This window comes from Takifugu rubripes, chromosome 11 (genome assembly GCF_901000725.2).
Source record: "Takifugu rubripes chromosome 11, fTakRub1.2, whole genome shotgun sequence".
Taxonomy (NCBI): Eukaryota; Metazoa; Chordata; class Actinopteri; order Tetraodontiformes; family Tetraodontidae; genus Takifugu; species Takifugu rubripes.
The window spans coordinates 15,074,008-15,179,897 of record NC_042295.1 but is presented as its reverse complement, the minus strand read 5'-3'; the positions used below and the strand labels follow the sequence as shown (position 1 = coordinate 15,179,897).

Below are 105,890 nucleotides of genomic sequence, written 5' to 3'. Positions count from 1 at the left end.
GGCTGATCCGAGGGATGAGCGGAGACGGGAGAGGTAGAACAAAGAACAAAGGGAGGACAGCGAGGAGGAGGAAGACAAACTCCATCCTCCACATACTCACCAGTGAAGTATGCGGCGGCTGGAGCGAGAGCGGCAGGGAGCTAACGAGGCGGATCGCTGACCGGTGCCAACGTTCTGCCTCTTAGTGCCGTCGAAATTAAATTACTCCCATCGTTTTCCTTTGCCTCTCTGGTTTGCTCCATCCTTTAAGTCGCCTGTCTCCGTCCTAGAACTTTCTTTCTTCCTCATCTGCCAAGACGTTGACAGGTCCTCCGAGCACGGCTATAAAATATTCTCCCTCCCGCAGGTATGTAATAAATACGCTAAAACCTTGATGAGAACCAACAGATCTTTCTTTTTCCTCACCTCACGTCTGGATAATGTTTGCCGTCTGAACACGTCGGCTTCGCGACGAATCAAAACACTCCTAAACTTTGACACTTGCCCATTTCTGACATTGTTTCAGAGAATCGGAGGGATTTTGCGTAGGATTTTGTAAAAGCAAAGGCCGACGTTTTGCTTGTTAATTGCTAACATCTGCCCGGCAACACCTCTGAACCCCAATAATTCATCTAATTTGTCACCGTTTAGACAGAAACGGCAAAATCCGCTAACTTCTCGGATTTCCAAAGATGTCAAATGTACCGCCAAAAACTGATTTATCGGTGTTTGTTGGCAAAATGGATTTCAATTACTGGAAGATTCAAACACACATGTAAGTGCATACATCCCTCCAAAACACACACACACACACACACACACACACACACACACATACGCTGTAATTATGTTGTCCATTGTTCCTGCCAGAGACTAATAACCACAGGAACATTATTGTGGAGAACATTTTGAAACATTTCCTGTAGATTGAGCTACAATTAAGGCAACAAAAGCAAACAGTTCTTCATTATTGGGACTATTTCTTCTTCTTTTCTCTACTCTCACAAAAGTCTCCTAAATCTCCTGGTCACATCCTTTCAGCTCTCAGGTTCGACCAGGCCGACGAAGACCACGTATCAGGTGAGGAATTGGACTGGGAACCAGCGACGGGGAGGAGGAATGAGTAAAGCAGATGGACGGTGGGGCGACTCAGTGGGTCGTTATTGGGGCTTTGTGGCTTCAGCTGGCCACCATTTCACTGAAGGGACGATTTCCTTTCAAAATGTCGGCTACAGAGTCTGAATTTATGAGAATTCCGTGCTGGCAGATCGACATCTGTTCGCTGACGCTGCCAGTTTGTGTGAACGACTTTAGTTTCTAAATTCCTATAATGTGTCTTGGCTCAGGAGACGCACCAGACTCGTTTCCGAGTGGATTTGATTGACGTGGGCTGAGAAAAGTGTCCCGGTGTGCACGTCCTGGATGCAGCCTGGTTTTTTCTTTGCTGGCTGTGACTGACTGGTGGGTAGTGATTACTGGACTTGGCCCAAGCAGGGGCTGAAGTAAAGACGAATGTGGCGACACAACAACTTAATGACACCAGGAAGCAACGCCCAGGTTCCCCCGAACAGCCCGAGGAGAACGTGCGTGGGTGGAACACAGCAGGAGAAACTGGAGGAGAACGGCTGAAAATAGGCTAAAGTGGAGGAGACACGGGACAAAACCCTGACCCTCTAGTGGTGGGCGGCAATAACGCCATAAATATAACATATCACTGTTACCAGGTTTTTGCTATGTTCTCTCTCAGAACAGCTCGTGTGTGTTTAGAGAGAAATCCTCCATGAAAGCGTCACTAATCGGGGCCAACTGTGGTGGTCAAATACTCCGTCGGGTGTTGCTGACCTTTTAAATGACGACCGACAAAGAGTCAGCAGAGATTTGAACCTTTCCGGGGTTGGACTTCAGCTCCTACCCTCCTACACCCCTTCTGAACGTCTCATAATTGTAAATGTTTGTGAAACCATCAGAAACCATAATTATTTATCGGGATGTTAATGGTTTCAGCTTCACTCTCGTCTCTGCAGTGGTGTGTTGATCCTCGTACTGATCATCAGGAGTGGTTCCATTGAATAGTTATTACCTAATAATCGACGGCTGTTTGGATGTTGCACGTTCCTGCCGCAGCACATACATTTTCTGCATTTTCCCGCTGTCCCTCTTCATCTTCCCGTGATGGGAGCACAGTTTTGGTCTTCATCCCCATTCATTTATTTCAGTTACGCTGACAGCGCTCATTACTTCCTGGGCTGTTGCATCAGGACGGCCGAGGCCTTCGAGGGCTCGTTGCTGAGCGTTATCTGTATTGATGTAAAGCAGACGCATCGCCAGCATAAACCAACGGCAGCCAGAGAACGGGATGAATGAGTGTGACAGAGCGGCCCTCCCTCTCCTCTCCCAGCGTCCATTGGAGAGGACCTCTGGAGCGCCGGGGCAGCCGCTGGGAGGAAGAGGAGGCGGCTTTTCTTTTCAGGGAAGCGGAGAGGATCGATACTCCTCGTAATCGTCCTCCATGTTGACATTTGCCTGCCCCTCCTCGGAGGCTGTTTAAGCGTTGGGCGAAATAAAGCTGTCACAGAGCATTCCGGCCCTCGTCCCGTCAGACGGCCCACGTCCCCTGCAGCCCCCCCTCACCCTCCAGCCGCACCATTGGCTTTCCTGGTGACTAATGGTGCTCTGCCATTGGTGGAGGGCATCATCTGAGCTGATTTATTGCCTCTGTTGATTGGCCCCGGCTAATTAGAAACCCTCTGAGATGGGCTGATGGATCCGCCAAGGCCCATCGCTTCTCTTTCTTTTGCCCTTGGGTTGTCGAGCTGCTGCGGAGTGATTTATCTCGGGCTGTTTCTGCTTGTGTTAGCTGCTAATTAAAGGAGCAAATCAAATGATCAACGTTGGCATGTCTGGGAAGCTCGGATCGTACCAGACCTCCTCTTTGCTGCTCCTGCTGCCAGGCTGAACAAAGGCAGACTCTTCCAGTGCTGATATTCTCGTCCTTTCCACAGCTAAAAATGTTATTGCGTCGTTCACAACCCTACTCCTCCCACCCCTATTTTGTCCATTCTATCTGATTTTAACTTGGGGCAGTTTTTTAGAATAACTCAATCCCAAAGAGGAGACGCTGGCTGCACTCCAGAGGAAAGGTCTTTGGTTTCTTTCAACACCAACCATCTGACCTCAACAGGGAGAATAGTGAATCCAAAAGTGAGAAAGGCTCGGTGCAATCGTTAAGGAGGGAGAGAGAAACTATTCCTCTGTCAGAGGAAGGAGGGCCCCGTCACACACACAATACCAAAACACACACACATTCTTCTAAATTAGAGGGTCCCCACTGTCTGGCGTGCAAAATGGTGGAGAGCTGAGTGTGTCTTCAGAGACCCCTGCAGCTTTTCCAAAAGACATCATCCGTGCGTCTAACTCCCTCCAGACTGCAAACACTGCTGCTGCTGCTGCTGCCGTGTGGTGTGTGTGTGTGTGTGGTTGTGAGAGAGAGAGAGAGCACTTGTGTGCACACACACTTCAGTATGGTGATTAAGCTCCCAAAATTGTGGACAATTGCTCTCAGCTGCAGTTACTCCGGGATGATGTTTTTTTCACCACTCTGCTCTTGTCTTCATCCTTCTCTTGCATTCACCCTTCACCCTGCCACCCCTGACCCCCCAACCGTCCTCCTCCATCCCTCTCTTCCTGTCCTCAACATTCCCAGATCCTATTCTCCCCCACTATTTCATTTTAAATTCTCATGCTGAGTCCAAAATCTTCGATTCCACCACCCTCTCTTCTGAGTATTTTCCGACTGGGGACAGACTCTCCAGTGGGGTTTTCACACGTGCAGAATACACACGTCTAACTGCTCGTCCTTTTTCTCCTCTTCTCCCATGAGAGCTTCTTTATCTCCTCAGTGTGAGTGTCTGTAATGGTGATTGGTGAATCGGAAGTGGCGCTTGTAAGACATTAGAATGCACATCTAAGTGCAGGTGATTAAAATCAGATTAATCTAAACAAAAGTCCAAAGCAACAGATGGGAAACTTTAAAAAATCCCTGTAACTCATTTAATACAGACCCACAAAAAACAGAAGAAATCTGGTTTTTGTGGCTGCAAAATCAGATTGTTCCACTGTTGGCTCAGCCGGCTGACCTTTGACCCCAGGTGCTACATGATTGCACCGTGTGGTCTGTTACCAGGCAGAACAGAGAGCCTCCTTTCAAAGAAGAGTCGCTGTCTCCTTCCTCCGAGACTCTCTATCTGGGAACACAGCAGCTATCTGCCCTTTTCATCTCTGCGTGTCAGCCTCTCCCTGTGTGTTTGAGAGCTGCGGAGGAGCCGGAATGCCGATTTCCCGGCAACAAACGGCACCAGCACATGGACAACGTGCAACGCGGAGCGCAAACGCCTCAGCGAGGAGCCTTTGAATCATCCGGAGCTCTGAGCCGGATCTAGAATTGCTCCAGCCCCCGAACCCCCCAATTTCTTTATGCATTTTCATTTTTCTGAACCATAACAAAATATCTCTTCTTATCCTTTCAAGCGAATGTGTGTGCACCTGTGAGCGTCGAAAGGTCATAGGTCAAACCTCCCGCGAGCGTCTCCGAGGGGCCGCGGCTCTTCCAAGGAGCGCAGATAAAGGCGCCACCTGAGCCTCGGCCGCGGAGATTAAAGCCGCGCCGCTCGTTGAAAATGACTTTCTTGTCGCGGCTTCAACTTTTAATTTCCTTAATTGATTTTCCCGTTGCCGCGGCGGTAAGGGTTTGCCGACACAAAACTAATTGATTTCAAATTTTAATCCCTCTTACCGCAGCGCTGTCGAGGGGCCCCCTCGCCATCGATCTCCGATCCATCCAAACTCGATTAATGTGCTGCAGACCAATGAGGGTTAGTGGAGGAGAAGGAGGAGAAAGCCTCTCCTGCTGGACCTTCTCCTCCTCTCCTCCACTCCTGTCTTGTGTTCTGGAACAGTTTAATCATGCAGCTGCGGCGAGGACACAGCCCGGCTTCAGCTTTCCACAATGGGCCTGTTGCGGCGCTGCGATGTCATTCCTGTGTTGAAAAGAATAAACCACATGCCGGCCTTTGTATCGGCAGGAAGCTGGAGTAATCAACAAGAACCCACACAAACACAGGAAGAACATGCCAACAGCACGCAGAAAGGCGCCAGCTGGGAACTGAATCTGCTGTTAGGCGACAGCGCTAACCGCCGCGGCGGCGTGCTGCCCCCGGATGAAGTTACAGAGAAAATAATTCCCCATTTGGCCGGGGAACAAATGAAGAACCTTCAGAGGGAAGGACGAGGATAACAAGTGTGCCTGCTGCTGAGCAAATGTGCATTAAGCCACGCCCACTAATCATTAACTGCGGCAGCAGCGCAGACGCTATAGGTCCACTTTAATGTTGAAGTACCGGAACGTTCTGCACAACTGAAATGCAAACCAGAACATTCGCCACGAAGCAACAGAACTCCGTCTTTTCTTCTCAAAGCGGCCTCTTTTCTTATGTCACGTCTTTATCGGGGGTTTAATTTACAGCCGTCTCGCTGCTTTTTGAACGTCCTCCTAGACCTTGGCAGCCTGAGCTGGGTCAAATTAAAGGCGCTCTCCTCTGAGGCCACTGAAATCAACCGTTAAAGATATCCTTTCACGATGAGGGTGCGATTACGGACCTGATTTAGGAGACAGAGCAGATGGTCCCGTCGCTGGTCAGCGTGACCACACGCAGCTGGTGTAAATGTCCAGAGGTGGACGGTTTCCAGTGGGGGTAAACAGACGTTAATAAGAAGAAATGACTCTTTCCCACATAACCTGCTGTATGGGGCTGCAAATGGAAACATTCCATGATAGTGGAAGATTTGTTGATGCTGCCAAAGCAGCTGTGCGTCCATGAAAAACACGTCTGGTTATTTTCACTTTTATCATACATGCAAGCATAATACAGGTTTCATGGTTTAAGAAAAATATATGTATAAAGTGCCTCTCCTGCATTTACGGAGGGAAAAGAGGACTTTATTTGTATGGTTCTCATATCTGCGCCTACAGAAAGGCCGCTGCTCCAGCTCTCCTTGTTTAAAAAGCTGCCGTTGGACTGAGCGCTGACATTTAATCTGAAGAAGGGTGTGTCTGCTCAACCTAGCGTAGCGTTTGCACATTTTCCTGCTGCACTTTGTATGGTCACAGTGTCTCGCTGGTTCACAACTGCCACGATTTAATACTGGTTGGAGCTCCAATCTTTCCATCCCCGTGGTGGATTAGCTTTCATCAAGCTTTGCTTCCAGTAGGCCTCCCTCCCGTTCTTTACACTGCGAGAAAATCCGTTTCTGGAATAGTTATTGGTCTCCGCCACTTTTTTCCCCCCCCAAATTATTCCAGGTGCCTGCCAAGTTGACCATCATCCATTCGTCTCCTCAGTTTCTCCTGCTGATGGGAGGCAGCAGGAGATGAATTGAGTCGGGATTGGAAATGACAGGCCCCTTTTACCTCACAGTCGAAGCCGAGTCAGCGGAACCATCCCTGTCCCGCAGGCTGAACCCAACACTGGTGGGTTAAAGAGTGACAGCATTGCGTGTGTGTGTGTGTGTGCGTGCGTGTGTGTGTGGTGTGTGTGTGGCAGGTAGAAACACAGTTTTTCCAGCGTGTTTGCTCCTCCTGAATGCCAGCGCCTGCCAGCTCTTTCTTCGGCACTCTTTTATGGCAGGATGTCATCCTGGCTGATTGCGGGAGCCATTATGATATAAGAGGATGGTCGCTCACATGGAAGCCATCAAATCACGGCGTTGCGCACAACAAATGGCACCGAGTGAGGAGCTGACGTTGATGTATCTATCAGCGTCCAAAGTGGAAGGGAATCAGGGGAAAGAAAAGTTTGCCCTGGATTCTGGGGAGGATGTCATTTGTTTCTCCAGCCCTTATTTTGGACGGAGGTGTGTAACCGAAGCTGCAACGGCTGCAGACACAAACGGGCACTCGGGGAACGTCCGATCTGCTGTCCAGTGAGGAATAAGCCCGCTTTTCCAGAACAATTGCTCTAGTCAAGCACATTATTGGACTGGATCCTGTGTAATAATCCAAGTCTCATTTACAGATTGCTGCATTATGAAGCATTTTCACTCCTGGCTCATCCATCAGACAATGACACTTTTCCGTTAATGTCACTTTTTTTACTCCATTTTTGCTGATTCCTGATGGCACGTGTTTCAGGCTGATTATGCTTTAATGCATTCAGCAAGTTTTGGCCAGATTTGACTAAAAAGTGCTGCAGCACATTAGAGGCTGGGCTCGTAGCTTCGGTCAGCAGGATTGTTGGAGCTTAATTCCGAACATTTGAAGCCCTCGTGATTACTGTAGCCTCGCTGTAGGCATATATGGACATGTTGGAAATGCTAACGCGGAGACAGAGACAGCAGATGGGTTCTTATCATTCCATTGTGTGAAAATCGTATGATGGCGCCAGACCAAGCTCCATTATTAGATGAATGAGGAGTGAGAACATGTTTTTTTCTGACAGCGATGATTAAGCGTATCCCTGTCTGTATCTGTGTTTGATTTTAGAGCTCTTAAATTATGAGAAGTTCTGATGATATGAGATCCAGTGGATTGATCGGTTGCTTGGATAAGAAATGATGGCTCAGTAGAGGGCTAAATAAGAGTTTGATGGTAAAGTTAAATGGACTTTTACACATTTATCTTGAACATGATGAAAAATATTACTTGGTTTGGCTAATTAGCCCATTTTTCTGTCCACTAAATGTCCCCATTAGAGCTTTTACCATAGTTGCCTTTTCATCATTCTGGAAAGCACCTTGAAACAATTCTGATTGTAAAAGACGCTATATAAAATAAAGATTGATTGATCATCTGTATATTACAAAGCACAGGTTCCATTAAAGTGTGAAGAAAGAAATGTGAATAAAAGGTCTTTGCAGACTGTGAGACAGAAATCAATGTGTTGCCATGGACATGAATAAATGAACAGGACCTGAAAACACTCATTATGAGCCTGATAAAACACTGAGATAACACTGGTTAAAAAACAAAAAATCTTTGTTAAAGTCCCCCCCCCACCCCACCCAGAGTGACACTGATGTGTTGTCAGATTGTGCCCAGGTGAGGTAACAGGGGACAGGGCAATGTCAGGGGGGGGGTGACGGCTAAAGAGGACAAAAGGTCTGCAGGGAAAATATGTGAGCTATCATCACTCACCTTGGAAAGAAAACAGAGCACGGTGAAAGCTAAAAGGAAGAGAGGACATGGGGAGACTGGACAGCAGAGACAGACAGAAGTCGAGGTAAATGACAGAGAGACAACTGGGGGGGGGGGGCGGGGGGGGATAAAAGTGGACGGCGGGGAGGGATCAAGGCAGCCTAGAGATCTGAACAGAGAGCACACGTATGAAGGAGGGGCCTGAAACGATGGGTCAAATAATGTTTATGGTGATGATGCGCTTCACACGTTGGTGAACATCTGTGTGCTGCCGCCCCTTAATGATTATTATGGTTCAAGTCTCTGTCATTACACCTCTGATCTTTCCATTCTCATGGCAAAGCAAAAAAAAACAACACATCCTCCTCTGTCACTTATCCCCCCCAAATTGTGCCCTCACAGGCTGAAAACACACTCTCACCACACCCGCAGTGAGCCGCACACAGACCCAAACAGATGATGGACCAATGTTTGGGTGTGTGTGTAGCCTGAGACAGCACACACAGGCCGCCGTTACCGCGGTAACCAAAAGTCCCATCCCGCCGTATTTGGGAACGATCACTGGCAGCGGCAGGCGTTTCCCAACAGCTTTGGACGGGTTCTGCAGGGGGGGGGGGGGCGCCCCCCGCGGAGCCTCATAATCACTCCAATTATTGACCATTTGTCGGGAGGCTGTTGGCCAAAGTTACGCTGATCACAGCTTATTGAACAGATCATAAATTGAACACTGCGGTCAAAGTGCACAGGGAAGGCTTGGTGCTAGCTTCCAGAGCTCTGTTTGATGTCTGTTTCAAAGAGTTAATCAGAGGCTACAACCATCTGCACTGTTCTGTTCTCTTTAACACGCTAAAGGTGATTTACTTGAAGTTTGGTACAAAGAACTGCGCTTTTATGCGCTCTTCCACTTTATTCCCTGTAATCTTTTATAACTGCTAATAAAATGCACCGGTAGGCATTATTTGGAACATGGGTGATTAGTGACACAGTCCATTAAATCTCCCTGTGATAACCTTCATAATGCTCCACAGACCCTCTGCAGCATGTCAGCCTACACACACAGCTAATACCCCCCCCCCCCCCCCGACCTACTCTGTTAGTACGATCCAGAGGAAATGGTGTTACAGACCAGAGGTTGTGTTGACAGAGGCAGAGACAGCACTGAGCGCAAGGTCGACCTTTCACCTTTCACCCCGCATCACCCCCCCCCCCCCCCAAAAAAAAAAAACCCAGGAAGAAAGCAAGGTCATCTAGATGAGAATGTCTGTCAACACACAGGGGGGAATTGAAAACGGGTTCAGAAGAAGGGGAAGAGGGGGAGACAGCAGGATCGGGAGGAGGAAGCCAGAGGAGCACCAGCGAGGGTGCTGACATGTTCGCAGGAATATAAAAAGGAGGACGTTCTTAGTTTACGAGCATGTTGAACGAATCAGGCTCATCAGCCAGTTGGCCTTGGGTGCACGGGGGGGGGGTCTGACGGAGCGCTCCAACGTTTGCCGGAGACTTCCCGAGCGGCGGAGCAACGGCGGAGAGCTGGTTGACTTCATTCACTTGATCTGTCTATTACACAGATGACTGCAAATGTGAGGGGGGGTCTGGGTCCGACACAGCGACCCCCGCACCCCCGCTCTGCTTCCTATCACAGGCTCCTCCGCTGACGGGGAGAGCAGCGCTGTCTGTTTCCTTTTGGGTGGTTTTGTCCATCTGCCTCTCCGCTACCGGCACCGTCCTCTCGTCTCCCCTCCCCTCCCGATTTGTGTCGTCATAAGTGCCGACAGACGAATTTTTATAGCAAGTGACAAACTACGTCCGGCGTCAGCATCAGCTATTAGTCAGAAAGCGTTCGGCTTTTGCTCGCTCTGCCTTCATTTGATCTCCCGTTTGCAAAAATTATCCAGGGCTGAATTTTTTTTTTCTTTCCTTTCTGGCACGCCGCTAAGTATGACCTCATGCCAACTGACACAAATTCAGTGGAACGCATCCAAAATCGGCACGCCGGGCCGAGATGGAGTAACGAGGATGGCGCTCGGCCTGCGTATTCTCAGGCCGTGTTTGAGTTGCACTGTTTAACCCAGAGGATTAGCTTAACTGGCTGTTGGTGTTCTACACGCTGTATCCCTGCGCGCTGAGGGCCGTTTGGGTCGGAGTGTTGGGAGTGCGCGCGGTTTTCCATTGTTGCTCCCATGCACGAGCGTTATTGCATCTGCTTCTACTACCCGGAGTGATTTTCTGCAGACCTCAGAGAGCAGGAATGCTTTTGTGTCTTCAGCGAGGCAGATCCATAGAGCCCCCCCCCCCCCCAAACCCTGCTGTATAGACACTGTAAGATTAGGTGTGTTTACAGGATCAGGGTTTGCGCTGCCTTGGCGCCGTGATTAGATTTCCTGTTTATGCTTAAAATGATAGAAGAGTGGGTCGGTAGACCGTAGGATCAACAGGGACGCCACCTGACCTTGGGGGGGGGGGGGGGTCGCATGTAAACAGGCAACAGTGTTGGTGATCACCGGCTGTTTTTGGGTGATCTTGGCATCATTGTCCAACACAGAACCAGTCACACATCCATCCACATTCTGACCCATCAAACGGAGACACTAATACCATAATCCTGTCACAGTAGCAGAAGAACTCTGTGCTTTCCCTGACCGCTTCGGTGGGGGGGGGGGGCACCCTATACCCCAGCCAAACACAGAATGATCAATACGAAGGTTCGAGGTAGCACCAGGGAGGTAAATCGCCTCCAACTACTGTAGGTGTGGAGTTCAATTTCAGCCGGAGACACTCAGGCAGAGCTGGAGCTAATTGCCCTGTTTTTCTCCAGCCTCTGTGTTTTTCCACCGCTCCGTGTTGGGAAAAACCGCGAGCGGCGTGACCCCCGGACCCTCCGAGGTGAGGTCCCGCGGGGGGTGAGGGTAGAGCGGAGGGGAGGTACGCGCCACAACATGTGGTCACCTCGTTTTGGGCCGAGACGTTTTCCTTTAATTGGCCGTGCAATCTGCCGCAGCTGGGACAGATTAAAGGGGAGGATTCCCCCTCTGGAATAACAGTGGGGAGTGGGTGTCTTCTGGATTAGGACATCCAGAAGATCCCAAATGGAGAAGATGCTGTGAAGCGTATTTATCGTTAAATATGGGAGACGCATTTGTGTTGGACCTCGATTCATTTCAAGGACTCCACAAATTCCGAGGCGCCACTGGTGCTCCGTTCCTCTCTGTTTGCCCTCAACTCTTTAATTTTGCAACTGCTGATACACTGAGACCAGGGGACAGGTAAGGGTGGGGGGTGGGGGGGGTGCGGGGGGGGGGGTAATGGCTCAACATCAAGCCTAGAACCAATAGTCTCCAATAGACACCTTCTGTTCTGTTTGGAGTTTGGAGGCAATGCTTGTTCCTTTAATAATGCTGCTGCTCAATACAATACTGTACTAGAACTCTACTCTGTGTGTGTGTGTGTGTGTGTGTGTGTGTGTGTGTTGTGTGTGTGTGTGTGTGTGGATTTATACCCTCCTGTCCAGCTTTGAAGGGCTTCTCTGGTGCATCAGCAGCAACCTGTCTGATCTGTTTACCTCCTCAGCCGCTGCGTACGAGGGAATGAGCTCAGAGCCTCGACGGATTGCTGAGGAGAGCCTCCAGGTCGCTCCGAGTGTGCGGAAGTGTGAGTCTGTGTGGCTGGCAGGCTGCTCTCTGTTACCCAGATTGATTATGGAAGTGCTCAAGCGCCCACTTAGCCATCACCGAGATGACCGTCTCATCAAGGGGGGCAAGGGAGGTAAGGACAAGAAGTGATTCCAGAGAGGGAACGAATGATTATGGGCAGATGAATGAGGATATTGCCACTAATCAGTGTGAGAGCGCGGACATGCCCTCAAACTTGGGCCCCCAAAAGGACATTTTTTGGCGGAAAATATTAGTTTTAAACTCTTGCTCAAAGGTGATGCTTCCCAGTGTGACCTCAGCCTCTGAACCGGGACGTGACAACCATATATTTTGATAGTTGCAGTGTTGCTATAACAACACCAACGACTGAAGTGGTCGCTGCAGGGGAAAGAAACAAACCGATCCCAAATTCCAGGCAGTGGAACGGCAGCATTAGTGTCCTCAAGGAGCTCATCTCTGAGCCCCTTCCTTTCATTTTCCTTTGGTTTTCATTTCACCATCTGCGTCTCCTCGCACCAGTGCTGCCCTCCCTGGATTTCAGCATTCCTAATCCTGACAACTTTCATTAAAACTGTTGGGATAATCCACAGATTTCCGAGGGAAATTCCAGATGATGTGCCGACCCCCCATGCCTCCACAGCCCTTTGCATCTTTTCCCCCTGACCTCCGAGCTTTCCTCGTTTGGGGCACAACGTTCCTTGACTCTGCAAATGCAGTGTCATTTACATAGTTTTCCCTAATCTTCCATAAATTCTCATTTGGAAAACAAGCCAGGGATGGAGGGGGTGGTTCTGTGGGAGGGAAAATGACCGACATAAAGGTGCTGTCGGCAAAGAAAATATTTCACTTGGGATTTTATTACTCCTGGGCACTTATGGGTAAAAATAAGCAAAGATGCCACTGTGAAACTATCCAAATAATGAGATGGAGCATCAGTATTTTCAAAGCATACATATCCAGATGATTCCGACCTCTGAGCTCCACACTTGTGTATATTTTTAACGTCTATTCCGCAGCTTCGGGGGCTTATTGGGAAGGATGTGGTGAGCCAGTTCAAGCACCGAGTTCCTTTGACCTCTGTTAGACTCGTCAATATTATGGTTTTCCAGGTTCAGGTGTTTGATATAAGGAGCTTCTGGGTGTCACCAAGGTCATGATTACAGGTTTGGGAAACAGTAGTTTCAGGAGTGACGGATCCACTTCTGTGTTTACCAACACCAGCGAGCGCCTTTACGTGGCTTAAGGCAAGAATGTGAACGGGAACATTTTAAAATAGCAGCTCTCTATGTGTTAGTTAGTTATTTGACCATTATATGTTGTTTACATTAACTCATCCAACACATCTCCACAAATCAGCACCGTATTTCATTTAAACATCGCACTGACACTAAAAAAGAAAATCCCCAAATCTGATGACCTACCACAAAAGCAGGGGCACTAATGGAGGTATGCTAGCATGTGTTCCACCCACATACACAACGCTGAATCACTGTGATGCTCATACGTGACTCTGAACACCAACCGAGTCACCGAGGAGGCTTAAAACAGAACCTGGCGTTGGTTTTGTGCCATTAGTCTCCACATTTTAGTGCCTATTGTGTTGTCACTTCTTGTCTTCCGTCTCCTTCAGCCAAGATGAAATGGAGAACCTTAAATCTTTCCAAATTTGGGCCTCCTCTCTGCACCTCACTTGTTTTTCTGCTTCTCTCATCTGTCAGCTTGGAAGCGGTCCCTGCTTTCCTTTTTGGTTTCTACAGTAATGATGTTCTTTTGTAAATAGAAATAATCATCCTGTAATTAGGCTGCGCAGTTTGGAACTATTAGCAGGACACGGTGAGTTGCTATTCCAAATAATCCACACATGAAAGCAGCACAGAGAGAGACACAATTATTATTTCAAAAATCATTTTTGCGTTTCATTCTTCTTAGTTTTGCTTATGCAGTTGCTAACGATTCCTAGAAAAGTCCTCAAAGATGAAGTCGTGCGATTTAAACGTGAGCAGGCCTCCGTTTGAGGAGTGCTAATTTGGCTGTGGTGACGATTCGACACATTTTACACACTGGCAGATGGATTGGACCAGCTCTTCCAGATCGTCTGTACGTCACAGGAGGACATTAAACACTCCCGTGTCTGACAGAAGTTTGGACAAAGCCTTCATGAATAATTTAGCCTGTCTGGTGAAGCACTTTGCTCCACGCTAAAATATATCAACCACCGTTGGGATGACCTGTAAATTTCCTACGGACATTTATGACCTGCTGATGACGTGTAATGGCTTCAATGATCCTTCGACTTCCTCGCTTGGAGGGGACTTTTTTTTTGATAAACCACCTTCCAAGTTCCTGGAAGAAGATAATTCTGCTTTAGCCGCAAGCTAAGTTTTCAGTAGCAGCGCGCGAGACATCCACATCCCTTCAGTTGCTCTTGGTGATGTTGGTGTTGGAGGTAGGAGGTAGATGTTGGAATTCTGTTTTCCAAATGTGTAGGAAGACAATCAACGGGTTTTTCCTCCGTCATCTGCATCCAACAGAAAGGTTTCACGTCTGAGGTCATGAGAGCATTTGATGCTGATGACTGTGTTTTTTGGCTCCGGCCGCTGAAGTGTCCGGGGAAGACAAACGAGGGCTGTCCGAGACCTCCGATCAAGTTCAGCGGAAAAACACTCGAGAGTACAAGTAAACACGGCAAACAGAAAGTGGGTCAGAGGTCTTCTATTGAGAAAGATGCACTTAATGTAGGCGAAACAGCCCCGCTCCGGAGCCTGACGCTCTGCTGGCGGCCCGTCCTCCGCCCGGCCCATCCGTCTCCCCTGGATGAGGCCTGCGTCTGGACTTGTGTACCATGTAGGGCCGTGATGTGTGATTTAGGCCAAGCTTTGCTCCAGAGGTGTTGTGGTGCTCGATGATGACAAATGGAGGCACCGCGGTTATGACATGTTTAAAATCTGGAGAGCTCTGTTTACAGCCCAGGCTTTTGTTCCAGCCCTGCGTTTGTGTTCTGACAAGTAAAACCGTGAATTATCCAGAATGTTGCTTTGGGGGATGTCATGTTTACTGGAAACAAAGTACGGGGCTTTGACAACGTGATGATGTCATCAGAATGCTGGAATATTATTTTGTCATGACCGTAACTGGGGTAAATCTGGTTTGACGTTCTTTCTTTACAACTGTGGGATGATTCACAACGTTAAAGTATTTCAGCGATTCCACGTTACAAAGACGTTTTCGTCTAAAACTCTTTTTGATTTGTTTTATTTGAAATTCTCTTTTAAGGCTGGACCATGTGTACAATGTGTGCCGTGGAGGATCATAAGCTGAACTGACAGGTTTATGGTGCCAATGTGGTATTCATCTGTATCTGCGCTCCTTCCTGAGCTAGCACGGTTAGCTTTAATCAGCCGGTGTCATTCGTCACAGGGCCTGGCCTTCAGAGGTGAATAAAAATGAAGCATTTGCAAAGTGAGCATCAAACAGAGAGGAATGAATCATCGGAATGCAACAATAGTTCTGGAGTTTGTAAGTTGCAGCCCGGAACAGCAGAGATGGGTTTCACATGCTGAAGGTCTTCAGAGATGCCTACTTCCTCCTCGCCCTCTCTCTTCCCATCCCGTCCTCATGTTCTCCTCTTTTTCTGGCAGCAGATCAGTACCCCACCGACTCCCACCGGGTTCAGATTAATAGGAGACAGATCGAGCCCCTCTCCTCTTTTCTTTCTTCCGTGCTGGTGGAATGTACGGCAGGTGTGATGGACCGTCGCTTCACATGTGCACGAGAAGCGCAGTGTCATTGCGATTCCGTGACCGTGCTGTCTTCTTGTAAACTCCACGATTTACAAGAACGTTAATGGGATGTTGGCTTCACAAAGTGCTTTTACTCTTTATAACAAACAGTTTAGTGGGGTGGGTGGGGTGGGTGTGGGGGCCTTACATATACACAGGCTGGAAAATAAATCCACTTCCAATCTTCTGATGGCTGACAAACGCATACGGCTTATGTAGCGGGTCATCTCCAGCCACTTAGCAATGACGCTGCAGGTACCTGCTGCCATAACATGCTGCAACGGTAGCACGGCCCCGAGACCGCTCGGGATGATTAGCATCACTGCTAATAACATCGCTAATTGCCGTGAGAGAGACACCCAAAAACAAATTGCCTAAAAGACAAACAAGCCTCCCACAAACATCAAAGGAAAGCTGTTCATCCCTCCCTCCGATTATCCCTCCCTCCCTCTCAATTCGATGTCCCTCCACAAGCCAGAGCGGGAAATTCCTGTGAAAAATGTAGCAGGAAAATACACACGGGTGTATATGAACCTAAATAAACCTCAGAAGATCGCGTCTGCAGCTTCCCTGCTTGAAATCTGCAAAGACTGTGGTCCCAGATGAGGGGTGGGGGTGGGGGTGGGGGTGGGGGTGGGGGCGGGGGGTGGGGGGGTGAGAAGTGTAGCTACTTGACCATATCTTGTGACAAAAATGAAAGGAGGTCCTTTTTTTGCTCAAACTGCTTTATAGTCCGCCGTCTGCCAAGAGTTCTTGGCCCGCTTTACAATGAAGCTGAACAGAACCCGGCTCTGTGGGCGTCCTGGGAGCAGAGCAGCACATCAGGTCCAATTAAGATCAGCGGCGGAACTTTTTGTAACCTTGTGACACCCCGAAACCCCGACACCCCCGGCGCCGTCGACAGCCGAAACGCTTGCGTGTTGACAGAAAATCACCTGGGAAAATACCCATATTTTGGGTTCGGATGGTCTTTGTGGCGGTCCGGAGGGGGTGTGGCCTCCGAAAAGATGGTTAGTGGTTAAAAGGGAGAACGGGTTCCTGTAAACTCAGACCGTTTTAACCACTGAAGACGCTACCGAGGCGCTTCTCTTTGATCTGTTTGTGGTTGGTTAGTGCAGATTCATCAGCTTGTTACCTGATCCAACCTCCCATCGTGTGTTCTCGTCCCTCAGCTGTAGAAACACCTACGTTCACCTTTAGTGAAGAAATGACTCTGTGCTTTTATCATTTACATTAAACCTGGATCTCATGAGTTCGCTGCACTGCTGTCGGACACACACACACACACACACACACACACACACACACACACACACACACACACACACACCTGTGTCATCCTTCCTACACTAATGAGTGATGTGTTTGTCAAGGGAGGAGAGGTGGAGCAAATGAAAGGAGAACAGACGGAATATGACAATGCTCAAATGAAAGCGTCGCCTTTCATGTGTCTCCCCTTGTCTCCTCCCCTCGCTCTCTTCCCTTTCTTTCTTTTCTGTTGCCCCCCCTCCCTCTCCTCCCATCCTCCCCTTCTGCCTCAGCATTGTGTGCTCAGTCTCAAACTGTGAATGCTAACAAGGCTTTTAGCCACTGAATTAATGTACCCAGCGCATTTCACTAATGTGCTACCTTTCAAATGTCACCTTTTATGCTGTTGCTGTGAATACATCACGGCTTCTGCGCATTAATTTTCGGGGACATTCTGCTCAAATTGCCTTTTGCTGCTCTGCAAAGTTCAAATCCTGACCGAAATCCCATCATTCGTCGCCGACAGAGACTTTCTCTGCAAAAAACACCCCAAAAAAACCCAAGTTGGAGCCTCGGCTTAAAATACATGTTGTAGAATTTTCATCAAAGTGTATGACCTCAGTGTGTGTGTGTGTGTGTGTGTGTGTGTACACAACAGGTGTAATATGGGAGAGCTGTGCCCTTTGACCCCGTTTCCACCGGGCAACGCTGCATCGAGTTTCTGGCGTGTCAGGGCAACAGGAGCGGGTCGCGACCAAACGTTTCAGGTCCGACCAGGGAGACGTGTCACACTGACACGAAGCTGATGCAGTCGGGTGTGTAGCAACACCGCTAATGAACACAACACAGCGTTTTTATGCTTTATCCAGCCCGACTGCACATCTGGGAGTTTCCGTCTGTCAGGATCGGTGTGAGAATGTTTGAAGTGGGATCAAACTGCGGCCGCGAGCGGCTTCCCTGCAGCTTTTGCTAGCCGTGCATTTGAAATAAAGTGTGAATCCTTCAAGGAAAGACTTTGGCCAAACGCAGATCTGGGATGAGCTGGAGCCCTCTGACACGTCTCATCGCTTGTTGCTATAACTCTGAATTATAATCTGATAATGTCATGGGGTGAGAATCCACACCTGTGTCACCTGAGTTCACCTGTGGTGGAAACCTTGACCCCCTCAGGGCTGTGTGGTGAGTTCAAAGGTCAAAATGAGCTAATGAGGGACTAGAAGGTCATAGGTGGGAAACGGCCCCTCGGGAAGGTGTGCTACTGTTTCACTGACAGTGTGGGAAGGCGCCATTGGAGCGCCGGGAAAGGAGGGATTTAATCCTGAAATAAAAAAGGACAGGAAGCAAAAACTAAAAGAGGCAGCGGCTCTTTCCCAAACTTTCTGCATGCAAGCTGGGAGGGATGAAGGGTAGGTGAAGGAGGGATAAAAGGAAGAATGTTGTTTTAGCCTTTTGATCCCCCCACTTCCCAACAGGCCTCGTATCAAACAAATTACCCAGAACGCACCCTGGCACACATCAGTCTCATTATCCATCTCTCCCTTCCCAGAGACGCTGGGTAAATATGAGTGTCTGCAAGGAGACGAGGAATCAACAATGTAATGAGACCGTTGATGATGAGGCAGTGTGTGTGTGTGCGTGTGTGTGTGTGTGTGTGTGTGTGTGCGTGCCTGCTGTTTACCTGTCTATATTTGGGGTTAAGCTGAGAGAGGAATGAAAAGAGGACAAGAATACACTGTGAAGTGGCTGCGGTTATTTATCCTCCGGCTGGTCAGCAGCTGTGATATGAACCACGTGGTGGAGCCGCCTCAAGGTTTGAGATCCTAAATTGGAACCAAATCGTCTTCGGAGTCGAACCCTTCGGAGCGGCGTTGCATTTGTTTGGAGCGAGACATCGGAACGCCCCCGAGCGGCGTTCCCTTCAGGTCTCCTGAAACATTTGTCCTCGTTCCTTTCACCCCCAACATCCGTCTTTTTAAAAGTTTCAAGTCACAACTGCTCACAGTCCACACTGGCCTCCTTTGTCCCCCCGTACAAGCCGGCCTTTGTCCACGGGACACGGTGACAAGGGGACCTGGATGTCAACACCAACAGTACGGCGGCGGATCATTATGTCTGGTCACGGGGTCTGTCAGAGGTCAGAGGTCGGGGGTCGGGTCCCCATTATTATGAGGAGTCTCTTCTGTCAACAGCTTTGTAATAAAGCAGGTAGAGACAGAAGGATGTCGAGCACCTAGAAGGTCCTGCGGGGGGGGGGGGTCCCGCCTCTGTCTCCAGCTGACGTCGGTGAAGTGAGGACAGGCCACGGAGACTGGGAGCGAGGGCTCCAGACAGGGCGGGGGAGGGGAGGGAACGTGATAACCTTGTCGCTCCTTCTTTGCTGTCTGCTGGGTGATTTAATTTGGCCGCGCCGTCACACCTGAGCTGAGGCTCATCCATCACAGGTGCTGAAGAAAACCCCTCCACGCTGGCGCGTTCCATTCCTCCTTTCCACTGTGGCGTTCCCGCTTTTCCCTCTTCAAAGGGCTGTCTCCAACCTGCATCTTTCAACTGTCCGGTGCTTTTATTTTTAAATACAAAGGTCCTTCTGAGGTCCTTTCATTTAGAACTTTACAGTATTGTTCCTCTGTTCTGAGTTTCTCACCTGTGTCGCGTTGGTACAGTCCCAGACGTCCAACAGGGCTTCTGGCTCAACCTGCTTAAAACTAATCAACACATCCTGCAGGGAACATGTGTGCTCGGAACCACAGGGCGACTCCCGCGCACCTGAGTGAGCACGGCCAAGTGGACACACACTCCAGCACCTTCACACACGTGAAGGTCGACTGTGCTGAGAGCTCCGCCCACTCGCTAAAGCACCTTTACTTTGGCCCGACGCACGTTTCTGAAATATTTTCTGTGGCACTATTTGAAATCTTGTGCAGTTCCTAGTGAACGCTCAGAGTGTGATGATTCGACCGTGGCCGCGGAACACGAGGCGCCGCCGGTATCGATCACATGTGGGCGAGCTGGTAATCAATCCATTAACCAGCCCGCTGTTAGTTCAGATGCTCTCACACGTCTGACTGGCTTTTAATTAGCAAAAAACACCACAGAGCTGCCTCACACATGCAGTGTGTGTGTGTGTGTGTGTGTGTGTGTGTGTGTGTGTGTGTGTGTGTGTGTGTGACCCCGTGGACAGCGGGAGAGCCCCGTCCCTCACCTCACACACTCCTGATCTCCTCCACCTTCCCATGGAAGTGTTTTCCAGCCAGGAAAAGGTGCTTTCAGCTCCATTCAGTTCTAAAGAGGAATTTCTGCTCTAAATCCACCTTGTGTGTTACCAAGTTGGAGGTGACAACCTCCACGGGGCGGGGGGGAAATGACACGGGGGAATTGGTAATGAAGGCACTCAGAGTTTGGGAGGGAGACATGTTGGAACACTTAAAACACAGAGCAGAGATGTATTCAGCGCTGATGGGAGACGTGCCGGCTTCTCACCACAACAACCCGGCTTTCAGGCCCCAATTCGCCTCCAATTTTCCTGCAGACGGCTTAAAAAGAGCAGCCGCGTCTGTTCCTTCGCTTTTCATATAGGTGGAAGTGAACTGAAAGAGATGTCACACAGAAAAAAGGCTGCCTACTGCTTTCTTTTTACCCTTTTCCCTCATTCCCCCCACATTCAATTTCAGCGGCCCCCTACCTTCTCCCCTCAGCGGAGGGCCCCAGATAACCCCGCGCCGTCGCATCAAAGGAGAGATGAGAGGAAGATGAATGGAGTGAGAGAGAGAGGAGGCGGAACGGGAGAGTCCCGGGAGGCGGATCAATGAGAGGACGAGAGCAGAGGGTGACGGAGGGAAAGGAGAAGGAGTGTAAGTGGGGGAGAAGTGGTGATGAAGACACCTGAGGAAGAGAGGTAGAAGTGTGCGAGCCGCCCTTCATCTTTGCTCTATTCTGCTGTTCTCCTTTGATGGAGGGATGAGAATAAAGCTTTCAAAGCTCTTGTGAGTCGCCTGTGTTCGCTCATGAGATCAGACACCCGCCACGTTGACCATCCTCTCCTGAGCGGGGGGGGGCATTTAAAGTAGTTGAGAATCACCGTGGTGACCAGGGGCGTAGGTGTCATTCAAAGGGCGGAGGGGCGGAGGTGAGCCCAGACCGCCGGCGACGCACACGGCAGAGGCAAAACGCGAGGTCAAAGGTCGCAGACACGGGTCAGGTGACCCTCGCTGCAGAGAAATGAGAGCCGAAGGTCAGGAGACAACAAAATAGGTGAAGGACTCAAAGGAGACACAATTCCGATCCTCCACAAATAAATAAATAAATAAATAAAGTTGTGTGCCCGTAGGGGACGTGGTGGCCTTTAATCTTCCTCCAATTTAAATAAATCCCATCGGTATCAGAAGATGAAAGCTTCAGACCAACAAAGCATCAGTCAGGGTGGAGTGGGGAGTCAGGAACACTGTGGTTCACCTGTGGAGCCAACAGTTTTGCCTTTTTCTGTGGATGTGAAGAGAAGCCTCACATAGATGTGAGGGGATGTGGTCTCGAGCCAAAGGTCTTGGACCTTTGTGACCCCCACAAGAGAACTTGATGTGGGGAGGGCTGAGTCGAGGAAGGGTTCAAGGAACACAGGCGCAACACGTTAAGGGGGCGGGTTCTTCCAAGGAGGTCATGCGACCGCCGACTGCTGGTTGGGTCGTTAGCAAAACAACCTTAAAACTGATGAAGAGATTTTAAGGAAATCTTCCCGTAAATGTTGATGATGGACCAAGAAACAGCTCAAGACTTTTTGGTGATGTTCTGGATTCCGGAGGGATCAAAGCCATAAAAGAAAGTCAGCGGCTATGATTGGTAGCCTCGCGTTACTGCTTGCTGTCTATACGGGACCACATGCGGAGATCTGACCACAAGGTTTTTCGGTTCATAAATCTGCAAAATCCAGTGAACTGCTGGCCAAAGACGTCACATAATATCCTGTTTTCGAAGCGTCCCGCATCACTAAACGACCCCGCGTGTGGACCTCGGGGCCGGATCTGCGCTGGCAGCCGCGTTGTTTCCACCAGCCCGTCCAGCGCCGAGCGAGCAAACACGGACGGTGCGGCGTTCCGTCATGGGAAGGAGCGGAGGCTGAGCCGTCGGAGGAAAACAAACACGGACAGTGATGAATCATGTGTGCAGCTATTGTCACACTCGCTTCTCGTCTGTGTGTCTGGCCCAGGAACAGCCTTGGCAGTGTGTGTGTGTGTGTGTGTGTGTGTGTGTGGAGTAGGTGCTGATATGTGTGAAACAATGACAGGTTTGTTGCCCCCCCTGTGGTACTGCAGAGGAGTTCTCACAGTTCACACACACTTTCAAACACACACGTAGGTGCTCTAATCCTCGTAAGCCATGTAAACCACAGGAGGAAGCCGGCGCTATTGTCCCCGGGGGGCTCGCAGGGTGTAATTTCAAAAGATAAGCGGACAAATTAGTTGAGAAGTCATTAGGTGTTTGTGTGCAGCATCATGGGAAGGTTCTTAAACGGCTGCCGTTACAGAGGAAACTGTTGTGTTTTCTGAACGCACCATTTCACCCAAATCACATGTGCTTCACCCAAAATACGCACACATCAGACGCTTTCGCGCTGTTAGCATGTTTTGCTCACGTACGTTGGGTTTTGTTCCTGCACAGGAGACTTGTTGTGATCTGCCAGGTGGGGGGGTGGGATGGGGGGGTCGGCTGAACTCGATCTCCCGTGGAAAATCAACAACACAAGCGGAAAAGGGTTCAGACAGCAAACAATCTGTGTTTATGCTGATGTTTACGCCTTTCCCTCCATTTTGTTTGCTTTTCTGAGCTGATAGCGCTAACGTGGGGCCCCCGGTGACATATGCTGGGAATTAAGGGGGGGTTAATAAGTGGCAAAGCTAGTTTTAGGTCTTTGTTTGGAAGGTTTTTCAGTTCTCTGTTGGCTGCTCTATTATTTTTGTAAATCTGTCACTTCTTTTTAATATCGTAAACTCTTCCTGCGTCTCCACCAAATGCTTCTTTATTTTCGCTGCTGTGAGAGTTATAGGTTTGATCATAGCGGCGGAGGCGGTAAACCCTCCAATTTAACGTCATTACTGAGACCTGACGGCGTGCACTTCAAACAACGTGATAACATTTTTCTGCGGTGTCGTTTTAAAAAGAGGCCGTCTCATTCCTTTTTTTGCTAGCTTGCGCCGTTGCTCGTTTCATGTGTAATCAAAGGATGATGGCAGAGGATGTGAAACTGGAATCAGTTTTGCTTAATCGGCTCCTGATGCTGGTGTAAACACTGAATCTGATTTGACCTAATTGGGTTTGTAGTTGGGGTAAATAGTGTAAAAGGAAACCGCTGGCAGGTCCAGCAGGATCCTTCCACTCGCAGCCGCCCACTTTTTTCCCTCCAACGAGGACAGGATGTTGAAACTTGTGCTATCTATTACCGATTCCTATGATCCGATGGTATTTTTTTTCCTTCGGAGTCATATAAATTTCCATGATGTTGTCAGACTGTGCATTTTCCAGCTCGAGCAAGTAGGTAATTTGATTTTTATTTTTATTTTGGGGGGGTAAGAGCATGGGAAGAGAAGAAGGAGAGAAGGGATCATATATATTTCATACAAGGACATTTTAACCAATTTTATGGCTTGGTTTTTTAAAAATAGTTCACATTTGTGGTTATGGATCGTCTCCCCGCTCGTTGGCGTGCTGAGAGCAGCGTTCCAAACTTTCTGACACTCTTGTCCCCCCCCATCATACTCAGTAATGGAGTCACACTGATTGCATTCCGCTACTAATCTAATTCTTCCCTCTTTCAGTCCTCCAGAGACTTCAAGTGGATTCACTTCAGATCCATTTCAGTGACCCCCTCCCCCCCCTCATGCCAGCACATGCTAACTTTGGATTGAAGGGATAAAAAAGCCTCGCCCGGCTCGGCCACTGCGATCACATTACCGCCTTCACAAAAACAAGCTAACGAGTCAGATCTCATTATACGTCCACGGAACCAGAAGACTTCTGCGATCTCCATCAAACCCGAAGGGGATCCTACAATGCAATTAAGATAACATTTATTCCAAGTGCCTACCGCTGCAAATGAAATCAGAACGGGCCTCATAAAAGGCAGCTGCTGCCACCGAACACGATGCGGATTTGCTGCAAAATCCAACACAGACGAAATAAATGATTCATTAGAGCAGCAACTCCTGCGTGTTGATTCGTAACCAGAGAGAAACAACAGTAAAACTGGGCTGCAACAGCCTGTAAGACATCAATCTTCCTACATCTGGAGGGGCTTTGTTGGGAGCAACTCCAGCAGTGCAGCGCAGCATTGTGGAAAAAAGAGCTAATGCTAATGAAACGTTACGTGGCGGCCGTAGACCTGCCTGCTTTAATACAACGTCCATCCCAGACCTGCATATTCAACACCTGACTCAGAACCACATGTGATTGCTCAGGGATTTGAATCAAGTGGTGCATTTCTAATATCTCCCGAGCTCCACGCTAAAGCCCGAGCTGATCAGTCCCAGTCAGTATTCCCGACCTTTGATTGAATTCCAGCACATCTTCCTGACAACACTCGCCTGTTTGCTTCCTACGAGAACTCAAACTTGGATTTGGAATTGTAACTTGTAATCTAAATATCCATTTTAATGCAGTTTTCCAGGTTGGGCTTTTTTTTCTCTCCTCAGAATGGAAGACAATGGAATGTGGCTCCGGAATGATCAATGGCTCCCTTGTTCATAAAGGTCAGAGGTTACCGACGAGACTTGTTAGCAGTCGCTGCTCCTTTGAGGAAGAGGCAGCTCAGACAAAACAAGCTTTTCCCTCCACCTTTGAAGGGAAAAAGGGGGAGAGACATAACAAATCAATCTTGCTGGGGGTTGAGATTGATTGCCGAGATTTCCAAACAGGCAAACAACCGTGGATAGCGTTAGCGTTAGCATTGCACGGGGCTTTTCAACATTAGCTTCATTTTCACGGACTCTGTCCTACGTGCTGCATCGTGCGTCCTAAAGCATCGTTGCTGGACTCACGCCTGCCCGATGCCACAGGTACCTGGTTGCTCAGCGAGGTGTGTGTCGCTACACCTGTCCTCTCCTCAGGGAGGCGCTGCTCCCGGCCAGCTGGCAGAGAGGAGCCGGCGCTGAGGAACGAACAGATTGGGTTAGCGGCAGGATGCTGGGACAAGTAGAGGGCTGAAGGTGAGGGCCAAAATGGAGGGAGAAGGAAAAGTACATAAAGAAATGAGCGGATTAGGAGGGCAATGAAAGGACAGTGAGCAGTTGTATAATTACACGTTAATGCAGGATACCGTGACTCTCGCTCCTCCTCTCGTTCGCTAAATTAGCCGGACTGAAATGAACCCTGGGGAAAGACACTGCAATAACCTGGTGTAACGGAATCCATCCACACTTCACAGCTGTGAGGCCTAAAAAGTGGCTGATGTGAGTAAACAAGGACAGAAACGTAGCGTTTCGGAGGAAAGAGGAACTAAAACTTGGCTGATAACTTCAGAAACGAGGTTTTTAAATCACCCTGAACCCTGTCATGAGTCAGTGGCAACACCTGATACAGGCCGACCTCTCCTCTCCTCCCCTCCCCCCAGGAAAACGAAAGCATGAAATCAACCGAGTCGAGGCAGAGCTGAATCTCGTCCCCCAGACCGAGCGCAGCGTCGGACGTGTCCCGTCTGGTTCTGGTCCCGTCTGGTTCTGTTGTTGTGATCTGGGACAGTTTCACATTTCCTCCCTGACATTTAGGACCGTGGTTTGGAAAGTTTTGGAGTGGGTCTCGGCTTAAGCTCAGGAGATGATAATTCACATTGTCTGGCCTTGGGGGGGTGAGGTTCAGGTTGGGCTGGACCCCAGTGCTGCCTGGGTTCTTCTGATCTGTCTAATTGGCCTTGAATGTTGGTGATCGGTGTAAATATTTAGGATAAAGAGGGCGGCGAGCCCCTGGAGTCACATCTCCAGGAAGTAGAGCGTTAATGCTCCTTTAGTGGAGGTCATTCCACCAAGCCGTTCATTGGAGATCCCTAAAGCAAAGCCTATTAGCTGGGTATTTGCTGCGTGGCGGTGATTTGCACCACGCCAACGCCTAATGAGCTAATTACAACACGCTAACACCCGCTCCCCAGCTGATGCGAAGCTCACTGCGGGCTTTCACCCCCCCAGCGACCACGAGGAGCATTAACGACCATCTGAAACGTAGCCGAACGAGCATTTTCTGCTCAAGATTTGTTTTCTTTTTTCACTTGGAGGGAGAAAAAGAAGCCTAAAAGCGAAGGAATATTTGCTTCTGAAGGTGTTGTTGGATGCCGTGCAGCCTCGTGTGTCGGCTCCAGCCTTTCCACACAACAACGACCTTGTTGTGTTCGCCCAAAGCTCTTTAATCCGAACGCTATCGGTCACCGGGAGAAGCCAAACTCTGGCAGCTCTGCGGAGTTTAAAGTTTGCAGCGAAATCCTCCCGTTTCACAATGGTTCTACTGTATCTCCAAACCTGACGAATTCATTCTGAACATTACCGTCATCGCCGAGTCCCGGTCCTGTCAGCGTGCACTTCGTGCGCTCCGGGCGTCTGTTTTCCCTTTGACTGCATGGATCTGTGGCTAAATCGAACGCAACGTCTTGTCACACATGATCTTACGCTGTTAAACACGCTAGTTCCGCGCGTCACGACGTTTCTCCGCGCCAGCGCGAGGAAAGGCGAGTAAAATCAGATGGAATAGAAAGGCTTTATCTGGGATGGGGTGGCAACTCTGAAATGTGGCAGTGGTTTTGGACCCCATGGGAAGGCCGAGCAGATGAGAACCAGACGGGGTTGAAAGAGACGCTGGGAGGGAGTTGGACCCGGCTCTGGGAGAGGTATGCACGCTCTGAGGAACACCAGCTCTGTGTTACTTTAGCAGCATTAAAACCTGATGCTCTGGCACCGTACGACACACACACACACACACACACACACACACACACACCCACTCTGCTCGGTTCGCATCGGTTCTGCTGCTGACTTTTGTAAACACTACTAACTGTTTGTGTCTCAGTCCTGCAAGTTGAGAAATAACCCTGTCTCTCTCTCTCTCTCTCTCACTCTGCCCCCATGTCTCTCGACCACCCTTCGCCATATGTGCCGTCACAAGCTCGAGGTCTTTCCGCGCATGTTTGTGCTTCGTCTGCACCGCCACGAGATGCATGCACCAATTCTGCTGACTGTGAGCTGTAGGGCAAAGTTCTGACCCCCCCATGTTATGCATTGTGCCCCTCCTCACCCCTCCCGCCGCCAGCCGGGAGAGGGGTCGACCACAGTCGTGTCACTTTCTCGCCATCAAGTTTTACTCCACCGCCTTTGTCAGCGTTACACCATCTGATGCCGGTCCACGTTTCCACAGGGGAGGAGGAGAGAATTCCCAGTCTGTGGTCGCTGGAGATCGATGTATTTTCCCAACGCCGGATTCGGCCGCCCGGCAACACGGCGTCGATCAATTTTTACCGCTGCTTCGAGGGTGTTAATCATGTAGCATGAAGCCGCAGTGTTGCGACGGCCTTAAGCATTAACTGTCATTAAGCCTCCCTTACAGCCCCCCCCCCCCAGACACACACACACACACACACACACACACACACACGACTTATTTGGTGTGGCTCATGCTATCATAACATGCACTTTCTCTCTCTTGTTGACATTATGGCAGTAATTCTACCCATGTCTACCCCTTGTCCCCGTTCACAGGAAGTGAGGTCAGACTCAGTGCATGTGTGTGTTTTGATGTGTCCCCCCCCCCCCCAAAGGGTGTCTCCTTTCTCTGGGAGGTTAGGTTTCAGCCATCGCTGAGGCCTGCTAATTAATGTCACAACCTGCTAGCTGTGTCAGCACCAATTTACCACGCGCACACACACACACACACACACACACACACACACACACACCTGTCACAGTTAATGTCATACTTCTGCCTCTGACTTCTTTCCTTTTTCTTAGTCATTCTATCCCCACAGTTACTTTCCTCCATCTTTCTTTCTCCAGTTTCTCTCCTCCTTCCTGCCTGACATTCCCAATTCCGCGAGCCTTTTCCGTGCCCCCCCTTCTCTTCTTATCATTCCTCTGCAAGCACCCCCTCTTCTCCTCCGATCCATCTCTCCTCCTCCATCCATCATCACTGTCTGCAGCTCTTATCTTATCGCATTAAAAGTGATACAGTAGCTCAGGAATATGAGATGTTGCCCATCAGTTAAAGTTGGGAGGACAACTCGGTCCGGAGCGCCGATGTTTTGTGTCTGGTGAGATGTTGGAAAAGCTTATTTTGGTCCGAGCAGATAACCTCTGCTCATGTAGCGGTGAAGTCATTGGGGGGGGGGGGACGCTTGTCTTTGATGTGGACGGGGTTGGGAGATTCCACGGACCCTCAGAGGTGAGGCGGATGTGGTCCTCAGGAATTAAAAGGAATCTAATGTTAGCGATCCCGTTGCTAATCGGCTACATCAAAGCTCTGTGCAGCTGTTTAATGGCGTCCTCACTTGTCACATGACTCAAAACTCTGACATTTCTGTGCAGTGTGTTTGCCCCCATCATTAGCCTTACTGATGGACCCCCCCCCCACCACACACACACACCCCTCCCTTATTGACCCATCCATCAGCGACCTGTCAGAAACTTCCTGGTGTCATCAATAGCGGGACTTTATCTGGATGCCCCCCCCCCCCCCCCACCTCCCCCGTACCTTACAGCTTATCTGGATACTGTATCTGACAGGAAGGTAAATTGACTGATGACATTCTTGTTTTTCTGTTGTCAAAAGGGCAAAGTGTCCTCACAGGTGTAGGAAGGTGAGAAGAGGACACATCCCCTGATTACGCATCAAGAACTCCCGAGTAATCTGTTGTTTACTCACCGATGACGAGGATTCGCCGCCGGTTTTTAACTTTCAATCAGTTTTATTTTCATTGTTTCTCCTGGTAACACGAATGAAGTCGACGATCTGCACCAATGCTGACACACACCTTTTTGCACCACCGAGCGGGAGAACCTCAGAGACTGAAGCAGAACGGGAGATTAGACGGCACGATGTTCTGCTCTCACGTCCTCCTCAGAAGAGGGTGTCAGGTTTGAGGCTCCTTTCTGGAACATCAGCTCTCAGATGTTCGTGCATCTTGTGCTGATGGAGAGAATAAAAGAAAGAGAGGAGTGAGGAGGAGCGATGGGGAGGGTGACAGATGGACCCAGAGTTGAGCATATGACGGCTTTACACTGGCTCTCTGTGCCCGTGTGTGCACACGCGTGTCCCCTGAAGATGAGTGTATTAGTCTGTGTGTACTGGGACACGCGTGTGTGTGTGTCCGTGCACGTGTCCGTGCACATGTCCGTGCTCTGGCGCAGAGCCAGTGTTTACCTGGGGGTCCTTCTGGGTGCTGAAGGCAGCCACAGGGAGCGTTTCTCCACCTGTTATCCCTCCATTCTTCTCTCGTCACACCAGCGCCTGTCATCCGTCTCTATATTGACTTAACGGTGATAAATCAGAGCCACTGCAGGTGTGTGTGTGCGTGTGTGTGCGTGTGTGTGTGTGTGCGTGTGTGTGTGTGTGTGTGTGTGTGTGTGTGTGTGTGTGTACTTTAGCCACAGCACATGTTGGCTGAGCGCTCAGGGAGGATTTCACACACGTCCAAACTCCTTTGAAATGTGTTTACGTGCTTTTCTGGACTGCTTTGCTCATCGCAGTTTGTCTTCTGAGACGGTTTTGAAACGCTCAAACGCGGCGGCGCCGGTGGCGGCGCCGGCGAGGCCGTTCGCTGCACTCGTGCTTCTTTCTGGCCCCTGTTGCAAACTTCAGCCGCGTTTTTCCGGCACTTCCTGTTTCCCTGGCTCAGGCTGTGATGTCTGCAGCCAAGGTCAGAGGTCGTGCGGAACAGGTGTGCCAGTGCTGGCGCGGACTGGTCCGGCCGCCTCCCCCGCTGTTAATCCGGCACGGCAAGCGAACAGTTTGTTCTATTGTTCTCAGCATCAGTGCGGTTCTGCTAAGCTGCTTTGTCTGGCTGCTACAGTTTTGTAACGATTTGGAACGCCTTTTTTTTAAACCCGATTTCCACAGATGAAGTTTTTTTTAGCGGAGCCAATATTGTTTTTACCTTTAATTAAGGGATAAAGATCTTTATTTCAGTCAAATATAACATACGGAGGCCTTGATGAAGGACTAGTTTAGCATTAAAGCTGCAGCTGCAGGTAAAAATGAACCCAAATTGTCAGCGGATACATTTGCAGACTGCAATCAGAGCTAATCAGTCACTCTACAGCAACATCAGGGGGAAAAAAGGACAAAATGGCAAACTGTGTAATTGTATAAATAATTCATAACATATGAAAGAGAAGAAAAACTGAACAAATATCAAGAAAGCAAACAAAGCGTCTGCACGGCGGATGTAATCGAGGCGCACGGATAAGACGAGCAGCCGTGTGTGGGCCTGAATCATTTCATTTTCTGTTTTAATAGTTGAATTAATGCTGCATATCTTTGTTGGGTGAGTAATGTTCAAATCCCTGCAGATTTACAGGCTACAGGCTCATAAAACTGTGCTAATCTACTACTGTGACAATAAAAATGTAAATGTTTGTGGGGATCCGTGCTGAACTATAATCATCCATCCTCCATGTGTATATTGGACACATTCTTTTGTCCTTGAACCCTGACGTGCACTGTAAAAAAAAACCTCCATTACAGGCCTGCTGGAACAGATGTCAGCCATGTTTTATTGCTGCAGGGTCAGAATTTTTCTTCTGCTGAGATGAGCTGGGGAGAGAAAACGCAGAGCAGGCCACCAGAGGAGCTGAGACCAGTCCAGCTAAAAATGGAAAACCGTGGACACCTCGAGGACCGTGAGTTTACAGTCGAAGGGATGACTCAAGTCCTTCCATCGCACGCTCGTTTCCTCGCTCTGTTCACTTTGACTCGCAGCACTTTAAAAACAGGGGATCTGAGCACATCCAGGGCCCCATAAAACAGGGGACGGCTCTGGAAAAAACTGGATCAGTGTCGGGAAAAGTTGATTTAAAGCTGCATGTAAGCACGTTCACGTATGGAGGGTTTTACAGGACTGAGTGAAGGTCCAAGAGAGGAGACAGTGGAACATGTGTCCTCCCCCCCTGCGTGCACACCTCACCAGCATGTTGAGAAAATGCAGTGTTTTGCATGCGTGTGTGTGTTTCTGAGTGTGTGTTTCTTTACCCGAGACTCCCCTCACGGTGCGTAAATGCCAGGCCGCTTCCAGCCTACAGGCAGGCGCCTCTTAGGGGACGTGAGGATGACTTTTCAAGACACTCCCCCTCCCCCCGGCTTCGTTCGTCTCGTGCACGCGTGCATCAGGTGACAGACATGTGACATTTCATATGGCAGAGCTCCAATTAGACCCGACAGAGCACCTTTTGAAGAGGAACCCCAGAGATCAGTTGTGATTTATTATTAAATTGATGCTAAAAGACAAATCTTTACATCCTAAGTCGAGATCAAACTCAAGTCCGTGTCGCTTCGGTCAAAATAACCTTCAACGGCTCCTAGAAGGAGCCCAAAGTCTCACATTTAACGCGTTCTCTCCTGCCGAAATATGACAACTCATTTAGCAAACAAACAATTACAGCCTGTCCTATCAGCACCGCCGTCCCATCATCGGCCATGTTTCGCTCCCCTGCTCCAATTAATCCAGGAAGTTCCGCTGAGATAAAGGATCTGCCCCCGGCCCGGCAGCCCATTGTCGCTCTCTCGACGAATCCACTCACCTGGTTGGCTAGATTGCAATCAGTGCCGGCTGATTGAAAAGAAAGGACACAAAAGGACAGAGACAAAACACTTAGGCAGCTAACTGGGCCCTCGACACTTTGCCAATTTGCAACAATCCGGAAGGTGCTGATTATCTGTGGATGCAGAGCAGCCGAGTTTGGCCAAACTTGCTGAGGCTGTGAGGCTGAAAATTGTGTTTCATTTAAATATCTACCGAATAATGACAGTCCCTCCCTCCTTTTTTTGCCATAAACTCAAAAGAATTTACAGTCCAGGGACCAGATCCAGACCTTCAGAGTGCTCAAGAGGAATTCCACCCACTGCGCCACCGTGGAGCCACACGAGCGCTTCGCCTGTGGGATACGAGATGGTTGCGTGCCCACTCTCCCCGCCTCTAATTGAGATCTTGATCCCTGCTTGGTACTTAGAGTGGTAGTTGGATTACCACAACACCTCCAGGTTCCCAGTACAATAAAATTAGTTAGCCAAAACCTCAGCGAGCTTAAAGCTTAGAAGGCCTAAGCAGAAACCTTATTGGGGATTATGGTGGAGCCAAGAGCTCCCTTATTTTAGAATAGAAGCCAGGAATGTTCTACATCACTAACACCCCTTTAATCCTTCAGAACGCTAATGTCTGTGTGTGTGTTGGTGTGTGTGTGTGTGTATGTGCGAGTGTAGGAAGAGAGACGACTGGGTGAAGAATCTCTCGGGTTGTGTGTGCATCAACACTCAGGTGAGGGTCAACTGGGGCCGTCAACAGATGGATTGACGCAGTGGTCAAAGGTCATGATTGTGTGTATGGGGAAAAGCTGCGTGTGTGTGTGTGTGTGTGTGTGTGTGAGGACACAACGACCCGCATGGCCCAGAGTTCCCAGCATGGGTAGGTGTTGGGTTGAGACTTCCTGTTTCTTGTTGCCCGTCCCTGGTTCTTGCCATTTGTCCTTGCTCACGCTGACACACTGACCAACTCACCAGTGGATTCCTAATTGGATTGGTTTCAGATTTATTTCAGAGTTTCTCATCATCCGTAAGCTGCCGGTTCAATCAGTTCAGCCGTTTTTTGACAGAAACATCTCATCTAATTCTGGATCTGCACACTGTGCCCCAAATGAAACTCACATTAAACACGTCACCTATAGCCTGAGAGGTTATATGTCCAGTTGGACAACAAAAATCAGTCCATAATGCACGGTAGAGACAGTCATCAGAACCATTGTAATATTTTCTGCCAGTAACAGTGTGAGAATCCCGGACGTGTGAACACGCTTCATCTGAAAGCACATGTTCCTCTACAAAGAGGAAGACCAGCATGTCCATGTCCATGCTGACATGGCTCTGTCAGCAGAAACCTTCATCCTTCAGTGTCCTCAGTAAAAACAATAGAGACGTGAGAGAGGCCCTTTATATTTGTGGATAAACATGCTAAATCTATGGTGAGCTATCATTTTATAGCTATTTGCTTGTGCTTGTTTTTTTTTAAAAACACAGTATGAACTCAAACAATAAATTTGCTGGACTTGGAAATGCAAGATTTCGGCATGATCATAAAAAATTGCGGCCTTTGTTGTTTTAAAATGAAGTATAAACCTGATTGAAATGCAGGCGAACTGAAAATGCTGTTAGCATGAAGCTAAGAGGCTAAAAACCAGAGTATCATATGTTTCAATGAAATGTATGTCAGCAGAGAAAATCAACCAACTTCCTGGAGCAGCTGGTCCTTCAAAGGAAATGACAGGAACAATCAGTGTGTGTGTGTGTGTGTGTGTGTGTGTGTGTGTGTGTGCGTGTGTGTGTGTGTGCAGACCCCACCATCAATAGATGTGATTTATGTTCCTGGATGTGCCTTTTGTGAGAGGTTAAACCCACCGGCGTCTGATGATGCTTTCATATCGCGTTTCCCTGTGACACCACCTCTGTCTTTTCCATCCCTCTCATCTAATAAAGAGCGCGGAGCGACGCGCCTCTGACATCAGACAACATCAAAGGACGCGCGCACTTTACCTTCCGTGCGTTCCCGCCACTTTGTTGCTCTGCTTCTTGGGCTCTTTCATCCATTTGCACTGACTGCAGTGACGCACGCTGATGATGAGGAGCATCAAAAGACGTGCAGATCGCATCTGTGTAAGCAAATTAATCCCTTAAGTCTCCGCAGGACTTTGCACAGACGTGTGAAACAGTAATGATGGGATGTTCTCAATGGGGAAGACATCCATAATGCATGAGTTTGAACCTCGTGTTCCTTCAGAAAAGCCTCTCCTAGCATCTTCGTACAGATCCCAAATCTTAGCGTGGGTCTCTTCATTTCTGAGACCAGGCTCATTGTTATTTTATGAGCGTTTCAGTTACGTCTGTGATTCCTGCCTGCAGCGTTACCAGGAAACGGCGATGAGACGTCTCCCAGCGGACCGGCTGGCAGCAACACCAAATTTGAAAGATAAAGATGTCTGATGCTGTTTGATCTTCCATTAGACTGGTCAGCCGGCTGCACGTCTCTGAGGGCTATAAATGATGCATCACCGGTGCTGAAAGGTACCTTTCCAGCTCTGAAACCTCACATGGTCATAAAATGGCCGCCGAGCACCGAATACTGGAACTTTATGTAGTCGATATGAGATGATTCTGAGCACAAACCTTCGACAGGTCCTCCAGACTGTGGAGGACGCAGGTCAGTCCAGGGTCAGTTAATGGGGCTGGGTGTCCTGTGGGTGACTCCTGAGTGCTCCTGGAGGTGTCCGGCGATCAAAGCGTGCCGGCGCTGTGCACAGGACTGACGTGCACAGCGCCCCCGTGATGAAGTGCGGCGTCCTGTCCTCCTCCAAGGACCCGCAGTTCAGGGTTTTCATCAATCACCACCTCTCCTGCTTCACTCTCGCTCCTTTTAATGCCGCCTCACCCTGTTTCTGTCACACGTCTCAATCAAACCGTGGTCTCGCCCTCGCCGTCCGACGCCACTCTCCTGATAAACTTTACTCAGATTCCCGACGGACCTCCAACGACCTTGTCTTATCTTTTGAATCATCACCTTTTCTCCAGCTGAACTGCCTCCGCCACCACAGCTGTCCCCGCCGGCCTCCCCTTTAACTTAAGGCGGGTCCCGTCTGATGTGCGGCGTCTGCTGCCAAGGCCGCCTCCTGATGATTTATGAGCGCTCTCACTGCAGGTGTGTCTGCCCCTGCTTCACCTATCAGGGAGCCACAACTCTTCCCATTTCTCCATTTCCTTCTGGGCTTTTTTCCTGTCCCCAGCTGTCAACTCCATTATTTCCTGTCCAGATAAGCACAGGTGTGTCACAGTGTAGGAGATGAGGTCAGTGGCAGTCCCACTCCAGAGACAACTAGTAGTGTAACGCTAGGACCAGCTGAACCAGCTGAACCAGCGCCGGGGCCGGACCGCTTCCATTTGCATCCCTGGGAATTTGTAAAAGGTGAAAGAGGGGTTGAAAATGGCGTCTAGAGGGAGGAAAATATGTCGCCCTGTGGTCCGAACTGCTGGCATGGATGGAATGTGTGTGTGTGTGTGTTTGTGTGTGTGTGTGTGTGTGTGTGTGTGTGTGTGTGTGTCCATGCATGAGCAGCCAAGCTGTTGGAGCGTTTGTGGTCCCGTCATGTGTGGTCGGTATCCTGTTTGGGATCTTCCTCTCCCACTTTGCAGCGTCACCTGAGACGGTTCCTGCCCCTTCTGCCCCTTCTGCCCCTTCTGCCCCGAGGCCTCAGGTGTAGCCGACCGATACACGACCCGCCAATCATCTCATCAATAGCCGCCAATCACAGCACTCTGCGGCTCAAGTGTCTCTTTTCTTCCTCCAACAGTCCTCCCTTTGTTCCGGCTTGTTCTCTGTTACCGTTTTTCAATTCCAGGACTGTTTCTTCTCCGTAATCAATTTGCACAACACGGGCTATTGTTGCTTATTATGGGCTGCTCCTGGAATTCAATAATCATTTTGGTTCTTGTTGTGATTGGTAACCGAGGCCTCGGGGTTCTTGTGTGTGTTTTATAATCCGAAGAAAAGGAAATCCTTTCTGTAGTTGGATCCAAAGCCAGACGTTCACACATCCACATCCAAGAGTTCTCAAATGCTGATTCATCACACTTTTCACATTTAATCCACAATGTGGTGACAAACATGACAAAGTTTCATGCCCGCCGTTTCATTTCCTAATGGTTTGGACCTGAGCTCTCTCATTCGTTCTTTTTTTTTTCTTTTCTTGTCATCTTTCATCACTCCCCTCATCTGTCTGGGCTCTGCTCTCCTGCTTTCCTTCTTTCCTCTTTCATTCCTTCACACCTCTCTTCCTGCCGTCGTTGGGAATAGGAGGTAATTTACAGCGATGTAGGTTAATGACAGTGGAGACTCGCCTCGGCCACAGCGGCCTGGTGTCTGGGAACATGCCTGGAATCCAGAGTAGGACATCTGACATCTTCTTCCTGTATGAAATGATGAGCTCTGAGCAACTCAAAGCACTTATTATTCGCTTAAAGCTGGATAGAACTGGAAAAAAAGTGCCCTTAATTGTCCTGATTTTATTATTCCCCAGTTTCACCGCACTTGACACACCTCAACTTTGCTTCTCTTCCACCAGAAGGAGAATTTGGTTCATCAGATGTGATCCTTCCGGCTTCCCAAGTCCAGGAAAGTCCCGAGTGTTTGCAGAAAACTGTCAACAGTGCATCAACGTCAGAGGTTCAAACTAGAGACCCTCAGCATGGCCGTAAATTCAGATGTCCGAATTCCTACGAAATAAACAAAGACGTAATTGATGGAGTAGCGAGCGTAAATTAGAGTTGTGAGATGTTCTTTGAGTGCTGCACCTATGTAAATCTAGTCCTGATGGAGGCTGGCTAACATCCGTCTGCATATAGAAATGTCATTCAGAGGAAACATCGACTCTCGTTTGCCTCATCGGCCTGTTGCCTCCTGAAGCCGTGCATGCCTTCTGCTGTTCACCTGACACCCAAAGAGAGCGCTCAGGCCTGAAACAGCCACTCTCTACGGCTGACCGCCACCTAAACGGATCTCTTCAGGCTCGGCGAGACTGCCCAGCCCATCTGTTATTACAGTCCACAAGAGAGCATTAATCGGGCAGCTCTTAACCATGACAGACCCCCTCTCGGCCACCCCAAACATCCCTCAGTTCTCACACAGTTGTTTATGAATGTCCGGAGCGATCCGCGGAGGCAACACAAAACCCTTCTTTGTCTGACCGCCCCTTAAAGACGCTCCGGCGATTAAAAAATCTCCCCGGTGGCAGCGGCGGAGGCAGAGGCTGTAGCACCCCCCGCTGAGCTGTGACAGGCCGCTGTTTACCAGGACTCAACGTCTGTTCTCTTCCCCCCTGACCTCCGTCATCTTTGCTTTCTTTGCCCGTGATTCTCCCACACAAAGGGAGGCCGCTCGGAGCAAGCGGGAAGCCCCAAGGCAAACAGAGGCCCGGGCAGGAGGACAGAGCGCCATTGATGGCCCGAGTACTGACGGGAATCCTGAAAGACACCTCCAATGGATGGAAGGAACTGGGAAAGAAAGAAAGTGCCAGATCAGCATCACTGGTTTCATGACTGTGAATATCTACCATTTTCCTCCAAATCAGACTTAAGGCTCATTATCTATTCAGCAATTAGGGAGAGATCTGCTCATTATCGAGCCAATTATTCTGCCCTAATAACAGGCTTAAACCATCTCATTTTATCAATCTATACCATTTAAAGAGGCGAGTGCTCGATAATGGCTGCAAATTGAAGTTGGAGAAAGTTGGAGAGATAAGAACAGAGTTGTTTAGACTGCTGTGTGCTGCCATGCGTGTGGGAACCTTTCACAATAATCCGCGCACGTACGTCAGCCCGTCTGTGTGAATCTGAGCTCATGTGAGGCGGCGTGTGTGTGTGTGTGTGTGTGAGGCGGCGTGTGTGTGGCAGCAGCGACGGCAGCGGTGGTTCTCAGTGCAACATTGTCCTGTGGAGATAAGAGGACAGGGTCACAACTGTAAGACTTATCAAAGGGTCCACGCACCATTACACAGCTATTCTGACCCGAAACCCGCCATTACACACACACACACACACACACACACACACAGCATATACACCGACACACAACCCATATGGATGCATGTGTGAATGGATTTGCTTGGGTACACACAGACAAAGCGCCCATATGGATGCAGACACAAATGCAGCTCCGCTCTGCTCTCCGAACCACAAAAGCCCCCTCGTGCAAGTAATCTGCGTCTTTTCCGCAACGTTTCCTCACCACTGCACGTGGATGCCCGGGCACGATGCCCTGAAGGGGGCACGCAGGACGGGATAGCATTTCCAGGGAGGACCCGCTGGCCCGTGTAACCCCAGTGTGTGTGTGTGTGTGTGTGTGTGTGTGTGTGTGTGTGTGTGAGTGGAAGGGCGGGTGGGCCGGGGGCATTAATTACCTGTGTGCCCCTCCTGCTGAGGGAGACACAAAGGTTGCCCCCACTATGGGAATAATTATTGGGAAACGAGCTTTTTAATTTACCGCTGTCTGCGGCCGTTCCACGGAGGAACGGAACCGTGTCAGTCAGCACGTGCACGTGTGTCGGGATTAAGCACTAAAATGGTACACGGGAGCCCGAGCAGGTGGCCCTGGATCTGACCCACTGACCCCCCCATCATCCCGGGCCTATTGTTTCCTCATGGCGGCCGGGTCAGAGGGAACAGGTGGATGATCCACGGACGAGGATCACATTTCTGAATAATAGACTTTTATAACATAAGATGACTGGAGTGACAGAGAGACTCTGGGCACTTTAAAGAGGCAGCAACAGTGGAAAAGAACAGGGAGAAACCTGGAGCGGAACCAGGGCCATGGGTCACCTTGGCAGTCTTCCGCCGACATTAACATACCTTCTGACTATTGGTCGGTTCTACTTTGATGGACAGTTGGTGTCAGAAGCAGCGTTTTTCATGTAGTCAGTCGCAGCGGGTCACCTCTGCTAACATCTGCTAACGGCAGCGCTCAGTTTCCACGGAGAAGCGACGGGCTTTCCGACTCTTGGCAGTGTTTCATTTGCATCCTGAGCTTCCGGCGCCCCTCATCCCTGAACGCTTCTGATCGAACCACATGAGACACCTGTCAGTTTGTCCAAAAGTGCCCCTGAGAGGCCGCGATCGCCGAAGCCACAGCTCATTTTTCATGTGTGAACGGGTCTAATTACTGACGCTGAATTATGAGTTTCGCCGCTGGTGTGAGCCGAAGCACCCGGGCACACACACCACACACACCTATTCATCCCGTATCCCCTCTGACACCTACACCCCCCCCCCCATCATTCCACACTCCTCCACCAGTCTTTTGACATCCGCGCCTGCAGCTGCGCCCGCTCAGCAGGGGGGAGCTTTTCCAAACGAGGCTGGTTCTATGAGGTTTGAGACATTCTTTCACTCCGCTTTCCTTCTCCTCCTCTCAACCCGACCACTCAACCGCACCCCAACCTTCAATGAGCTCCCGAGCTTAACCCCAGCAGGGGGTACCAGTTTCCTGACACACGATGATCTCTCAATTTGTGGGGAAGTAATCCATTTAGCTGCTGCGCGCTGCCTTGGTTTTAGCCCCCCCCCCCCCCCCCCCGGCTCACGGATTTTGCAGTCATGGGTTTGAGAGGCGTCCGGGCTGAACTGATCGGCGCACGGCTGATTTAGCCTTTTCGTTCAGAAACGTTCCTGTTTGTGCTCCGACAGCTGCTGGATTAGGTCATCGTGGCCGAATCTGCTCCAAATGTGACGTTTAGATTAAGTGCTGCATATAGCAAACCGTTGACATGTTTCATCCAGACTCAGGAAAAAGATTCAGAGGGAATTCCGACCCCTTGGAGTAATGCTGAGCCTCACTGGCTAAAGGTGTCCAGCCAAGAGGCCATTACTCACACACACACACACACACACACACACACACACACACACAAACAGAAACACTCAGGCAGAGGTGCAGGCGACCCAAAGATGAGCCACTGTTGCCATGGGAACAGCCTGCCAAATCCTGAGTGAGACGTATTTAAATGGAAATCTATCCGCGGTCCCTCCTCATGAGCAAATCCAGGTTGGTTCTAGACACCGCTGTTAGCCTGTCCTCGCCCCCCGCCACCACGCGTCTCGGTGCATTTGGCCACGGCTGGCAGCACCGCTACGGTGGCGCGGCCCGCGGCCCAGAGGATTTTAAGCAGATTATGGAACCCGGAGAGAAACTGGGGAGGGGGGGCAGGGGGAGTGCGGAAAGTAATAAACACTGAGGGGGAAAGATATTTAGAGGAGAAGCGGAGAGAGTGGGAGGAGGTTCGACAGTGATTTCATTCAAATTGCCATGTCGCTGCTTGAAATGCAGGCAGACTAATTCAAGCTTTAATATGGATTTACATAATTCTCAGCCTGGGGGAGGACTACGACTCTGCAGCTGAGAGGGGAAAGGTGGAGAATTGAGGCTCACCCCAAGGACATTTGCAGAGTCACTATTTTTAGACCAGGGTGGTAATGGCTTCCTTCGTTAGCCCAAAACAAGGTTTTGGTTCGGGGTGAGTTAGCTAGCATGCTAGCATAGGTTTCTACATTAAAACTCCTCCGAAGGGGCCACATCAGCCCGGCCCCTTCGGAGTCGTGAATTTCTTTTCTGACATTCTGGCCAGATTTAGAAATGCAAAAGCCTTTAGAGGAATCTAAAGTTCAGTTTTGGGATGCGAAAAAGGCAGAATAAAAGTATTTGCTCTTTTTCCTTCCCGTAAAAAGTCCTTGTTGGCCTGCAGTTGTTCAGACGTGTATACAAGTGGGGGGGGGGGGGGGGTGTTTTTTGTTCTGGAGTTTATGCTCGTGTCATAACTGTTTACCTCAAATGATGCCGGGTCGAGTCCGAGTCTGTTTCTACTCTGCGTTACAGTCTGGCCTTGGAGGAGCAGAGTGATGCGTTCAGGAGGGATGGGAGACAGCGAGACACCCGAGGAGAATTCATGAAGATGAGGCGGAGGAAACAAAGCCGTAAATCAGTGTTTTTCCCGTCTTCATAAAAGACGCGGTGTTCTAAACTGCCTGCTTCTTGGCCCAAGCCCCCAAGGCTGTGACAAGTGTTAATAAAGTGGTATATCTGGGAACATGATCACACCAGTGATATCACACCCTTGAATGGACTCCCTCAGCAGCTCAGCGTGTGGAGAACGATTCTCCTGAAGGCCACCCACAGACTCACTCTTTACTGTTTACTTACATTAGTCTTTTTTTTTTTTTACCCAGACAGAAGGAACAAATTAATCAGCGAGCCTTCGGTGCAAATGAGCTCTTTGCAGCCCCTGATGGATGGAGGGTAATTTGCCCGCATCCGAATGCATCGCCTGTGCAACGATAGTGCCAAAGTGTGCGTTTGTGGCAGGAGACGCGGACACACATTTGTTCCGGTTACATTCACGGAGGCTGTGCTGTTCCTACGGAGCTATTAATAAATCTCCTTACAGCTGATTTAGCCCCTATAAATACTACTTGTCTGGATTGTATTTTATTTCAATATGCTTTGCTAAACCTTCCAGACACCCGACTCAGCATAGAGCTAATATGCTAATACTGTCTGTATAGCAGGCAACATCCATTCAGGTTATCTGGTCTTTATGGGGGTGAGTTCAAGACATAAATCCCAATATTAGATCATCTCCTGCTGCCATCCAGAGTGGTTCTGAATTTATGACTGGAGCTCTGTGCCCGGTGCGACACACGGCTGAGTTCATTACGCCCCTTTGATGGGCAGAAATTTGCATGTGTGTAACTTTATTAAGTGTGGATTAATGGCCTCACCTTTCCAGGAGGATCTGCCTACACTTCCTCAGCAGCCTGACATTTGCCGTGTTAAATAAAGTGGTCATCATCGTGCTCTTCGCTGGTGTCGCTGGGCGGTGTTAAATCCCCGTGGGCGAGGACGGTGACGTATCGTCGGCGGACCCGGAAGTCACGCTGAGTGCACCTGCCACAAAGTTTGCGGCGAGGGTGCAGAGGAGGCACCAAATCGAGAATAGTGGGATCAAAGCAGGGCCAGGAGCCTTTGTTGTTTTTCAGGATATTTTCCCGACGCAACCATTGTCTCCCTTATCGTGTAGCCCAGGCCGATCCTGTCGATCCTGCGGCGTGTCCCCTGCCAAACGCTCGGCCTCCGTCGCGCATGCTAACGACCACCCCAGATGGCCTGAATCACTCCCTCCGAGAGCAGCCTGCCGCTGATTTAAGTGAGACGAGGAGGTGAAGACAGGCTGAAAAAGAGATGGTCCCAGGGAAAGAAAGGAGAGCTCCCAAGGATGTTTTGCAGGGAATAATTTTCCATTTCGCACCACTGCTGCGAAAGGACCGCGCGCAGCCTTATGCTTATCAGAATTTGTGGTTATTGTCATTATTTCAAGGCAGAAAACAATCATGAACAAGCTGGTTATGCTGGCGACCAGCTGTCCTTTGCTAGCTAAGGATAAAAGCCATAGAAGCAAAACAGTAGCAACCCAAGATGTTGGACAGCACCTGCATTTATGTGCTAATACAACCATATTTCCGTCTAATAATACTCTTCTTATTGCAGCAATGTGGAATTCATGATGATGTCTGATCGACTGAGAGTGAGATTTCTTTGGTTTGCTCATCACGGCTGGAAACTGCGACTTGTTTTTGCCACATGCGGCGATGGAAAGCAGTTTATTCTGGACTTGACTGAAGATTTTAGAGCAGCGCTCCATGATTAAGGTTCACGTCGAGGGAGGAGGCAGCAGAGGGTCATTTGCCGAAGGATAAAGAGTAATTGTCGAGCGGTTGATCCATCCAGGAACTGCGGATTTTGACTCGGAGTGGGGGGCACAACTTGATGAGCTCAGAGCTTTAGCATAAAGAACTTCTGAGCCGCCCTGTGGGGGAAAAGAAGAGCGGGGCAAAGTTTTTCACGGGGAAAAAGACAGACTTTGGCTCTCGATGGCTGATTAATCAGTCAGTGATTTAATGGAAACGGTGGTGGGTTTGAGAGGGGAAAGGTCCTGGCGTTAGCTCCAGTTCCCCCAGTGATTAAAACGTCTGCTGTAGCTTTAGCATTAGCTCTTGCTGTATATTATCCCTGATCTTCCTCCTCCACCTCCCAGGAAGACTCACTGCTCTCACAAACAGCTCCCTCTTCCTCATCACTCCTCACGCTGTCCTAATATTTCTCCTGTTACATGTGGGAAATCCCTCCGCCCCCCCCGCCCCCCGCCTGCTGTCCTCGACGTGTTACCCGTTCTGGTCTGCCTGGGCGGCGGGGGTCTCTTTAATGGAAGCGGGTAGGAGAGAGAGGACCCGGGATCGTTTGACAGAGCATTTTGTGTAGAAGTGGTTTCATATTTAGCTTGAATCCTCTTTGACCTTGATTTGGTTGATGTCTGTGCTAGCTCACAGCGCTGTCCTGTAACAGGATGTGAGTCACAAGGTCGCCTTGCTAGCTCTGCTTTTTTGGTATTTTTTTTATTTTTGGCTGCCCCTCACGATGCCTGTTTTCCCGCTTTGTCTCTGTTTCCCATTGTTTATTTACATGTTTGTGCTTTCATGTTTTGTGCGGTTTCTTGAGGTTAATCAGGTTTAGCCTGCGTTCCTGTCGTGAATTACACCCGCCTTCCTCCGGCCCCGCACACACACACACAGAAACACACACACGCCCCTCGGTCGTCTTCAGTCTGGCATCAGTCACCCCCGTAAGACCCCATTTGGAAGCCGATCAGATCAGAACGAGGGAATTAGAATGAATCAATCTTGTGAAACTGCTTACGCGCCGCGGCGCCGCGGGCCTCAGGCAGCCAGCGAGCCACGCCGGGATTTCTTTGATTTCACACACGCAGGAAAACGGTTCAACATCTGCGGCGTAGTGAATTATGTCATTTCATCTAATCAAGTAATGGACAAGTTTGGAGTGTTTTTGAGTGCAGCTCAGGTCTGTTCCTGCAGCAGGATTCTTTTTATTTTAAGTAAATTGATCATTTGTAAAGGTCAGCTGTTAATTAGAAGATTGTGATATACTGATATCAGCTCCTATGATGATTAACTATACTGTATTTAAATTACTTCATGCACAAAAGTGCTGATTTATCAAGTGCAACCAAAGTTCGTCAGACTCAAACGGTTTGTTGAGTTACGCTACACAAACTATTTAACCGCTACGTCGACATTAGCTTCTTTTACCAACAAATATCAACATCTTTGTTGCATTTAGACACAAAGCTGAAGCCCCAGTCGACAAATACGTCAGTCTTTTTATAAAGATTAGCTTAAACACTGGTAAATACGCTGTGGATCCATCCCATCATGGCGGTATTCCATACATGTGTATCGCCTGTTCCCCGCTGGGTCCCAGTTGTGGATCTTAAGGTGTATTTTCTGCTTTAACATGTGTCGGCTGAGCTCTCGCTCCTGATTCCTGAAAACGATCCCGTCTGTTTCAGCCATTAACACACATCACTCCCAGTATCTGGAGAAGCTCTTGTGGATCTGCAGGGATCCCCCCCCCAGGGATCCCCCCCCTCAAATCTGCGTCCAGCTTTATCCTCAGCTCAGGAGATGTCTGGTCAGTTTGACGTGTTTGACATGTTGATGAGGTGCCGAATACGAAAAGAAAAGATTTTTAGAGAAAACGTTGCATTCTGGGCGTTCCGTCAAACACGGTTTGGCCACCGCTAATTTTCCAGCTCGCTTTGGACCAGAGCGGCGCACATTTGGAAATAGCAATTAGCATTTAAAAAAAGACGTTATTGAGAACACACCTCTGCACATTTATCTGCATTTTCGAAGCTTTTTCCACACATAAACTGGGAAAACGGAATAATAAAACAGTTGTTTACTAGCAGAATTCCGTGGGATCCGGTTCTGCTTGTTACCTGGCCCCATCCTCACTGTGGAGAGAGTCCGTTTCCTGGTTTGCTGACAGGTATCAGCACCTTCAGCCGGTTCCCTGTTTTCTTTGTGCCAGTTCTGCTAACTTTTCCCAGTAGTTTACCCTGTAGTTTGTGGGAAACCATCTTTTCCAATAAAGCTTTTGTTTTATTATTTACCAGAAAAACTCCCTGAAGTCTCAATGACTAAACCACATTTACCATTTTCTGTTTTAACTTTTACATTGAATTTCTCCAGGGACACAATAAACCAAGAAACATCAAAGCAAAGTTGTTCAAAATTGATCAAATTCCACGGAAGGAGAAACTAAGTTGCTCCTCTCACTGATGGCTCAGCTTTTCCTTTGATCTTTGTCCTCCTGTCTTTGATGGTTTCTGTCATTTTCGGTCCTGATACAGCCTGATCCTCTTTTCCAGTAAATATCTGCTTCCTTCCACACTTGATTGGAACTTGTTTGTTCTCTTTTATCTGCTCACATCTGCCGGTGCCGGAGATCCACTTGGAACCAGTCTGAAGTGAGCAGGCGTTATTGGTGTTTGGTGGCGTAACGATCCCCTGGTCTCGCCCCATTGGTCACCTGCTGACGCACCTGTTTGTAAGCGCCTCCGATTAGGGCAGCGACACTTTGCACCTGTGCCCCTCCCGGTGCTTCTCGGGCATTCGGGAGCGGCGGTTTTAAAAGCGAGCACGTGAGGGACGAAGCTTGTTAAAGTCATTGAGACATGAAAGAGGAGCCGGGCTGATGTGGCCCCTTCGGAGGAGGATTTCAGTGGGAGGCGAAGCGGCCTGAGTTTATTTGACTGTTGAAAAGGATCCGCGAGATGGAGCAGATAAGCACAAGGATGCAGCCAAAACGCCACGCTCGGCCCTCTCAGAGGAAGGTGAGTGTGTGTGTGTGTGTGTGTGTGTGTGTGTGTGTGTGTGTGTGTGTGCAGCTCAAACGTGGCTTGTCTGCATTCTGCTTTGATCAGTGCTGTAAAAATATCAAAGATGCTCCATCATAGACTCTTAATGGTTTGGAGAAATGCCGCCCCCCCCCACACACACACACACACACACACACACACACACACACACACACACACACAGACACAGACACACACTCGAGGCTGGTTTAACAAAATGCAGAGTTCATACTTCTTACCTCCCTTCTCTTCTTGTCATTTTTACAGTTCCTCCCTCATTCCCCGGCGTCTCCCCCAGGAGGTTCAGGGTGAGGGCAGTGGAGAGGCTGGTGGTGTGTGTGTGTGTGTGTGTGTGTGTGGGGTGGGGGGGGGCATACCTGACAATTTGTGAGTGTTGACATCATTGTCTTGCATGTTTTCACGTCCCTCTGAATTGTGGGAATATCGGTTAATAGCGCCACGTATGCTAGTCTGAGTCTCAGAGCGGATCAACTCCGGCTACATGGGACCGGAATCTGTTGTCCACAGCTCAATTTCCAACAATGCAGCCAGCTGGAGCAAAATTCCAAATTCCTTATTGTCGCCGTGGCAACGGGTATAATAAATCCAAGTAAGGATCGCGTACAGGTTTTACCTGAAAATACACAAACTCCTTTCAACCATTGCAGCTCAGTCTGGTGGCATAAATGTCCTGGATTAAATCTGAACGCTAAATCCAGGCTAACGTTAGCATCACGGGGCCGAAGGGATGACCAGATGCAGAGATTATGGGCTGGACGTCCATTATATTACCGTAGAAAAAATTGGGAGGCTTCCAGAACTTTTCGGAACCACACATTTCGGGGCGATCCGGTTGTGTTTCATGTGCGGCGCCATAATTTCAAAGACTGGATCATCTTGTGTGTTCGGGTCTCCCAGATTGCTGTTCTCGGGCCTGTTCCTCATCAGGGGGGGAGGAAATGAAAGAAGACGTTGACGGAGGGAGACAAAACTAAATTTTAAGGCTTTTTGGAACCAGCGTTTTTCAGAACTGGGTGGAAATTAAAAGAAAGGTCGGATTTCTCCGACTGCGCTGAAAATGAGCTCCTGTGTAAACAAAGGGAACCAGAACCGACTCGGCATCTGTTTTTCGTCTCAGGTGATAGAAAATAAGACCGGGGGGGGGGGGGGCAACAAAGGCAGATAATAAAATCATTAGCATTAGCGGATGTTAGCGCGGCTTTTCCCCGTTGGTCCCGACGGCCGGCCCACAACAGAGGGATGAAGGTAATGAAGGAAAAAGATTTGGAGGAAAGAGTCGGCATGTGGAGGGTACACACACACACACACACACACACACCACACACACACACACACACACACACACACACACTTCACACACACACACACACACACAGTGTTTAACGGGCTCGTAACGACGCCGCGTAAAACCTGATGAATTTATAATCTGTCTGCGCGAAAGGCGGCGGTCGTCCAGCGAGCGGAGAACTGGCTGCTCCTGGAACAGAGTCCACCTTGTTTCAAGCCGAGCCAGTGAAATTCATTCCACCTTATCACACATTCAGGTTCCTGGGTCAGATCGCGCGCACACACACACACACACACACAGGTGTTTATTACTGTACATTTATTACACACAGACGCTTTCATAACTCTGTTTTGGGGCAAAGGCCCAGACAGACGTTCGGCATTACGAAACGCTCCGGAGAGGCTGGAATCAAAGGGAAAAGGGAGGGAAGGAGGAGTTTATCCCACTGGCCACAACTGTTGACATTCCTTTGTCCCACATTAGCTTAATATCAGGGACTTTTCTCCCTAAACTACCGTGTTCTCCGGCGATGACTTTATTATAACGGAATTTTCAAGCGTTCTCTGTAACCCAAACAAAACCCACGCAGGAGCAGCGCTTCTCAAAACATTCCTGACGTACCTGCGAGCTGCCATCCGCTCGCTCTGCCGCCGCCGCCGCCGCCTGCAGACGGTCCATCGTTGATAGAGACAGGCATCTGAGGTCGCAGGACGCGTCTCTTTTCTCCCTTCGGCCTTCACGTGTTTTCATGCTAAAGCGCCAGGAAGCCTCGGATCTCCTTGACTGGCGGCTCCCCTCGGCTGGAATACCTTTCTGTTTTTATGGCCGCGGACCTTGAACAGTGCGGAATACCTCAGATATTCTTTCTTACTTGCTTCGTTCTCCTTCTGCAGATAATTAGCCGTTAAGACCGGAGCCAAGCCGCCATTTTCTCCTCGTCCCAATTCTCCATTTCAGCAGCTACGGAACAGCAGGTGGATTAAAGGGAACCAGGAGGCGTGAACATGTGGGAAGAGTCCTCCACCCTCCGACCTTGACCTCACCTTGCCTGGTTCTCCACAGCTGACCCCTGACCTCAAGGCCTCACCTCTGGAAGGAAGGGGGGGGGGGGGGGGGCTGCACCGAACCTTGGAGCTAGCTAATATGCATGTTGCTGCTTTTTCATGAAGCTGTCTGTCTTTTCCTTTTTTCTTCTTCCTCCTCTTCCTCCTCATCTGCCTCCTCCTCCTCCTCCTCGTCTGCCTCCTCCTCCTCGTCTGCCTCCTCCTCCTCGTCTGCCTCCCCCACCTCCTGCTCCTCCTCCTCCTCCATTCACTCATGTCCAAGGACGGAGCAGTCGTTTGGTTCTTTATGGTGGAGCGGAGTGGGGCTGAAATGAGGGTTTGTTCCCCTGAAAGATGAAGTGGTGACCTCGCCAGTACAGGCGTGTGGTGTGTGAGTAAGTGTGTGAGTAAGTGTGTGAGGGTGTGTGAGGGTGTGTGTTCCACATTGGTGAACTCCACAATCCTCTGGTGAGGCCGCTGTTTTTGCTCCTTTTCAGAGGTGCATGAGCAGCGTTCTGTTAGCGTAGCCCATCGTCAGGTTGCTAATGTCGGGCGCTTCCACACTACAAATATTTGTCCCAGTGTGTAATTTCCCCGCCTTAAAAACCCCCAGAGAAGAAGACTCTGAACCTTTTTATATGAGATAAAAGCTAAAGAATAACCTTATGCACAGAATGCTGGTGTGCACGGAGCAACTGTGACAGTTTGATGGAAACCACACACGGCCTCGCTCGCTCGCCCCTAAATCCGCCGCACATGCGAGCCAGACGTCCTCCTGACCGAGCGCGGCTGTATAGCATTTTTATTTTTCTTCCGTCCCAAACAAAGCCCATAAGTCAGGCACCCTTCTCACTGCAGTCCATTAAAGCTGGACGGCGAGGGCCTGTTTTTACGGCGGGGAGTGAAATGTAAATCCTGAATCTGGACTGAAGGAGGCCTCCAAATTTCCAAACACGGCCCCAAATAAAAGTTAGCTGGAAACTCATTAAGGACCTCCTGCTGGCTCTTTAGCAGGATTGACTGGTGTTCGACTCATCCGCATTAAATATAAATGTACACACCGCAGCGGGGGGGTGAGATAAAAACCTTTCCACAAAGCAAAACTTTGCTTTACGAGCGTGACTGCTAGCTAGCAGCGCTGGCGGAGGAGCGCGCTCCTGTATTTATGGCTCCTCCACAGGTTCTGTATGAATTAAACATGAGCTGCATCGTGCTGCAGAGAAGCGCCTGATGGAAATTGATAGGTGTTCACGTGGACTGACATCAATGACATCGTCCGTCTGGCTCGTTAACGTCCCCGGACGCCAATTCAGCATCGCTCTCACTTCAGATGAGTTTGGATCTGAATTCCTCGGAACCTTCTGCAGCTCGTGAGATCGTTCACGGCTTCTTTCAGGATGTTATACAGAGGTTAGCAACAGCAGCTAGCTGCTGGTCATCCAGTCACCATCGTCCAACTGCTGGGAGGGTCTGGTGTGTCCTCCCCCCACACAAAGGGGGCTCTGTGTGGCCCTGGAGCCACACCTGTCTCAGAGGTCAGAGGGGCCTCAAGGTCAGGTCAGGAGGAAGCGTTTGTTGGACCTTGGTGTCTTGAACCGGTTCACGGCCGCAGCTTGTGATGGGCTAGTGAGAGGTTTTCCCTTTTGTTTTTCTATTTCTATGTTTCTGTCTATCGTGCACTGAAGACACACACACACACACGCGCACACACACACACACACACACACACACACTTTCTTAAAGCCATTTTGAGACGTCTCACAGAGGCAAGTTGTTCTAATCCACCTGGCTTTTGCACTCAACTTTCCAAATGCCAACATGAGAGTTGGTCATAACTCATTTTACACACACTCACACACACACACACACACACACACACACACACACACACACACACACACACACACACACACACATACGTGCACGCTTTGAGACGCAGTGGCTGCTGCTCCAGAGACTTTCTTCTGTGAGCCGTTGGCGCCGCATTACATTAAAGGTCAGTTACTGAGATTCCATTTTAGAGTCTCCTCCTGCCGGCAGCCTGCTGCGAGTCAAATAAATTGGAAGATCGTCTGTCAGGCCGACTGTTTTAATTCCCACACATGAGTTTTCTCAGAGGCAACAACCTCTCCTCCCACCTCCTTCGCTCTGACTAAACTTCTGTTTGAACACCACACACACATATTGTGGCTCGTTTTAAACCAGAAAACTAACTGAGAGTTTACAAAAGGTGTTTTTTGTATGAAAAATGGACTCACCAAACCCCGAAATGGTGCTGAAAGAAGAAAGAGCTCCATCCAGGACGTGACCATGCTAATGCTAATGCTCATGCTAATGCTCATGCTTGTGGTCATGTGTCGCGTAGAGAAGTTGGCGTGAACCCAAAGTTAGGATGAAGTGACTCTTTTAATTCTGCTCTGTTGAGACAGTTTTGTTGCTCTACTTCCATGGAATCACCAGGTTAGCAAAGAGAGGCTAATTGTGATGCCATTCTGTTCAGAAGGTCTTTTAGTCTGAATAAAAATAGAGATAACTGTTTCCTAAATACGAAGGGTTAATGATATAGCTCTATATCTGAGGTTTTTGGTGCCACTCTAAAGAGCTTTAGGGCAGATATTAATTGAAGTGAACGTATTTCCTGTTCCTCTTCCTCTCCTTCGTCCCCGATGGCCACACTGATATTTCCTCTGCAGACAGTCTGAAGAAGACGGAGAGACGAAGCAGAGCTTGGAAGGACCTGAGCAGATCTAAAGATTCCTGTGTGTGTGTGTGTGTGTGGGGGGGGGGGGGGGTGAGGAGTGTTTAATGGACTTTTTTCTGACAACATAAAGGAAACATGCTTGTTTCACGGCTGTTTGATGGTGTTTTGTTAGCTTAGGGGTCAAACAATGTTCTTGACCCTGAAGAATCTGGTTCTTTAAGTCAAACATTCAAACAGAAGTTCTGTAGAAACTTAAATGTACGTCTGTTTGGATTCTGACTCCATTCGGATCCAGATATCGTCACGCCAGTGGAGCAGCGAAGCAAATTTGTTGGTACTTCCAGGATTTAAGGGGATCCAAGATTTCTGAACGGCTTCTTGACCCAGTTTAATTGCCAATTAATGATGGTAAGAGTTGCGTTTCCATGGTGATAGTGTAGCCATAAATTGTGCAGATAGGGCATTGACCTGCAGTAATGACAGAAGAGATACAGCAGTGACGGACATTTACAGGGAGGCTCCAAACCCTCAGGGAGAACCGGGACCGGATGGAGAAAAGTGAGAGTTGCCGACGGTGATTAGATCTTTGGAAAACGGCTCCATGTGATTTCAGGGTAAAGGTCTTTTTATGCACTTGTTGCGTGACCCCTGCTGACCCCTGGTCGATGAAGACTCTGGAGACTAGTTAGCAAAGGCAAGTATCCATCATTTAGCCACATGCTAGTGGGACAGCTCAGTCGATGGGGTCGCGCGCAGGTGAAGAACCCGGCTCCTCCCCAGGTTCTTTCGCTTTGAAGCGGTTTGAAGAGCCCTGGAGATGTTGATGCAGGATTCTGTGTGAAAGTGGGGCAGCAGCAGAGGAGCAGAGAGGCTGGAGGAGAAGAGCTGTAAATAAACACGGCACACAGACGGACCCCAGGCTGCTGCCTGCCCTGCTCATCACACCGCTTCAGGAAGCAGACTCCACTGCTGAATCAGAGCTAAAGGAGAACCACCAATATGAAGCGGGAGTAGAGCGTCCGGAAGCTTTTATGGACGAGTGTAAATATGAAACACCGACTCTCTAATCAGGGATTCAGCTGAGATGCAGCCGGTTCACAACAAACTCATAAATATGGAGTTTAGCGCTGACGATTCTCTCCCGGCCAGATCCACACTGGTGGGTGAGACCTGGAGTCTGACCCAGAGGTCAGAGGTCAGCTGTGATACACACCGACCCTGTTTGGTTGGTTCCTTCACCCTCTGCCGTGAAGGATTTGAAGCTAAGCTCAGATCGGCGTTAGCCGCGATGCTAACAGGACAGACTTTCAGAAACACGTCCCAGAGTTTCTACATTTCTGGAGGACACGAGGAACGCATTAAAGGAAGCCGACTCCAGTGAGACGGAGGAGCGTGCACATTAAAGAGGCCATTAAAAGATGCTTTATTTCAGACTCTCCCTCAGGCCAAACTCCAGCCTCAGCGGTGTTTGTTTGGGAGAAAGAGGATGCCGATCCGAACGGAATCGGGATTTAATGAAGGAAAACTTCACAATGCAGCTTTGTGAGTTATTTTTAAGCACATTTCCTATTTTTGTTTGCAATTTCCACTCTTCTTATTAATGATTATGTTGATCTTCTCCCTCGTGTGCCTTTAGCAGCCAGAGTTGCCTCGAAAACCTGTAAGAAGCCAAAGCACAGCGACGCCTTCGGCACACAGCGCTCGTTAAGCACGAGCTGCCTGGCACGGACGGCGTCCTGTCCTCACACGGGACGGCCTGTTTCATTCTATACTTGTCTCCTCACAATCTTATCAAAACATGTTGTCACAGAATCCTTCGACATGGACGCTGCTCCAATTCCGTTCCTGGACCTGCTGAAAACAGAGGATTAAGATAGTGTGGATGGAGTGTATGCACATGTGTAATGTGTCCATGGAGCGTGTGTGTGTGTGTGTGTGTGTGTGTGTGTGTGTGTGTGTGTGTGTGTGTGTGTGTGTGTGCGTGCTGCGGCCCACATGTGAGCCCTGATAGGAATCTTATTGCTGTCAACGGTCTGAAGGCCGGACAGAGAAAATCCTCCCGTCTCCTTTAATCTGCTCTCCTTTTTCTCACCGATGGGTTCAGACCAGCAGGGGACAGAGGCCAAGTGTGTTAAAGGAGGTTTTTTCTTCTTCTTCTTCATTCATTCTCTTTTCCCAACTGTAAGGAATTGTGGGGGAAATTACAGTCCCCCGTCCACGGCTCTGCTTCTCCTCAGGCGGAGCTTCTTCATCCCATTTTTCTGCAGCCTGTGTTCACCTGCACGCCGACCTTAGAGCAGATTACACTGTGGCGGCACCAAAGATGAACATGCAGCCACCTGCACGGGAGAGGAGATGGCGAGCTCCAGACTCTTCGGCTCCATTTGACATCATCCGTCAGTGAGATGAAGTGATCCGTCTGCAGCTGCTTCACCTCTCAGCGAGCACCATGTGCTTCGAGGTGCTGCCAAGTTATCGAGGTGCAACAACAGGCCTTATTTTCTCCAGCCTGTTAGCGAAAAACCGCATATTTTCTTTTCGATTTGCTTCTGACAAAGTGAAATAGCTGATTGCTTCGTGTTCGCCCCCCACGCTGGCTGATTTTCTGTCCATCCTATCTGGGATTTTGAAAGCTGCAATTGTCGCGATAACCGAGTCCGTGCCTGGTAACAATCCAGAGCCGATACCTGTGACTTCCAGAATCGGAAGCGGGTGAAGAAGAGGAGGATGTGCGTTCGCTTGATTAACCTTCGTCTCTGTGGTGGAGATGAAAGGCTAATCCTCGTCTCCCGCCAGCACACGCTCTTCCCTCCTCAACCCTCCAGCTGGTGCGTCCGTAGCAACATTCACGAGCTCGGGAACGTGGTTAGCTGCGGAGATTAGCTGTGAGCCCATGAGGTCAGAGGTCAGCCTATCAGGTGGAGCCAGCATTGTGACCGGCGCATCTGGATAAGGAGCAACTGCAATCGGTCAAGTCGATGACCTCGCTTGGCCTTCGTATGGGAAGAGGCCGCCCGGCGGCGCCCTCTGGCCCGGGGGTGAGATTAGCCTGCTGGGGCTGATAAAGCTGCACATTCTCACAACAGACCTACGGCTGCTGAGGATCCATCCTGGAAACCTTCACCCGCACGCAGCATCCGGGCAAAGATGCCTCCTGCAATTGTCCGTTTGGTGGCTGTAAATTTGAGGGGAAACACGCCAGTTTGTTTCTCTGGCAGCCATTAGTGTCAACAATAGGTTTGGCTTTCCTGGCTGTGGCTGCTGCTCAAGCACAAAATGCTCCGGTTGTTCTGGGCCTCCTGACCTTCGGACTGATATCACAGGCGTGTTTTATGAGGAGCTGAACGAGCAGGTTGGTAAACAGGGAGCGTCTCTGTGAGCCGTCGGCTCAGAGGTGAAACCTCGGCTGCTTCTCTCTTTCTTTGAGGCTTCTGTGACCGTTTCTGCCGGTTTGGCTGCATCATTCAAGCTGCACACTTTGATCAACGTAACAGGACTCAAAGATCCTCTCAGGATCCTCCTCTTTTTATCCTGACCCCTCTTTTTCTGGAGCCTGTGCAGGAACTACTGTCAACACGTTCATCAAAGCAGTTAGCAACAGCTCACAGGCCAAACGGGAAGTTTCTGTTAGCGTCCTATGCCTTTACCTTCCAATGTCAACCAATTTAAAAAAATTGACTGGAGATTAAGATGGGAAGGCTGGGAGGGCTGGTTCTGCTTCGACAGCTAAAGCCACAACGTCAGTGCCGACCCTTTATTGGCTTAGCAGAAGGGTCAGAGAGGGTCTGTTTGACTCAGAAAATTGTGTTATTGCTGCTCAGAGTTGCTGAGGTTAAGCCAGTTTGAAGGAGTGGCACTTCACCTAAAGGTTGCTTAATTAGATCAGTGTATAAAAGCCTGTCGCCCCCGTGTGTGTGTGTGTGTGTGTGTGTGTGTGTGTGTGTGTGTGTGTGTGTGTGTGTGTGTGTGTTCTGAAGTGGCTGGATTGTTGTCTCTTGACTCAGCCTCTTTGTGTGGCTTTCAGACCCTCAGCGTATTCCCAGATGGGTCTGTGCAGCAGCAGCTGCAGACGGGAAGCGTGCACGTCCAGGCCTGTGAAGTCCACTTGGCTCCAAGTGGAGCTCCAACAGTCTGAGGGCGTGACCTCGCTGACTGGACCCTGCGTCCCCAGTGGCCCCACACTGACTCTAGTGGATCAGTACCAAGCAGAAAAGATGCCATCGTCATCTTCATCGCCATCCTCAGGTCCGTCACCTCTGAGGGTTCCCAGGATCCGTGTAGGACACGGACAAAATAGTGCGGTTAAATTGGATCATCAAGAGATTAGAGGGAATATTGCAACGGTGTGGATCCTGGAGGTGTTCTGGAGGCCTGAGGTGGCTCATTTAGAGTCGTCACGTCTGCCTAAAGTAGCTTTTGCTATTTGGCTTCCTGTTGCTACTTGTTGTTGCCCAAATAAAGGATTTAAACAGACAGAAAGTGCTTTTTCTTGTTTGAGGCATTACAGTGTTGATCTGACAGACTCTGTCATGTACAGCGGGTCAGCGCTGAACAAATTGGCTTCCCCCAGATGACAAATGGTGAGGTCTTTGGTGATCCTCTGGCTTTGATTCTGCACCACAAACATTCTGATGTGTTCATATACGTCAGATGGTTTGGATTAAAAACCCGCTGCAGATATTCAAGGACCCTTGAGGATGAAATTATGACTCTAATTGCAACTTTAGTTTGGCCGGGCTTGGCTCTGCTCTCGGGGTTCCAGGGGCCTTGTGAAGAGGGAGCTCAACATTTTACAACACGTCATTTTTTTTTTAGCTTTTTCTACCATTCTTATTTGAACTGTCGGAGGGCGCAGCAGCTTATTAAACCAAAGAAAAAGAAAACAAACCCCGGCCCCTGTCAGTTGAGGGCACATTTATCAAACTGGGCCCCTGTAATCTTCTTCTGTCTCCCCACAAAGCAGGCGGACGCGCTGCCAAGGAGGCGCACTTTCCCGCTGAGGCCGATAAACATCTGCGGAGGTTTAATGTATGCAGGCCGACGCTGGCCGTGTCTCAGGAACCGTGAAAAACACGGAACGCCGACTCCAGCTTCCCACATTGTCCTCTCCTCCCCTCCGCGCTCTCCACGGCTCTTATCAAACACTGAAGACAATCAGCAGTTTATCGCGACTGGAAATGAGCGCAGGAAGCAGATGTTATTCTGATTAAACACACACACACACACACACACACACACACACACACACACAGTGGGGCAGACAAGTGGTGCTCGTTACTGCTGAAGGACAGACGGAGCAAAGTCTTTGAGGTTAAAGTCATTATATTAAGTCATGACTTGAGTGTGTGTTTAAGAGAGAAAGAGTGTGTGTGTGTGTGTGTGTGTGTGTGTGAGAGAGAGAGACTTTAACAGTGAAAATAGAAGTAGAAGAGAGGCTTTAAGTTAAGTTCCTTGGCTATTAAAAGCAATGAAATTACAGGGTAATCAATGCACTCATGGTAGTCAGGTGATCGGTTCCTCCCTTATAGGTGAGTGAATCAGTAACATCAGCGTTATAAAGTGTCCCAATGAAGTTAGAAATAATTGTGCAATAAAACAAAATTGCTAAAATACTGCAAAGTTTCTACAAGTGCATCACTTTAATCATATCATTATCATTTTAATCAATAATCATGTTCATGGGGCTTATCTGGTTTTTATCCAATCATGTCTTATTATGAATATTTAAGCTGCTTGGTCGTCTGTATGGAAGTAAAGTGAAACTCTAATATGTGGTCAAAATGCATCAGCACGACATTAAAATAATCCAATAATGCGTGCATGTGTGTGTGTGTGAGTGTGTGTGTGTGTGTGTGTGAATGACAAGCATTGCAGCCATCATCTGATTTCTACTTTATTAAGAATGCACTCTGGCACCCTTTTATTTTCTTCACTTTAGGCTATTATTTTACAAACTAGATATAAAAGGACATAAATAAATGACATAAGTTACAGGTACCTAGAGCTCCTCCATGAAAACAAAAGAAACACGCCGAAAAAACATGACTGCGTCGGAAAAAAAGGTACAAAAAAAGGAGAGAATGTTAGATCTACGTGCTAGATCCTGTGACGTCAGAAGAAACAAAGAGGAACGTGAACTCTTTTTCTTATTTTTTCTCATTTTTCAACTCATCCGACATTTAAGTAAAGACAAAAGGGTATTTTACAGTACATTCTGGTTTCTCGCTCATCCTCATCTTGTCTTGCATATCTGCAACAGGTCCTCTTTCTGTGACCCCCCCCAGGAGAACCAACGCACTGGCAGACCAGCAAAGGGCATCGAGCTGTTAAGGACGGAGGTGTTGTGGTAGGTCTGAAGCACATGAAGCCTTCAGAGACATTCACATCTGAGCAGGTTCAGCCGACCACAGCCTGGAAATGGGTCGGAGCTCTGAAAAATAACGTTTCCCTTTTGTTCCGACCCTTTTCTGAAACATTCAAACACGCGGAGAAATGGGGTCCAACATCTCCATCACTGGTCGGGTGATGCGGTGGAGAGTCGGAGCTCTCGCCCGTGTCCTCCAGATTTCTCCTTTTTAGCGTCAGCGGTCCGAGGCAGCAGAACCGACGCGTCTGCTGAGGGACCCACTCAGATGCAGAGGCAGCAAACCTCGGGGAATAAATCACTGCGTATCTGCTGCCTCCTCAACAGTGGTGAGAACACAATCGCTGAGTAACGACACACACTCGCAGACACGCACCATTCACACTCCAGGGTTTGTTAGTTTACATGCAAACAGAACCAAACGGTACAAAAAAGCCTCTGAAATCAAAGCGCGGCGTCCTCCGGAGCAGGATTTCTCTATTATATTACATTCTTCTTCTCTAGCTGATGTGGAGTAATCGTTCACAGACATCCGAGTATGTCGCTGGGCGGGCAGCTGTGGCGGCCGGCGTGTTGAGGCGGCGTGATGCAATGCGATGGCGAACGCCCCCGGGCGCTCAGAGGCGGCCTCTGTCGTCCCCTGGAGAGTCCGGGGAGAGGCGAGGGGCGAGCGGGGAGGTGGAAGACAAAGAGGAAGATGGCAGCGACGGGCGAGGATCCTTTTCATGATGGATGGCAGCAGCTGGGGGGGGGGGGGGGGGGGGGGGGGGAGAAAGAATGGGCTGCATCAGTCACGGTGGTTTTGAATGTAAACAGTTTCTGCTGCGAAGCTTCCAGGCTGAAACGGGAGCATTCAGACAGGAGGGGCCATAGGATGAGGGGGATCAGAATGTGTGTGTGTGTGTGTGTGTGTGTAACATCTTAACTTATTGACACCCATCAAAACAAACATTAATAGAATTTTAACTCGCTCAATTTTCACCTTGAAAATGTCGTTTCCCTCCTGGGCGATGGTGATCCTGGTCCCCGTCCGTCTGGCGTCCCTTCAGACTGAGCTGTTATTGTCAATAAATAAATTCCTTCATTCTCAAGTCCACGTGCAGCCAGTCCGGAGGGGTGCAGACGCTGCCCATCAGACGCTTGGAGGAAGAGTTCTACATGAGCAGAGGGCTTCGACTTAGAAGGAGTTGTGTGGAAAGACCCAAAAGTGTGTTTATCTGTGGTGTAGGAGGGCATTCAGGGGAAGACAGGGGAGTGGGAAGACTCCTCTGGAAGATCAAAAAACATTCTCAGAAACATCCTGAGGGCAACAAAGTACAGCGATCTGCGAGAAAGAGTCCAGAGCCGAGGATGAAACATCAGAAGATCCTCAGAAATAGGCCCTCCGTCCCTCCACCGCGGAGATCCACTGTTTACATTTGACAGTTGAGATCCTCCATTTTGTCTGAGAGACTTCAAACAGATCCAGCTGGGGGGGGAACAATGGTGGCCGGGGCGGCCGCGGAGTCCCAGAGATACAGTTCATGTACAACAAACACAGTCATGGGAAATTAAAAAACAGAAGAATCTGGTCCGTAGATTCCAGAGAGAAAGTTCCAGAAACAACATTCTGCCTAAAGAGGGAATAAAGGTAGGATTTCTCCTCCCGCCTCTTTGCTTTTCCTTCCAGACCCTTAAAGGCACTCCAGAAGCACTTTTCCAGCCGTTCCTCCTCCATCCAGAAATGCCGGAGACTCACGTGTTCTCCAAAACAACAAAGGGGGGCAGGTAAAGGTCTGATTACTAAAAGTGCCACTTTCATCACTTTTTTTTTTTCTTCATCAGCGTCATCTTTTCTTTTAGATCCAATTTAAGTGCACGGATGAGGTAAACTATTTCTTCATAGTTTATTGGTCTCTTTTTTTTTGTAATATTTCATCTTTATGTTAATTATTTATCCATTTAAAAAAAAAAAAAAAAGCTGCTTCCCATCCTTCTTCCCACTCGCCGCTTTGATCTCTCAGACGGGAACCATTCGGCCTTGCATCTGTTGCATTTGGGACAGCATTCCCTGGAGACTGCTCAGGATCTTGTTCTGGTGCGCTGCCGAGGAGATGCCGATGCGAGCCATGTCCCTAAACGGATGGGGGGGGGGGGGCAGAGAGAGGAGCGTGAGGAGCGGGGCAAACATAAACAGGCAGGATCCACTTGATGAATTCTACAGCGTTCCACTGGACGCCGGCCAGACACTTTAACTGCTGAATAAGGCGTTCCGTCTGCCAACGCGGCAATCTGGATGCTGTCCTTTTAATGGGCGGGAATCAAAAATGTGCAGATAACCGAGCGGGAAACGTGTAACATATTGCGCCGCGTGCTTATTGGTTTTGAAACGAAGGATAAAACTCAAGTGCTAGCACTAAATTAAATCCGTTCGCAGCTTTGAGGCGCTGCACTGCAGCTCATTTCCATCCGCGTTGAGCAGGTTCTCCTCCACTACGCATCATTCCACACATCTGGACCGCCAGAACCACTCATCCCCGGTCCTTACTCACTCTTGAGTCATGTGGACCACGGCCTCTGGACTGGTGTAGCCAGCAGCTGTAAAGTTGTCCCTGTATCTCTCCATGCCGATGGCCTGCAGCCAGTCTTCTACCGTGCCGACGGCTGATGACGCCTCTGGGCTTCCTGGTTCCAGCAGGGCAGTGTTGGGCCTGGTGGAGAGACGGAGAATTGAGTTTGTCGTTTTTTTTTTTCTCTCAGCCTCCGCAGACATGAGCTCAACAGTGTTTCGGTCTCCAGCCAGCAACCACAATGTGTTCAACTTGTGCAAACAGACAATGAAATTCACATTCTGTTTAAGTGCCCTGGAATTGAAATGTAATGTTCTACGGCCTGGAAAATGGGACGAGGAGGGATGACATATGCAGCATGTGCGATGATAGACTGCAGCCCACAAAATGGAAAATGGCCCAGGCTGCATTTCTCTTTATCTTGAAGGACTCAGCTCAGCTATGTGAGCAGGTCTTTGCAGATATTAAGTCATGTTTGCATGAGGGGTGGCTCACACCGGTGCTTAATCTTTATTCTACAGGGAGGGGGAAAGGTCTAACATGTTTGGCCCCGCCCCTTTGTGCTGCAACATCTGGCGGCGCAGCATTTACATGCAAACTGAGGTTGGGGTTGCTTTGCTCTGCTGACTCCGTCTCCCGAGCTTTCGGTGCCGTTCTCCTAAATAAAGCTGTTGAGCTGAAGAGGGCGTGGCCTGCTGTAATAGGTCAGCACCACCATAGGCGGGAGGGATTAGGCATCGGCTCCATTTTCACACTTCCACACTCGCTCTCTGCTGTTGTGAAACTGTAAAAGCTGCATGTAAAGGATGCCGTCCTGTTAATGACCCCCGAGGACTTTCCTTAACTACGTCCCAGCGTGTGTGTGTGTGTGACTAGTTAAACTGGAACAGACTCCAGTGGCCTGGCACCGACTCTGTAAACACACGCGGGTCAGTCTTAACACATTTAGTGGTTGAAGAGTAATGGAGTCAGAGCCGCAGGGTCGTGTTTGTTTTTAACACGGCGTCGCACCGTAACTCTCTCCGACAACATTCCTGAATGTACAGCGCAGCCCCTCCCATTAGGAAGGGCGACTGGGGTAGAAAAGAGATGGTGTCGAGGGCAGATAATGTTTAATGGGGGGGGCAGACGCATGTGAGAAGTTCAATATGTGGCTGCCATGTTTGCATTGTGTCACGCTTTGGCTAATGGAGCTTTTGTGGATTAAGACACAGAGGTTTTAGTCCTTTTAGTGGGGCTGCTAATGCGTAGAATCTGCCTATAATGTGGAACACTAGCCGCAGACTTTCCTGATTATCCCGCTCCGATGCAGAAATACGGCCCATTGACATTTCAGTCTGGCTCGCATCATCCTCAAAGGAAATTAAAACTGTTTTCAAAAAGTCACCGATCGGTGAAAACCCGAGTCTCCAGGTGTTCGGAATATTTACACGGAACTGCGGGCCATGAAGGAGCCTTTCGAGAAGAAATGAGCGATTGTGAGAGAACAGAAAATGTTGCGTAAGCGTGACTTTGCACCTTAATTAGACCTCAGATTGGTCCTCTGAAGTGACCGTTTTGACCCCTCAGGGGCTATTGTGCGTCCGTCTGTGGGAAAACTCCCCCTCTCACCTGACGGCGGCCTCCCCTCCGGTCCTCTTCAGCGTGTTGGGGTTGCGGATCAGCTTGTCCAGCATGTTGACGATCTGTCCGAACTTGGGCCGGTCGGCCCGTTCCCTCTGCCAGCAGTCGAGCATGAGCTGGTGCAGCGCCACGGGACAGTCCATGGGCGGCGGCAGCCGGTAGCCTTCATCGATGGCCTTGATCACCTTCACCAAATCAGGTCGTAACGAGTTAAACTCCAGCTGATTAGTCTGATGGAAGCTATTGTTTCTAATGTGATACTGATGCCACTTTTGCAACCAATTTTTACAGCCCCTTCAGTATACAAGGATGTACACAGATTACACTCATTAGTGGAAGTAGAAATGTGAATTTAATGTCTAATGAGGACAGGGAATAGTCCTGGGGTGTTCTGTCATCCCTGCAGGTAATCGGATTTTCTAACCCAGTTAAAATGATGAAGTATCCGTTGAAATTGTTTGGCAGCACAAATGCAACAGGGAATCAGTCTTTCAGCGCTCATATTCCACCTAATTCCTGCTGTGGCGTTAATATTTGTCTGCGTGTGATTAAAGTCCGACTCACATCTTGGTTACTCATGTCCCAGTATGGCCGCTCGCCGTATGACATCACCTCCCACATGACGATGCCGTAGCTCCACACGTCGCTGGCTGAGGTGAACTTCCTGTAAGCGATGGCCTCTGGGGCCGTCCAGCGGATCGGGATCTTCCCTCCCTGAAAATGAAGGACGGGACGATGAATGAAAAGGGACAGGTGAGGTGGAACAGAGGGAGCGCTGAGGCGAGCGCACGCTCACCCTGGTGGTGTAGGCGGCCTCGGGGTCGTCCTCCAGCACCCGGGACATGCCGAAGTCAGACACCTTGCACACCAGGTTGCTGTTGACCAGGATGTTCCGGGCCGCCAGGTCGCGGTGAACGTAGCTCATGTCGGAGAGGTACTTCATGCCTGACGCGATTCCCCTCAGGATGCCGACCAGCTGGATCACCGTGAAACGACCATCGTTCTTCTGCACAGATCAGAACAAACGACTGCTCGTGAGTTCCAGGGTGGCATCGCGCAGATTAGATTAGATCGGCACGCTACAGTCACATTCAACCCCCCCCCCCCCACACACACACACACACACAGAGAGGCATGACTGACCCTCAGGAATGCATCCAGCGATCCGTTTTCCATGTACTCCGTGATAATCATCACTGGCTTGCCTGGTGGGAGAGAGACAGAGAGACAGAGAGAGAGAGAAGTGAGAGAATGAAGGGCAGATGATTATGGAGGTAAACGATGCATGTCATAGCCCGACACAGCGGGGGGGGCTGTCGGAGGAATGGGGGCCTGTGTGCGTCCTTCAGCCCATCCATCTCCGTCCCGGAGTGATTCATTAGCTCAGTGTTCCACGACACCCCCGTTCGCCCCCACGCTAAAGTGTCTGTGAAACCAAAGCAGACAGCACACAAACGCTCCTGTGTTTATGCCAATATGAGCTGCTGCTGGACGTCCCATCAGTCTCACTGTCCCTCTGCCCTCGTCCTCCCCTGCCAACGCCTGACGCGTCCCTCGCCCCCCCCCCCCCCGTAGCGCTTCTCCGTGGTGTCTTTTTAAACTCCCTCTCTTTTCCCCTTGATTCCTGCCACTCCTCGCTGGCCTTTCTCACCTCACCCCTCTGTCTTCTCTCTGCCGCGTCTCCTGGGGGAGCGTCTGTCTTTATCTGAGTCTGGACAGGCGGCTGGGAGGGTGGACACTCACTGTCTGTCTTTGTCTCTCGGGGGAGGGCAGACACGAGGAAAGGAAAAGGAGGCTCACTTGTCCCAAAATCGAAGGGCAAGGTTCCGACCCGTACACACAATGCATGTGCCCACTGAACTCTTCGTCCCATTTGAAGTGCCGAAGTTAATTGGGACTTGAAAAACATCTGATGCTTGTCAGCTGACGGGTTATGAGCTGACATCTTGAAGTTGCCCCTGGCAGTGCCAAGAGCCCGTCAGTCAGGGCCGTACCCACTGCGTGATTGGCACTGCATTAATTACGGGGCGTTTCAGCGATGCCCTAAAAAGAGGAAATGGGGCTTAAGTTGGGGGCGAACGGGGGCCCTCTTTGTGTGCCATCTTTGTTCCCTTTGTTGCGCGCCTCTGCCCCTGGGGCTGCCTTTGATTGACAGCTCCCAATCAGGTCTAAGGAGCGTCTGACCTGAGACCCTAAACTCTCGCCTTCCCGGCCCCACCCTCTTCCTCCTTTTCCATTTGCATGTTAATTCCTTGTTTACTCCAAATGCCCTGCTGCCTTTGGCAATGAACTCTGGGCGAGGGCCCCCGCCGTGGGGCCCATTATCACCTGCCAGCCAAACAGGGGAAGGCAGAGGCGCAACAGGGGGGACAATACTGGCCAGACGTTTCCATAAGCCCTGGTGTCGGGGGGAACAAAGATCAGGCGCTAACGCACAGGTCTTTTTTAAATTTGCAACGTCTTATTTAACGTGAATCAGCTGTTGAATATATCACGTCGGATTTCAGGCATTAATGGAGGCTAAGGTTTAATTACAGCTGGGTATTAAGTACAGAGCCGGAGAGATGGTGGACTGCAGCCAACAGTCTGGGGAGAGGGAGGAAGATTTTTGCACATTTATGTATTTCACCGCCTATTTGGAGCTCCTCCATGATTAATAAGACTTAATTGGCTCTGTTGAACATGCAGGCAAACTGAGCGCAGACTGCAAATGCCTGCTAACTTCATCGCAGAGCGGAGTGCAACTCAAATAATGGATTTTTAATAGAATTTGCAGCCGCACTCAGTGTGAGAAGGACTCGCTTGTCCAAACCCCCGCGTCAAACGTTCAATAGTAAGACTGCGCCGAGGCGGAGAGCTAGTGGGTGATTTAGCTCACTGTTGTTCCACATCCCGTAGGTGCTGGACAGCTTGTCTGCTTCTACTCCGTCCCTCCCATAACTCTCCCTTTTCTCTCCTTTTCTCTTTTCTGGAAGCTCCACTCAATCAGAAAGTCCCTTTCCTTCCACTGGCCTGTTTTTTCTCAGCCTGTCTGGTCGTTCCCCGAGCCGAGAGCTATGATGGACGTGGTGGCTGTGCTCCTGCTACCGACGCCTAGCCTATATCTCTGCTTCTGCATAGTGCGAAACACACTCTTATCTAACCTTTAGGTTCAAACTGTCGCACTATGATGCATTAAGATGCTCCACAGACACCAGAAACAAAGGTAGACTCCACCGCACAGGCACGTCCAAATGGCCAGGAGTCCTGACAAAACACATCTAGCCTTACAAATGGTTCTAAAAGGTTTGGGGAAGCAGAGAGAGGAGTGCCACAGGCAGAGAAAGGGAGATTTGGCTGTTGTTTCACGGTCATGCAACAGCAGATAGAGGAGGGATAGGGTATCATTCCCTAACCCCAAACACATTTAGCCTGACACTATGATTAATGAGGCTGGTGCTGCGCTACAGGGCCTTTTCCTTGGACCCTGTAGACCCCCCCCTAACTACCCAGTTACCTCCAACACCACTCCCTCCTTCCTTTAAGTGCTGGGTCTTTTCCATCTGGACAGAGCCCAGCTGGGGGCAGCCATGCCGGGATGTGCCCGTAAAACATTTGTAGGTATGTAATTCAGTGATTAAGCAACTTTGTCACAAGCCAAATTTAACATCCATCAAAGGGGAAAAGTCGAGGTTTGCTTGACCCCCGTTAGTTTCCCAAACAGCTTTTTGGAAACCCAACTCTCTGCCTTTTGGCTCTGTTCCTGGTTTCCAGGGAGCGGAGGGAAATGTTTAAAACATTAGCCACAAAGTCACAAAATATCAGCAAAGGCAATAGCGTCATGCTAAAAGATCGGTGGGGACGGGTCCCTGTGGTACATAAACAAACTACATGCTCGCTGCCCCACAAGTGGTCCCACGTCTCCACTGGATCCCACATATGGAAACACACGTACGGCACATGAGGGGTGTCAAGCAGCAGCCAAAAGTCTCTCTAACGACACGGAAAAATGACTTCAGGAAAAGAAAACCTACATTTGGTGACCACGCCCTCCAGGTGAATGATGTTTGGATGGTCGAACTGGCCCATGATGCTGGCCTCGGACAGGAAGTCCCGCCTCTGTTTGTCGGTGTAGCCGGCCTTGAGGGTCTTGATGGCCACGCAGATCTCCCGCTTGCCCGGCATCTTCAGGCGGCCGCTGCACACCTCGCCGAACTCGCCTGCAACCATAGTTTCACAACAGCGTCAAGGGTGCGGCAGACGACGGCGTGAGTAGAAGGGGTTGGATTTAAACATCGATCATGGTCCTTTACCCCCCCCCCCCCGCAGGCACTGGAGCAGCGCTAATGGGGAAATGGACATATTGATTCTTTCTCTTTATTATTTTGTCATTGTTTGACTTTTCTCAGGGTGCAGTAGCGACACACATGACTCCTTTGGCTGGATTTTACTTCTCCACAAGGGCTTTTTCCAGGAGAAGAACAAACTTTAGCTTTTCTTTTCTGCGGGAGCCTACAAAGATTATTCTGCTTGGACTGAGGAGAAAGGGGGAACGTTCCTCACCGATTCCGATCACTTTCTCGATCTTGATACAGGAGGCGTCGATCTCTTTGGCAAACTCTCGGACGGCCTGGTTGGGGTCCTCGTAGGTAAAGGGGTCGACATATATTCTCACACCTGAGGGCAGAGTTTAGAGAAGAGGAATTGAGGCAAAAAATCCAACAATAAGGAGAAAGAGGTGAAACTCCGCTCCATCTGGTCTTGATTTCCATGGTGCTGCGGGCTACACCTCCGTCCTCAGCACAGCCCCCCCTTCCTTCCCCTCTCTTTATACTCTAACTCCTCTCTTTTCATGTCATTCCAACGAAGACGGACCTCGTTAGCTTGAACTTTTCTGCAAGACGCAAATAAGAAGGCACGACTTGATAATGAGGTGTTTGGAGCGCGTCAGAACGCCAGTCGATTCACTCCGAAACATTTGGGTTTTTTCTTCCCTCCCTCCATTTTATGGGCTTCATTTGTGGTTTCGAGCGTGTCTAGATGAACACACCTGACAGCGCTAATGCTTTTCTATTAAAGGCGGCGGCGGCGGAGTGTTGACAGCGGTACCTTGATGCAAATGCTTCTCCTCGTCAGAGTCCTGCTTGGCCTTGCTGTACTTGCTCCTCCTGGAAGGAGAAAGGAGCACAAACATCAGATCTACAGCTCACAATTGTCTTCAAACGTCAACAGGAGGCATGGACACATCAACGGCATGAGCGCTAATTAGCAGGCTAGCTCCTGATTAAAATTCAAAGGAATATTCAATGAGCCACTTCAGTTAAATCATGTGAAGTAGCAGGAATCTCATTGACTACTGATAAGATATAAATGTTGATGATGATTAATAAGGGAATTATTAATAATGGGAGCTTGGTCTCCAAGTGATTGTGTAACACGTTGAGGAAATTTTTAAAAGAATTTGAGGGGGATAAAGAATCTTGTAGGACACCACAGCAGCCAGTCGATCCCTGAGAAGATGCACTTAAATCCCCAGGCTGGGTCAGCGGTGGAAATGGGCAGATTGCCCCCCTCCCTGGCTGGGCAGAGCTCGTAAACCTCGGTGTGAGTGTCGCCCCCAGCCTGCCGGGGCGACTTCAGGACAGTGGCGACAGCACAGTGGCCTTCATATGCATATAAAAAGGCAGAGACAGCCACCTGCTCGGCTGAGGACGGCCGCAATCAGGGTGAAGCAGACGCACCCACGTGCACGCACGTGCACGCACGTACACGCGCGACCTCCTCCACTCAATATCAACATCAATACACACATGCAAATTTGGACTGTGAGCTCCAAATACACAGGCTCACTACTACTGATAATTGTCCGATTAAATTACAACTAAGAATCGAACCTTCCACGTATTAAATATGCTATTTCTGACTGTGCTACGATAATAGTGAATGTGTGCTCTTCCCCAGCACATATAAGCAGAGGGGAGTGTGGTTAACAACACCCTGAGGTGCAGCTGCCCCATCTGCATGTAATCCCATCTGTGTGACGGCGCTTTGTCCCGCTCCCTGGTTAACACCCTGAGATTGGGTCAGAGCAAATCCACCTGATGCCTCTCGGCCCGGCGCTCCGGCGCTCCGCTCTATCTCCGGCTCCTCGCCGCCTGCTTATCTCATTGTTCACCATCCCTGTCTCCCCCCTTTCTCTTCACCGCGGTCAGCAAGGTGCAGCAGGAGAAAATAACTCCTGGCCCAGATTACAACTGAGACAAAGGAGGGGGGGGGGGGGCGGGGTGGGTGATGAGCGGAGATGGATGTGAGGGGGGGGGGGGCAGGGAGCCAGGGGTCGCTGATTGCATCTTTTTGGCTGTCGCGGCTGCCAGTCACGTCTCCGGTGCAGCAAGTCATCATCCCCATCTGGGGGAGCCGGTTTCAATGTGACTCAGCGTGCACGTGTGACAGCTAGTTTTCCTGCTCTCTGAGCAAGACATCCCTTTTCTGGGGGGGGGGGGTTAAGAGGGGGAAGATGGAGGAAGATGAGGCTCACCTGCGGCTGATGACGAAGGCGCTGATGAGGATGATGAGGAGGACCACGCTGCCCACCACTGACACCAGCAACACGGTGGAGTTGGCTCCGTCACCGATAATGGGCGCAGGTACTGGGGGGGGCAAGAAATGGGGAGGAAGGTGAGTTAGCATAAGTGACTGAAGCTACCACACACACCCGTCTTCCCACGCCAGAGAACGGGGACTCGTTAGCATGCGCTGCTGCAGCATCTGCATCACAAAGGAACATCTGGCCGTGGAGGGCTTCCCTGTAACCTGCCTCAGACTCCCCGTGTACAAAATAACCACGGGGGAAATGAGATATCCAGGAGAGGCTTTTGTCTGAGCGATGACCCATCGGCAGGATTCAGAGGTTTCCACTGGAAGCATTTTCAAATGTCCAGCCAGGTGCCGCGGCGCCGTCCTTTCATCTTTTATTGACAACGGTTGTTTTTGATGAACGGCGCCGCGGTAAAAAGAGACAAGCGGATAAAATATGCTGCCACTCGCTGCCATTTTCCCTGAAATGAACACGCAGGAGCTGCCTCAAAGCCTCCAAGATCTGCTCGAGCTCACCAGAGTTGGTCATGACCTCAAACGGGCCGCTAAACTCCCCGTAGCTGGCCGCCGTGCGAGCACGCACGTGGAAGACGTAGGAAGTGAGGGGGGTTAGACCTTTGATGTCGGTGCTCCTGGATGAGGTTTTTATGATTCTGTAGCTTCTCTCATTCTGGTCCTGGGGACAGCAGAAGACGTTAGTGGTCACTGGGGTTTCTATGCACCAACAGCAGCGGCGCCTCAACGAAGCCCTCACCTTCTCGTAGTACTTGACCTCGTACTCCAGAATGACCCCGTTGGCTCTGTCCGGGGGCTGCCAGGCCAGTGAGATGGTGTGCCTGGTGATATCCTTCGCCTGGATGGAAGTCACCGGTGAGGGGGCTGGAGAAATAATGGGAAAAATAGAAAAATAAAGCAACATTTTTCCCTGGAGTCGCCTCCTAAATCCCCTACAAACAGAGGCCTGGGCCACCAAGCAATCGCCTGTTTTCCATGAATCGCGGTCTTAAAGCCGGGTGTTGTATGCACCCACACGTGCCTCGTGTGTGTGGCACTGGTCTATTTCTAAAGGAGCGGCGGGCATCAATAAACCCTCCAGTTTCCCCTGGCTGGTGCGAGCATTGAGCTCTATTTCTATGAGCTAGCAGAATAATATTTAACTTGCTTTTCTCCAGGTCACCCTGGGAAACATTCTGCAAAATCTGAGCCATAAAACTCCAAATTAGCTCGACACCTTTTTTTTTTTTTCCCGACTAGCAAGACAGGAAATCAATTGGTTTTCATTAAAGCTACAGTGAACGATCTTATCTGAAGCCAATCCAGCTGCAGCTGATAATGAGAGCGTATTTCAAGCAGCCTCGCTATCTGCGTTCAGACGCCTTCTCCGTGTGAAGGTTAAAGCACAGATAATGGCTCGTACTCGACCCCCCCAGTGCGTCACTGCTGCACAAATCATACCTCTATCTTCAGGGACTGTGACAATGCTAAAATTGGGTCATACGCGCTCTTAATGTCAGAGAGGAGACGGCGTTTTAACTGAAAAATGCTCCTGTTCAGACGCTTTTATTGGATATAAAGGACGGCTGGAGTTATAGAGCGAGGAACAATGGAGTCACACAGGGTGCCCTCTCACAACCAGACTGGGTTATTGTACCTGTTCACCACAGGGATGAGGGGCCAACACGCACGCACATGCAAGCTAGTCCTCTCCCAACTGCTGAATCTTTGACCTCGGTGATACTGTAACCTTACTCCTTCAAGAACATCTGCCTTTTAAAAAATCACAGTTGGATGATTAATGAGGGGTCCACAGTCCGCTGATTACGATCAGATTATCTATGACATTATATACATTCCCATCACTTTGACCATGGGCTCCAGGGAGAATAGCATCTGAGCTAACGCTAACAAAACCCAGGCTTTTAGTCGGGGAGTTCAAACGGGCCTGGAATTCGGTGGCAGATTGAGTTTCAGCGGGGTGAAAAAGCGACAGGAGATGGTCGGTTGTGACGGGTGGGGGTTGAGATGGAGATGGATATGGAGAGGTATGGGATTGCAGACATCTCTGGGTAAATAGATTAACCCAAGGTTGTGTAATCCTGTTGGCCTAATGTGTTGTGTCTCCCTTAAACAATTAGATGACGGCCATTTGTATCCCTCCCGATCAATCTTCCCCACCAGCACCAGCCAATTTGAAGGCCCTCCTGGGACCCACTGAGGACGGTTCGGCTCAGAGAGACCAACCCCTGGGGGGGTCAGGGGCCTTTGCTACAGCGAGCTAATCCAGACATCCATCTCTCCCCCAAAGATGACAGATACGCCACTTTAATCACGTTGCCTCCTCATGTTGCATTTTGATTTTTTGGCCTCGGCTAAAGTGAAGATAAAGATTTTCTGAGCGGTATCGTCGTTACACGATGAGCCCGAGCAGGTGATCCATCAGAATTTAGGAAAGTTTCAAAGGAAAATACCAGGCGCCCGACTCTGTTGGCGTCAGTGTTTGAGAATCGTCTCAGAGGCGGCGGCGGCGGCGGCGTGTTTTGTTGTTTGAGTTCTTGAAGTGACAAGTTTGTTTTTGAGAACGTGTTCATCGCGGAGCGTTTACGCCGCCAGGAGCAGATGTGGTCAGCTCCGGTGGCGTGCGCCAACGTGCGCTTGATTATGATCTGACGTTAACAGACGGAGACGGCGGCGCACACGTGGCCGCCAGATTAGCGTCGCTTGATTTTTGGTGCCACCGCGGAAAAAAAAAAAAAAGGGGCGAGCAACACGAGGGGGGCCGCTGGTTACAAAAGAGCTCCTGCTTCCAAGTTCCGAAACCACAGCCTGTGAAGCCTCCTTCCTCCGTCCAGGATATGGTTCCACGTGCACGTCAGCCTGATTGGCTGAAGAGACTCTGGTACGCTGACAGATGCGCCCACACACACACTCTCCATGCTAATTCTCTGGCAAGTGTTGTGTATCGAGACATAAACACCTCTCCACTTCCTTTTCCCACACACACACACACACACACACACACACACACACACACACACACACATTTACAGCCCAGGGTCAGTTCAAAGTTTGGGCACCCTCGTTTCGAGAAAGGGTTCCACACCCCGGCTGATTTATGGTGGTGGGATTGTTCCCAACGGTCTGACCTCGTGCACGTGCACGCAGGCGCCCATCTTCTGGTCGCCCTCCATATTTCTCTCCCTCCATCCAACCTGTCGTTCTCATTCCTTTCTGGCTGAAATCCGAACGTCTCCTGGAAAAAAGGCGGCGGGGGCGTCTTTTCCACTGCACTTAGAAATCCGAATGAATCTGTCATAATAAAAGTGTAATCTGTGGTGTCTGGATGGGGGGGGGGGTCTACAGGGGGGGGGGGGGTGTACAGGGAAAGGGAGAGCCGCAGATGACTGGCTGGATTACCAGCAGCTGAAACCAGAGCTTCCAAAGCCTCTACGGAGCATTAGATGGAAGAAATCCAATCAGTCTGAAGCTGTTCTCTTTAACACACACACGTGCACGTGCGTGTGTTGTCTTTAACACACACACGTGCACGTGCGTGCATGGTCGGAGAGACAAATGTCCGCGTGCATGCCGGCACATTTACACTCAGGATACGGTCAGATGCGCTAACACTGTGGTTCATGCTAGCGTGGCTGCAGATTTAAACTTTACATGTGAGGTAAGTAGTGTCGCCATGAGGCCGCACCAACGCGCCACCTGTGCGCCCGCGGCGAGCTCCGTTAGCGCGCCCACGCACGCCTGTCCAGCAATGCTCGCGGCTCCCCTACAGGCTCCATTCATCTCCATCCTTCTGACCCCGGCCACTAAATCAACCGGCCGTGTCCTTAAACTGCCATTCAGGGCACTACTCAAGATATTCGCTTTTCCCGGGGATGGGAATTAGCGATAAAGAAATACAAAAAGACACTTAGCTCGCCACCCAAGAGCAGGGCAGTAAAGAAGATGAAGGTAATGATCAGCCATAAGCGGAGAAGTGCGGGGAGGGCAGAAGAGGAAAGGGTCGTAAAACACATTTGCACAACAACCAGCTACAAAAAGGCTAAATGACAGAACAACAGGAGGCTTTGAACGTCCTCTGCAGGCTGGAGGGCTCTCTCCCAGCTCTCTTCCAGCTCTCTCCCAGCTCTCTCCCAGCTCTCTCCCAGCTCTCTTCCAGCTCTCTCCCAGCTCTCTCCCAGCTCTCTCCCAGCTCTCTTCCAGCTCTCTCCCAGCTCTCTCCCAGCTCTCTTCCAGCTCTCTCCCAGCTCTCTCCCAGCTCTCTTCCAGCTCTCTTCCAGCTCTCTCCCAGCTCTCTCCCAGCTCTCTTCCAGCTCTCTTCCAGCTCTCTCCCAGCTCTCTCCCAGCTGTCTTCCAGCTCTCTCCCAGCTCTCTCCCAGCTCTCTTCCAGCTCTCTTCCAGCTCTCTCCCAGCTCTCTCCCAGCTCTCTTCCAGCTCTCTCCCAGCTCTCTCCCAGCTCTCTCCCAGCTCTCTTCCAGCTCTCTCCCAGCTCTCTCCCAGCTCTCTTCCAGCTCTCTCCCAGCTCTCTCCCAGCTGTCTTCCAGCTCTCTCCCAGCTCTCTCCCAGCTCTCTTCCAGCTCTCTTCCAGCTCTCTTCCAGCTCTCTCCCAGCTCTCTTCCAGCTCATTCACGACTGGAACAATCACACAATACGCAGAAAACCCAGCAGCCTTTGTAACGAAGCCTCCCCGGATCAATATGTGGCTCGTCTCATTCATTAGCCGGAGTGATAAAAATAGCGTGTTGCTCCTCATCTCGGCTCCTCGTGCCTAATTATGTAAAACGGCAGTGAAATATTGCAGAAAATCATCCCCACTGAAGAGAATCCATCACTCCGCTTGGTAATCAACCAGCGCTCTCCTGAATTAGCTGCAGCTTTGCTAAACATGTTCTGACACCCAGACTCCCCCTCGGAGGAACCGGTCCTCTGCATGTGATATCGGGCCTTTCTGCCTCAGATCTGCAGCTCATTTGGTGGCAGCTTCAGCTTCGGCGCCGGACTGGTGGAGTTACACTAACATCATGACATCAGTGGGAGCCCGTGTCCTCTTACCGGCCTGGTTGGTGGTGACGGTCACCGAGGCGGCCTGTTCCGGTCCAGGGCTCTGAGGCGAGACTCCGTTCACCGCCCACACCTCGAAGGTGTAGTTGGTGTGCGCCTGGAGCTCGTTGATGGACACCCGCGTCCCCTTCAGGCTCAGCTGCTGGGGGCTGAAGTGGATGCTGTTGCCACAGGCCTGGCAGCGCCGGCCGTCGGGCCCGCAGCGCTTGCACACCACGTTGTAGGTCAGGTCCTGGCGCCCACCGCTGCTCCGGGGCGGACTCCATTCAAGGTTCACGGAGGTCTCGTTCACATTGGAGATGAGGTGGAGGGGTGCAGACGGAGGGCCTGAAAAGCAGAGAGATGTTAAATACGTTTGATATCGTTTCACGTGCACGTTTTCCACATGAATACGTAACGGACTGGGCCGTCCCGTCGTCGAGACTTCTTAAATTCCCTTTTAATGTCCTGTCCATTACAGCCTGGGAGGATCTTGTTTCAGCTGGGTTAATTTAACTGAAATCCGATATCCCGGCATTCATATGTGGGATCAGCTGGCGGCGGCGACGCGCCCACCCCCGCTGTTAGCAGCGGGACATCGGGGAACCCTGGGAAAGTTTGCTTTGAGCCCCGTTATTGAGGTGGTGTTTGTAGCTTAAAGGCTGCTGCGGCTACACAGCAGGAGCAGCTCCCCTCAAACTCCCCTGACTCCATTTAGCTCTGCGCTAATTAATGTGTCCTTACGACGCATCAAACATTAGCGACAGAGACTCTCTCTCTCCGTTTTCCCCGTCTTGCTCGCCCCCTCACTGACTAATGAAGCGCACGCGAGCAGACTGCGGGGGATCGATGCACGGTGAAATATGGAAGCTAGTGGGAGCACAGACAAATCATTCCACGACGGAAATTAATTATCAATGTTATTTTTGGAGGAGCGGCGCGGGGATGAGTGATTTGACCAAGACAGCGTCGGCGGGGGGGTTATGGGAGTTGACTCGTAGCAGGGATGAGCTCAAAAGGTGGAAAAAAAGGTTTGATCAGGGCTCGTAAGTCAAAAATCTTGATGAACGATGTGATGAAGCGGAGAAGAACAGAGAGAAGGGGCTGGATTTGGGGTGAGTAGGGGTATTATTATCAGCTTATAACCTCAGCTATTGATGAAAAGCTATTAATAAATTCTCATTAAGAACTGAGATAAAGTGCCGCTCTTCCCCCTTTTCTCCCGCTCACTGTTTCATTTCTCAGACAAAGAGAACAAAAACAGCCGCTAAGCCGACGTGCCGACACGGCCGTCAGCGTCTCTCTTTTATTGCTTTGTGCTCTTCTCAGGTTTTAATAGCACGACGGTAGAAGTTGGCACATTTCTGAGCTGAACGTAACACTTAATGAAATAAATGTATGTGGGGGATTTTAGAAAATCAAGGGGGTTTTTACCTGCAACGGTGGCTCCTTCCTGAGCTCATGCTAAGGTAAGATAAGCTAATCCCAGTGGCCGAACAGCTGTCGCACAAACACAGGCTGTATTGATCTTCCCACTCTGGGGGCCAGAAAGTGGATCGGTTTCTACAAAGCAACCTTAGTTTGTGCTCAAATGTGCAAGCACACGTGTATCGGCGAGGGCGTGGACCGCGTTACCAACGCTGGGTGATTATTTTATAAGTCTGAGTCTATAAGTTTAAATGAATTCCGCTACACACAAACTACCTCTGGCTCTACCTGTCGCTCTCCCAGAATGCACTGGTGGGAGCAAGGGAGCGTGGGAGAGCCATCGGCTGTGACTGACACCCAGTAATTAATCCTGGGAGAGGGAGGGGTAGACGGTAGCGCAACGCTCACACCAGATCCTCGCATTAGCTCAACGCGGCCTCAAAACCCAAACAGGTGGACTTCGTAGTGAAGGTTCGCCAGAAGAACATTATCCTGTTCTGTGCGCTTCCCTCTTTCCTTAATCTGTCTTATCCATCTCCCCCCTCTCCCTGCTCATACTCAAGGTACAGAGCGTGTTAAATTGACTGGAACCTTGACCTGGCCATTACGGTCCAGCTGGGACCCCCCCCCCCCCCACACACACACACACACCCTCACGAGTCCTCCATGATCTGTGTTCATTCCTTCCTCCTCCTCCACCAGGCTGCTGAGAAAACTGAGGAAGGTCTGAGAAACACATCAAGGGCCACGAGGAAAGCTGAAATGGAGAAGAACCCTCTCGGAGAGCCAGCGGAGCTCCCACGGGTGTCAGTCCCTGCTCCTCATTAGCAGCATGCGCCGCATGTGTGCGCGGCCGCAAACATCCGTGTGAACCGCACATGTTGCTGAGAAAACATTTAGATGTGGGGCTGGGATTTGAAGAGTCACGTTCAACACGTTTGGCTAATTACGGGCCAATTCGTGACATTTGGAGGCAGCAGCCATCACGGCTAATTTAGAGTTCAGCATCTTTAACGGGCCCTGATTGACCCGCCGATATTCCAATTAGTGGTTAACCTGCACTAACTAATGAGCTGTGGTGTTAAACCGCAAGCAGTCAGAACTGAAATTACAGAACTGATCTGTAATTTTTTTTTAATTAACGTGAAACAAAAGCAGAAAAAGGTTGCGTGTGGGATCGCAAGAACGATGCCGACAGATGGTGTGAGGAGAGAATGCTCTTTATTTATCCGCTTACACACACACACACACACACACACACACACACACACACACACACACACACACACACAGCCTGACCTTCAGCAGCAACAGGGAACCACTCAGAGAGGATTTTTTTCTCCTCCTGATTTGCCGTGTGTGACTCTGAGTGGGTTTAAAGAGCGGGAGCGAAAACAAAAATGCGAAGGAGAAGGTATGCGTGAGTGACAGCTGAAATTACAGCGCCTCGGCTGGGGGGGGGGGGGGGGGAGTGACGACAAAACCTAGGAGGAAGGAAAACAGCAGACGACAGACAGGGTGAGGGTTCAAAGATCAAATGTTGAGCGGCTGGCGAGGCAGGGCGAAGGTCGCCGGGAGGCTTCCCCTCCCAGTGCTGCGGCAGAGACGGACGTGCACGCCCAAATAAAACATGGCGAGTAATGAGCACTGACAGCTGTTGCTCGCAGCGGCCGTGCCCAGATGCCATCGCAGCTAACAGGGACGAGCGTAAAGCTCATTCATTACAGGGCTAATTCAATATATTAGAGGTTGACCGAGCAGCGAAAGCATCTCGGAACCCTGCTCCGTTTAGAGCCGAGCAGCTCGTGCACGCCGCCTCCACCTCGCTGAGGCTGAAGCTCGAGCACATCTGACTGCAGGAATACAAGGGGACATCTTCAGATGTACTTATTAGCATAAGATCAACCAGTGGAGGGCGGGCGACCACCCACCTTGACCTGGGATCTGCTGAGATCTCGATCTCACCAATGTGACACGAGTCCAGACCGGCGAGAAGCAGAAAGGCTAAACAAATGTCTCCTTGCTGGTCTGAAGGGAGAAAGGGCTCCAGGAAGACTCGCAGATTAGCATCTCCCTCAGATATAACATTACCTCGTATTCCCACTCGCGGAAAAAATGCCGTTTGCGATTCCTGCGCCGATACGCCGCAGCGGGGGAATAATTAGAGCTGCGCTGCTGCTCCGCCGCTTGTGTGCTCTGCAGGAAAGCTTCAGCTGCTCGTCCGAATTAATAAACCGCTCTGCCGAGTGATAAATCCATAGAAGCCTGACAGATTATTCAGGCCAAGTGGCGAGCGAGCCGAGAGATGAGCGACTTAGCAGATGTTTGTGAGCAATGCGGAATAACCCAAACAGTCTGTGGCGCATGAACGCAGCGCGAAGGCTGTTTACGTGACTACAAAGTTGTGCGTTTGTGGCTTCCTCTGCCTCTGTGTGAGCCGTTCCAGCTAGCTGACTCGGGCACGGATCGAGATTTAATAAAGGAAAGGCACCATTAGACAGCAGGGGTGTTAATAACATCCTTTTAGTTACACTTTAGTCCTCCCGGTCGGTCCCTGCCCCTCTCCGCTGTTCCGCAGGCCCTTTTTGGGAGCCTGAATCCCTCATTAGTTCTCTGTCACCGTGACTGATCGCTAAGTACCACCTGGATTCAAAAGACAGCCATTAAAGCTGCAGCCTGGTGCTTTATGTCTCTGTGGGGGCGAGGAGGTAATTCAGGCTGGGCCTTGCGTGACAGCGAGAGAGGCAGATAATCAGAACCATGTATGGACCAAAGCAATCACCCTGTTTATGTGTTCTTTTCCCAAACAATATTTGGTTCCTAATATGAAACACAGCAGTTTTCTTCGGAAAACAGCTTAAGCTGCTTCCAAATGACAGTAAATCGCTGGTCAACACGGAGGAGGGCCCCGGGCCCGGCGTACTTACGGGTGCACGGCATGGAAGCCGGGTCCGTCTCGGAGCGGAAGTATCCCTTGTCGCAGATGCAGGAAGTGGATCCTTCCCTGACGGAGTAGCTGTGGAGCGGGCACTTGGAGCAGGAGCCGTCGGTGGCCAGGGCGCGATAGTAGCCGATCTTACAGGCTGGAAAAGGCAGGAAAACAGGCAGGAAGTCAGTTAGGAACAATCCAAGCGGGACACGGTCGACGTGGACTTCTCCAGTATTTGTTTCCAACGGCAGCAGGCTGAGGGCCCATCAGAAACGATGCCCATGGGCAACAAAACGAGCTTTGGAGTGGGCGAAGTCGGAGCAAAACGCTCCGCATCATAGAGGAGTCTGTGATATGGATTAGCAACAAGAAAACCATCTCTTTCTCTTCTGCAGCACGTCCTTCCTTCCTTCCTTGCACAGGGCAAACTGGGAGCACTGGGAACACTGGGCACACTGGGAACACTGGGCGCCCCGTCCCCCTCAGAGGACTCTTTACCACAGATGAACACACACCTGTACACCTGTACCTGTACGCCTGTACCTGTACACACGCCTGTACGCCTGTACCTGTACGCCTGTACGCCTGTACCTGTACGCCTGTACCTGTACACACGCCTGTCTGAGGCGATAACCACTGTGACACCTCTCCAGCTCTCGGTGACAGTGCTCACCGTTCCTTTGAGTGACACTTTGATTGGACGGCTCTGATTTCAAGGAGTTTCTCCCCGTCTATCTGCTCCTATAAAGGCCGAGGAAACGTGGGGGGGTCGTGTTTCACCCCGGAGCGGTGAACCAGACGAGAGGGACAAAAGAACAATTCTCCGAGAGGCGCAGCGTGCACGGCCGCAACACCGATTGGATGGAATAACCTGTCAGTCAACGCGGCCGCCGTGCGCTCGGCAGTGGGTTGGGAACGGTTCCGGGACCGGAGGGTCGGCGGTTTGGGTTCTATTAAAGGCTGTGTGTGTGTGTGTGTGTGTGTGTGTGTGGGTGTGTGTGGTGTAAAAGGATCCTTCGGACTGATGAGTAAACTGATGCCAAATATAAATCAGACAATTGCACATGTATTGTCTGCAGGCGACAAGTGAACCCGAGCCCACACACACACACACACACACACACACACACACACACACACGTACACACACACACACACACGCGCGCGCGCGCAGACAGATCCCAGATCTGAGTGTGCGCTGATTAAACACCCCAGGGTACCGTGTTCACAGAGAAACAGCCACGTAAACAAACTCCCACATGTGTTCACCACACCAGAAACCCCTAAAACGTGCAGCAATCGCTCACTTTCCAACAACAAATGCTAACACGCTCACTGTCCACGCGCTCCATAAAACACTGGGAAGACCATCTCGGAGGTGGACCGCCAACACTCCTCTCTGGTACCTGGATTAGCTAACTGAGCCAGGCTAGCTGCTCCCTGCTGAGACATTCTTTGCTCCCGCTCAGTCAATCAGAGCCTCACTCGCTAATGCTAAGCTATGGATCCCTTTGATTGTAGGCTGAAGGGGCGCGTGAAGCCGACGCTTCGTTTCTGACAAAAGAGCAGGGATTAGTGGGGAGACTACGTTATCTCTCTATCTTCACCCCAGCCTCATTACTATGAGACCGCCGGGGTCACCGGCCATTGTTTTAAAGGTTGTGACCGCTTCAGGTGCAGAAACACAGCGCTGGCTGAGGGTTTGTGCATGTGCACTGACCAGGAAAGACTCCAGAGTTGATTGCGGGGTCACCCCGTTGTTTGAGAAGATGCCCTCTGCTAAAAGCCGGAGGGAGAGTTAATTGAGTGCTCTGCTTCACGGCCGTTGGGTCCGAGCGTCTTTAAAGACGAGCGAGCGGGCTGCCTCGGAACGGGAACGCTCGATCGGGTCTTCGCTCATCAATTATTCAGCTGTCCGAGGCCGGGTTGCTCCTCAAAGATGCTGCGCCGTGCACGCTCGGGCGGGACTTTATTTTTTAATTAAAGCGGTGTTTTGGGGGAAGCTATGAGACTTGTTTACAGCTGCATCTGTCCTGCAGAGAGGACGAGCCAATGGGAGGAGAGGAGCCGACGTCCAGGTTAAGCTGCAGAATTTGCTTTCAATTAGGTGTGTGTGTGTGTGTGTGTGTGTGTGTGTGTGTGTGTGCGCACTTGTTTGTGTGAATAGGAATAGACTGCAGTAGTGGGTGGTCCAAGAAAGAGATTCCAGAGAGGAATCTCCCTGAAGACTTGTTGGATGGACGGCTGCCTGCGCCAGGCATTACCAAACGAGCACACATGTATCGAGTTTTACGGGGCCCGAGAGGAGAAGCCCGCCACATATCTTCTCAGACAACTTTCAGGATTTTTCCACACCATCTTTCTTGCCCCGTCTCCCTTCCCACTGCTCCCATTCCCCCCCCCCCCTCTCCCCCCTCAGCTCTCCTTCCAGCTTAGCTTGGTTTTCTCTCTGCAGGCTTCCTTTCAAACCGAAAGGGGTTTGTCAGGTGCCAAATCCCTTAGCTAAGAGATCAAAAGCAGACAAAGAGACTGGTGACTTACTGTTCTATTCTAGAAAGGCAAAAAAATGGAATCCTCATAGACCAGGACACTGCATTCTTCCCCCTTTTCTCCCCGAGCTGCTCTTTCACTCATTCAATCCTGCTTTAGTCCTTTCCCTCCTTTGTCAGACTTTGGCCCCGCCCCCTCCCCGTTGTCTCCGAGCTAAAGCACGTACGGACGACCGGGGGGGGCTGCGGGCGGAGGAAGTTAATGAGTAGTTTTGTCCGAGCGGTGGCGATTCGGCGGGATGAACCAGTCGCGCCACGTGAGGCGAAACGAAAAGGGGACGTCTGCGGCTGCACACCAGCTACGTCTGAGCTAAGCTAGCCTTTCAACAGTCATCGGCGACTTCTTCCTCAGTTTCACACCAAGGACTCAAACACACCAGGGACGAAAAGTGTTTCTTTTTATGAAGTATCGGTTTTTACGCAACAATCGTCCCCCCAGAAGCGGCAGGAACAGCCAAACCCAATAACTCAAGCAGGCCGGGCAGCAGCGCAGCCTCTGCTGATAACAATCCCAGCAAACGACGGCGTTTCTCCCCTTTCATGGCGGCGCTTTGTTCTCATGGAGCGATGAAACCTTTTAGTCATAACAGACGGCGAGAGGAGCCGTCGCGGGCGTCCTCACAATGGCGCTCTTCAAAAAACCCCACTGGTCGGTTTCCAGGGCCGGAGGGCGAAGGGGGTCTCTGCTCCCGCACCTTGAGGAGCCGTCTCTGTTCTTGGATACCATCCATTCGTGTTTCAGACGTCCGCGCACCTGCACCCGAGGCAGCGGCGCCTTAACCGCGCTAACTAGTTGCTGACCGCCAGCATCTGTCAGTGGAACAGCAGGACAGCGGAGCAGGTTAACTCATTAATTCTGTCACCGCGGTAATTAATCACCTCCGGCTCTGATGGCGACACGCGGCCACATGGACAGCGAAGCCCATCAGAATGATGGATGAGGGACACACGGCCACCGGAGCCGATCACCGTGATTGATGACGCAAGCTCTTCACACATCTTGACCTTGACCAGGAGGGGAAAGTTCGCCCGCTGAAGGTAGCGCCCCTCACGACACAGAACCAGAAGCAGTCGCCTCACAAGATCCGAGTCGACATCTTTATCGGCACTGAGGTAGCACCACAGCAGGACCCGGCGAGGCTAACGGCGGCCTGACCCGGGCCTGGGCCAGCAGCAGGAAGTCGCCGGTTTATGTTGAGTCAGCAGTGCCGACCATCATACAAGAGCCACCTGTGACACTTGTGTCCTAATTAAAAAGTCACCAAACGTCGCCTTAAGTCTGGGTTTTTAATGAGCAGCGCCGGACTCAGACCGTGGAGGGTTCCCATGGATATTGGAAGGAACGGAGTTTCCTGCTTCGATACCTGGCTGGGGACCATGACGCTGGCGGCACCACCTATATTATCACATTTTGGATTGCGTAACTAAAAATGAAACATTGTTCTAAAGATTTCCTGAGGACTGAGGTCTTTATGTTCTCACTGACACGTAGGCTCCACTTCCAGGCTAATTCCTTCGGCCTTATAAAGGAATATTAAAACAATAGTTATATCACCACATCTAAAGTATTTAGTATTCCACCCAAGCACTCCAGAATGGACCCGACGCCTCCCTTAAAACCTCACTAGACCCATAAATGTGTCCGAAAAGAGCTGAGACGCATCTTTGCTTGATGGAACTGCTGGACGGACGCTGCTAACGTCTCGCATCTGAGACATGGAAGCTAGGCGAAGGTTAACCCGCAACAAATAACAAATAACAACAGATATTTACACATGCGCACCCTCAGGGATGCACAGAGGCCCCTGAAACACTCTCGGTGCTGCGCCGATGCACAGACGCACAGCTGCTGCCGGGTTTGTGTACAGTACAGACGGCGAGCGGGGACACGAGTACGGCAAGGACGACCGGAGGTAAACAAAGTCAGTCCAGGTATTGTCTTGGTTGAATTTCCCCAGTGTCTCAGGAGGCCCCTGAGCCCGTGTGTGTGTGTGTGTGTGTGTGTGTGTGTGTGTGTGTGAGTGAGTGAGCCCATGATAGTGTACCTGATAGTGTACCCTACGTTCTTTCCTGACATTGTTTACAATGAAAGGAGCTGTATTTCAGCCCATAAGAGGTGTGTGTGTGTGTGTGTGTGTGTGTGTGTGTGTGTGTGTGTGTGGTAGCAGGTGGAGGGTGCATGCTAATGCGGGGGGGCGAATGCTGCAGGAAAAGGGAGGAGGTGTGAGGAGAACAGACCCAAACTCCAAGAATAGGTGAAGAGGAAGAGGAAGCAATGAGGAAGCCCCCTCAAACAAGGGGGCTCTTATCAAACTTTGTAAACAATTATACCCCCCCAAACAATCCCTGCCCCTGCCCCCCACCCCCATGTTGCCCTTTAGTCTTATTAATCAGCCTCCAATACACAACAGGGCACGTACACAAATGTGGGCAGCTGAATAATTTCAGGTACCCGAAGACTGTCTCAGTCCCAGTGTCCACATATTTTCACTTTAAAAGACAATGTGCCACACACACACACACACACACACACACACACACACACACACACACACACACATCTGTCTTCAACTCACACCTCACACAAATCCACAAACACACATGTCAACACTTAACTGCTCTGCATCATGAAAACTTTAATTATCTATTTGTCTGTGGTCTCTGGGGCTGGTTTACCAACCTTGTTGGTGTCTCATAAGCAGCTCGATCGTTGACAAGTGTGTGTGCACGCGTGTGTGCGCGTGTGTGTGGGGGGGGGGGGGGGGGGGGGGGGGGGCAAATCATGAGTGAAAAGGAGGGTATTTTTAGGTTGTTTGTGTAGGTAATCTACTTGCAGCACCCAGACGACAGCCTGTCTGGGGCCACCTTCTATTGTGCGTGAGTTTGTGTGTCCATGAGGGCGCACCAGTGCGCGCGTGTGCACGTGCTCACGCACAAACGTCAAGGTACATTTAAAAAAAAAAAAACCTCTCCTGGGTCACTAACTCTTCAACAGCTCGTGTCGGGCTGCGAACGGTCTGCTGGGCTCGGACGTGACCGCCTCTGACCTTTGACCTCTGAGTCCCCGCCCACTTTCCCCAGACCACTTTCCTTTCCGCTCAAACCGGCATCACAGCTGCTGCTCCCGCTCCACTGGTATTTTCTCACATGTGTCTGAGCATTCCTAGCTTACGGGCACATGTGCGACCACAAACTCTGGCGGCGGGTGTAAATGTTGCCCCGTCTAACCTCTGGGCTCGTTGAACCTGGCCTTGCAGCACACGGGGGGGGTGGGGGTGGGGGGGGGTAACCAGAGCTGGAGGTTAATGGCGGTGGCTTAGACAAGGTTACTCCGCTAATGTGTAACATTTTGGCCTTTAGTTTTAAAGTGAGGACAGACGCACGGGCGATGGTAGGAGGGAAACAAAAGCGGGCGGGATTAATGCCCCGGCGAGCTGTAAAGTAGACGTGTGGGCATGACTGGGGGGGCAGATTCTGGTGTCTGGGCTGTTTTGTATTCCTTTATTGTATGTCTACTTCCTGTCCTTTGTCTTATCTTTCTTATCTTGGCTCGTGCCCCAGCAGGCCCGATGCCCGGCTCCTGGCAGCACCTGCAGTCGGGCGCAGACGCCAGGACACACACGAGGTCATGACATCACCGCCTGAGTCTTGTCGGACCCGAGCCCCCCCCACAGCATCTCACATCTCCAGCTGTTTACCGGCCCCACTCCTCAGAATCCTCCTCCCTAAATCACCTCTTCTGTCACGCTCTGCTCGATGTTCCGCCCACTTCTCCTCTGGGTGGCTTCTGTATCGCTCCATCGCTACATTAGAAGTCCTCGCTCTTCTTCTCTTGCCCTCACGTTCCTCTTTGGTGTGAGCCTTCAAGGGGCTCAACCCCCTCTTTCTTCCCCACCCGTCCCCGTATTTGACAGCTTGCTGCGGATCAGGAGGATCAAGGTTTCTAATTCCAGAGACGTGCCCTAGTATGGACGCACCGCCGCCTTCGGCTACAGATCTGCCATCAGATCCTCGATGCTGCGAGACCTCCAGATCCCCAAATTGCATTTCAGCTCCCCCACGGAGACGTTACACCTCAGAGGCGACCCCTGCGGTGCATTTGATACCGAATACACTGATTTTTCTGCCCTAAAACCAGAGACGGGGGCACGTTTGTCTGTCTGCAGCAGGTTCCTTTTCAGTCAAATTAATGCAACTGTAACATCTCAAGCTAAATATGGGAGCGGACGGCTGCTAGCTTAGCATACAGTTTGACATCAAACTATGCTCGCTCTGACTTTAACGTAAGTACCATTTGCCTTGATTTCCTTGAGGATCTTTTCCCGGACAGGGCATAATTTAAAACCCAATCTGTAATTTAATGGCAGCCTGGGTTCACACTGAGGCCTTTCAGTGGGTTTGTGGTCTAAATAGCAAAACTCCCACAAGCCCCAAAGCAAGTAACAAATGTGGAAGCGTGTCACAGTTGCGGGATTAAGTCACAATTCACCCGGATTCTCTTTTAAAGCCCCGGGTGTATTTTCAGACTGGCCATTAGAAGCACTCGAGACCGAATTAAACACTGAGAATGAAAGTTACTCAAATGCAGATGGCGGCCGCGGTTGACTGCTGCCATTTATTTTTGTGTGTGTGGGACTTCACCTTTCACTCTGCCGCTATTTTCTAATGCAACCGTGCATCTCTGATGGAAATGAGTCATCCGGGAGACGGTTCTGGAGCCGTTCCGGCTCTGGAAGCGCTCCAAACTCATCCGTCGTTGCCGGCGGATGATGAACGGGAACAGCCAAGATGCGCCCGTTTCGCCGCGTCCTTGCAACATCCCGCCCATATTCTATATTTAAAGTAAAGAAAATCACACTTTCCAAGCGCCCGTGTGCGTCTCAGCTGGGAGAAAGAGTCCGTGTGCTATTTCCTCCTCCGGGGAGATTAGCAAAGGGGAATCTGGGCTCATTAAAATGGGCGCTGTGTCCACTCACATCAGATTTCAGGGCGGCCCTTTATTGAAACGCTTTTTGTCATAACCCCTGACTGATTGCCACCGAGCGGCCTTTGTTTGGACCCTGCCCTCAGTGAGTAATGGTGGGGGGGGGGAAGCACCTATCACAAGGCTGCGTGGAGGCGTGAAGATAGAAATCAGGAGCAGAACCAGAAAGAGAAAGATAAAAAAAACAAAAAAACCCAAGGTGTTTGTAATCAGCCTCCCATTGTGGCGTGCTGAGGGCGAGGCGGCGGCCCATCTAAGGAGCCGCCGGCCGGCTTTGTCTCCCGGCTCGGATGGCGCGACGCGATCGGAACGTTAATGGAGGTTTACGATGCAGCACGCGATACGCCTGCTGCAGCAGATGCACAGTAAATATAGGAGATAGTTTGGACACACACACACACACGCGCACACACACACACACACACACACGCTCCACATCAGAGGTATTTCCGTGCAGGGAACCAAATCTCCTTCCACTTTACTTCCCCACCAGTTTTTTGTCTTTCCCCCCTCGACCTCCTCGTCTCCATCTCCTCCCTGATTGGCAGGAGAAGGTTGTTCTCGCCCCCCATCAGCACAAAGACGTCGTCAGAGGCCTCCTCTCTTTCAGTCAAACACCTTTGATTGCCGTCCTCTTCCTCTTCGCTCTGGATTTCTTTTCCTAAGCATCTGTGTAGGGGATGGCGGGGGGGGGGGGGGCGATGGATTTAGAGAGAAGGGCAGGAGAGGAAGAGGACGAGTGTGCATGAATACAGGAAAAATGGAGGGAGAAGATGGGGAACAGTGGGAGGAGAGGGGGGGCAGGGGGCTGGTGACAGCAGAGGGGGTGAAAGGACTGCAGGGTTGTGTCGGTAGAGCGCTGGGGTATTGATTCAGCCTCTTTTGACATGCTAATTTGCTTGCTGACTGCTTTAATCGCTCCCTCTTCCCATCACGGGCTTCAAAGAGAGGATGCGTTTTAAAAAGAGGAGAGAGATCTCTCATGTTCTTACCCCACTCTGCCTAATGATAGAGCACTGTTTATTCAAAATCAGCGCTAATCTGCGTTGTATTGTTTAGCTAGCATGTCCTCGGGGACTTTTTTTACATTAGATTATCAGATCACAAATACGATGTGCTCCCTTAGCTCGTTAAAAGCTGACATGTCAGGGAAAAAAATTATTTATTTAGCTGTAATGTACAGCAAAGGATTTGCACTAATATAACATAATAAATAATAAAACAGGCATTTTATTCTAAATTACATCATTTAAATGACATTAAACTCTCTCTCTCTCTCTCTCTCTCTCTCTCTCTCTCTCTCTCTCTCTCTATATATATATATATATATATATATATATATATACTGTACATATATATATAAAGGTTATTTATTTTATCAGTTGAGTGTTTGAGATGGGTCTTTAATCTCAAGGAAATTCAATGTGTCGGCTTTTTATTTCTATATATTTGGATTTATTTACTTCAAAGTCACTTTACAATAGTCTGGTTTTCAAGTTTTTTCTGTCTTTTATTACATGAAGTTTCTTTTGGAAATTTTTTTTTTCATCTGCTTTCTGATTGGTTTCAAGTGTGTGATCATAATTAGAATATAATATAATTATAATCTAATATAATTAGAATATAATATAATTAGTCATTGCAGCAGTTTTTCATGCCAAAAATCCCCTCTTTTATGCACCTTATGGAAGCGTTTCAACCCTCCTAAAGGTGGGTATCAGTGTCAGTGACGGGCGCTGCACTGAGGCCGCTGCAACTAAAACCCGACAGGCGTCCAGCCCGCGTCACGCTCCATCGACTTCCTGCCCTGAGCGGCGAGAGGAGGAACCGAGGGAGGCGATGAGTGTCGAGAAGTGCAAGAGGAACAAACAGAGGGAGCGGACGGCCGTCCGGGCAGGAAAACATTTCAGCACCTCGGCTAATGATGGCTGAATTACGTCCCCCCGGTGCACCACCAGGGGAGGGGGAGGTGGGGGGGGGTGCTGAGGGGAGGTTTCTCCATTTGGAAACACAGAAAATGTTAATAAAAAATAAAAAATGCCAGAAGCAATTATATCTGCAGGAAAAGTCGGAGGTGGAGGACTGAAGCGTTTAGTCTGTTTTCATATCTGTTGTCTTCAGTGACACAAAGCGAAGCTCTCCGGGGGCGCCAGGGAGCGTTTATTATACATATTTATGACTGTGTAGTCTTCAGATTATTGCTGGAGAGATCCGTGCACGCTCACACTGTGCACGTGCATCTTGTGGGAACAATTGTATCCGGTGATGTTCGACACGCCGCCTCCAGACAGAAAAGGTGAGCTGGTCGTTCAGCCCACTTCCTGCCGCTACTGTGAGAGAACTGACACACACTGTGGCCACTGGAGAGGTGTGTGTGTGTGTGTGTGTGTGTGTGTGTGGGGGGGGGGATCTGTGGGTGACACCAGCCGAGAGAAACGTGGAAACGAGAGGAAAACCGAAATGACTTGAGGAGACGGATGACAAAGGCGGGACAGCGAGCGAGCGGACCGGGAAGATGCAAATGCCCCATTTGTATGTATGCAGAGTCAGAGGCGGAGGGGGTGTGTGTGTGTGTGGGGGGGGGGGGGGGTCTGCGTATTTAAAAACCTTCAGGGACCTGAGGGCTAAATAGAATTACGTGGTGAATTTAAAAACGATACTCCCAAGCGCATATTTAACACTGTCAACAGAGGAGAGGAGAAAATGGAAAAGGCAGATAGACGCGCACACAAAGAGGAGAGGAAGTTCATCCCCGAAAACCTCTTAATCCGGCATGAATAAGAGATTTCAGCACGGCGGAGAAGTGCATGGAGGAGTGTTGGGGGGGGGGGGGGGGGGGGGGGTAAAGGGGGTGGGGGGGTCTCAGGTGAGATCAGGGCGCCTGACGTCACACTGATGCACACTGACACAGATGCACAGAGACAGCAGAATGTCCTGCAGTGTTGCTCCCTATTTTCCACCTGATGAACCTACGTCCGTTTACACCCCCCCACCACCACCACCACCACCCCCCACCCCCCCACCCCCCCCCAGCTAGTACTAAATGTGCTGCCCTGCTAGGAAGCACAAGAACCGTCGTTACGGCGCTGCAGAGGCACTTTCACATCTCCATAATGACCTACGTAGCACTCGCTAATCTCCCCCCCCCCCCCCAACAGCAGGAACCCCCTCACCAGATGAGGAGCGAGGCTACCCCCTGTGACCCCCACCTCCTCTAAGCTCAGCGTATGGGGGGAGGTGGTTAACAGGGAAAGGGATCCCAAGTGCAAACAGACAAAGTCCCCTCGTCTTAGATCAGGGCCCCCCCCCTCCCCATATGGGCCCGGCCCTGGGTGCCCCCCCCCAACACCTCCACATACACACCCCCCCCGCAGCTGTCAAAATCCTGACATCTTAATCAATCCTAGATCCACAACCCTGACAGACACAGCAGAAAGATGGATGCAGAAGTGGCTGACCCTTGACCCCTGCTGGGGGGGGGGGGGGGGGGGTACAACTCCAACATGCCGCGCCAGCCCCCCCCCCTCTGTAAAAGTTTTCCCCTCAGACATCACCGAGCTCTGCCGGCTCCACTGCTGCCCCAAACAATGATGGAGGAGAACCCATTCATCCTGGCGCTGGGAACCGGGGGCCAAGGTGCCCCCGTAACCCCACACGAACACAAGATAAGCGCAGACGCACAAGTATGCAAACACTTTCACACACAACCGGGCCGGAGTCCAACACAAAGAGGAGATTTCAGAGCAAATTTAGGCTTTCAAATCTGTCTCATTAAAGGTTTTATTACCAGATAATAACATGTTGACCAACTGCCTCCTGAAAATAGCTGTTTCATAACAGAACGCTAACCAGCTAGCTTGTTAGCAGTCACCAGCGTCCATTAACCCTTTCGCCACTGGAGTTGCCCCACACCACGGGCAGCTTCTCCCTGTCAGAACCGCTGCAGCTAACTCGCTTGTGGAGTGAAATCAAAGCTACATGTAAACAAGGTAAGCTTGAAGCCGCTAACGCAGATGCTGCCAGATGTGAATCGGACGGGATGGAAAGATATCAGCGCCAGCTCCGAGGCCGGCGGACGATACCGCATTAGTCACATCAAATCAAATCCTTTGTCCCATCTTCGGAGCGGGTGCAGATCTTACAGATAAGGAGCTACGCTAAATGACATCACCGTTTCCCACTCATAAATTAAGAGAGGGGTAGTAGTCCTGCCCCCCGCCCCCCGTTAATCACCCCTGCCCAGCCTCTGACCCCTCGCTGAGCGGGCTGTGTGTGACACCGGTGGGTGGCGGGTCGTACATCAACACGCGTTACCGGCAGGGTTGGCATCGCCTCGGCCCGGAGAACCCGGCACGTGATCCTCGGAGCAGCTGTGGAGCACAACTGGATGCTATCCATAACACTCAACTCGCCATAAATTAGCATCCACTGTCAGCAATAAAGCAGGCTAATTCAATTAGCTTAAATTGGATTAAAAACGTTGCTCCTCGTAACATCCTGAAGTGATGGGTGGACTTCTCGGAATTCATCAACATGTCGGAAGCTCTTCGTCTGAATTTCCAAGATGAAAATCCCCAACGACCTTAAAAACCTCATCGAACATCTTGGGTGTGGAATCCGATTGAGCCGGGATGAGGATAATGGCATATGAAGCACCATTCCCCCCCCCCTACCAAATAGCACCCTTCCACCCCAATCACTCAGCTGTGGAATTTTGCTCATCTCATACCTGCTCGGAATAATAAATGCCTTCTCTTCCTTCCTCTTAAGCTGTCTATCTCTTTCCCCCAGCTTTGCTGTTCATCAGAACTGAAGGAGGAGGCGGGCGAAAGGCCCAGTAACCAGTTCTACTATCGCCTCCCAGTGCCCCCAGTTCTCCCGGGATGCATCCTTTTCCACAATCCCTCCCAGTGGGCTCACTAATTATCCCATTTACAGTCATCATTGCCTCTATCGCCCAACCAGGCGAGTGTGGTGAGCGGGGGAGTGAGACAAAAAGACACCCAACAGTGTGAGCTGAGGGAATGGGGGGAGGGGGGGGGACAATAGTTTAGAGCCTGAAGGAAGAGCGGGAAAATAAACTCTTTACCTTGGCATTCGGAATTGCGCTCCTCGTATCCAGGATTGCACAGGCAATTCCCAATGGGCACCAGCCACTCGCCGTCGGCGCCGCAGTACATCTTGGGCACCTCCTTCTCCTCTGAATTATCCACGCAGGAGCCGCGGACCTCCACCAGCGAGGAGGTGTCGGCCCCGGTGATGGTGTCGGGAAACTGGGCCAAGTTCCGCACGGCCAACGGACATTTCTTGTAGAAGACGCGGACGGACACCAGTGCGATGCACGCTCCGACGTCCTGGAAGGCCAAATAAAAGCCCTTCCGGGTCAGGGCGCCCACGTCTCGGACCTCCGTGTTCAGCTTCATGATGCGATCCCCGATGTCCACCTGGGTGAAGCTCTGGTCCGCGGCGATGGTGTCGATCTTGCCGAACTGGTTCTCCCGGATGGAGCGCTCCTTGTCGTTGTTGGACTCGTAGTAGTAAAGGTTGAAGGTCTCCTTGCACGTTCCCATGACGCCCGGCAGGCTGTTGCAGTCTCGCAGGGTGAACTTGATCTCGATGTAGACGCGCTGGGCGCCGCCCCGGGGGATCCAGTCGGTGCGGAGCCAGTTGTTCTGGTTCAGCTCCATGACGTTGCACACCTGGTAGGTCCGGATGGGAATGTTCTTCTCGTCCATGATACTCACTTCCTCCCACTGCAGAGAGAACACTCAGGCATTATGACACACTCCCGACCTCCTAGGTTGTTGGTTTAGTCTAAGAACAGAACGCTGAACCGGGCCCAAGAACATCAGAGGGAGTTCTGGAAAAGGCCGGTTCCTTTAGGGTGGATTGAAACACACCTAAAGAATACAGGAGGCATCAGAACCAGCGGTCGTGATCTAACGTGCGCCTGCTTTACATCAGCGTGCACGCAGGAGAGCAGCAGACCGGCACACACACACGCTCCGTGCTGCTGCTGGCATTAGCTCACAGTGGGGGGGGGGATTACGTTATCCAGCGCCACTCGGAGGGGTGTTTGTTTTACATACGACGGCGCGCCCCCCGTTCACCGAACACCCGCAAACGCGTGTTTTCACCGCAGGTTTCATGTATATCTGACTGATCTGGGGTCAGAACCAGAGCAGACAGACTCTGACCTCCGCCGATCAAAGACGAAAGAGATGCTAACATCAAAAATGCTGACGTCATCATCCGTAAACGTCTAAAGGTGATGGCGGATAAATGGGAAAAGTTATTTCTTCAGACAGCAGAGGCTCGGGTTCTCGCCCAACTGCTGCCCTATTCTGTTCCATATCGGAGCCACTCTAGATATCCCAATTAGATGGAGGATCGCACCGTTCCCTGGAGCTTTGGAGCCAGATCCAGTCCTCCTGCGGCGAGCTGAAGCCCTCTGCACTTTCCCCTTTATTCGCCCGTTTCAGAGGACCCTCACTCAGCTGCCAAGTTCCTCTCTTCCACTCAATGGTGGAAAGGGATATAAAGTTTCTCCACAAAGACCGATTCAATCCACCGTCTATTCAGGAAACCTGACGCCCGCTGGAGTATCGGCCTCCGCGTCTGACTATTACAGAGTGGTTAGGGAGAAGGAGAGCGAGGGGCTGGAGGTGAGGGGGAAGCCTATAGGCCCGTGGTTCTCAGAGTGGATTCGGAGACCCCCGTGGGGCCCCGGAGGGAGGTCTGGAGGGACACAATATAGTGCTAAATTCAAATTTATCTCTGGGTCCTGAAACTCATGGCTCCACTTAGGCTCATATCCTCACGCAGCATGGATTATACCATAAATCAACAACACAAACTCTCATAAAGAGGCCAACAGGAAAGAACGGTATCAAAGAGGCCTGTGTATCTATCTGGCAGGGCGCTGCGGAGCTCCGGCCAATAATGGATATTATCTCTCCATTTCTGCTCAATAGGAGACCATGCGTCCCAACAAGGGGACGCTTCTTTTAGAGCACTCACCCCTCCTTCTGTGGGGCTGGCGACCCATCCCAGCTCCCCCTGCACGGATCTGGAGTCCAGTAACGTGACTGCAAAACAGAAATGGGGGAAAAGGTGAGCGTGCAGTCTGAGACTGGCGTGCACCGTTTAATCAGCCTGACGAGCACGAAGTCTCAGAGGAATCCAAATGTTCACATCAAACTTGGACTAAATGAAAGGACGCGTCAACGGGGAAGATTTCCCGGCCGTCTCGTATCCACAATCCCCAATTTTCGGATGTTAAAATAAGATTTTTTTTTATTTTTTTTTAAATAATAATAACGTGCACATTTTCACAACGATCATTGAAAACACGGGAGTGAATTCGGGCCCAAACAGATCAACAATCTTAATGTTCGACCGATGTTTTACTTTAGGTTTGACGTAAATATGAGCTTTATGGGGTTATTTCATATTTGGTATGGCAGAAATACAAAATCAATTATATAATTAATGATGCTATTGTGTAAATGTATGCTTTGGTTGTGGGTATTATAATAAACCTTCAGTCTTGATGAATCCGAGACGAGAATGACGGAATTAAAGCTGGTAAATTTAATCGGAATGTCGATTTTTAACAAATCGATTCGTTTATTTGCATCGTCCCTGGGAACTAATCCTTCAAAATTGAAAACTGCTTCCCGAGAGCCCGTGAAGACAAGTCCCGCAGCATTTTCCAAGCTGTTGCGGCGCAAAGATCGATGCGTAAATTTCTCTTTCTCGATCGGTTTTCGTTTCATTCCCAGAGTTTTCTTCCGTTATTGCCCTGCGCTGCCGGAGCAATCACGGTGAGAAATTCTCAATCGGATTAATAAAGAGCTGTCTGAGTACTCCCGTAGCCCGTAAATCGAATTCGAGACGTAAAAGTCGAAAATTGTTTTACAGTCGCTGCGCGTTCAAGACTTTTTTTCGAGGTCTGACCTCAAATCCGTTTCGGAGCTCGAAGATCTGCTCCAGGGTTTTGGCAGCTAACATCGGAACACCGAGGCTGCTGGTGCGCAGTCGGACACCCGTTTCACCATTTCCAAATGTGTCTAAATAGCCCCCCCACCCCCAAAAACCAAAAATCTCAACGTGACAATCTGTTCCAATGAAGAAACTCTCGGTGCCTGCGCGGCTAAAGGGGCCGCGGATTGAGGGTCCGCGGCGCGGACGCACACGGAGGTGTACTGTGGATGAAGTCTGAAGTCCAGGGCACTTCTTTTCTCCAACAACCTTACCTTCATTTGGAGGGTATATCCGGGCCGACGAGACAAACGTAGAAATCCCACAAAGAAGAAAAGTTGCCGCGAACCAAATCCCAGCCATGAGTGCAGTTTGTGTCGATATTCCCGTCTTCTTTCCGATTTTGCTCTCGCTGCTCTTTTCCCAGTTCTTGCGCGCTCTCTCTACCTCCGTGTGTGTGTCTCCCTCTCTCCCTCCCTCTCTCTCTCTCCTACTAGAGGAATATGGATTTGAAGCGTTCGGGGCAGAAGGACGCAGCGAGCGCACCGCGGCCTGGAGGCGGGTCTGTGCGCTCTGACGCTCAACCCGTCAATCCATATAGGAAACAGGGGGTAAAGGCGGGGGGGTAATCATTAAAACCCTGCCCCACGCACCCCAGGCAAGGTCTCATATGTTAAGGGCTATTCTGCTGTGGGGTTTGGGGATGAGGTGCGAACTGGTGTTGTCCCAGGCCGCCAGGCAGGTGCAGAAAACGGGAAAGAGCGTAAACGACTCATCGATTAAAACACAAGAAAAACACAGCTGGGGGAGATTCCGAAGATTCCAGTCGGAGTTTGTGCTCGCGCGTTTGTGAGCCAGGTGAAGTCTGCGGCAGCTCCCGGGATTTAAATGGGATGTAAACGTCAGAATGCAAACGGAAAACCGGTGCTAAACACGCACGTTTCTGCCCCCTTGTCTTTAAAACTCGCAGTCCTGCAGTTGGACTCGCCACGCGCGTCCGAGCTGCGCTGCCTCGGACCAAGGTCGCCACCTAGCGGAGACGCCAACACCTGTTCTCCTCTCACAATTGGATTAGAGGACAAGTCTGATCACGAGCCCTCTAACATTACATGCACGATGAGAAATTAACAGTTGAATCCATGTATCGATTTCCCTGCCACGTGCACTCGTCCTCATATTATCAGTGTTCATCCCGGAGATGTGCAGATCGGCCTGGACGGTAGATCCAATGCGGATTCCTCTTATTCCGGGATTAATGTCAACTCTGTGGTTTTTCTCTGAAAACAAAGGCAGCATTGTTCTTCTTTTAGAAAAGGCAGCTGCATCCAGGTTGGGGGGGGGGGGGGGGTGACCAGGGTGCCCCCACTCTTTTATGTCCTCCTACACAGGTCTTCCGTTGCTCCCATGAGAAGCGCCCACTGCGATGGCTGCCAGGCAACCTTCCAGTGATCTGCAAGGGAGACCATGATGATGTGGGCAGAGCGGGGCATTCTGCATCACCACGCACGGCTGAGCAGCCTCGGATGAGTCTCACAACAAACAACACCATGGAGTGTGGTATTTCGCAGATGACAGGTAGCCGTGGCGACGCGGCGCAGCCTCCTGCAGCGTCCCAACGGCAGGGATTTGGAGCGCTATCAGGAAAGTAGCTCCGTGGCTGTGTCCAAGTCATTCCTGTCTTCCAGAGCTGTTTGAGGAGACAACGGAGAGACATGTTGCTCTCATTCTGCTGAGTCATTAGAGTCAGACACGTATGAATGTGCCTTTATGTGGGAACGCTGCGGGCTGCTGACAGCGTTTACACTTGGCAGATCCCAAAACGCTCCCATTCAGGTGGCTTTTTCTGTGGCTGTCACACCAAGCTCAGGCTTCCAGCGCCGGGTTATTTACATTTGACCAGAAGGGGAAACACTGAGGAGGTTCCTCATACATGATCTCACCGACCACGGACCTGCCCTCGTCTCCCAAGCCATCGCTGCCACAGTCCGGCTGTGGGGAGAGTTAGAGGCAGATTGAGAGTAGAGGCCTGTAGAGGGGGGGGGGGGGCTGTTAAACATCTCAACTAGGATACTGAAGCTGAAAAAGCCCCAGAAAACTGGACAATTCCATCCAATTCAGTTTCCAGGCCTGACAGCCCTAAAGAGCCAGCGAGGGCCGGGGGGGGCGGGGGGGGGGGCAGCTTTTCATCTTTGTGTCAAACGGTGTAAATGTTTTATGGACTGACGGACCAGGACGCTGGTCAGAGCAGAGCGCCGGTGGGCGGGCTCAGTCTCCTGCCTCCTTTTATTCGTGCCACCGTGCTTTTGATTGATTACGCTCCGAATCGATTCCTTTATCTTCCTGTCAAACCGCCGGCTTTTATTTTTACAGACAAGCGCCTGCCCCCCGCACACGCACACACACACCACCGCCTCCCTCCACCAGCCCACACAACTTTCTCCAGATGGCATCTTCTACCCACACATCTGCATTATGTGCCAATCATGCAAACAAATCCCTTTTTAAGAACACACACTCACACACACACACACTCACACACACACACACACACTCACAGAATGGTCTTTTCCAGCCTGCCTCTGCTTCTCAGAAGGGGAATGAATCCATCAGAACCTGTTGGGAGCGGCTGGCGCTGCTCCACAGCTGTCCTGCACACGTCTCCTGCTGCCACAGCTGCTCTCATTGGATCACTCCTCCTGCCATAGTTATATTATTAAGCTCGTTGATCACGGCGGGGAGACGCTGGATGTGAGGGGCATTAAAATGTTCCCACTCAGGATGGCTTTCAGCACCTGTATGGCTGTTCCGTGTCTCAGATCTGACCTCTGCCCCCCCCCGACCCCCGACCCCTATTGTTTTATGATTCTGAGATACATTTGAAGCAGGTTGCTGGATCAGACACGCCGTTTCTTCAGGAAGTGCCTCGAATGTTTATTGCCAAGAAAGCGGAAAGCTTCGACCCCCCCCCCCCCCAGCTACTCATACATCAGCTCTTCCATTGTTCCACCCAAAGCCCCTTAAATCCCCCCTGCTGGCAGGTGACCCCCCAAGGCTACAGACCCTGCCCAACGCCTCCAGATCCTGCAGCCTCATGCGGTGCTGCTGGGTTCCTCAGTGTCCGGAGGTCGGAGCGAGTGGGAGTGCTGGGAAACAAGAGGAGAAAGAGGAGAAGAGATCAAGGAGAGAATGTCAGGGAGAATCAGGCCGAAACAGATTACAACACTGTTGTTAATCCTATCGGTAATTAATATAAACCTGCTTCGTTATGACCCGTTTAACCCAGATAACTGGCCTCCACACCCAGTTCCTCCACAGTCTTCCACCCACCTGTGGGACTGAAGCGGCGTCAGCATTTATCTGCAGAGCTGCTCTTTGACCGCACGCCGTGGCACCAGTGCACACCTGTGCACACCCGTGCACGCTCACCCGTGGTTGCTGCCAGATTTACAGGTGCACACTCGTTCCAAAGTCTCTGCTTTGAACATGAGGGCACCATCGATGTTCTCCTGCTGCGGCTCAGATTCCATCTTTCCACTTGCTGCCACCTGACAATCAGTATTCCGATAATGAGGACAGGAAACAGACGGGATAAATGGTTACATGTGAGTCTTTGATGAACATCCTTCGTTCCATAACCAGTACAGATGTTCTGGGGCCTGATGTCACCTTGTCATGGCGGTCCATCCATCCTCACATCTGGGCTGTCTCAGGGCAGAGCCTGTTCTGGTGGGTTCGGGGTCAGAGTTCAGTTGGACTCGAGCAAACGTGATTCCATGAAGCCAGTTCCTGTTTGTAGCGCCCTTGAACTGGAAGCTGTTTTCATCAGGATTAGGAGCCTCCCCTGGGATCCGAACCCCAACCTTCCTTTCCCGGAGATCAGTTCAGATATTCCCGACACAGCTGACCCAGAAGCTAATGGCCCCGTGCATTATGAAAGGTCGTCTGCAGGCTCCCGTCTGCTCTCACTTCCAGTATTTATGCTGGTTTATATGTGACCTATTCCTGCACCACCACCTGCTCCCTGATGGCCGCCCACAGTCAATAAGCATCAGTGCAGTCCAGCCCAGCGGGTTCAGCCTCTCTCTGCGGTCCAGCTGAGAGGTGAGAGACACGTGGTGCCATTGCCGAACCCCCCGAGGGCTGCGGAAGCGGACCGTTGCTGCGGCATCCCTGTCGGGTGCATTTGTCAGTCCTGAGTGGTCATTCAGGTGAAGCCCACGGGTTCCAGGCCCGACAGCAGGCTGTGAGCTCTCTGGGAGAGCTTTTGTAATGTCCCACATCATATTGGATTTGCTGGCCTTTTGTTTGGCCCGTCCAGAGGAGCCTTTCCATGTAACAACGGCGGTTCAGGTGTTGCAGAAAGGCCATTGTTGGCTTTCTTTGAGCGTTTCCAACATCGAGCTAACCAGCATTTGGCCGCTGTCTTGAGGTGTTGCAGCAGGATGCATTAAGATGTCAGTGCCGTCGCTCAAGCCTTAAAGCATCAACACAAGCAACAAATCACCCCCGACTGCAGGCTGCTTTAGGGGGTTCGAAGCAAAAGATTAGTGGCGAATGACATTTGGCAGCCGTGATAGGGACCGAGCACTCGGGGCCGGATGATTTAAGGTGTCTCGGTGTTCTTTTCTGGCACGGCGTCGAGCACTTTAGATCACCTCCTAATCATGATGCTTAGAGAAATATTTGGAAGCGTATGTGGTGGATATGGAGGGCGTATATGGCTCCCTCAGGCACATTACCATAAGCCTTTAAGTGCTTAAAGAACACACGTGAATCTGCAGGAGGGTATTTATATATGCCTATATTATCATGCACCTGCCTGGTTTCTTTTCTCAGCTGAGGGCACCTACGGGGCTCCCGGTCACTTGGTGCGACCCGTCCTCCGGCACAGACTAAAGGCTTTTGCAAAATTTGCAAGAGGCCAGCAGATTCGGTTTTCTGTCTGCAACCCTGGAGGAAGCGAGAAGGACAAAGCAGCAATGTTGGCGCTCTGGGGTCACTTCCTCAACTCGATATATATGACTCAGTTGAAGGTGTTATCACGCTTGACTTCTGAAGGAAGAGGATTAGCGAACACTTAGCAGGGAAAAGGCTGGTTGGAGCTCAGCTGCAGGATATAATACAGCTCTTACCTGTAATATCCACAGCATACCTGGAGGATTAGGATTAGGGGGTACAGAGGTGTTTTTACCTGCTTTGAAGAGAGTGTAACCATTACATGAAACATATCTAAAAGAGTTATTATCCACACTGCATTGACGGCACACAGACTCTCGTCTTTTATCAAAAGAAGTTCTTCTTTTACTCCTCCACATGAGCTAAGCTAATGATCTGCTAGCTCACGTCCTACACTTTTGACTGTAAAACACATATTTGGAGACTGTTTTCGCCTCCTTTTCTCCAACAGGAAACAGAAAGTCAGTCAATTTGACAGACGCCAACAAAACTGTAACCAAATGAAGCCGGTGTCCAGACCGACCACGTGAAGCGGTAGCTGAACCATGTTGTTGGGCTGTTCTTTTCCGCTCCTCTCTCCAGCTCTCTTTTCTGGCGGTGGGCTGCTCTATTTGCGCCAAGGGTATTGATGGAGGTGGCGGGTGAGGTGAGGCTCAGCATGGTAATCACCTAAAGGTGGGCTGGTTGCTATGGCGTCCCACAGCTGCACAGTGACAGCAGCGAGAGCCCATTGAGGTGCAGGAGGAGGGAGCTGTGGACAGCACTGAGGATTCCAGACGCATGCACACACATGCAAAGCACAGGAGTAAACAGGCTGATGGATCTGCAGACCACAGCACACTGAGATTAGTCTATTTCTGAGCATTTAAACACAACAGCAGAAAGACTCACAGCGTGCTGAGGTTGTCACCTTCGGTACATCAGAATAACCGTTCTTGGCAAGCAGCATATTCACACACAGGCGCGGGAGTGTGAGAGTGGGAAAGCGAGCAAGAGCCGTGCACGGTAAACATCTGAAAACACAGCAGCACACTGGCAGCGGGGGACAATATGTGCTGACAGCAAACTGTGCCGACTCGACGCCGCGTGCACGGAGCCACGGGGACGTGGGTTCCAAATGCAGCCAGCTCGACCCAGACTGAGACAAACACGCTGTGTTTCAAATAAAAGGAGAAGAAAAGGATGTTTCAATTCACTTTTCTTCTTATTTATTTGAGGTTTCATGTGTGCCCTTTAGCACACAAACAGGTAGCACCTATGTGTCGAAACCCCCCATCCTGGGCAGGGAGACGGAAGCTAGAATCCCCCAGAACAGCTGCTTGTTGTTGCGTCAGGGATAAAGGCTCTTCTGTGACAACAGAGTAGTCATTTCCTATCAGTATTTAACAACAATCCATCCATCAGGAACTGATGAAGTTACGGGCTGAAGAGGAGGACACAATCGGACTGAGGGTGCACCATCCTGTGTAGCGCAGTGCTAATGCTAACAGCCACCTCGCAAACCTCACAAAAAAAGGGATTTAGAGCCAGCAACAATAAGCTCAAAGTCTAATCTTGGTGCCAGCTCCTTCCAGCCTTGCTTTTAATGGGTAAAGAGTCAACAGTAGCGAGCTAATATTTAACCGACTCTGGTTTGGCCCGTCTTAAACAGGTGCAGGATAAGGAGATAGCGTCATTCTCCTTTCACCTCGCACACCTCGCCGCTTTTCTCACAGCACACAAAGTGCTTTACATCCAGCTGCTTAGGAAGGGGCCTCGGACTTTATGGCAGTGTGACTGAGCAAATCAAACCTATTAACATGCTGGAATTATCTGTTCATTTTGCCTTTTTGTTCAGCCCAACAAAGAGATTCACATGAAGATCCACCTTCCATTATGCAACGACCCCCCTAAAAACTATTTTTATCAATATCCTGCAGCACTAAATTTTGTAAACTGTATGTTTTCTGCTTCAAATATATTCCAAATATGAGCCGTATGTCTTTCTACTGTGTGTTTCTGCTAAATGGACATAATATGAGCTCTATTTTTAGCCTCCTGAGCAGTCTGCATTAAGCCACTTGAATCCACTTACAGCTAAAGGCAGGTGGGATCGCCTCTATATGTACAGATTTACCTATTGAGAGGAGTCCTCTGTGTGCCTAGACCTCCACAGAAGCACCCCCGTTTTACTCTCCAGTTCTACCTCAAAAGTTGCCGGTAAATGGGGTAATCTCCTGGCCCATCGCCCCCTCTCCCTGGATGGATGAAACTCAAGTTCCCCCATCGCAGCATTTAGCCCCCCGGCCTGCCCATTCCCGGTTACTCTCTCTCTCTCTCTCTCTCTCTCTCTCTCTCTCTCCTATCTAATCACAGTCCATTAGTCGCCCCATTAAAATTCTTTTGTCCAATTTGGGAGGAATGCAACCCTCGTGGAAAAACAGAATGAAGCCACAATAGGGCCTTTTCAAATCACGCTCGACTTTTATTACCGAGCCGCTGAGGAGCGCCACCCACTCCACACACAGCCGTCTGTGTGTGCGCGCCCAAGTGTGTGTCGTGCAAACACAACCTGTGCTGCTCAGACCCACGACTTCCTCACACAAACCAACAACGTATCGTTTAAAAGTTTGATCGAGTCACCGTGCGAATGCTCTCTGAATGTAAATGGATGAAAAAGAAAATATTTTGGTTTCTATGTGCCTGTTTGGTCATGTTCCCCTCCCAGTTTTGCTGCCTGGTTGCCCCTAGAGACAGAAAATTCCTAAAAACGAGACGCATCCAGCGCCCGATGCCCGACCACGGGCTGGATCTGTCAGCACCGTCGGACACAGACCCACGAGGACAGACAGGAACGACAAACAGAGACAACCTGATAACAGACAGGAAGGATATTAAAGGTCCCTGCTGTCGAGAAGAACACGGGTAAACATGGAATACAGGCGACTGAAGCGTCCCCGACTGACGGGGAGGTGTGTGTTCATGTGTGTGTCTCTGTGTTGGTTTCCATTACTCCCACACTCTAATTACCAAAGGAGACCACTGTTGCTATACGTGAGGGGGGTTTCCATCACCAGTAAAAGGCTGTGTGTGTGTGTGTGTGTGTGTGTGTGTGTACGTTATAGCCACGGCGTGAGTAGCGTGCATGTGCGTGAGTAGGTGTAAAAGGCCACGGAAAGAGGAAGTGGGCCGTTACGCTAGGTGTGGAAGCGCCGCCGCTCGCCTGCACCGCTGCTGCTGACTGGTTCACTCACTGCCTGCTAATATGGAGCCGCTATCGGCTATCGCGGCCCACGGAGCCGCCATCACGGGTCAGAACCCAACAAACCGTAGGCTCAAGGTCACGAGGAACAAAGGAGCAGGATTCGTTACGCTGCAATGGCTCTGCAAAGACTCGTTAGAAACTACAGAAGATGGTAACCAAGACAACGTCCTCTTCAGCTGAACCCACACAAGCAGAGTTTAGGGTTCAAGCTTCTTTCATCCCTTCATAAAATCCCAGTTCGGCCTGGATCAGACAACTGGGAAGCTGCGTGTCCACCGAACATCTGCAGGCTGATGTGCTGACTTATCAGATGGAGGACGGCGTTTTAAATCACAACATGTCAGGGGCTTCCTGCAGCCTATTGTTGCCAGTGGACGCTCATTTCCGACACCAACGGTCATGACAGCAGAACCTTCACAGAGCCACACTCGTCACCCGGCCAGCAGGTCCCTGGCAACAACCTCCCAGGTCTCCATCACCCCATGGTCCCCCCCCCTCAGACTTCCCAGTCCTCTGTGTTGGCTAGTGGGTGGTGCTGCTCTTCGTAGTCCTCATGTCCCTTCTTTAGGACAGGCTGAGGAGCTTCCAGAAGGTTCTGGAGGAGCTACGACTGTTGAATGGAGGACAGATGTAAATGTGAGATGGTAGCAGATGAGAAGAGGAAGTCAACACCAGTGTCACACATGGAGACGTAGATGTTGGGAATTCTTCTAAATTCTCTGCCAAATGGGGCAAAACTGCTGTGTTTGTGATTCCTCCACAAACAGAAAATAACAACATTGCTGGATGACTTTTGATCCAGACACAATCCTTCATTGTTCCAGCTGACATGTTTCTCTTCCTTTCATTGGCCTGATGTCTTCCACCTGTGTCTGCTCGCTCACCTGTGTTCCATTAGCCCCCCCCCCCCCCCCCCCCAGTATAAATAACTCCTGGAGGCGTCTTCTCTCATCCAAATTAAGAGCATGGCTGCTTATTTGCTCGTACCCAGTTCCACTCTCTTTTCTGTTGCCTCTGGTGAATCACTTGCCGTGAGGGTCCTGAAAATGAAAGTCAGGATGAACCGGGGTGGCCTCAAAAGCTGGATTTTGACTTCAATGTGAGACATTTGGGCTGCCTGTGATCACTGCATCATTATTTGATAACCTGCAGGGAGAGAAGACTCAAAATCAGTGAAACCCTCTTTGGAAAATCTTAATTAATTCCTTTTTATTTCTGTTTCTGACACAGATGTGAGTACAAACGGGAGCAGCTCCACCAAAGGCTCCAACACACACACACACAGGTTATCTCACAGTTCTAAAAGGCTGGTAAAAACACAATAGCCAACAGTCCTTCACATTTAATTAATGAGGCTATTCATACTTTTATGGGGTATAAACACCAGTGCTGCTCCGCGTGTTTGTCATGGATGCAGACTGTTGTTAAAGGATGTTTATTGGAGGTGGAATGTGTCTGAAGAGCCTCTTAATCACCAGTGAGCATCAACAGTGAGGTGACGAGCTGAGCAGAGACGGGAGGTGTTAGCGTGAGCTGAAGCCACGACCACGAGGACGGGCGGCGCTTCGCGCTGGTGATGAGGAGGAGGCTGATGCTGTTATTTACGTAACAGCTTGGAACCTGCAGCCGTGAAGGTCTGAGCATCAGCGCGCTGGGAAAGAGGAACCCAGAGAAGGTAAACATCTTTGTGTGTGTAGGAGACTCAGGAAGGAGAGCAGATGCTCCACGCTCTCAATCAGTCACGTCACATCCAGGACACATCCAGGCAGGCTCACCTTCAGCACCGCCACGCCACTTCCTGCAGTGCACGCGCTCCGTGTGTGTGTGTGTGTGTGTGTGTGTGTGCGTGTGTGAGTGTCAGAGAGATACACGAGGCATCGGGTGCTAATCTAAGCCAGGTGGCGGAAGACCCCGTCACTGTTGTCATGAATGTGACAACAAACTGCAGGAACCTCACACCACACAATGACCTCACAATGAGGAGGAAATGTCGCTCTGTGTGTGTGTGTGTGTGTGTGTGTGTGTGTGTGTGTGTTCCATTCGAACTTCTCTTTTTAACACTAATTCTTTATCTCCTGTAACTCTGGAACAAAATAAGTGTTTAACGAGAGCTTCTCCTGCTGTTCTTTTTATTTTTCTGTGTGTGTGTGTGTGTGTGTGTGTGTGTGAGAGAGAGAGAGAGAGCGAGCGCGCGAGTGCAGGCGTGTTGCTCTCGTGCACAGAAGCCCACCCGTACTTTGGCACATGCAGGTGATTGGGGTCCTGCTGGAGTGTCAGCTGGTGTCAGAGGGCTGTTTACTTACCATGACGGATGGGAGTGGGGGGGGTCACCTCAGAGGCAAGCATTTCATCTGAAGCCCCCTCTGACCCACACGCACGCACGCACGTGCACACACACACACACACACACACACACATGCTGCAGCAGCCACATTGTCTCTGCCAGTACAGCTGAATTTATGTTTTGTGGTGTCTCCAGGCTGGATAATGTAAAAACAATGACAACCACAACCAAACACACAAAGTTACTAATATTGTGTTAAAATGAGCTTTTTGGATTTTGATTTTCAAAATAAAGCGAACAAAGTGTTTCATATGGGAGGTAAAGACGCTATATTTAAAGAGTATTCTTCAACATCAGGATTATGACACCACAGATTACGCCGGGAAAACACCGCAGGGCTGAAAACAGACGTGTTACATCCGTGCACATTATAACGTGCACACTCTTGGACTACACAGATTGTTGTTTTGCCATATTATATTCCAATAAAACTTTAATTGAAGTCACTGACTGGAGTGAGCCAGTCAGCCAGAAAGGCCATCACACACACGCACGTACACACACACACACACATACACACGCACACATACACACACACGCACACACACTCCAGCACACCATCACCACCATTAGTTAGTGCCTCACACAAACGCTGCTGTTTTGTGCTTAATAGCAACAATTACACAAACCTTCCTACTGTTACAGAAACCATGTGGCGTTCGAGGGCCCTCTGTAATTTTCACCTCCTCTTCTCTCCCCCCTCATTTCCATCACTTTGTCACTTTGTAAACAGGCTGAAGCAGCGTTGCGGTCGGCTTCATACCTGTCATGTGACACAAGACTTGAACTTTGATTGGGAGACAAAGAGGCCGTCAGTTGTTTGACCATCGTCGTCTGAGATGTGATGGTGCTGATGTGGGATGAGACAGGTGGGGGTTGGTGGGGGTTGGTGGGGGGGGGTGTATATCCACCTGTTAAAGTCCATAAAGGACATCATCTCTAATGTCATAATCCTGATGTTGAAAAATACTTTTTTACTCTTCTTTTCCTTCCTTATGAAACATTTAGTTCTCTTTATCTTGAAATTCAAAATAAAATAAAAAAGCTTATTTCAATACAATACTGGTAACTTTGTGTGTTTTGGTGTGGAAGCAACGTTGATTTTGTGTTATACAGCCTGGAGACAAAGACCACAGCTGCTACTTCAATAAAACCCATCAAATCTGTTATTCTAATAAAATAACTGACTGATGATTTTCCATAATTCCTTTTATGTTTTCTAAGATGATATCCCGAACCTCTGAGGTGTATTTCAAAGATAGAGGGGTGCCAATGTACACATGGAAAACGTGTTGGTGGACTGGTACCAAAGGGAAGTCCCATGTGACAGGAAATGTGCGTTTGACTCGCCACAGCCAGGGAGCGTCCTGGTTATTCCCTGGAAAAGTGCAAATATGTGGAAGTTTAGGAATCTGCAGCTGAGTTTAGAGCAAAGGGAATAACTTCAGCTTGCCTGCGGGCTGCAGCAGCGCACAAATGGGTCGGAACATGTTTGCCTGTATTCCTGAATCTTCCCGTTTGGAGCTGTTGTCAGATGAAAAGAAACCGCGTGATAGATCCTGTTCGCCGTTGTAGCCTAATAGCTCTGAGCTGTTAAAGAAAGATAAGCAAAGAACACGAGAAGTGCCCCTGGCGGCAGAACGGCTGGTTTAGTGAGAGGGAACTGACGTGACCCTGGAATATTCACACATGTTGATTCTGTGGTTTCGCCCCACCGGTGCGCGATCGCACTCGTTTCCCTGGATTCAGACAGATGAAGGTGGGATCTCCGCGCCTCATTCGTTCCGGTTAAATCCTAAAAACTACAGTCAGGTAATGAGAGAGAAGCAAAGATTGTTGAAATGAAGAAAACTCCCTCTTACCTTCACGCAGGAACTTATCAAAGATCTAATGGTGCTAATGGTGCTAAGATGCTAGCAGAAGCCGTTCAGGAGCCGCTTCCTGAGCGCTGCGTTTTAAATTTAGTGGGTTTTTTTTAAAGCCACCCCAGGTCCTGCAGGCGCTGGAACTCATCTTTCACTGCTCGCATGATCAATGATGCGGTTATATATTTAATGTGTTATAGATTACCAGCAGCCTCCTACATGTAATTAGCTAAAAATGGTTCTTTAATGAGCCTGTGCCTGAGGTAGCAGGTGAGAGGCCTCTGCTTTCTGCTCTGAAACACTTCTTTGTTGTGTTTACTTTGCTGGATGTAAGGGTTTGAAAGAGAAGGTAATTTAGTTTTTGTGTGCAGCTGACAGGGTTTAAGGGTCCTTCCACTTTGCCGTTCCACTTTAATTACTCTTTTGTCTCAGCTGCCAGCGGCCTGAAGAGCCTCTGAGCCCTGGGCTTTAACAGGCTGGACCCAGCTGGACCAGGAACAGGAGCGGGCTCCACTAAATTACCCTCAGCAGGGCGCCTGCAGCGGCGCTTTCAGCGTGTTTTCACGAAGCACAACAGGGTGCAGGATACATATTAATTATATTCAGCTTCGGCAGCAACATTTAATACTATTTTATTCATCCAGCACGGGGACTAAAAAGAGGAATATTGAATAGGAGGGAACGTTTGTGACGGGCAAACAGAGAACGCACGTCTAAAAGGTGTATTTCTGAAAGCGGCGGCCCGCCGCACGGCTAAAGCGGCACAAGGTCAAAGCTGCGGCGCGACATTTGGCGTCCTTGTCGCATGTGTCCCGGGGTCGGGGCGCTGACAGCGCCGCGGCGGGGCCGCGCCTCCATTAATGATGACCCCACTCTCCCAGGGCTGGAGTCCTTCACCAGGCCCTCTCTCCCACCTCATTCCTCAGGTTCCAAACACAGCCGCCATCCCTCAATGGCACATAACCCCGAAGACGGGACAGGCCGCATTCATCACACTCAGCAGGGCAAATGA

The 105,890-nt window shown here is 50.3% G+C and overlaps 1 protein-coding gene and 2 long non-coding RNA genes across 4 annotated transcripts; 2 read left to right on the top strand and 1 right to left on the bottom strand.

Moving 5' to 3' along the window:
• The first annotated feature begins 44,968 nt into the window (after window positions 1-44,968).
• LOC115251442 (uncharacterized) lies at window positions 44,969-50,483 on the top strand. The gene is made up of 3 exons (XR_003889999.1): window positions 44,969-45,355; window positions 45,647-45,687; window positions 47,582-50,483. It is a non-coding gene; the product is annotated as an uncharacterized lncRNA (long non-coding RNA).
• Window positions 50,484-50,544: 61 nt separating this feature from the next.
• Window positions 50,545-54,973, top strand: LOC115251597 (uncharacterized). Of its 2 annotated transcripts, none has more exons than XR_003890135.1 (4): window positions 50,545-51,974; window positions 52,069-52,572; window positions 52,670-52,912; window positions 54,457-54,973. It is a non-coding gene; the product is annotated as an uncharacterized lncRNA (long non-coding RNA). The 2 variants fall into 2 exon arrangements; XR_003890136.1 differs by having other exon boundaries at window positions 52,670-53,784.
• Window positions 54,974-56,312: 1,339 nt separating this feature from the next.
• On the bottom strand, window positions 56,313-93,040 carry epha4l (eph receptor A4, like). The gene is made up of 18 exons (XM_003968749.3): window positions 92,745-93,040; window positions 91,507-91,574; window positions 89,576-90,239; window positions 76,952-77,107; window positions 72,609-72,944; window positions 68,299-68,423; window positions 68,061-68,220; window positions 67,486-67,597; window positions 66,057-66,115; window positions 65,511-65,624; window positions 64,982-65,167; window positions 62,112-62,173; window positions 61,765-61,974; window positions 61,533-61,682; window positions 60,957-61,153; window positions 59,328-59,486; window positions 57,779-58,910; window positions 56,313-57,538 (listed from the first exon to the last, which is right to left on the bottom strand). Exons 1-17 carry the CDS (start codon window positions 92,830-92,832, stop codon window positions 58,796-58,798), a joined length of 2,961 nt encoding a protein of 986 aa, XP_003968798.2. The 5' UTR covers window positions 92,833-93,040; the 3' UTR covers window positions 56,313-57,538; window positions 57,779-58,795.
• Window positions 93,041-105,890: the final 12,850 nt, after the last annotated feature.

Coding starts and splice junctions, on each gene's coding strand:
- epha4l (XM_003968749.3), bottom strand. CDS start 92,832: ATGGCTGGGATTTGGTTCGCGGCAACTTTTCTTCTTTGTGGGATTTCT. Junction 72,945..76,951: donor GGCTTCCATGCCGTGCACCC/GTAAGTACGCCG, acceptor TCTGCTTTTCAG/GCCCTCCGTCTGCACCCCTC. Junction 65,625..66,056: donor GGAGAAGCATTTGCATCAAG/GTACCGCTGTCA, acceptor CTCTGCCCTCAG/GTGTGAGAATATATGTCGAC.